General features: G+C 37.5%; 6 protein-coding genes and 2 long non-coding RNA genes across 13 annotated transcripts; 2 read left to right on the top strand and 6 right to left on the bottom strand.

Annotated features, from left to right (window-relative positions):
- Nucleotides 1-17,851: 17,851 nt before the first annotated feature.
- Nucleotides 17,852-63,056, bottom strand: rab27a (RAB27A, member RAS oncogene family). 2 transcript variants are annotated; one of them, XM_007251869.4, is made up of 6 exons: nucleotides 62,838-63,056; nucleotides 41,062-41,234; nucleotides 37,659-37,744; nucleotides 34,817-34,920; nucleotides 28,579-28,702; nucleotides 17,852-23,304 (listed from the first exon to the last, which is right to left on the bottom strand). In XM_007251869.4, exons 2-6 carry the CDS (start codon nucleotides 41,212-41,214, stop codon nucleotides 23,103-23,105), a joined length of 669 nt encoding a protein of 222 aa, XP_007251931.1. In that variant the 5' UTR covers nucleotides 41,215-41,234; nucleotides 62,838-63,056; the 3' UTR covers nucleotides 17,852-23,102. The 2 variants fall into 2 exon arrangements, with proteins under 2 accessions (XP_007251931.1, XP_049339565.1); XM_049483608.1 differs by lacking the exon at nucleotides 62,838-63,056 and adding an exon at nucleotides 48,614-48,757.
- A 2,816-nt stretch (nucleotides 63,057-65,872) lies between these two features.
- LOC103046468 (uncharacterized) lies at nucleotides 65,873-67,943 on the bottom strand. Its single transcript, XR_454969.4, has 2 exons — nucleotides 67,532-67,943; nucleotides 65,873-66,308 (listed from the first exon to the last, which is right to left on the bottom strand). It is a non-coding gene; the product is annotated as an uncharacterized LOC103046468 (long non-coding RNA).
- Nucleotides 67,944-69,318: 1,375 nt separating this feature from the next.
- pigb (phosphatidylinositol glycan anchor biosynthesis, class B) lies at nucleotides 69,319-81,026 on the top strand. Its single transcript, XM_007251868.4, has 12 exons — nucleotides 69,319-69,550; nucleotides 70,287-70,416; nucleotides 71,634-71,751; nucleotides 72,443-72,547; nucleotides 73,164-73,294; nucleotides 75,018-75,158; nucleotides 75,644-75,695; nucleotides 76,386-76,597; nucleotides 77,078-77,142; nucleotides 77,340-77,559; nucleotides 78,848-79,028; nucleotides 80,812-81,026. Exons 1-12 carry the CDS (start codon nucleotides 69,415-69,417, stop codon nucleotides 80,920-80,922), a joined length of 1,602 nt encoding a protein of 533 aa, XP_007251930.3. The 5' UTR covers nucleotides 69,319-69,414; the 3' UTR covers nucleotides 80,923-81,026.
- Nucleotides 81,027-82,446: 1,420 nt separating this feature from the next.
- Nucleotides 82,447-104,550, bottom strand: ccpg1 (cell cycle progression 1). 4 transcript variants are annotated; one of them, XM_049483380.1, is made up of 12 exons: nucleotides 104,420-104,550; nucleotides 100,937-101,007; nucleotides 99,875-99,974; nucleotides 99,608-99,693; nucleotides 98,548-98,755; nucleotides 91,594-91,760; nucleotides 89,562-89,709; nucleotides 88,670-88,782; nucleotides 87,064-87,189; nucleotides 84,837-86,194; nucleotides 83,715-83,807; nucleotides 83,368-83,452 (listed from the first exon to the last, which is right to left on the bottom strand). In XM_049483380.1, exons 2-11 carry the CDS (start codon nucleotides 100,994-100,996, stop codon nucleotides 83,738-83,740), a joined length of 2,436 nt encoding a protein of 811 aa, XP_049339337.1. In that variant the 5' UTR covers nucleotides 100,997-101,007; nucleotides 104,420-104,550; the 3' UTR covers nucleotides 83,368-83,452; nucleotides 83,715-83,737. The 4 variants fall into 4 exon arrangements, with proteins under 4 accessions (XP_022535629.2, XP_022535627.2, XP_022535628.2 ...); XM_022679908.2 differs by lacking the exon at nucleotides 83,715-83,807 and having other exon boundaries at nucleotides 82,447-83,564; XM_022679906.2 differs by lacking the exon at nucleotides 83,715-83,807 and having other exon boundaries at nucleotides 82,447-83,452.
- A 1,150-nt stretch (nucleotides 104,551-105,700) lies between these two features.
- Nucleotides 105,701-106,192, bottom strand: LOC125804609 (uncharacterized). Its single transcript, XR_007440736.1, has 2 exons — nucleotides 106,070-106,192; nucleotides 105,701-105,910 (listed from the first exon to the last, which is right to left on the bottom strand). It is a non-coding gene; the product is annotated as an uncharacterized LOC125804609 (long non-coding RNA).
- A 394-nt stretch (nucleotides 106,193-106,586) lies between these two features.
- LOC103046170 (C2 calcium-dependent domain-containing protein 6) lies at nucleotides 106,587-111,605 on the bottom strand. Its single transcript, XM_049483676.1, has 13 exons — nucleotides 111,455-111,605; nucleotides 109,901-110,191; nucleotides 109,429-109,491; nucleotides 109,137-109,235; nucleotides 108,927-108,978; nucleotides 108,693-108,817; nucleotides 108,421-108,552; nucleotides 108,273-108,317; nucleotides 108,114-108,182; nucleotides 107,914-108,005; nucleotides 107,652-107,780; nucleotides 106,877-106,961; nucleotides 106,587-106,762 (listed from the first exon to the last, which is right to left on the bottom strand). Exons 2-13 carry the CDS (start codon nucleotides 110,132-110,134, stop codon nucleotides 106,748-106,750), a joined length of 1,140 nt encoding a protein of 379 aa, XP_049339633.1. The 5' UTR covers nucleotides 110,135-110,191; nucleotides 111,455-111,605; the 3' UTR covers nucleotides 106,587-106,747.
- A 1,101-nt stretch (nucleotides 111,606-112,706) lies between these two features.
- Nucleotides 112,707-114,446, top strand: LOC103045862 (piercer of microtubule wall 2 protein). The gene is made up of 2 exons (XM_007251866.4): nucleotides 112,707-112,801; nucleotides 113,881-114,446. The coding sequence occupies exons 1-2, from the start codon at nucleotides 112,738-112,740 to the stop codon at nucleotides 114,231-114,233; spliced, it is 417 nt and encodes a 138-aa protein (XP_007251928.3). The 5' UTR covers nucleotides 112,707-112,737; the 3' UTR covers nucleotides 114,234-114,446.
- A 2,397-nt stretch (nucleotides 114,447-116,843) lies between these two features.
- Nucleotides 116,844-126,385, bottom strand: dnaaf4 (dynein axonemal assembly factor 4). Of its 2 annotated transcripts, none has more exons than XM_049483627.1 (10): nucleotides 126,250-126,385; nucleotides 125,949-126,129; nucleotides 124,613-124,760; nucleotides 123,677-123,807; nucleotides 122,334-122,565; nucleotides 120,264-120,400; nucleotides 119,472-119,581; nucleotides 118,968-119,121; nucleotides 117,911-118,016; nucleotides 116,844-117,006 (listed from the first exon to the last, which is right to left on the bottom strand). In XM_049483627.1, the coding sequence occupies exons 2-10, from the start codon at nucleotides 126,069-126,071 to the stop codon at nucleotides 116,897-116,899; spliced, it is 1,251 nt and encodes a 416-aa protein (XP_049339584.1). In that variant the 5' UTR covers nucleotides 126,072-126,129; nucleotides 126,250-126,385; the 3' UTR covers nucleotides 116,844-116,896. The 2 variants fall into 2 exon arrangements, with proteins under 2 accessions (XP_049339584.1, XP_049339583.1); XM_049483626.1 differs by having other exon boundaries at nucleotides 126,190-126,384.
- Between the last annotated feature and the right edge of the window lie 2,298 nt (nucleotides 126,386-128,683).

The raw sequence follows: 128,683 nt of genomic DNA, 5'->3' as shown, positions 1-128,683 counted from the left end.
GCTGGGGTAAACACAAATTCCCAAAAAGAATTACAAATGCTGTACAGTATGATATACAACATATACAAACAGTAATATAGGTTGTTTCCAGGGTGTGAGAGTTATTTTTAATAATATTTGAGTAACTAAACACAGCTCACGCTGAAACGTGCCAGACAGGGCTGTAGTAACTGGTTTTAAATAGTGTTTTATCAGACTAGTGTCACAACTGAAGCCCTATTACTAATGTAGGCAGATAAGGGCAAGTTATCAGGCCCTCGATGTCTAGCCATTATCAGTCAGTGGTCATTATGCGTACGTTAACCGTTCAGCTCACCATCAGCAACGAGCAGCTTTGCATACTGTTAAACACTGGTAGAAAGAAGTTGTTCAGTCATTCACATTTTATTTCAAATGTATATTAACACAGGAATTATAATTTTGTCTCAGTACACTTACAGCTTCTACCAGGCCACTGTAGACAGTGTTGGGCATGTTTACTGTAGATTAAGCGTAGACCAGGGGTTCCCAAAACATTGCAACTTGCAGCCCTCTTAGCCCATAGCAAAATTTTCCACGGTCTCCCAAATATATTTTTTTTTTTGCAAATTAAAACCAAATACAGCACAACCTTCAAACTTCGTAATTTCCTTTTCCTGTGCACGTGAATAGATCTTAGATAGTGCCCAAAAAGACAGCCTGACCTAAACTTATGCATGATCTGCACAAGCCCGACCAGCCGATCCATAAACTGTCTTTATGAGCCCGAGCCCGATTTAAACCCTACATTTCTTTAGTATGTTGAGTGTTAAAACCTTTTTAGCTACAATTCTGAGTGCTAGGTTCTGTCCCCAAAAGTTTCCATTATGTTGCCTGTCTGCCGGCCACATCCGCACGCACATCGATTTGAAGTGAAGGACTTTGTGTGTGTGCACTTCACAGGCCAGCACTGTGTACTTATAATACCATTATATTGATTTTTAATACCATTATATTGATATTTTTATGCAATAGTTTTATAGTAGGGCTGTCAGCGTTAAAGTGTTAATTTGAGCACGATTCATTCGGAATCAGTAATGTTTAATTATTTTTTAACACTAATTAATTTTGCCACCAAGTTTGACACCAATTTCTGATGTAATCTGCCCCGCCCCCACCCAACATGCTGTTTTTTTCTGTCTGAACAACTGAAAAGCTCCAACACAGACACACAATGACAGAGGAGACATCCCCCGGTGTGCAGTGTCCAGTTGTAACACTCCGGAGCCGGTCTCGATAGTGACAGTGAGCTTTGGGGCAGGAGAAACACTCAGACTCACTCTGGCACTATTTCTTACTTATTTATTAGTTCATACATAAACTAATGCAGCACCAATGCTCATTTATGGCGTTACTTACAGAAATAAAATAAAATATAGCTGCCAGCAGCAATTGTCAGGATCCAATCAGAATACTTGAACAATTTAGATAAACATTGACGCATTCAAATAGAGAAGTCTCACATTGACATAGTTGCCAGAGGTTGGGATGCAGTTCATGTGCACATGTTTTACAGAGATATCACTCGCAAAATGTAGCTTTTTCAGGCAATTCATTGCGAGAGGGTACAAAGGAACCCACCTTCCTTGCAGTTTTTACAACCCAATTTACATGCTTTGCATTATTATCTCTTTTATCAAATATTACTAAATATTACTAAAACATATTAAAGATTTCAGTGTCATGATGACCGTGTAACTGATTTTAAAATGCTGCTTTACAGAGTTTTCATTTAATGTGTAGAAGAAGGTGTAGAAGAAGAACAATGGCACAGGATAGTTGTTTATTCTCCAGCTTGTAGCTTTGAGAATGGTACAGTTTAAACGGTATGTTTTGGATGATCGGTATGTCCAAATGGTCTTTTAGCTGGATTTTTTGCAGGGCCCTATTTAAAGTGTAACGAAAACATTAAACAATCAACAGTTTTTTTGACTGTGTGAATATATTGGCAGCATATTAAAACTGAAGCTTTAAGAACTGAGCTTTGCATTTGGACGTTCAAATTTCAGTGTATTATTGTATTTGGCAAAATTTAAACAAGTATTATGCTATCAGTATACATCTCTCAGTTAATTGCCACTTTTATGCTTCAGAATTTGATTTATGTATGTTTACTATGGTGCTGCAAAGCTTCAGGCTTTGTCAGAATTAGGCAAGGCCCAAATTAAACTCAATTTTTTTTAGTAATTAGAGAGCTAAATCTGACCTTTTACAAATACTGTTTACTAAAGCAGATAGTGAAGACAACTGAGAAGATCATCAGGGTATCTGTCCTCTCTGTCACAAAGATCTACACCACATGCTGCATTCGCAAAGCCACCAGACCATCCGAGCCTCCACTACAAGACTCTGCAACAGCTTCTTCCACCAGGCAGCCAGACTCCTTAACACACAGAGCCTCCACTACCAGACTCTGCAACAGCTTCTTCTACCAGGCAGTCAGACTCTTCAACACACAGAGCCTCCATTACCAGACTCTGCAACAGCTTCTTCCACCAGAGAGTCAGTCTCCTCAACACACAGAGCCTTCACTACCAGACTCTGCAACAGCTTCATCCACCAGGCAGTCAGACTCCTCAACTCACAGAGCCTCCACTACCAGACTCTTCAACAGCTTCTTCTACCAGGCAGTCAGACTCCTCAACACACAGAGCCTCCATTACCAGACTCTGCAACAGCTTCTTCCACCAGGCAATCAGTCAGACTCCTCAACACACAGAGCCTCCACTATCAGACTCTGCAACAGCTTCTTCTACCAGGCAGTCAGACTCTTCAACACACAGAGCCTCCATTACCAGACTCTGCAACAGCTTCTTCCACCAGGCAATCAGTCAGACTCCTCAACACACAGAGCCTCCACTATGAGACTCTGCAACACCTTCTTCCACCAGGCAGTCAGACTCCTCAACACACAGTGCCTTCACTACCAGACTCTGCAACAGCTTCTTCTACCAGGCAGACTCCTCAACTCACAAAGCCTCCACTACCAGACTCTGCAACAGCTTCTTCTACCAGGCAGTCAGACTCTTCAACACACAGAACCCTCACAACCAGACTCTGCAACAGCTTCATCCACCAGGCAGTCAGACTCCTCAACTCACAGAGCCTCCACTACCAGACTCTGCAACAGCTTCTTCTACCAGGCAGTCAGACTCCTCAACTCACAGAGCCTCCACTACCAGACTCTGCAACAGCTTCTTCTACCAGGCAGTCAGACTCTTCAACACACAGAGCCTCCATTACCAGACTCTGCAACAGCTTCTTCCACCAGGCAATCAGTCAGACTCCTCAACACACAGAGCCTCCACTATCAGACTCTGCAACAGCTTCTTCTACCAGGCAGTCAGACTCTTCAACACACAGAGCCTCCATTACCAGACTCTGCAACAGCTTCTTCCACCAGGCAATCAGTCAGACTCCTCAACACACAGAGCCTCCACTATCAGACTCTGCAACACCTTCTTCCGCCAGGCAGTCAGACTCCTCAACACACAGTGCCTTCACTACCAGACTCTGCAACAGCTTCTTCCACCAGGCAGTCAAACTCCTCAACTCACAAAGCCTCCACTACCAGACTCTGCGACAGCTTCTTCTACCAGGCAGTCAGACTCTTCAACACACAGAACCCTCACAACCAGACTCTGCAACAGCTTCATCCACCAGGCAGTCAGACTCCTCAACTCACAGAGCCTCCACTACCAGACTCTGCAACAGCTTCTTCTACCAGGCAATCAGTCAGACTCCTCAACACACAGAGCCTCCACTATCAGACTCTGCAACAGCTTCTTCCACCAGGCAGTCAGACTCCTCAACACACAGTGCCTTCACTACCAGACTCTGCAACAGCTTCTTCCACCAGGCAGTCAGACTCCTCAACTCACAAAGCCTCCACTACCAGACTCTGCAACAGCTTCTTCTACCAGGCAGTCAGACTCTTCAACACACAGAACCTCCACAACCAGACTCTGCAACAGCTTCTTCTACCAGGCAGTCAGACTCTTCAACACACAGAACCTCCACAACCAGACTCTGCAACAGCTTCTTCTACCAGGCAGTCAGACTCTTCAACACACAGAGCCTCCACTACCAGACTATGCAACAGCTTCATCCACCAGGCAATCAGTCAGACTCCTCAACTCACAGAGCCTCCACTACCAGACTCTGCAACAGCCTTATCCACAAGGCAGTCAGACTCCTCAACTCACCCCGACCCTCCACCACACACACACACACACAAAGCATAGGCCTGTTATTTAAAATAAACTGTTTACTGAGAATGGAATTCCAAATTATTAAAATACAAACAATGCGAACAATGATCCACAGGCCTGAACATCAGTAAAACAGGCTTACAAAAATGATGTATGTAGTCTGTGTGTAACTTATTATTAGGTTACAGACAGTGCTGCAAGTCAACGTCAGGCTGTAGCTTTATATAAAATAAAATTGCATTAAAACACATAAGCCTATATCACAGACCATTTTTTTGAGCCTGACCCTGCAGGGCCCGAGGAAAGTGATGGGAAACCTCTACCCAACCCGGCCTGAGTTAATGTTGAGCATCAGGTTGGGCTTGGGCACGTAGTTCCTGCACTTTTGTTTATTAACCATCCAATATCATAAAGAACGAACACAAGTTTAAGTTTTCCACTTTTCATGTACTGAAGAAGTTTTGCTTCTGATCGGGACAAGGGCAAAGTTGCAAAGTATTTACATTTAAAATGTAAAAAAATGACAGTGTCAATATGACAATAATCATTTTGGTGCATATTGTTTGGTGGTGCAATAAATTATCATATTCAACACAAATTAAACACAAAAGAATAGAAAATATATAAGGGTATACAAACATTTTCTATACAAGGTAAAGAACTATCTGTAAAAGGAGCAGTGTAGTAGATGTAAACGGTAAACTGAGTAGTGCAGTAAATGTTTCTGGTCAATAAATAATTAACAAAGGAAAGTGCAAGGAGCAATTATAAAAGAGACCGATGTGCCATAGCAGTATTAATATGTATCTGTAACAGACATAGTTCTGTAAAGTGAATATGTGAATACCTAACCAGGGTTTAAGTCTACTTGAATGTGAGGTTGGAGAAATGTGTTAGTGTAAAGAATTAAGTGGAAACTGAAGAATCTCCTTTTTATTCTGAAAAATACTTAATATTTTTAACAGGTGTTTTACTGATTTACTATTCGTGTCACTATTCCTTTCATTTGAATAAATGCATACTGTTCAACAGACTCATCAGGAGGAAGCTAATCTATGTAAATTTTTATTCATGATGATAAGTGATACCTCTATAAATAACGAGGTTAACAGCTTAAACAGAACAGAGCCCATCTTTCCTGGATCGAGCTGACAGGTCTGTGTGCTGATCTGAATGCACTGATGATCTTTAACTGTCTAATTCTTTCTGTAGCTCAGTTCAGCTCTCTGCTTCTCTCCTCTGCACGTCCGTGATGACGATGATGACTCCAGCAGTGGAGATCTTCTTCATCCTCACGCTGACACTTCACTTCAGCGCAGCAGCAGTAAGTTCTGATTCAGGGGTGCAGCCATCTTAAAATGCTTTGTTTGTTTATTACCATGTAATAAGTAATAAGAATCTATAATTAAACTAGTGCTTTCAATTTGAATGCTTTTAGTTTACCTGTACAATATGTTTCTGTTAACATCAGAGCTGTGAATCTAAAAATACATTTCTCAAGAACAAGTAAAAAACAATTTTTTTAAATATTGGCGAATAAGGCAAAATATTTTTTTATCTGCTTATAAACCTTTTCCTGGTTATGGTTGTGTTGGGTCCTGAGACTAGTTTAATCACTGGACACAACTTCACGGTCTTTTTTTAGACCTTTTAGATAAAGTTTGAATTCACCCTGGACTGAGGTGTTTGTTTCAGCCAGATGTGTCTAAATATTTTATGATGAATTTAAGGTACAAAGAACCTTTACAATGAATATATTTACATTCAATTTGAGAGTGTAAGATATTTTATTTTTTTTCTGTAAAATCCCCATTTTGGAGATTTTACCAGCAGTAATTGTAAATGTAGTGTGGTAGACATGGGATTGGTTTCATGATGTCCTGAGGTTTTTTGGTACTTGATGTCACACATTATGGTGTGAATTAATGTATTGTATATTTAATATAATACATAAGATGTTCTTTGTCTTTATGGAAAGTAATCAGGTAATATTATTTTAAAATAGTAATTATTGAGATTAATAGATCATAGTTATTAAATTAGACAATACAATTACATTAAGATAATAATCAGTAATCTACAATTGTATAAATGTACCCTCCCAACCCTGAAAATTAGGTTAATGCATTTTCTTAAAATTGGACAGAAAAACAATGTAATGGTTTTACATTGTTTGAGTTAAAATAAAAATGCTGAATTCACTGAACCATCAAACGGCACAGTAACAGACCATCAAAAGATAACATTCACATGTTAACACATCAAAGATACAACTTGTGTGTTTAAGCTGAAACACCAGATCATTTTTAATGTGCTTTGAATCCTTTAAATCTATGTGCTGAGGACAGACCACCAGTCCAACAATATCTGGAGAACAGTAGTTATGTGGTCAGAAACTGAGAAATTATGAATAGAGCTGATAATGGCTGAAATAGGTATTAAAATAATTATCTATTTTATTTGCTTATTTTCCAGGACTATACAATAAACAGGGCTGAAGACTCTATCGATGATGCTTTTACTGGCCTTAACCATGAACGTATGCTAATGCCTGTGCTAAACCTCCTTAACATAGAGATGCATAAACATGAAGTGTTAAAAAAAGAATGGGAAGAATTTAGAGACACAGGTGATGCCTGTGAAAGAGCCCTGAAAATATACACAAAGAATGAAAATAACATCTTCAGAGAGCTAAATACAGCAATGCGCACTGGCAGAACCAATTATGCATCTTTTGGATTTAAAGCTCTCCACTATCTGATAACACGTGGGATTCAACAGATAAACAGTAAAAGGGAGTGCACGGATGTGTATCGACGTAGCAAAGACCGTTTCACAATAGAAGGCAAGACTGTGCGAGCGGGAAGTTTCTGGTCATCTTCAGTCAGCAAGGATCTGACTGAATATGGAAAAGAAACTTGTCTTAAAATTCATACATGTCATGGTGCAGACATAACTTTTCTGTCTTTTCACCAGAAAGAGCAAGAAGTGCTAATACCACCTTATGAAAAGTTTGACATTATAGAGGAGAAAGACATAATGGGTTGTAATTTTTTTTACAGTCTGAAAAGTGCTGGAACAGAAAGCAAAATGAAAGGAGAGATTATGGACTACCTAGCAATGCCCAAACTTAGGAAGTAAAGTTACAGAACATGTTATTGATTCATATCAAGCAGTCTCTATCAAAATCATGTTTTAAAAAGATGCAGCCAGTGCATCCCATCATGGAATTTACTGTAAGAAAATCTGTAATGTAAACTGTTTTTTTTTTTTAATGTTGCATGAAATGGTCTCTTAATTAAAAATTACAAGCATGAAATTGAGATTGTACTTTTTCTTTTCATTCTTTTGTATCTTCCAACCCAGGTTAAGGTTCTCCCAACTCACCTTTTTTACTGCATCTCAATAAGATCGAAGGGTTTTCCTGAGTTTAGTCTTAAACATTTTTTTAAAAAGCTGCCTGTGTTTAATCTGTGACCTCTCCCACTCAATCTGTTTACGTTTAACTCCCAATCACATAAACAGAGACCCTCTTAGTCCCAGACTTGTCACCATGGAGGATTGTGGGGTTGACCTTGAAGTTTTGACCTTCTGCCTTGTTAAAAACAAACGGGTGTCTTAACTTAGTGTGTTATAATTCAGGCCTGATGTAGAAGTTGTTTGCTTAATTTTAACAAATGCATTGTAATTAAAGGGAAAATTTCAGCTTTGAGTATAGTTGAAGCATATACACTAATAAAAGCCACTTTTTTTTTTACCTTGAATAGATGCGCAGCAAAACCCAAAACAACCTTCATTATCAGAGGCAGTTTTTTTCTATTTAAATATTAGTATTACGTCTCGTTAATATCATAACCCCTTTGGTGCTAGTACCATCAGCTGATGCAATAACAGCTTTACACAAGCGCTCTTGAACCTTGGAAATGTCATTCGGTTTGAGGTGTGTTTCCTGCAATAAAGCTACGTCTATTTTCTTTCTGTGTAAAAAATCTAGGATCTTTAAACGTTTATAGGGGAGTTTGAAGTTGTTTGCTGATAGACTATTTGAACTTGCTTCTGCTGTCAATATTTCAGTGAAATGAAATTTTCTGGTGGAGATGGTTTCAGGTTATTTGCCACTATTTTATTGGGGTCTCTTAAAGTCAATGTATGTTTTGTATACAGCCAAAGATGCTTCAGTTAAACAGGGGGATAATGTTTAAAGGTGAGGAAAAATCACTAAGAGCTATATTCTTCATGTTGTAATTAAGTGGTGTTATGACATAACAAGAAATTGGGAGCAGGAACATGTCTTGGGCCCCATCTTCCCAAGCTAACATCATAAAAATACCATATATACCATATCTACTGTAATTAAAAAAGGACGTCTCTCTTCAGAATTTTTAAAAAACGATCAAACCTCCAGTTGTAACTGAATACTGTCGTCTTTATGTTTAGACCAGTTCTTTCTGTCTGTGGGAGTTGTTGATAACTCACTATCTTAATTGTTTAAAGTTGACCAGTTTTTCTGGTGTGCACTGCGAGAGCTTTAGTGGTTCTTCTTGCTTTGCTTAACTGTATACAGAATGACTCACATGCCGGTTTGGAATTAATTATGATGAAAAATACCATTTAAATGCAGCGAGGTGAGCCAGTCACATTTGGGTCCATACCACAATTCTTACACTACAAAACAACCTGTGTCCATTAAAACTTCTTCCTACTCCTCCCCCTTTTAATGCTGTTTGATCTCTTCTTCCTGGCTCCACCCATCAAAAAGGGGAGGCAGGCTTTTTACTTTATACTTTATATTACAATCTAAAACATTTCAAGAACTTATTTAAGAAAATATTCTCAAGTGCGGTCACAAAGACCATGAACATCTTATGATAAAACTGGCCCTCATCAGGACTGACCACAAAATAATTTCACAGTCTGAGAGCATAAACTGCAAGAAAAAAAAAAAAACAGTTTTTTTGCGAAGCATGCACTAACCCCTGGTTGAAAGACATGATCAACCTAAAGTTAACAATAAAATTCTAAAATCAATTCTGTATCTCACTGGCAACCAATAAAGAATCTTTACATTTTGTCCTGGTGCTGCATTTTGAAGAAGCTGTAGTTAAGACGTGTGTCTCTAAAGTAGACAGGGCATTTTATTTATTAAAACTGGTTTTACAAAGAACTGATGCTTCCTTTATTTGGTCTTTGTTTTTGGACAGCTGTATGAATAATATAATATAATTTATTATAGTGCTTTGAGAGGTCTTTAATTATCTTTAATATTATTTCCCCTGTCAGCCACATTTCACTGTGAGCTGTGTTTAGTTATTATAATAATATTAAAGATAATACAGAGCTGCACTAACTGCAAAATGTAAAAATAAAAAAGTTGAGAAATTTTTTTTGAAGAAAACCACATGCATTTTGCCAACTAGAAATCTTTAGACCAGATAATTCCTTTTTTTATGTATTGAAACTTTAAATATTAACTCTCACCAACTAAAACATTTAATTTGTGTTTTAGTCGGCCTGATTTAAGTTTTATGAAATGTGCATTGTATAAGTTTTGCTGACTATCCTTTAGGAACAACAAAAAAAAAATAGTTGTGCCAATGAAAAGGTGTACATTATTTAATCATCTAGTGGGTGCAGCACTGTATTTTGGTTAATTTAACAAAGCAACTGGGGACTTGGAATTTATTTAGGCTATTTCATACCTGCCTTATGTGACCAGCTGGACTCAGCTGGAGCCAGCATATTGCGTATGCAAATTCCATTAGAAGGCAGCCTGTGGGGTATGACTACACACTGATGGTGAGTGAGAGGTGGGAAGACATGCCCCTGCTGAATTGCTCCATAGACCCTGTTCAACTAAAAGGTCAATCTGAGCATGTGCAGTGGAGCAGAGTACTGAGTACTGAGTACTTGGCCTGGCCTCAACTAGAGTTCAACTACAATTTGTAAATGCAAATACAAATGATTTAGTTTGGACAATTTTTAACAAGAAATTTAATAATGTTAGTTGAGGCAACTACTTTGCTATAATTTAGAAAAATTTTGAGACCAAAAAATATTTTGACCCAAAAAAACTTTGAAAGATTTTGGGACCCAAAAAATTTTTACACAAAAAAATCTTCAAAAAAAAAGATTTCGAAAAATTTTGGACCCCAAAAAAAACTTCCAAATATTTTGGACCCAAAAAATTTTGACCGAAGAAAAGCTTAAAAAAAAATTGGGATCGAAAAAAAAATTCGAAAAATTTTGAGACCCAAAAAAATTTTGACCCAAAAAAAACTTCGAAAAATTTTGAGACCAAAAAACATTTTGACCCAAAAAAATCTTCAAAAAAACTTTGACCCAAAAAAAGTTCGAAAAATTTTGTGACCCAAAAAATGTTGACACAAAAAAATTCTTCAAAAAATTTGGGCCCCAAAAAAATTTTGACCCAAAAAAATCTTCAAAAAATTTTGGACCCAAAAAAATTTAACCCAAACAAATCTTAGAAAAATTTTGAGACCAAAAACAATTTTGGACCCAAAAAACTTTCGAAAAAAATTTGACCCAAAAAAAAACTTTGAAAAAATTTGACCCAAAAAAAACGTCAAAAATTTTTGGGAACCTAAAAAATTTTGACCCCAAAAAAATTTCGAAACATTTTGGGACCCAAAAATTTTTTGACCCAAATAAAACTTCGAAAAATTTTGGACCCAAAAAGTTTTGACCCAAAAAAAACTTTAAAAAAATTTGCGCCCCCAAAAAAATCTTTAAAAAAAATGGACTCAAAAAAACTTTTGGACCCAAAAAAAACTTCGAAAAATTTTGGGACCCAAAAAATTTTTGACCCAAAAAATATGGAGTCAAAAAAGGGTCATAAAGATTTTGAGTTTGTAAAACAGAAGTCACAAATGTACTGAAACTTGTAACTGCGTTTAAACAACTGCATGCACGAAAATCCAAATCCACAAATTAACTGGAATGTGCAAACTTGAAACAGAAAGTAATATTAATAATAATTCAAATGTACAAATGTGAAAAAAATATTTTAATTATATATAAATAAATATTTTTTAATTTGTAAATCCAATCTCTTCAATGTGTGAATCAGTACTGCTCAAATGGCTTAAGCTCGGTCAGACCACGAATTCAACTTAATGTGACAGATATCTTACATCTGTCGTAAAGTTTTGGTTTAATCTTTGTCAGAATTTGAGCTATGATTAAGTTCAGGCTTATCACCAGAATTTTTTGGCTTTGTTTTTCTTTCTCTCTACTTTGCTGCTGCACATCTGTGGCTGTGATCGGCCAACTCATGAGGAAGGCCAGGCTGCTGCGATAGGCACCTAATATTTTTTGGAAGAGAGACATTATTCCAAATATATCAGAGCACTAGCACATAATTTTTCCATCAGTGAAGTCCTCAAGTCACTGCAGCTGTCTGTTTTACTCTGCTCTTTTTGCTGTTTTTTTATAGTTAAAGTTGCATGAATTCTGATTAGGCCCAAATCAAAATGGAAATGCCAGATTCAATCGGTCTCTTGCTCTTTACACAGCCACATAAATGACACATTGTGTCAAATTTTGATGTTAAAGATTGGATTTGGGCCAAATTTATTTGCTTTGTGAACATTAGCATAAGATCTGTTTATCACCAGTTTAAATCCTGGATCATGCTGCTTTCCATCAGCAGCCAGAGTGAGAGAGCACATATGCCCTTGCTCTTTCCGGTGGGTTTAGAGCGTTCTCTCCTTAATCATTGCAAATTGTTGGTGTTGGTTTGGGAGGGATTGTTCATATGTTTAGAGTAATGTGCCTTCTAAATTGGGTAAAAATTTATATATACTTAGAAATAAATTTAGATATGTATTTCACAAAGACGTTTTGTGAAAGTTGAAAATAGTTTAAGTAGAATGTGTTTAAATATAATCAATGCTTTTACAGTTTAATAAATGTTTTATTTATGTTTCATCTAATTTGAATTGTTTTTGACTACATGGCTTAAAAGTGGCTTAAAATATTAAGTAAAGCACCTAGACCATTTCTAGGAGGGGGGGGGGGGGGGGATATATTAGAAACAGGAGAACTGTCCCCCCCCCCAAGAATGAAATCGTTTCGCTCAGATCAGCTGTACTACTAATGAGGAGACAGACCGGACCAATCACGGAGCCGGTTCAGGTATTAAGTCCCGCCTCTCAGTAGAAACAGCCAATCAGCTTGCTGGTTTTGCGGCGCGTGGAGGAGAGGCAGTGTGCTGTTGGGGAAGGCCCCCCCCCTCGCTGTGAGATTTAGCAGTGGGATCGGGATCAGCAGCTTCAGCTGATTTTAAAACAGATCTGGATATACGGAGATTTTACTAAAAGAAAGGTAATGATAGGCTAACCACTTCAACTGTGATGATATGTTTCTGATAGCTGGTTAAAAATACACGTCTCTGAATCAGCACACAGTTTAAACTCACTGTGATTAATAAACTGCAGCTGTGTGAGTGAGTTAGCTTAACTTTGGAATTAGATAGATTGGGAGTCAAGATTAAAGAAAAAAAACTATATATGTAATGATCAGCTAATCACTATTTCATTTTCAAACTGTTTATTAATTTAAGATTGCAGGACTCACTGTGAGCTATAATTAACGAAAATTAATTTAGCTAACTAGTTATCTAGAAGATGGATGTAGTGGATAGCCAGAATTTAGTACAGTACTTTATGTTTGTAGTTTAAAGCAGTTTCTGAACTCTGATCACTGCCCCAAAATTGTGTTTTCCACCTGATCCAGCTGATCAGCTAATAAACAATCCTTTACTGAGTTTACCTGTTAAAATCTTTTAGCCCACTAGCCTAAATTAATCATGTATATCAGCAGTGTATTAAACACACCATACCACCACTTACTTTATTAAGTGCATTTAAAGCAGAGGAAGCTCTAAAATATACAGAACAGTGTTAATATGCAGTATGTTCACTCTGCTGACCCATGACTGCACACCAGCACACACCTCCAACCTCTTCGTCAAGTTTGCGGATGACACGACGGTGGTGGGTCTCATCAGCAACAACGATGAGTCACACTACAGGAGCGAGGTGAGCCGCCTGGCCTCCTGGTGCAAACACAACAATCTCTCTCTGAACACAGAGAAGACCAAGGAGATTGTTGTGGACTTCAGGAGAACTCACACACAGCACACCCCTCTGTTCATCAACGGAACTGCTGTGGAGAGGGTGAGCAGCACCAAGTTCCTGGGTGTGCACGTCACAGAGGACCTCTCCTGGAGCACCAACTCAGCATCACTGGCCAGGAAGGCAAATCAGCGTCTCTACTTTCTCCGCAAGCTGAGAAGAGCTGGAGCCCCCACCCCCATCATGACCACCTTCTACAGAGGGGCCATCGAGAGCATCCTGACCAGCTGTTTCACTGTGTGGTACGGGGCCTGCACAGCATCCTGCCGTAGGACCCTCCAGCGCATCGTGAGAGCAGCTGAGAAGATTGTTGGCACCTCTCTCCCCTCCCTTCAGGACTTGTACAGCTCCCGCCTCACACGGAAAGCCCTCCGTCTGGCAGGAGATCCCTCCCACCCACTACACAGCTTCTTCAGCCTGCTGCCATCAGGGAGGAGACTGAGGAGTCTCGGGGCGAGGACCAGCAGACTGCGAGACAGCCCCATCCATCAGGCTGTGAGGATGCTGAACTCTCTTCCTGCTCTACCCCCCATCCCAATCCTGCCCCCAGCACACACTCACTCAGCATCCTGACCCCCCACTAATACAGTACTGAAACTCTGCACTACAATGCACAAAGTACTGGTCCCTTCCAAACGGACTTGCACTACACACCCAATATCTGATATACTTGCACTGTCAATTCGCACTTTAATTCCCCATAAACTGTGAACTTTAAGAACTTACACACTCATTCACTTTACCAGCCTTAAGATATATACCACATACCATATTTGCACTGCTGATATATACTATTTATACTGTCATTCCATCTCCATCACCATCAATATTGCACTATTGTCTTACGTATGTTTATTGTGTCTTGTTGTTTTGTACATATAGTGTCTCCCACTCTTTTATATTATATCTATTTCTCCCCACACTACTGTACCTTGTTTCTGTCTCATGTACGTCTATTGTGTCCCTGCTGTATTGTACTCATAGTGTCTCCCATTCTCTTTTATTATATCTATTATCTGTACTTGCTGTAAAATTGGGAAGGAGAGTAACGTAATTTCAATTCTCTGTATGTCCTGTACATATGCAGTATTGACAATAAAACTACTTGACTTGACTTAAGACTTGACTTGACTTAACAGGGTTGAGAAACACCGCTGTAACGTGACTTCTGTTCATTTGTAGTTCACAGTAAGACCACATGTCCTGACGTTTATAAAAGTCTCTATGAAATGTAAAGTTACATTCTTTTACATAAAAAGACACCATCTTATAAAGGCCTCTCAGTAGAAAAAAAATAAAAGCGCAGGAGAAAATGTAAATATACAACAGAATTGACATGCCAATACATAATAATAATAATAATAATAATAATAATAATAATAATAATAATAATAATAACCAAATCTGTTATTTTAAATATTAGGTGATAACTGATCATTTTTGTCGTATGTATATAATTCAGACATTGCATGCATATTTTTTTCAAACAACAGTAACTGTAACATGGAGTAACATGTTTAGATTGTAAAATCACCTTAAAATAATAATTTACTTTTAATTAAAAGTAATTTCCACAAATGTTGTTCTAGGAAATGAATGTTACTGTGTATTAAATTAAAAATGGGTATAATGTGATAATGTAAGTCAATTTATCCTGATTATTTATCATTACTATATAAAAGTATAGCATTGCTCACCTGCAAATATTTTACCTTTTGCATTATTTTCCATTATCTACACACATACGCTTAATCAAATTCTTTCAATACACTTTAAATTATTTTGCGAATACCTTTTTATAAAAGTACCAACATTCTTATAAGCTTTGCTGGTATTATTGTCAAGCAGACTCACAAGTAGACACCTTGATTATTAATATATGATTGATTAAATAGAAAATAAATTAATTTGCTTGTTTTTATTCAAAATCTAACTTTGTGAAATGTGATTGGGATAGTCACGCCTTGTGAGCTTTTTCTGGTTTGACTGAAAACATTTAATGTTAATCCCATGAATGCTCTGAAAGTTCATATAAAACAGCACTTTCTGAACAATATCACAGTGTTTGACATGTTCTTCTATATTTACATATATTTGACACACTGGACCAAAAAAAGGGCACGTCATATCATCCACACTTTTTTACTTGAGTAACTCTTGTATCTTTACTTATACCTGAGTAATACTTTTGACACCTTTGTTTGTCATTTGCAGATTTACTTTTTTTTGTCTCCCTGATGTAATTCTCTGCCCAGTTCCACTGTATAGGGTCAGGAAACTTAATTTTCTGCATGTACTTTCACATTTTCAGCAAGCTGCCCTGTCTGTCACCACAAACACTGTACAAGACTATGTCTCCATCATCAGACTAGGAGCTGCGAATACAGCTCTTAAAACAGTTCATGCAAGGTAACTCTACTATATTACTCTACTCTACTAACCTTGGAATGTTGGCAGAGTTAAGATTTGAGCAAAGCCATTCAGTGCTTAAGTGGTGTGAAACACTGTTATATTTCATGCCTCGCCTTCTAGTGGTCCTCATAGAACCACAGTAATGTGTAACTAGCATTCTAATAAGGAATGGTGTAACAAGCTACCTACTATTACCAGATCAGGAGCGTCCCCCGCTGCCTTTTAGAAACTCCTGAAATATGTATATATATATATCAGTGGCGGATGCTGGTCTGTCAAGGAGGGGAAGCTCAATTTCTTAACATATGTAGTTTTATTTATACAAAAATTCTACTCTCCCTGAGATTTTTTTTTAAACAAAAGGCATTATTTTCAAGTTTTTACATAAAAAAGACGCTATGACATGAACAAACATAAAATGATCAGTAAAAAAAAAACATTACGCAAAATCTTTAAAGTTGGTAAAGGAAAAAATGCAGGTAAATTTATTTCCTTTTTGGACAGTTTTAATTTCCTTAAATAATCCCTTTATTAATTTAAATTATTTAAATTATTTTTAATAATAACACAATACTTACTACTGGCCCCTGTTCATTTATGTCCTGAGATAGTTTCATCAGGAGGAATGGACATCAGTACATTTTATTTGTTACAGCACTTCCAGTCAGCCAGCTCACTTTATCATACCAGAACAGCTGAAAATACCTGTTACTTTACCCACCTTTTACACCAAATTAATCTGAGCAGTTGATCTGCCCTGCTGTTTAACTCTTAAGTTTTTCTTCGTAAGGAAGACTATCAAATGGATTTTTACACTAAAAGATCGCTGATTCGCTCATTTAGCTGTCAATCAAAAAGGGACTCCGCCTCAGACAGATCATCCAATCATCATGCAGAAGCTGAGCGTCCGGCCCGGCCGAGGCCAGCCCACTGCCCCATAGACCCCCAGAGACGCTGAGCGTCCGATGGGCGGGACAAAGCCCAGCGTTTATCCAATGACTCGTCTCGTTTCGCCGCGCGCTTTGCTCTGCTATTGAAGTCTGTGCACTGTTTAAAGCAGCGCTGTGAAGCTGCGGGAATGAGTGAGAGGAAAACCGCGGCGTTACCAGTGATAAGAAGCTGATTCTGAACTAAGTTCAGCGCATTGTAGCCCATATTTAATCAGTGACATGTACACACAACAGTATATATTTAATTTAATTTTTTTTTTTTTTTTACATTTTAGGGGAAGCTGAGCTTCCCTTGCAGTCTTAGAGCAATCGCCCTGACTATATATATATATATATATATATATATATATATATATATATATATATATATATAGGCGCTTTAAAATGACAATATTATGGTTTATTGCACTAATTTCTGGGACAATATATCGTCCTGAAAATTTTGTAGTGACAACAGCAAAAGTGTCCTGACACTTCTGTTTTCACAGAAATTAATTATAATCATAAAAATGAATATTTAAAAAAATATCTCTTTATGCAGCCATAGTTTGCTGCCATTTCCATGGTGCTGTTTTTTCCCCCATTTATACATTGTATCAGTAATTCTAATTCTAAATTCTGTAATTCTAAATATAAGCTGCTTTCTGAGCTTTGGAACAGGCTTTTATGACAAAGAGAAGCCTATGCCTAAAGCCACAGCTACTGTTTTCCACAGTTTTTGTTATTCTCTCTACAATGAACCATTTATTTGGGTAGTACATTGGTTTGGTGGCTAGATCATTTGTCTCTTAGTACTGGGGTCTTGGGTTCAAGTCCCTAAGTGGTTAAGCGGCTCAAGCACTGGGATATTGATGACAGGGTTGTGGATTCAATAGCTGGGTTTGCTAAGTTACCACTGCGGGGCCCCTGACCCACTGCAGCCAAGACTTACCTCGCCTCCAGTCTTGAGCTATCACTGTCCAGTGTGTGTGTGTGTGTGTGTTTGGTTGCAAGGATGGGTTAAAAGCATACGTCATAATCCATTTGTGTCCAACACAACCGTGCAAACTGTGCAATTCATCTTACAGAAGCAAAAAGACACAAGAACACCAACCACACAACGAAATGCTTTGTGAAGCCATTTTAATAAATAATAAAATATATTTCTTTTCTGAAACATTTTTTTTTCATATTTGGCATAGAGACAGTGTTTAGCGTGGATTCAGTGTTAAAGACTATACATTAGGATAGATGCTTCATGAGTGATTGTGTATCCAAAGTCTTGGTGGATAATGACTGGTAGTTGTTTATGCTGTACTTGTGAGCACTTGAACAACAACTGGTCAATGGCTTAAAATTGATATTGAATTGATCTTCTGGATCTTCTGGACAGTTGTAGGAAAGGTAGTAGCTTGACTGTTAGTCAACCAGGTTCATTTTCTTATTTTTTTTTTCAGAAAATGCCTTTATAAAACAGTGGCACAGCCTAAAATCTGGCATGTAAGACACAGAATCCTCCAGGAAAAACACAATTACACATTCTGTCTTATTGGCACTTTGAACACTATGAACATTCATTGGCAACCTCAGCCCGTTTACCTAAACTGAAATCTATGAAATTATATGTTAGTGTTAGTGCACTTTCAGTTTCAGAGAGTAGAATGATTTTAGGCTATTCATGTTCCCTTAACACACACACACTTCATTAGCAGGCAACTATTGGTAGCTAATGAGTTGAATTAGACTCTGTTTAAATCTGGTCACTTCACATGACTAGTATCTGGATTGTATTCAGGTAAAAATGTAACCACATGCATTTACACTTAGTAATCAAATGCATCTCCTGTTAGACTGAAATACAACTGTTGTGTGGGACAGAATATGTGACAAGTTGTTTATCTGTTCAGCTTCTTCGTGTGGTGTGCACAATTCATGTGCCATTCTGCATTACTTCACACACAAAGGAAGGCAATGGCTTAGGCAGTCCATGCTGCCTTGTGTTTGGAGGAGTTATGGTATGTGAATGTGTCCTGCATGTGTCTGTGCATTCACAATTTTGATTTTGCATCTTTTACATCTGTTCTGCACACTATATGTGGCTCGGTCTTATCCAGATACTACTGTTGTAGTATGACTTCGTTCTCAGTATCTTCTTGGTCTTGACTTCATTTGGAATTGGTCCTGTCTTGGTCTCTAAGTGAGCTAACGTTATTTAGAAACTAAACTTTTGTTCTGTATATTATTTGAAGTTTTTTAAAAAAATATTTAATGAAATAAATGTGTTAATATACATCATGTGTAATAAACAATAATTTACAGATTTTATTTTTTTCACTTTCTTGTTCTTATTTGTATATGATGGGAAAAAAATGTTTTGGTCTTTGACACACCTGGTCTTGGTCTTGATTTGAATTCAAGAACTTAATGTCTTGATCTTGAATTGGACCCAACTACTAAGTGTCTTTGTATTGACTTAGACTTAGCTACTAAATGCCTTAAGGCCTTGACTTGGACTCGGCCACTAAACGCCTTGGTCTTGGACTGGACTTGGACTCAAACACTAAATATCTTCCTCTTGACTTGGACTCGAACACTAAATGTATTTGTCTTTACTTAGAGCAGACCGAACCAAGACCGAGCCATGTCAAGTCTATCAGTCTTTACTAAAACATTAGAAGTGACCAGTTGTAAACAGTGTCTGTGGTGTTTTGGATTAGATAAGAAAATCCTTATACTAGTCTAAAACTGTAAGCAAAAACACCAGCAAGGCAGGACCAGTTTACCGTGTTGAAATCCAACTGAACTATTGAGAAAAACAGAAAATGCCAAAGATTGATACATCATTGCACACACAGCCTACAATAAATCATCAACTACAGTAAATATCTGCTGATTTCATGTGCTCAGACTTTAAAGACTAGATTACTAAACAGAGCAGAACAACAAAACTTAAAAAAAAACCTGACAAGGAGAAAAGTGTCCATCACAGCAGCTGAAATGGTTAAACTGGTGTACTGAAGCCGTTATACTGGATAGCTGGTGATGTACAGAAATGTAGAAAACCATTCATAACAAGCCTGTGAGAGAGTCCATGAGATCAGTTCTCTAAATTGCACTTATACACTGATGGAGGAAAAAAATAACAAAAAGGCACTAAAACGAAAAAAAAAAAAAAAGAAATGACAATGAAATGAAATCTCCTCAACCAACATATGTAAAACACACTTGGTGGAATGGTTGAGTGTGAAATCAAATGTACACAATATTCCCTTCCCCAGACAGTTGATAAGCCAAGACACATTTGATATCCAAGTTTTGTTTTTTTTAGGTTAGAACTGGATTATAATGCTAACGTAGCTCTAACAGCAACTGCTAAAAATTAATAGTCATCCAAATATTTTCTGTAAATATATGCCCATGTGTTTCTCTCAACCCAATCAAACTCAAATCACATCCAGGTCATCAGATTTGATTGGTTGATTGACCTTTAAAAAAGACAGGTTTTAATACAAAATATTACAAATGATGTTATAATATTAGTATCAGTTAGACTAAGGCTTGTGTAGACTGGCAATAACATTGGCTGATGGATAGAGCATTAGTTTGAGACTATGTTTGAATATCTAAATGGGTTAAAACTCACATTTTTGATTGCTCAAAATAACCGAAGAATATCTTTAGACTAGGGCTTGACGGTATGGCTAAAATTGAAAGAAAATATTATAATACCAGAGTGTTGATCATGTTTTGACCAAATGCACCAGCAAACAAATCAAATACTCTTTTTAAATACAGTATTTTATCTATAATGTTTACATACTCTGCAAAGGAATATACTGTTGTACCAGTGTTCTTTAAGCAGCGATCATGATCACAATATGATAAAATAATGATATATTGTCCTGCTCTACTTTACTTAATTAAATCTTCACACCAGGAGGGTGAAGACTAGCACATGCTTCCTCCGATACATGTGAAGTCAGCCACGTCTTTTTCTTGAGCTGCTGTTGATTGAGTAGCTGAGTAGCCAGCACGCTCGGAGGAAAGCGCAGCAACTCAGTGGACATCACCCTAGGAGTGATGTGGGGAGAGAGCGCCGTCTACCAACCCGGAGGGAGCAGGGCCAATTTTGCTTCCTCTGAACACCGGCAGCTTTATGGTAAAGCAGCATGAGTGGGGGTTTGAACCTGCGACCTCCCGCTCATAGTGGCAGCGCTTTAGACCGCTGGACCACTCGGTGCCCCGTATTGTGATATTTAAAGACATTTTTAAAATACACAATGTTTGTCATATTTTCACAGGCAATAAACAATGATTAAATGCTAGTTATTTCATTTTTTTGCTGCACTTCACCCAATTAAAAAGGACTAAATACACTTTTTGTAATCAAATGTGCAGTTAATCAGTGTGTTTTTAAGCACTGATGAAATGACCAATATACTCAGAAATGCACATCATTTATCACAATAACAAACATATTACCATACAATAAAATATTATCATATTGCTCTAAAGCACATACACAAATCTGTACCACCTTAACAAAGGTCTAGACACAGTTTGAGTGGTCTGAGAGATGTGTCGGAAGCGTGTGATTATATTGGTGACTATGTCTTTAAGCTTTTGCCGCTTGCTGGTTTCAGATGGTCTAAACTGAACCACAATAAACACAGACCGTTGTGCTGGTCATGCTGCTAGTCACATGGTTTAACCAGCTCTTGACCAGTATAGTTTATGTTGCATTTGGTTTTGGTTTGATGTTGGTCATACTCATCAACCCGCACGGTCAAGATTGGTCATACTGATGGTCCGACTTGGTCAGTTCGGTCATGCCTGCAGACTCAAACAAAATCATAGGCTGCGTCCAGATTGTATACTAATTACTAATACTAACTAGTTTTTAAGTACTAAGTATGTAGTGTAGACAAAATACCCAATATATATATTTAAATCAAATATTTATCATTATTTAAGGAGGGTTTACAATGGCCACTATTATCCCACAACGCAGCTGAAAAGTTGAAGCTGAAAGTTGGGCTGAGGTACTTACGTCTGGAAAAATGACTATAAAAAAATGTTAGAAGGGACTCAATGTCAAATGTTGGCATAGACATGGTTAGACACTTCCAGTTAGTACAAGACAGGTAAGAACATTAGTATACTAAGTTATATACTAGTTAATATACTAATCTTCCCATCTTTCGTTTAAGGATTAGTATATAATTTATACCTTACAGTATTAGTGTGTAGTACACAAATGGGACACAGCTGAGCTGGATAACCAGAGCAGAGTATTGGCTTTTATTGTTTTATTAATTAATTAATTTATTTATTGCCTACTGGTCACATAGCTTCACTGTAACAATGAAGAAGCAAACATGTGCCTCCAAACATCTCCTGGCAGAACAGCTATGTTTGTGGTAAGGGGAGCGGTGGGGTTGGGTGAGCTGTGTAAATCTGATTTTCCACTGAACCTTTAATCTGGGTTTCTAGACCAAGATGAATCAGAGTTCCACTCTTGTCTACTTATTTTCAGGGTGAGTTTAGATTAATCTGTGTCCAGAAACCCGGCCGATCACATTTTAATAAAGCACTTGTGAAACAACTCTTTTCCAAAAAACAACATTTCTCTCATTCTTTTATCATATTTTTGACACATTGATAAAAAGGTGACAGACACACATGCACATATACCCGCTGAATACAGTCTCAGTTACATTCCTTACTGTGCGAGGCCAGTAAGATGATATGAAGAGACTTTAAACCTGCCAACAGTACTGACTTTCTGAAGCCAAAAGCATAAATGTTTCAGGTGTTGCGCACAGTTTCATTTATGCTGACAATTTTAACACGTGGTGATGGCTTCAGGAAGTCAGTGCCTGTGTGAGAGGATATGACATAATATTGCATTTCTAATGCATGTGGGTTGACATAGCTCAGAACAGTAACCTCAGTGTTACTTTCTGTCTAACAGTCTTACAGTTAAAGGAGCACTCCTGTGTTTTTCAACCTAATTTCAGTTTGCTGCATGTGTAGTGTGTGACTGCAAGCCACAGACAATAACATTGCTTTGACTCGAAACATATTTTTAATAGAAGTCAATGAGCAGATGCTTTAGCTCCTTACTATTGGCTATAAAGTATTAAAGATTTTGAAATTATCATTACTGTATGCTCCAGATACAGCACACATAGACCAGGCTGGAAAAACTGGAGTATACCTTCTGTAGTAAAGTTTCCAGGCCCACTCTTTAAGACAATATTGTCAGGCACGTTCTCCTGAGCTATCTAAAATCTGCTATCTGTATAAAAGTGTGGAGGGTGTGATGGTGCTGGTATCATAACAGGATGAAAGGGTGCAGTGGTGGCAGGTGACCACTAGCAGGCGCACTTGCTTTTTTCTGGCGTTGGTGGTTCAACCAGCTCGCTCCCGCTGTGCCCGTTTGAGCGCATGGTGCCATCAGGGATCCAGGACCGGTCCACACACCTCTCCATCCGCTTCATTATGAGATCCAGCAGAACCTCCACTGCCCGACTGACGTTTTCACCGTTAGCTGCACTCGTCTCAAAGTATGGGATCCTGAAAAGGAAAAAGGGTGGTAAGTATATGGTTTAAGCAAACATTCTGTTCAAATTATGTTGTTTAATGGTTTTCTAAGTGACAACAGACAGATGGAAAACACGAACAGAATTAAATTTGTTTGAAATTGTTTTGTCATATTTCCATTTTTCAGATTATCAAACAAACTTTAATATCAAACAAATATAACTTGAGTAAATATAAAAATCACTTTTAAAAAAATATATATAAAAATCAAACCAATCTAGCTCTTTGTGAAAAAGTGTTTGCCCCCCAATAAATGATCTGTGACACTTTTTAAAAGCTGAATTCAATATTACTAACCACAACCAATCCTGATTAGACTTGTAGAATAAATCACTTAAATAGGACCTGTCTAACAACATGCAGCAGCTAAAAGATATAAAAATCAACACATTATGCCGTGATCTGAAGAAACAACTCATCCAGGAAGTCACAAAAGACAAAAAACATAATTTAAAGGTCACCGAGTTACTGATTCAATAATCAGAAAGAGACTGGGTGAAAATGGTCTCCATGGGAGAATTCCAAGATAAAAAAAAACACTGCTGAACAAAAAGAACACAACGACTCGTCTCACATTTACCAACAAACATCATGATGAACCCCAGGAGTTTGGGTAAATATTCTTTGGACTGACGTGAAAAATATTGTACTGTTTGGAAAGTGTAACATCATTACAGAAAAAAAACATTATACTGAATGTAAAACACGGTGGTGGTAGTGTGATGATCTGGAGCTGCTTTGCTGCTTCAGAATCTGGACAACTTGCTGTAATACTGTAGATGTTGCTGTAATACTGCTGTTTACCAGACAATCCTGGAAGAGAATGTCCGTCCATCACGTTGTGACCTCAAGCTCAGGTGTATTTGGGTTCTGCAGCAGGACAATGATCCAAAACACAAACAAGTTCACCTCTAAATGGCTTTAAAAACAAAGGTTTTGGAGTGGCCTAGTCAAAATTGAGATGCTGTGCCATGATCTTAAACAGGAGGTTCATGTTTGAAAACCCTCCAATGTGTCTGAATTAAAACATTTCTACAAAGAAGAGTAGGTGAAAATTCCTCCACAGAGATGTGGATTATCATTACTGTATGCTCCAGATACAGCACACATAGACCAAGCTGGAAAAACTGGAGTATACCTTCTGTAGTAAAGTTCTGTGTGAGAGGAGGTGGGCCCTAGTTGCAGTTTTCCAGGACCACTTTTTAAGACAATATTGTCAGGCATGTTCTCCTGAGCTATCTGAAATCTGCTATCTGTATAAAAGTGTGGAGGGTGTGATGCTGCTGGTCTCTTAACAAGATGAAAGGGTGCAGTGGTGGCAGGTGACCACTAGCAGGCGCACTTGCTTTTGATCCAAAACACATAAACAAGTTCACCTCTGAATGGCTTTAAAAACAAAGGTTTTGGAGTGGCCTAGTCAAAATTGAGATGCTGTGTCATGATCTTAAACAGGAGGTTCATGTTTGAAAACCCTCCAATGTGTCTGAATTAAAACATTTCTACAAAGAAGAGTAGGTGAAAATTCCTCCACAGAGATGTGAAAGACTGACTTGCCAGTTATCAGTAAAGCTTGACTGCAGTTGTTGCTGCCAAGGGCGGCACAACCAAGTTATTAGATTTAGGGAGCAAACACTTTCACACAGGGCTAGATTGGTTTTGATAAGTTTTTTGTTAATAAATAACATGATAATTTAAAAAGTGATTTTTATATTTACCCGTGTTATCTCTGCCTGATATAAAATTTAGTTTAATAATCATATTCTATCATATTGACAAAAAAGCAATGAAATAAAAGAAATCTGTAGAGTGGAAAATACTTTTTCACGCCACTGTACATACATTCTAATACACAGTGTTTATTAGTCCAATTAAAACAATATGGGCCCCTATTTTGGAATGTTTTGCAGGCATGAAATGCAGGAATGGATGTACATAAACAAACAAAATGAAGTTGGACAGACTAAAATAACTTGGGTTCATAAAATAAAAGTTAAATTACATGTAAGAAACATTTTTTTTCCAAACAGTCCTAACTTGTTGTGAATAATTGTGAATTACTTTAAATCCAGGTATAAATAATAGATTAGTTTGAATTTTCTATCCTCAAACACATAGCATGGTAGCATTTGGGTAAAATGTGATTTGTCCAGGAAAACCCATTTTTAGATAAAATTGCATCCTAAAGTTAGAAACTCTGCCTCCAGTTTCTCTATCAAGCATGGTGGGCGGCAATCATCTAAACTGTTAATACTATTGCTATTCAATACTGCTAAAGCAGAAAAACATCCAACTGACTGCTCTTTAATCTAATTGTGGTGAAATTTGAGATTACAGAATGTACTAACCAGTTTCCTGAAGAATTTAACTGTGAGGTCCAAGTAAACTTTGGTGTTCTATTTTTCTCAAAAATTCGTTTTTCCTGCCAGTGTAATGTTATGAGAATATAAGAACATGTTGCATCACAATTTAAGCATTTCTCAACCTCTTGCTTAAGTGTAGAGACATACAGCTTGACTGTGTTTCGTCTGAGACACTACCCACACATTTCTCTTAGCAGGATTGTGAAATAATGAGTTTAAATATGACTCATTTCACAAGATGACCAATCTAAACAAAATTAAGGACATGAAAACATTCCACATCCATTCTTTTCTTCTTCACCAAGTAAAGAAAGGTGGGATTCTTTACCCCAGTCAAAGCAAACAGTGCAGATCAACAGAGTAATTGCAGCTCTAATGAGTCATATCCACTAGGAAGTCCTGCTAAAAAAGAAATCTCCTGGAGGACTGACCACTGCTTCACAGCATAAATTACAAATTACACATTCAGAACATATTCAGCAAAACCACTGTAGCCAAACTGCAGTGCTCAGAACACAGCACAAACTACTGCTAACTACAAACAGTGGTTCAGCAACTTTATTAAGTTCATGCTTGTTTTTTCTGTTCTTGTGCTGATATTTTTAAGTCCAACAGTGAATTTAATTCAGAGTACTCCAAATCTGAATTTCAAATGCCTCAAAATAACATCTCCACAAGATGACAAGCATTACAAATAACACGGGCTTCCGTTTGCTAAGCATGTGGCTAAGATACTTTACATTAGCTCAGTAAATATTTACCCTGCAGTTGGGCAGCCACCTTGGCATTTTGGTAAGTTTCGTGTGATTAGCAGGCCTGGGCTTAAACAAACACCGCTGCCTCTGCCCTCTAAGCAAACTTCACAGCAAGGCAAGACATCTTCAGAGGAACTCTAATATATCTTCTGTTTGTTAGCAGGCCACCATAAAGGTACTACAAGGCACAGAGAACTTTGAGACTTTAATGAATTCCAGCTGTTGCTGGAATTCAGCATCTCTGGATAAGAACGTGTCAGATAGGGTAAATAGCTGAATGACTGACTGACCACATATTTTTTAAATCCACATTTGGCACGCATAAAGGTCCAGAAATTTCCAGCAGGAACACCAAAGTGGTTTTGACTTGCATAACAGTGAGATATAGAATATCAAAAATAAAATCCTAAAAAAAACACCTTGTATAAATTATATAAATGTAATTGCCTTTTGCAGAGAAAAATAAGTATTTGATCCCCTACCAACCATTACAATTCTACAGACCAGTAAGACGCACCTACTTAACTCGTTACCTGCATTAAAGACAGCTGTATTAAACTGTCACCTGTATAAAAGACTCCTGTCCTTAGACTCAATTAATCAGTCAGACTCTAAACTCTAAATCTAAACAAGAACAAAGAGCTTTTTAAAGATGTCAGGCACAAGATCATAGATCTGCCCAAGGCTGGAATGGGCTACAAAACCAGAAGTAAGACGCTGGGTGAGAAGGAGACAACTGCTGGTGCAATAGTAAGAAAACGGAGGAAATACAAAATGACTGTTAATCAACATCGATCTGGGGCTCCATGCAAAATCTCACCTCGTGGGGTATCCTTCATCATGAGGAAGAAGAGAGATCAGCCTAAAACTACATAGGAGAACTGGACCACAGTCACCAAGAAAACCATTGGTAACACATTATGCTGTAATGGATTCAAATCCTGCAGTGCCCGCAAATTAACAAGTGGATGATTCTGAGAGTAATTGGGAGAAGGTGCTGTGGTCAGTTGAGATAAAAGCATTAACTCAACTCGCCGTGTTTGGAGGAAGAAAAATGCTAACTTTGACCCAAGGAACAATGAGGGTGGGAATAATGTTTTGGAGGTGCTTCTCTGCTAAGGGCACAGGAATACTTTGCCGCATTACTGGGAGAATGGATGGAGCCATGTACTGTAAAATCCTGAGTATCAACCTGGGTTGTGGCTGGGTCTTCCAGCATGACAGTGACCCAAAACATACAGCCAAGGCAACAAAGAAATGGTAAAAAAAAAAAAAAAAAAAAAGCAAATTAAGGTCATGAGGTGGTCTTGTCCGTCTCCAGACCATAATCCCATAGAAAACTTATGGAGAGAGCTGAAGCTTTAAGAAGTCAAGCGACAGCCTCAAAATCTAAATGATTTAGAGATGATCTGCAAAAAGGAATGAACCAAAATTCCTCCTGACAAGTATCAAACCTGATTATTTAAACCTCATTAACTACAAAAAAAAAAATCTGACTACTGTTTTTTCCACCATGTACTAATTCATGTTTGCCAGAGTGACCAAAAACTTATTTCTTTCTGCACAATGCCAATAAATGTTTATAATTTATACAATGTGATTTTCTGTTAAAATGAACTTACCTTTAAAATTATACTCTGTTCATATCTGTCAGAGGACAAACTTACACAATCAGCAACGGATCAAATAATTATTTCCTTTACTGTATTTTCAGTTTATACAAGTAGATTAAAAGGGTATGCACAAGTAGTGGCACCTAATGAGAAGGCTAGTACACGACTGTCTGGACCAATAGTAGTAATGAAAAATGTATCCATCTGATGCCATTTCCGAAAGTCTGTATTTGACTATTACGAAACTCGTGCAGTTGTGCGCAACACTTTAATAATTGCACAATACTCCTGAATTAGTGCACATTAGTGCAATTTCACACTACAGCCATTAGATCACATGTCTGCATACAGAATTAGCCTAGTCTATACCCCTATCGTTTTCAGATTCAGATTAGGCTTACAGGAATTATTTAAAACACTATTAATATGGCACTGACTGAAAGCGCACCATTCTGCTGGCATAATCCAAACTGCAGCATTTTTGCCTAATGACTTATTTTCAGCCAAACTGGTTCTCACCCATATTTCTCAGCTAGCTCTCGCGCCTCCTCCTCGCTGACAGCACGCTGGTCTTCTAGATCACACTTGTTTCCACACAAGACGATGTCAGGGTTCTCGCAATACGCGTGCATCTGCAGCTGACCTGCATGAAGGAGCAACAACAGAAAAGGTGAGAGAGCAAGGTAGAACTGAGCTCTTCATGAGCCAACACTGTGTGTGGGGCTACGCTCACACAGCAGATAAACTGATCACCACGAACGAAAGAAACGCTTCACATTAAGTTTCGGTTTCATCTTCTACAGCTATGAAGAAAGTTTTGTCACTAACACCTGGGCTTATCACCAAGAATGTGTCCCAGCTTGCTGTAAAAAGTCTATGTTATATAGCCACTTCTACTTCTTTGTTTGTTAACTTGGTTTCTTTAAAAAGAAATAAGGCAAGGCAAGGCAAGGCAAGGCAAGTTTATTTATATAGCACCTTTCATACACAGCGGTCATTCAAAGTGCTTTACAAATTAGAAAATACACAGAGAACTCAAATTAAAAAATAATAATAAAAAAACATGTAAAAGAATAACAGTAAAAATGGAAAATAAAAACTAAAATAAGAGTCAAGAAGTAAAATTAAAAACATGTAAAAGAACAACAAGGAATTGGAAATAAAATTAAAATAAGAAAAAAACATAATATAAAAGTGCCGTTACAGAATAAAAGTGGGCGGAGCTGCAGTGTTTTAAACTGAGCTGAAAGCCTGATCAAACATGTAGGTTTTCAGTCTGGATTTAAACATGTTTAGTGTTGGAGCTCTTCTAACACTCTCTGTTAACTGGTTCCATTTAAGAGCAGCGTAGTAGCTAAACGCTGCCTCTCCGTGTTTAGTTTTTACTTTAGGCAGCTCTAACTGACCAGTTCCTGATGATCTGAGAGTTCTGCTCGGCTCATACTGCTGGAGCACATCAGATAAATATGCTGGTCCTGCACCATTAACACATTTATAGACCAGTAACAGTACCTTAAAGTCTATTCTGTAACATACTGGTATCCAGTGCAGGGATTTAAGGATGGGGGTGATGTGCTCCCTTCTTTTACTCCTAGTCAGAACTCTGGCTGCTGAATTCTGAATCAGCTGAAGCTGTTTGATGGTCTTTTTTGGGAGTCCAGTTAGGAGTCCATTACAGTAATCAATCCTACTAGAAATAAAGGCGTGGATGAGTTTCTCCAGATCTGCTTTAGACAGAAAATCTCTGATCTTATTTATGTTCTTGAGGTGATAAAATGCTGATTTGGTGACGGCTTTGACGTGACTGTTAAAAGTGAGATCAGAGTCCATTTGTACACCAAGATTACGCACTAGTTCTTTAGATTTTAGGCTTTTTGAATCCAGATAGGCAGCTAGTCTGTGCCTCTCATTACTATTCCCAAATAAAATTATCTCTGTTTTATCTTTATTTAACTGCAGAAAGTTCTGTCCCATCCATTTATTTATCTGCTCAAGGCATTTACACAGTGAGTCAATGGGACTGAAATTGTTTGGGCAGAGGGCCATGTAGATCTGAGTGTCATCTGCATAGCTGTGGTAAGATATCCCATAGTCACGCATGATTTCACCCAGAGGAATCATATATAAATTAAATAAGAGTGGCCCAAGAATTGAACCCTGGGGTACACCACAGGTCACTGGCACAGTCTCAGAAACATTATTTTCCATTTCCACAAAGTATTTCCTTCCTTGAAGGTATGAACTGAACCATTTTAGGACAGTTCCAGAAATTCCAACCCGGTTCTCAAGTCTATCTATGAGAATGTTGTGGTCAATGGTGTCAAAAGCAGCACTGAGATCAAGCAGTAGTAGAATAGATATTTTTCCTGAGTCTGTGTTTAAGCGAATGTCATTGATAACCTTAATAAGCGCAGTCTCAGTACTATGATTGGGCCGGAAACCTGACTGAAATTGGTCTAGACAGTTATTTATGGACAGGAAGTGCATAACTTGCTTGAAGACAATTTTTTCAATTATTTTTCCAATGAATGGTAGATTAGAAATTGGTCTGTAATTGTTTAATAAGTTTGTATCTAAATTTTTCTTTTTTAAGAGAGGCTTCACAACGGCTGTTTTTAATGAATTTGGAAAATCACCTGACATGAGTGAGGTATTTACTATTTGAAGAATGTCTGCTGATATTGAGTAAAACACATTCTTTAAAAACTTGGTTGGTAATGTATCAAGACTGCAGGTGGATGATTTGAGGTGACTCACTGTATCAATTAAAACTTCTTCATTAATAGTGCTAAATTGGGACATGTTGACTATGATGCATGGTTTTGGAGAGCACGAGGGCTCCTTGGTGGATAGAGATGTACTGATGGCTTGTCTGATATTGTGGATTTTAGTATTAAAAAATTTAGCAAACTCATTACATCTCTCAGTTGAAACTAGCTCAGAGGTCATATATGTAGATGAGTTAGTTAGTCTGTCAACCACAGTGAAAAGAACTTTGCTATTGTTAATATTATTGTTAATAATGCTGGAGAAGTAGGATTGTCTACATGTGCACATTATTTTATTGTAATCACGCAATCTATCTTTAAAAATTTCTTTGTGAATATGAAGCTTGGTTTTACGCCATCTGCGCTCAGCCTTTCTGCATTCTCTCTTTTGGAGCTGAACTGCAGCATCATTTCTCCATGGAGCTTTCTGCTTGCATGGCATGGTTTTAACTCTAACTGGTGCAATCTCATCTAAAACTCTAGCAGTTTTTGAGTTAAAACTATCCAGCAGAGTATCTACAGAGTCTGATGGTTTGCATGGTGCAGAGCACACTTTGCTCACAAAAAGTTCAGCTGTCATGTCATTTATCTGCCTTTTCTTGTACCTAATCTGTCTGGTTTCACTGTGTATTGAAGTCCACATTTCAAAGAATACACAGTAGTGATCTGATAGTGCAACATCCTTAATAGAAGCTGATATGTTGAGACCCTTCGAAATAACCAAATCCAGGGTGTGACCATGACAGTGTGTGCTTCCAGTCACATGCTGAGAGAGTTCAAAAGAGTCAAATACATCATAGAGTTCTCTGGCATAATTATCCTTGGGATTATCAATATGAATGTTAAAATCACCAGCAATAATAAAATGATCAAATTCAGTAGAAATAAAAGACAGCATATCTGTAAAATCATCAATAAAATCAGCATTGTACCTTGGAGGCCTGTAGACAATTACTAGTAATATTCTTGGTGCCCCTTTTAAAACTGCACCTAAATATTCAAAAGATATGAAGTCACCAAGTGATAACTGCTTGCATTGGAATGTATCATCAAACAGCATAGCTACACCTCCACCTTTCTTGCCGGTACGTGAGACATTTAAAAAGTTAAAGTTTGGTGGAGCCGACTCAATTAATACACTTTCAGCACTACATGAATTTAACCATGTCTCTGTTAAAAACAGAAAATCAAGCCCATAATTTGTAATAAAATCATTAATTAGATAGGACTTGTTTGTAAGAGATCTGATATTTAGCAGAGCTAACTTAATAACCTGTGCATTTTGTTCCAAAGCCTGTGGGTTACAATTTACATACTGCAAGTTGGATATATTCACATTATCTGACCTATACTCTCTGTTCTTTCTGCTTCTGATAAGAACTGGAATGGGGGAGATAATTGGCACACAGGGTCCGTACTTGTTTTGAAAACATGTACTGCTGACTTCACCATTGTAGCAGCACGGACCCAAAAGATATCAGTTTGCTGGATTGCTTGTGGCGGCCTCTTCCCTTATGGTGGAGGGAGGTGGGAGGGGCTCCTGCTGGTGAAGAAGTCGAGAGCGAAGCTGTCTGTCCGGTGGTTTAGGAGCTTGCCTCTTTTTTTTGGGTTGTGGGGGGAGTTTGTTTAATACTTCCTCATGTTCATGCTCACTGGGCTTCATTTTGGTCCCCTTTACTAACTCCTTGATTGGGGAGTGTAGTGGTGGTGAGAATGGGGGTTGCTGGGTCCGTGAGGCAGTAGGTGACTGTGGAGGAGAATTTGTGCTGATTTTCCGCTGTACCTGAGGACTCGCTGACAGAGAAAGCGTCAGTCTTGTCCCTGCAGATACCAGCTTCTCCATGGTTGCTGGGAAGTTCAGGTGGGGTGATGATGGGGTGGAGATGGAGGATGATGATGATGAGGTGGAGATGGAGGATGGTGTGGAGTGTTCATGCAGTTGCGGTGTTTCCGGCAGCTGATACAGCAGATCATGGCTCCCGTCCGATAACTCCGCAGTCTCTGTGGGGGGAGGATGTTGTGTCTCTGTAGTGCAGACAGTGTCCTTGGGTGTTAAAGCTGACGTGTCTTCACCAGTGGGAACAGAGAAGTTGCACAGAGAAAAAATGAAGTTCTCTGACAGGAATTTGACTCCTCTCTTGTTGGTGTGCAGTCCATCTCGCCTGAAAAACTCTCTCTTCCCAAAAAACAGATTGAAATTGTCAATGAAGTTCAGTCCGTTTGACCTGCAGGTTTTCTGAAGCCAAATGTTTAAAGCCAACAGCCTAGAGAACATATTGCAGCCTCTTGCAGGCAGAGGACCACTGATGAATGTCTGAATGTTGAATTTGCGCAGTGTGGTAAAAAGATCATTAAAGTCCCTTTTTAACACCTCAGACTCCTCTTTCCTTGTATCATTCTTTCCAACATGAACAATAATCCGTTTCACTGTTCTGTATTCAGCCAGTAGTGTTGGAAGCTTCTCATTCAGTTCAGAAACTGTGATGTTTGGCTCACATCGAACGATGAGTTTGTGATTATTTTTCATGCCATGAACAGAGTCATCCCCCAAAACAAGGGTGTCTGCTGTGGCCACAGCCTGGAGCCCTGTGGCTCTCCTGGGGTGTTTTGAATGGCTGAATCTTCTGGTTCTTTCTGTATCATACTGGCTGGTATTAGGAAAGTCATTGAGGTCTTGCAGTGGCTCAAATCTGTTTTGCAAACTAAGTGACTGGAACTGATTTCCTCTGGCTCTGTGCTCTGATCTCCGAGCAATAGCTTTAGCATTAGCTTTAGCCAGATGTGCTATGTTAGCAGGAGTGGAGGACACTACAGAGCTGTATGTGGCATGGCGTTTGGGTTTAGCTCCAATGCGAACCCATTGCTGGTTTTGCCCATATCTTTCAGCTGTACTCACATTAGGGATGTCCACATGATCTGCTGGTCCAGTTCTGTTCGTCTCCACTGCTCGCTGCTCCGTTAAAATCCCTGCCCGTTGTCCGCTGGCAGCACTCCCACACTCCGATGGTCCTCGAACAGCGCAGAAATGCCAGTCCTTAAACTCTGATAACAAGGACCGAAAATTTGTTTCCAAAACAGTCATTCTTTGTAGAAGATTGTAGCAGTTCTGGCAGCACAGGTGCTCTGAACCCACACAAGGAGGCATCTTGTAGATTTCTTCTTTAGTACTCTACAGAAACTTGTCTAATTCCTGTGCCTATGGCTCTACTATAAAATGTCCAAAAGAAACTAGAAAACATAAAATAAGAAACAAAATATGGTAGTGCTAGTGCTAATCTAAATAATGAGCTCAGATACTGTAGCTCTAAAATGTCTAAAAATAAAGAAAAGTATGAAAGATAGCAAAGCTAAGCAGAGCTAAGCAGAGAAGCGTCTGAACGGCACAGAAGCAGGAAGCAAGTCTGAACACAGTCTGTCTGGCACACACCACCAAACCTTGCTCAAACTCTGACAGTTCATACCACTTGAGTCACTGGCCAGTGCTCTACCTCACTCACAAGATAACACCACACATATACAGCTGTGGACATTCTACACCTTCCCCAGAGGTAGCAGAAATTACGATCAATTTACTTGACCATGACTTTTGGCATAGCAATTACCTCAAACTTATTTTGTCTAAATGTGTCTCTTTTTAATTTTACGTTTGCAGTAATTTCTTCCATTAAATACACATCCTTAACCCTTTCTTTCCATTGTTGTATTGAGGGGGGCTGTGGCTTTAGCCAGGAGACTGTAATAATTATCTAAGCAATCAAAAGAAAAATTCATGCTGTTAATATCTGGTTTCTATCTGTTACTTCCTCAGGTATAATTCCTAAAATAAAGCATGATGGTTCTAACGGAAATTCTATATTTAGGCATTTATTAATTTCATTTTGCTTTTTTTTTAAGACAACTTTAAATTTATATTATACAAATATTAGAAACAAAAAAAAATTGCAGTCTCTCATGGTCTGATGGAATTGTAAACAATAATATGAACTTACTCATCCAGTTTCTGACATTAAGGAAGCTCTGTTCATTAGATAAATCAAACAGCAGCAGGAAACCCATAGCATCTCTAAAGAACGCTGTCGTCAAACTCCTGAACCTGGAAAAGCAATCAACACAGAGAACATTACCCTCATGAAGAACATTCCACGTAACCTGTTAGAGGGCCCATAATAAGCAAAACAGAAAAGCTTCAGGAATCAAACAGTTGGATGGTTCATTAGAACATTGATAAAGTTTCAAAATGTACATTTTCACCTACAGTCCATTCCATCAACCTACAGAATGTAAATTGTACAAACAGCCTGTTTTGACATCACAAAAAACACCAATTTTGCCTATATTTGTTTATTTGCTGAACCCACTTATTATGAGAAGCATTTCAGATTGGCCTACTGTCTTACTGCACTGTTACATATTCCACAGATCACAATATAGATCATTTAAAAACTTGGTGATAAACTAATAAATATTCTATTCCTAAAACATTATGGGCCCTATTTTGGCAATCTGTAACTGAGCCACTTGATTTAAGGCGTCAGTGTGTCTTTGCTATCATATTGATGGTAAAAGTACAGGGATTGGACAATAAAACTGAAACACCTGGTTTTAGACCACAATAATTTATTGTCCCGAAGGACAGTTAATCCTGTTGGATGTGGTTGGTCCTTCTTGGTGGTATGCTGACATTACCCTGGATACCGTGGCTCTTGATGCATCACAAAGACTTGCTGTCTTGGTCACAGATGCGTCAGCAAGACGTGCACCAACAAATTAAAACTCTGGTATGTCACCCATTTTTTTTTATGTGCATTGCAATATTTTGAGCAGAACTGTGCTCTTATTCTGCTAATTGAATCTTCACACTCTGCTCTTACTGGTGCAATGTGCAATTAATGAAGATTGGCCACCAGGCTGCTCCAATTTAGCCATGAAACATCCCACACTAAAATGACAGGTGTTTCAGTTTCATTGTGCAACCCCTGTACATTCTGTGCGGCTCGAAATGCGCAAAAGATATGTACTAATTCTTGTATTAATCATGGGTGTGCATCAGGCGTTACGTAAAATAAACCAATCAGCGTGTCACTTGTCATTCCCTTTAAAAGCCAGGTGTGCTCAGTTTACTCAGCAGAGGAAACTGATCTGCTTGTTCACACTGTGAAAGTGTGCATGCAGGTCTGTTATGTGAACGGCAATGTTATTTTATTTAGTATTCTGTTTATTGTTGATGTAAAATCGGGGTCTGTGCACTGATGCGCATCCATGTGTGTATGTGTATGTAGCAAGTGTAAATTTACGGTAGGGCATGCCTGCATTGCTAATATAGCAATGAAATTCTGACTGTTGCCATTTGTCTATGTTGTATTTAGTCAGTGGCGCACCTGCGTTTTCTGTTGCCAAGATACTCTAACTGCTAAGCTAACTGTGCTAGCAACTAGTCTTTACTACTCATATACAGGCTTGATTGGATACACTAATTTAAACACAAGTGGTAGTGGACAAAAATAAATAAACTCTTTGAATTAATCGCTGCTTTATAATAACTGCTTTAGGTCTGTCATATTCCAACTCTCAAGTGTACTCTTAAAATCAATCCATCATATCTGAAATCTGGGCTCTTACTTGGCCACTCTAAAAGGAAGATTTTGTTCTGTTGTAGCTCTGTTGTTTTGGGTCACTGCCCTTTGCATAATCCAACTTCTACAGAGTTTCAGCTGATGTACAGACAGAAACTGAAACATTATCTTGTAGATAGACAGATATTCTTCTGTTAATGATTGTAAGCTGGCCAGGCCCTGATGCAGCAAAGCAGGCCCAAATCATGATGTTCCCTCCACTATACTTCACGGTTGGGTTGATGTTTCCATGGTGAAGTCCAGTGGCACTTTATGTTGGATATAGTTCATTCTGAGTGTCATCTGTACACAAAACATTTTACCATTGTGGAGTGCCAATGTTCTCTTTTGCAAACTTCAGGCATGCTGCAATGTTCTATTAGTAAACAGAGGCTTTCTTTGTAGTGACCTGCCATAGACACTCTGCAAATATACAGGGTTTACTGGACTGTAGACTCGTGGGAACAACTTATGTTCCACAGACACTTTAAAATCTTTGTCTGTCACCTCACTGACGATTCTCCATTGTGCTCCTGGAGTCACTTTGACTTTTATTTGACTTTATTTTATTAGGTAATCTGTTTCTGATGACTGATGAATTCTCTGAATTCTCTGAAAGTCTCTGAATTCACTTTGTAGCCATTTTCAGTTTTATCTACATTAAGAATATTTGTTCATAGCTTTTTTAGGCATGACATGGCTCGCAGACACACGTCCTTCTTGTTTGGAGAAAACCCTAAAAGATTATCAGCCAAATGATCTCTAGTCCACACCTCCAAACTAGCAAGACTCACCTTTAATTAGTTTTTTGAGGCCATTAACACAAGGGATTACATACTTTTTCCACTAGCACTAATAGATTTGTATGGTTGTTCTCAATGAATACATGAATAATCATTATTTTCTCTGTTATTATTTTAGGCACATTACATTTGTCAATACTCTTGACTTGAATGAAGATCAAATCACATTTATCACAAATTTATGCAGAAAACCATGACATTCAAAAGGCTTTACATACTTTTTCCTGCCACTATATATAGAGAGAAGTGTTCTGATTGTTTAACATGAGAAGTGCCTCATTCATTTTTTAAAGCCATAATCTGATTAATAAACACTGCTTTAGTGCAGTAAAATAGTAGGTTAAGAACTCTGCAGCTCTATTTTACAGTCCGAACAATTTGAGTCTTAATATTTCAATAATTCAAAGTGTTCTCACCTCTCCTGGCCTGCTGTGTCCCATAGTTGGATGTGTATCCTCTGACCTCTACCAGGTGTACCGTCGGGTCCGCTGGACTTGTACACCTTCAAATAACAACAGCCAATCAATCAGCATAATACCCACTGTATAATATCCACAATAATTAGGTTTAACCTAATTATCAGTGCACCCAATATTTTAAGTCTTATTGTATTGTTTCCTCTGGTGTTTTTTCAGTAGCGACAGCAGGTCTTCCCTTCAACCACACTTTAGAGCAATGCCAAGCAACACAAATTAAAAAAGTATTTAATTAGGTTAAGCTAATTAAAACAACAACAAACAATAAAGCTTTAATTAAGAAGAAAAAATATCATTCAGAATAAAAGATGACAAAATAATTAATTAAAATAATAAAAAACATACCCAAATACAAACAAAAGAAGACTAAAAAAGAAGCAGCTAAAAATAACACTTACAAAGAAAAAATGTTACAAATAGATAAAACAGAAAATGAAATAAATAGAACAATTAAAACAAATAAAATAAATAAAACGGTCAAAAGTTAAAACTGAAACTGAAAAATAAAATGAATAAAAGGACAAAATTAATAAAATAAATAAAAAGGTAAAAGAAAAAACTCAAGTAAAACAGTTACAGGCTGTCTGAGGGTGGTTAGAAATTAAAAGTTTAAAATGATTTAATGACACCAGCGAGCTAAGATTTAGAGCTATACAGGGCTAGGATAGTAACATTAGCTGAGGTAGCTAGATAGCGAAATTAGCCTTAGCATTGTTTTTTATTTAAAAAAAAAAAAAAAAAAAACCTAAAAGACTAGCTGCCTTCTACTGTGTAAAATTTACACACATGACAACAGTATAGTATGACTGAGGCAACTGAATCAATAGAGGAGCACCGCTTAAGAGAATTTTTAACTAAAATCACACTGCTAAAATAAATACCTGATTCAAAATATAGCATTGCTAAGGTTAATGCATTGTGTTTTGTTGGTACCTCTGTTGGAATATAAAAAAATGTTAATTGTTTAAAAATGTTTTTTATGGGTAGTTTTGTAATTGGTTGGTAAAAATAGTAGACAATTTATGAATATGGGGGGAAAAAAGGCAAAAAATCATGTTTGGTACCTAGTATTAGTCCATTCATTAAATGTTTCATTTTGTTCGGTTGCAGTTTCATACAAACATTTGCATTTTGTTTTTAAACAGATCTCATCTTAGAACATTTTCCCATCTGTTATAAAGTTAGCATTTTTAAGGTTTTATTTGAAGACCAACATTTCACTCTAAGAATTTATTGCACCTTCTCTTCCCAGCAGAAGACTTTATCAGACCAGCAGGTGAAAGAATGCTGACCCACTGTTAGATCATGATCTATTACATGTGTGCTGGAGTGATTTGAGCCCCTATCTTGATTAAATAGAGGGATTTCTGAATACAGCTTTTCAAACACAGTCCAAATGTGAGGCAACGCTGCATTAATCCACCGTTCTCTGGGTCGCTCTGGGATTTAATGACTGGTGCTGGTGTTTGCTTTGTAGGAACAGCTTGTTTATTCTTTAGGAGGGAGCTCTGCTCTCGGGTGAGTTTCTCAAGCTTGGTTTGAGTAGGCTGAACTGAACTCACTTAAATTGTAGTGAACTGAAATAAGCTGAAATATTCTGGCCTCTCTGGCTCTACCCTTCATAGCTTCGAGCTCCTTGGATTCCAGAGCATGCTGTACACAATTCATGTTGCCTCAAGGCTTAAGTTCTTCTACATCTAAAGAATGCGTTAACGCACAATCGCCGGCAGCACAATATGTCTCTGCATGATTCAGCAACAGTGCATTGTTTTAAAGATCATTTTTTATAACTGAAAATGTTGAAGAACTTTTTATAAACATTCCACAAGTTACAAACTTTACTGTCTTTAAACTGAAACAAAAAAGCTGTACAAGACTAGGATAGTAACATTAGCTGAGTTAGCCTTAGCAATCAAGCTAAATTAGCATTAGCATAGGACTGAGTGCCCTTGTCTATGTAAATTTAAATGCATGTAAGACTAAAGTATCACTGCTTGAGGCACATTTATAAAAGGAATGGCACTGCTGATGTACATTTATAATTAGAATATCATTGCTGAAGTAAATGTATGATTAGAGTAACACTGCTTAAGTACATTTATGATTATAATAGCAGTGCTGAAGTACATTAATAAACAGAATAGCATTGCTGAAGTAAATTTATGATTAGAATAGCACTGCTGAAGTACATTGTTCATGAGAATAGCAGTGCTAAAGTACATTAATGATTAGAGTAGCACTGCTGAAGTACATTTATCATTAGAATAGCAGTGCAGAAGTACATGTATCATTAGGCTAGCATTGCTGAAGTACGTTTATAATTAGAACAGCACTGCCGAAGTACATTTATAATTAGAATAACACTACTAAAGTACGTTTTAATTAGAATATCAATGCTATGAAGCGTTCAATATTTTTTATTATAGTTTTGTATTTTTTGACAATGCCAAAAATACATTTATGCTGTTTAGTGAAGGCCATATTTAAGTGTGCTTTTTGCCTCTGGCCTGAAGTAACATTTTAGGTAAAACCTCAGATACAAAGGGAATTCTTGCGTATCTGAATGGAGTGAGTACTTAATTCACACTCCAGCTCCCACGGCCAAAGGGAGAGAGCAAACTTCCAGAAAGCTGTGGGAAAACACCTAGAGCAACTTAGTTCATGGTCTGTTGGTGCAAGGAAAAGGTGTTCAAAATACATTGAACTGTGAAGGAACACGAACACACACATTAAACGCAGCAGCATGCATACGCTTAGGAACACACTTTAATTTTAAGTAGTAAACCCAACCTTCGTAGCTAAAAGAACATAAAAGACATTGCAGAAGTTGTACTATGCAAATGTTTGGACACCCTAAGTGTCATAAAGGTGACCAGGTCTCAGACCTGCAGAAGTACATCATGAACTTAGTTTGCACTGATGAGATTGGAAAAGCACTAATGAAGTACATGTATTATTAGAACAGAACTACTCAAGTATAAATTATGCTGTGTTGGTTCATCTGCTGAAACTTTAAAACTATTAAGTGTTTATTAAATATTTAATATATAAGAGTTCAGTTAAGGGGAACTGTGGAAGTCAACATGTATAAAATATATAGACCAAATACTCAAATCAAATGTACAAATACTAAAATAGAAGAATATGTTTGGAGGATAGGCAAATATGCAGAAAGGTTTGGCTGAGTGATGGGTCAGTTTTATAAATGGATGTTGGAGTGATATGGGGCATACTCAAACGTTCACAAGCCATATTTAAAAGGTAAAAGTCAAAACTTTAGAGCCAAAAGGGCCAACACATACACACTAACAGAACAAGTGAGCAAAATAGGAAAATCACTCACCACTCGCTTTTCTCTGAAATCAATGCCCACTGTGGTAATGAACTTGGAGTTGAACTTGCCATCCGTGTACTGGTACAGGAAGCTGGTCTTTCCCACCCCAGAGTCCCCCAGGGCTAGGAACTTGATGAGGTAATCATAGTCCCCATCAGACATAGTGAGGGCTGCTTACTGACCTGAGAAAAACACACAAACACACACACACACACACACACACACACACACACAAACATACAGACTTTATCCAAACACTGCAGTAGTTTACAACAAAACTAGTGCAACATAGATTTCAACAATAAAATACCAAAATATTTTGGGAATCAGAAAATATTATAGGTTAAACAATTTGATAGATGGTTTTCAACCTGTGGGCTGAGGTACTGCCTGGGATCCGTAAACCAAAGTCTTCCAATATAGTTAAGCAAATGTAATTTAAGATGTGATTTTAAATGTAATTTAAGCTTGTTGATTTGTCTGGCATAATACAGTAACATGACGAGCAGATTAACAAGCTAAGAATGTAAGAATCTGAGTGAAGCATTGTATGCGTTTTACATATATTACAAAAATTAAAAACAGAAGGACTATCTACAAGTGAAGCCAATGACCAAGAGAATCGAGAAAAGCAAGCATAATTCTAAACAATTTAAAACAGCATGTAGTATCTAGCACTAGGCTTCACGTGCACAGAAACAAAAAAAGATCAAAGCTCATGGCTGTGCTTTATTTAATTTTAATTTAACAAAAGGTTGGGAATCCCTGAGATAACTTATGAAAACTGTCTATTTACGATAAATCACCATTAACTGTCATGGGAGATGGCAAAGGTTAAGGGACCCTATACTTATCCCATGTCACACTACACTCAACTGCAGTATTATAAGTAAGGACTACTCTGGCCAGAAGTCACCGAACACGATCATTACCACTCACTGCACTGTTTACTGTAGGTGGTAAATAATGCTTTTTATGAAATATTCCTGGTAAACATGTGACACTGCGGATACAGAGGAATATCCCATCCATTTGTACCCACTATTAGACCTCAGTCCAACCTCTGTAATTCGGCACTTCTGTTTATTTACAGTAAGCTTAGATTTCCAAATTCCACTAAGGCTGGGTGCAGCAGCATTTACATTAGCGGCTAACCGCTGTAATTACGGTGTGTGGCAGTGGACAAATAGCTATTTTATTAAACGCGAAGTGACGAAACCAAGATGTGTATTCGGAGCAGTAGGTCATTCAGCCTGTAATTTTCTCAGAGGACGTCTGAGAAAAACACATACATGATCGTTCTGGAAGGAAATAAAATCACAGAAGAACCCCAATAAAAGAGAAAACTACCCCAGAACCCACTGAGAAATTAATCCCATCCGGATAGGGCTTATAATGCTGTACTTCAGCAGAGTGCAGAATGCAACCTGACTGGTAAAATTCATAATGTGTTTAATGCAGGGGTGTCCAAACTATGCGGGCCATTTGCGGTCCGTTTCCTTTTTCGGAGCGGCCCGCGAGATATTTTAGAAATAGAATGAAAGTTGGCCCGCTGTTAAGCAGGTTTTTATAATGTGAGATTCAAAGTTTGAACGCTAGGTGTCAGAAACGGGCCAAAGAGTCGGAGAGGGTGCTCATTTCTAGAGCAGAAAAACATGGCAAAAGAGTCTAAAAGCGGAGAGAGTGCGCATTTCTAGCGCAGAAAAACTGGCCAAAGAGTCTAAAAGTTTCTGTAATTAAGATGTTTTATATTAAGAGACATCATGAAGTTAAACATCAGTTTGAAAAATCTTAGTTTACACAACACTGTCAAAGATAAAGATAGTAAGTCAAGTAAAATGGTGTGTAAATGAAATAATCAGGAAAAAGGTATTATTTAAAGTGGTATATTTCATTATTTGTTTTATTACAGAGTGTGGCCCGTGACTTAAAATAGATTTCTCCTTCTGGCCCCCAACAAAAAAAGTTTGGACACCCCTGGTTTAATGGATGTTTAATTTGAGTAATTAAGTAATTGTGAGAGTTTATGGAAAGAGTGTGGACAGAATAGGGAAGTGTTTTCCCTCTTCAAAATATTCTGGCCAGTTAGAAGGTGCTGACATTGTAACAGGAAGCCCAGAAACACCCAATATCCACAGAAAGAATTTCTGCCGATTTCAAAAGCTGTTTGTCTCAATGTGTTGGCTTTTAACAAGAAGAATGAGGCTTTTACTGCAGAAGCTTTTTTTTTTTTTAATATCCTTTATCACACAGTAAATGGTAAATTCTTCACAGGCTACTTTCCCTGCCCCACTGAAAGTCGTCAGGAGAGGCTAAGGAATGAGGAAACGAGGTGGACAAACCAGCCTCCTACATTTGTCTGCAGTCACGCCTCAAAAACATCTCTGCGAAAGTACAAAAATCAAGGGTTTTACTTTACACTGACACCTTCTCAAATTTAACCCGAGATCCTTTTGGGTTTTTACCTTTTATACCCTTAGAGACTGTTTCATCACTGGGTCAGTAATGCTCAGGGGAAAACCTGCGCTAATGCCTGAGGCATTCAGTCAGGTAAAGCTCACTAATGACTGCAGTTACTCAAGAAAACATACCAGCGGAAGCAGCAGCAGTGTTCTGCGTAGGAGGAAAACATGTTTAGCAAACTTAGTTCAATTTAAATACTCTTGTTTATGTTAGATTTATACCTAGGGATATATTAAAAAAATGATAATATTAACAGGCCTGTGGGAAATTCATTTTTAATTAGGGATTATTTGGATAATGGATTATTTAGATCAACTGAAGCGAGTGAAATCCTGGCAAAAGATTTGCAATCCAAGCCCCAGGCTGGGCCAAGCCTCAGATCAGGCAAAAGAAGCTCAACTCAGGGTTTTAGTTAATTAACTGAACTGAACCACAAACATGCGAACTTGTGAGATAACACCTAAAAACCTAAACAGGTGTGAGTGTTCTGAAGCCATCTCTTGAGAAAACACTTCACGATCAATTCACATATCCCATGACATACATGTAAACATCAGATACTGGGAATACATGTAGAAGGTTCAGAGACCTAATTCCACTCATACTAGCAAAACCTACACTAACACAGTTCAGTCACGGCAGTCACTGAGAATTACCCACCACCCAAATAATAGCTGCTCTGTCATGGTCTATCCTGTGGTTTCCTGAGTACTGAAGAACGGGGTGAAAGGAAGAAAATAAAGTTTGTAGAAAAACAGATATATGACTACAGTCTGTAATTATAGAACAACAAAGTGTTCCTAGCTCAGTGAGGCTGATAAAAAGGACCATGATGATAGAAACAAGGAGGTGGTGTTAAGGTGGCCGACTGGCAATATAACAATATGAAAAAGAAAAAAAACAAAACATGTTTATGAAGGCATTATAATTTACTAAAGTAAAATCACTGTATATATATTTATAAACCACAACTAATATAATTTCATACAAAAATTGCAGGGTCTAGTGATTTTAAAGATGTTTTTCTAGACAAGGTACAATTGAAGCAAAACTGTCCTGCCGAGACGACTTTGGGTCCTCAAGGACAAACATTTGTAATACAAAAAAAAAAAAGAAAAAACAGTCAATATTACAGCTCAAATTGGGAGTTTTAAAAGTTCACTTCACATTTATAGCTTAAAGTGGACATGAAACACTTCAAGTATTCAGTATAATTCACAAAATGTATTTACACTCTAACAAATCTTATAAGTTTAACAGTTGTCAGTGAAACTGAATAAAATATAATAAGCAATCTAAATGTCATTTTTTTAAGTAAGTGCAGCACCATCTTTTCCAGCGCTGAAAGTGACGTCAGGAGGTTGGTTCTCGGACGCCTCACTGACATAAACTATGAGCCTACAGTAATTAGTTCGTCAATAGATAATTAAAGCCAAATCAAAAATCGTTGCAAAGGAGGTGGCACTTTTGTATTGCCCCTGGATGTAGTTATACTGGGTGAAGAATGAGAAAGATTCACTTTCACTTTTATATCTCGCCTCTTAAGCGGACAGCTGTTCTTCGGCGGTGGCTAGCAGCGCTGAAGTGTGAGAATCCTCCGGTTAGCTGCAATGCTAGGGGTTAGTGGCGAGCACTTTCTAGACCAGGACTATGTGGAGGAGAGGGTTTTTGAGTTTTGAGTCATTCGCCGGACAAATAAGCTGAAGTTCGAGGCTTTTTTTTCTCTGTTTTAATTTTTCCTCTGATCAGCTGGGATGTACAGACCGTCCGACTGAGGGTACTATGAAAGCAGCAGCTGTGAGCCGCATGGAACGAGCCAAACGACGCGCCCACCCAGCAGAGCACCGAAAGGTACTGAATATCTATAGAAGCTGACAGTTAAAAGTTAACATAGCTAGAATTAGCTATGTTAATAATAAGTTAGTTAGCTAAATAGCTAACGCTAGCCATGTTAAGATAGCTAGCCAAAGCTAGCTAACACTAACTAACGTTAGATGAAGCTAGGTAACTACCCAGCAAGCCTTCTAACTTCCAAACTGAACAGTTTATCAACAAAACAGCGTCTAGGTGTTTCAATATCCACTTAAATCATGTACGTTTCATTTAGTCTTAATGAACTCTGGACTTTACATGTTAAATAGCTAAATGTACATAAACAAGTTGGTGGGCTGCAGGGTTTCTGCACAGACCTCACATAGAGAGAGAATAGACCCCCCCAAAATCGTCACGCTCTCAGAAAAGCATCTGAAAAGTTCTGCTCAGGGTTCTGCAGGGAAGATCTCGAAGCGAATGGTCCACGTTAGCCTCCTGACAGCAAATCCATCTGCACCAGGTAACGTTAAAGTTAGTGTTACCGACCCTCTCCACCTGTACGGGAACCGCTGGGTTTTCCTCAGTACATATCTGAGTTTATAGCGTAAATCTGTCTCGTCTCCTCACCGGCTCAAACACATAAGCCACTGGGTTTCTAGGAATCTGATCAAAACCCCGTTCAGCTTCTTCTTCATTCATAATCTCGACAAACAACAAGCTTTTCCCTAACCGTGACCGCTAGCTATGTACCTGGGCTCTTCAACTAACCAACGTCGTGACGTCACCAGTGCTGCAAGGGCAAAATGGCGTTGCACTAGCACAAACGTTTAGAGCAGTAAATACATTATAATTTAGTGTGTAAACATTTTATATAATAAACTTGTACAACTGAAATGTTTCATGTCCACTTTGAAGACGCAATTATCAAGCACATTTTACCAGACACCAAGACCAAGAACCAACTATTGCAATGCAATCGGTAGAGGTGTACAAATCACAAATCTCACAGATCGAATAATGTGATGAATTTTGAGAATGTTTTTGGATTACAATTATAAAATGGATTTTTCTTTTTTTTTAACTTAGCTTTTCGTTTCATTTATTAAAACATAAATTAAGAACGTAGTGATATCAATATCAGGCATAGTTGTACTGTGTTTCTTCAGCTTCCAAGCTTCCACCCTTTAACAGTGGTGGGACAATACATTGATATATTGAAATATCATTATGTTTTGACTATCACATAGTATTAATACATTCCGCCAAATATATATATATTTTTTTTTAAATATTGTATTAAAACATTATCATGGGTAGCATTGCGTGATAATATCCTATTGTGAGATGCTGCGATTCTCACCCCTACTTTGTAACTACTCCTTTTATTAGCTTGCATAGAGTAGAGGGGGTGTGTCTGTAGCACCATAGCCTGTATCTCCCACTCCGCTGTGATGTAGTGAGCAGAAGTAACCTTGGATAATTTAAATACTAAGCAAACTGCAAGAGTGGCAGTCACTTACCCTCACTGAGTGCACTTAATGAGAATCACTCGCTCTCACACTTTTACCCAGACTGTGTGTGCTGCACGGCACACTAACCAGAAATAAGCATTCATTACAGCATGTTAGAACCTGTGGTGTTCACATCCCTAGTCAGAACTGCATGGAGTGATTTATAACACTCCTACAGTACAACCGAACCCAAAGGCTGGATTTATTCCCAAGTCTTACCATACACTTTACAATCCAGCCTTATTATTTCACATACAGATCTCATATATTCAAATCAGCAGGATTACACAGACACATAAATAAGCAGTATTTAAAGGCTTTTTCTGATATTTAGATGTTGTAAAGCATCCTAAAAGCAAAACTGAGGTATGTGTAACATTTTTACCACTTGCCCAAATATGTACATTGAAAAAGATAAATCAAATACCATGGCTCACACCTGTGAACAGTCCTAGACCTTCACACTTTACACTTTGATCGCAGCTATCACATTTGTTTTTAGAATTCCTGTACACAGATCCCTGTAATAATTTGTCAAGTTTTAATATCAATTTATTGTATTCATATGTTATCACTAAATTTCACTTAAGCAATGCACTTCAATGGTAGTAGAAGTATAAATGTTGGTTATCTATCCTTTACTATAGTAATTATTTTTCAGACAACTTTTTACTTTCACTCCTTACATGTACACACAATTATCTTAACTTTCCCCGCCTTACATTTACTCACAATTATCTGAACTTTCTACTCCTTAAATAAAAAAATAAAAAATCCTATTTCTTTTCAGCTTGTTTTCATTCTGGTTTCTCATTGGTGTTATGTGTGTGTGGATGAGTGCTGAGTGTAAATGGTTGTGTGTAAAACATGATTGTAAAGCATCCTTGGGTTTCCAGAAGGCACTATATAAGTTTAGCTTAATTTTATGACTTTATGGCTTAAATTTATTTTTCCATTTTACCTGTGTTCTCCACATCATGGAAAACACAGAGCTCGATAACTGAACATGCAAGTCATCGTTGTGAAGGTAAGGTAAGAACTGAACTTTAAATGAGCCCTTAAGATAATGTGTAGAGGAGAGAAAACCTGTTGGACATACAACTATATTTAAAGTGCTTCTCAAATCTGGTCTTAATGGCAGAGGGTGGAATACAAAAAAAAAAAAACTTGCAGTTGAATACAAGATATGAGACAAAACGTTTACTGTATAATTTGTGACTGACTCTGGAAAACATGTTGAAAAATTGTCTGCTGCAACAGACTAAAAAACAAAAAAAAGAAAAGACAAGCAAGCTTCAGGCTATATCTGTGGAACAGCTGGCAGTTCACATTGCCTAGCTAACATAAATGCATGTTTCAAAAAAAGCATGGTGGTGGGAGGATCATATGACAATGCTCTTTGTGGTCATGGAAAAAAAATCCAGGTAACATTTGAGCAACATAATAACAGGAATATCCTTGAAGAAAACTTCATATGTATTTTTTTGTTTTTATCTCAATACCTAAAAGGTATATGTATATTTAGGTATTGAGATAAAAACAAAATATAAAAAATATATTAAATAGCAATGTATTTAACAATGTTTTAGTTCCTAAATTTAACATGTTTTAAAGCTTTAAATGTCTAAAAATGCCTAAAGAATAAGTTCAGGTGTTTAACTGCAAACAACAAAAATAAATTACTACCATTCGTCTTTCGCTTATTATTTTGGTCCAAACAGCTGCAACACGACCAATAAGTTTATTTCAGAGGTTTAAAGTCAATGAAAACTTACTTCCCCGGGTTTCTTGTCAGGACAAGTACAGGAACAGGATATGTTGGAACAATCTACCAGCAATAAAAACACAGCTTTGATATGCATGGACTGACAGCAAAGCTTGTCCAGTCCGGGTCCATTCCCAGAGACGACAGGCATGAGAAACAGTCATATGACTGCAGTATGAAGGAGCCCTCACACAAACCCCACATTCTAGCGTTCCAACAGCGTTAAACCTGCTAGAGACCATAAGCTGCTTAGAGTCTGAGCAAATCAAGGTGCTCACACACACACACACACACACACACACATTTTTACATGAAAACTATAAGTGGTTACATCAGTCTCACACATTTAAGCTCTAATGTTTCCACAACTTGAAATTTTAGTTTTACTTTAATTCTACCCAAAATGTCTTTGATCAGATTTATGGGGACATAGTCCAGCGGTTCTGCAGTTGAAAAGTATAGGCAACATTTATAGAAGCTACTTTGTAATTCTCCCTTCTTCCATTTTTCTCTACAGAAATCTGCCTTGTACTTTTATCTAGATGCAATGTCCAGTTCCATCGGATAATACATCATCTGTATCCTAACAAAAACATTCTATTCTCCAGTCCTATTTTATTAAAGCACATCAAACACATCTTAAGCTGTAGATTTCAGGTTACTTTTAGAATTGTCATAAAACAATTGTTTTGTTAAAAAAAGTGATTTTTTGCAAATATAGTCATATATAGAGTAGTATATATAATATAGTTTTTCTTTTAGTAATTTTAATGCTTTTTAGTGTCTGTAATATGTATCTTTAGTTTTTCACTAGAGTTATGAGTCTAATGGTGTTAGAACAGATGCCTACATCATCAGACAAAATTTTTAATTCAATCAAACAAACCACTTCAGGAGATGGTCTGAGATGCATTTGAGAGACATGCTACAGCAATAGATACATATCCATCTCTGCACAATGCATTCAAAAACAAAAAAAAACTCCTGTTCTGTTCTGTTTTCTGCTGTGCTCCACAAAACTATACTCAGATCTAGGGGTGTGCAATATGACTCAATATAAATATATTTTATGGTACAGCAATAAAATATATAGTCCTAAATAACAGAGACAGAGGAAGAGAAGTGACAGGGGGATAAACAAGACTACATGTAACATAACAATACTACAGAACCACTTCATTTCAATGTTTCAGGGTGACGCTCATTTGTAAGATTGCAGTTTTTATCCTAATAGTGCATACCATGTGGTGTCAATGGCAGGCCAATTACAGCTGAAGCTGTCTGTGCTGTGTAGTTACATTTTGTGAGAGGTGCGCGTCAGGCTACAGCATAGGGTCCGTGGCTACATGCAATGTGTATTTTAGTGTGTATTTAATGTCCTAAAACAAAAAAAATAAACAAAAACTTAAGATATGGAACTTTTCACACTTTCACACAAAAGGTCATATCACTTTGCAAATTGCAGTAGAAAAGCAGAGATACGTAAGCTTTGAAAAACTTTAAATTGAATTTATGTGAGTTCAGTAAAAAAGTACAGGAGTGCAGCAGATTCTGCAGGCAGTTCCCCCAGACCCAGCAAAGATTTCAGCCAATCAACAATAAATCACTTTATCTCCGGATGCTCTGGGATCTATTATTAAGAGTGAACAGTACTTGGTAATGATGTGTGTGTGTGTGTGTGTGTCACTTATCTCTGCTCTGGGAAGGAAATGCTACCAGTGGTAATAACGATAACACCTAAACCCTTTTTAATAAGGCAAAGACTACAGTCACTAGACCTACTTCCTATGGCCCCCATGCATAATGACAATTGTGGGCTAGAGGACTGTAAAGACCCTCCATTAGGATGTACAGCAGTGGAACTGGTGGGACTGAGTTCATTCACTAGCTGAATGAAATGAGCTGGAGAGGCAGAACTAATCACTGATATCAGTGCATGACTTCAGTGATGCTCGTAGCTGAATGCAATCAAATCGTCACAACAAAAACTAAACAAAAATTTACTGAAAAGCTTTCCAAAACAGTGGATGCTGCTACTGCAGTAAACTTGGCAGAGGTCTTATTTTTTTTTTTGATGAGATAAATATTTCCACATATTTGAGAACAGAGTGACGAAAAGCAAAGACAAGAAATAACCTACAGTTAACCGGATTTTCAGAAGCAATGGTTTATCAGAACATCTTGCACATCTATAACCACTGCAGTAAAACCTCAGCAAGTGCACGTTCAGTATGTGCAAATACAAGTGTGCTTACTTTTGCTTCTCTTTAGTCTAAAGCATTATGTGGCATTTTTATAATAAAAAATATATATAATTTTGCACTAACCTGTAATAGGGAGAAAAGTATCACCATCATTGCTCGGCAGTCTGTTAACTGCACTATTTAACTTTGGTGAAGTGGACAGGGAAAACTATGAACTATGCAATGCTGTCATATGCATGTAAAATCCTGTAACATTACTCCTGTAACATTACCGCCACAGTCCACATGCTACTTTCACTGATGGTTCTGTATCTCTCAGCTTGTCTAGAAAAGCATGTGCAAAGTATGTTTTTTAAAGGCGACTCAAAGTACACATTCTTAATTGTCCAGAAGTCCAGGAGTAAGAAATGACAATTATCCATAACGCTCCTTTAAAAGGTCTTTCCAGACTTCCCCACATCATTACTCAACTGATGCAGTTCCATCATGTTTGGATAATTTAGATAACCTAATCTGACGTCAATCACTGATGTTGCTAAGCAATAATTTCTTCTTATTATCTTATTTCATCTCTTAAATTACAGCATAATTATTTTAAAGAAATTATTTATCATTGTTTTCTAACAGCAGCATTTGAGGTATTATTAATACTGTAGCATTATTATATTTATTATTATATATTTTTATTAGTTATAGTGCACACTTCTGCTACCAAAAAAAGCCACAAGATGGCATTACATATATATCTCACTTAAATTATTTAAATTTGACCATTAGTGCCTATTGTGGTGTATTACAGATCACTTGTGTCACTTTGCATCACTTATATCAAGCCCACCTTTTGAAATAAGCCTCTGTGCTGTTAAAAAAAAAAAAAAGGAAATTGAGAATCGAATCGAATCGTGACCCTAAAATCGGAAATAAAATTGAATAGAGGATTTAGAGAATCATGACACCCCTAAATAGCATGACTATATTTGTTCTGTGGCATCTAACAAAGTTCTTCCACCACCGCCACAGTCTGACCTCCAAAGAAACTGCAGCTCTGCACTGTAGTCAGATGGTCGAGTCTGTGGCTGATGTGTGAGGCTGAAGGAGTGAGGGGTGAACTGTTCCTGTATAAGCAGTTCCTGTTGTGTTTATATTAATGTGAGGTCACATCAAGGAAGCAGCTCGCAACCAGAAGTGCCACCACACAGCTTTGCATAGACAAACAGGCTGAGACTGAGGCTGTGCACCAACCTGATCAACAACAATGGGGGGGGGGGGGGGGGGCTTTATACCCCTCTAGCCCATGAATAGCTAGATTACTCATGGTGAACATACTCTAGTGTTTTTGTTCCTGAGAGTCCTAGTCTACTGGCAGCCTTTTTGTGTGCATTTGCAAATTTTTATCAGCAATGGATGCAACTTAATTTAGCTGAATGAATTCATTAGAAGGTGACATATGGCATGTCAGTGTATATATACAACTATGGCAACCCTAAGAATCCTTCAACTGTTTGAATGGTTCTTTACAAGAATAGAAAATCTGCTATAGAAATTGGTTTACTACTGCAGCAAAAGCACACCTCAGGCGACTCTGTTTGTGGCGTGCTTGCAGAAATGGTTTCTTTCACATCACTCTCCCATACAGCTTCTCCTTGTGCAAAGTGTGCTGTATTGTTGACCGATGCACAGTGACACCATCTGCAGCAAGATGATGCTGCAGCTCTTTGGAGGTGGTCTGTGGATTGTCCTTGACTGTTCTCACCATTCTTCTTCTCTGCCTTTCTGATATTTTTCTTGGCCTGCCACTTCTGGGCTTAACAAGAACTATCCCTGTGGTCTTGTTGAACAATCTTTGTTTTTAGATCATTTGAGAGTTGTTTTAAATGAACCCATGATGTAAAGTTCAAAGCTCAATGAGGTTACCAAACCAATTTTGTGCTTCAGTAAGTCAGTAAAAAGTAGTTAGGAGTATTTAAATCAATAAAATGATAAGGGTGCCCATACTTTTGCACCGGTCAAATTTTGGTTTTATGCATATTGCACATTTTCTGTTAGAACAATAAACCTCATTTCAATCCTGGAATATTACTGTGTCCATCAGTTATTAGATATATCAAACAGAAATGGCTGTTGCAAACACCCAAATATTTAGAACTAAAAATGATTAAGATTAATAGGGGTGCCCAAACTTTTTCATATGACTGTATAAATGAAACTTACATAGAGGCATATCCTAGCTTTGTTCAGCTTGTGTCTCAATTACAGTAAGTGTGATAAGTGATGCTGAATGTTCTATTTAGTTTAATATACAGGGTTCATGAGAGCAGAAGTAGAGCATGCTGCTGCTTAAAAATGTCCCCCATTCCTTTGTAAAAGGAAACATTTAAATAAGTCATTGTTCAGTATAAATTATTTAGTCTTTTTACTAATTAATTCGCCAAATATTTGATGCATCACTAATTCAAAACATTCTTGTCATGGCTCTATATAGGCTCTATACAGGCTGTATACTTTTATGGAAGTACTTGATCTGAGACAGTGAAGCTATGTGTGGCTAAATAAGTTAAGTGAAGTGTTCACTGTGGCATTGTGAAAGAACTGATCCTCTTACTTCTCTCTTGCTTGTAAACAAGCATGAAATCCTGCCCTCGTGTTGCTAATTCTGCAGCTAATTCGCAGGCACGTTCTAAAGGCCTAAACCTGAACAAATAAGTCAGGCCTCCACAGCAGCTCACAGAGATTCATGTGTAACAAAGCCTCTCCCACACCTCTAAATCACCAACACACATAATCTTCAAAGCATTTTCCTATAGTTTCCGTAAGTACTTCCACCCCGCTGCTCCATTGGCTACCAGTTGCTGCTCGCATCAAATTCAAAGCTCTTACAATCGCCTACAAGGTGATGTCAGAACAGCTCCTTCCTACCTGCACTCACTCCTGAAGGCTTACGCCACCTCCCGGCCGCTGCGCTCCTCCAATGAACGTCGCCTCGCTTTACCAAACAAACATTCACACAAAGCAATCCAGACTGTTCTCATACAGAGTTCCCCAATAGTGGAACAAACTACCTTCCACTAACAGATCAGGAGAACCTCTCACTATCTTTAAGAAACTCCTGAAGACAGAGCTCTTCAAAGAGCACTTACTCTCTATTATTTTGTACTTGACTATTGTAAGTCGCTTTGGACAAAAGCGTCTGCCAAATGTAATGTAATGTAATGTAATGTAATATGCAATACTTTTTCTGTTTGTTTGCACGCATAGCCAACAGATTACAAACCACATTCTCATTCTCTCACACAAAAACACTGAAACTGATGACAAATGCCCTGGTAAGGCCCTAAAACAAACTTGATGCCACCAACCTTTTGACAGACAGTCCAATTAATAATTATGTTAAATAGACCAGATAATGTTTTATAGTTTTAATTCTTCAAAGTAGCATCTCTTGCTTAGATGACAGTTTTGCTTATAAGATAGAGTCACCTGGAATGGCTTTCAGTTAACAGCTGTGTTGAACTTTTCAAGAGTTAAATACTTGAATTTCTTGTCTCTTAATGTGTTTGAGAGCATCAATTGTAAAGTTGAATAACCTTATTTGAGTGATGTTCTAATCCATATTATGGCAAAAAATACTTAACTGAGTAAAGAAAAAATACTTTAAGAAATGTCAATCCGAAACATTTCAAGAAGTTTGAAAGTATCCTCAAGTGGTGTCGCAAAGACCATCAAAAACGTGGCTCTCATCAGGACCGCCCCAGGAAAGGAAGAGCCAAGAGTTGCGACACCACGAGTGTTCATCGAAGTTTCCAGCCTCAGAAACCACAAGTTAACAGAACCGCAGATAAAAGCACCTTAATGCTTTACAGAATATTTTGGTTTGTTTAACACTTTCAAGTTACTACATGATTCATTATGTGTTCCTTCATCGTCTGGATAACTTCAGTATTCATTTACAATGTAGGGAAACAGGAGTGTGTCCAAAATGTTTAACTGGTATCATTCACAAAAATTTGTTTGCGACAGGCCTAGACACAGTTTGGATTGAGAATCACAGCAATTATCCAGCAATAATGACTTATCAAGAATGATAGGTTTGTCTTTTAGAGATAATTAATAAAGATAATTCATAAATTTTAACAATCTACATAGTTAGAAATAGACTAGGGGTTCTCACTTAACCTGGGGGTCCAAGAGTGATACTAATTGATGGCATTTCTCCATGAAACGTGCAGAGAATAATGCCTAGCTTTTACTTGATACATCACGAAAGGCGTAACTGAAAGAAATGTGCTACAATTAAACAAACACTTTGTCTTTTTCATGGCAAATAAATGACAATTCCTTCATATGTAGTGCCGCACTTATTGAGTTAAGTATAAGTCAGCCTTTAGATTCAGACATTATACAGAGTTGTACTTTCATTTAATCAGACCAACTGATTCACCATTCGAAGCCAGCAGGGGTGGGAATCACAGGGCATCTCACGTTACTATATTACCACGGTACATTGCCCATGATAACAATGAGATTACAATACCGTAATTTTGCAATGATAAACATATTGCAAGACAATTCTCTATGATACTGCATCTCTGTTACTGAAGAGAATAAACTATTGCTAGCGAATACAAGAAATTTGGGATTTATTGCTTTTTAGTTTCACAGGTTGTATACTATTCAATTGATTAGTGCCACCTATCCATGTCATGATGATTACATTATCGAATTATCGTACAATATATGGACACAACCTCAATAATCTGACTTATCGAGGAGGACACATTGTCAACTTGTTTTAAATCATAGGTTTGTAAGTTTACACAACACTGTCAAATATAGATAAAGATAGTAAGTCAAGTAAAATGGTTTGTAAATGAAAGTAATCAGGAAAATGTATTATTTAAAGTGGTATATTTCACTTCACTATTTGTTTTATTACAGAGTCTCTGGCCCATGACTTCAAATATATTTCTTCTTCTGGCCCCCAACAAAAAAAGTTTGGACACTCCTGCTTTAAAACTTTTTAACTGTATTATTATGACACTAAACCATCATTTTTTTAGTGGCGTAAAACGTATGTCTTAACTTGAAAATATTATCACAATTGTTGCTGGGGCAATATATAGTTCACGTAGAAATAGCTATTGTGACTGGCCTAGCGGCACCACATGGATTCAAGTCAAATTAGGGAAGAATCTGAGGGAATGTAGAGCACCTATGTATCAATAACAAAAAAAAAAATAATATTTGAGGCCAAATATCAAAACAATAGGATACAATGGAAACAATAGGATGTGTCAAAATTACAATATACTGTCCCACCCCTAATTGCAGTTTTGCACACGGTTAGGTTTTTTTTCTATTTTGGAAAAGCAGTGTGCGGTCGGGGATGAGTTGGGGGAGGGCTGGTTTTAATATTTTGATCCCTAAAAAAGGGTTGCACAGCAAAAAGGTTAAGAACACAAGAACAGACACATATATAGACATAGACAGGTTAACAGGCCTACGATGTCCTTGTGCTATTCTGAGCTAATATTGGGCTCAATATTGCTAATCTTGATACTGTCACAGGCCTAAACCCCTGATCTCGCTGTCTGCACAGAGATGGACGAAGGGATGCCTTGAGAAGCCCGAGGGTTTTTTCCCTCTCATATTTTCCTAGCAGAGAGGCTGGCAGGAGGGCGGAGTGTCGAGCAGCCTGGGCAGCACTCCAACACTAATGGACAGAGTGTAGCCAGCAGGCAGGCGGATATGCAGATCCCACTGAACTTAAACAAAGGCACAGGCACACGCAGCCAAACTGGGTGTGACCCACAGTGCCATGCAGACACACACATACACACACACTCATGTCAAGTCATGACAAGTTTTTTTTTAATGAGTTTACTTCTCTTTTCCAGTGCCAGTGCTTGAACTGAACTCCTCATCATAAACACCTATTAGTGTAAAATGTCCACAAACGATGATCAGGAAACTCCACATTACATTACAACATAATCCTGTCGTCTTAAACTGAGTTTATGCAAGCCAATGAATAACCTCTAACACAACAATGTAACAAAGTCTTATACAGCAGTTTGTTAATGAATGGGACACTACTATAATGATTGTTACGTCACATTATGACGTGTGCAGTGAGAAAAATTTAACACAAAGATTAATACTAATTCTAATACTAATAAGGTCCTAGTTCATAGGTCGGCAATAGGCGGCCCGCGGGCCAGATGCGGCCCGCAAGCAAGAAACATCTGGCCCGGGAGGTTGAACTATAATGAAAAAAAAAAAATCGGACAGTCCGTCTCAAAAATGCTCTTTATTTAGAAACTTAATTTTCCAAAACAGAAAAATTTATTAAAGATTTTTTTGACACGGGCTGTTAGATAACTGCTAGCTTCTTTATTCTGTTTTTTTTTTTTTTATTCGTTTTTTTTTATTATTTAACAAACAGGTATATCATTAATAGCGCCCCCAATGGTCAGTCCACAGATTTCACCCACATCAGCCCACTTGAATGTCAGCCCCGCCCCCCCCCCCCCCCCCCCCGCCAAGTGCTTGTGGCCCGCCATGTAATGGCTTGGAATAAATCTGGCCCGCGGCCAAACTTAATTGCCGACCCCTGTCCTAGTTCATTACTACATGAATAGTTTTTACCCTCTCATTATTCCTCAGGCCTTGTGATGTTGTGCCTTATTTTAAAAAAAAGACTTTGTTGAAACTCTCCTTAGTAGCGATGCATAATTATTTCAGAATTATATCTGTATTGTTTGATAATTACTGTTTTGTTAGAACAAGTAAGCTAAATAACTGTGAAGCCAAAGAATGCAAAAACTAATTTTTTAGGAGATACCTTTCATTTTATCCATCATTGGTTCAAATTTCCCACATCGGTTCATCCATACTCTAGAGTTATCAGTCCTAAATAAACTGCAGTAGGCTGAATGGGCATTTATATAAATGCACACACAATGTTCATGGGGTAAAAGAAGCTAAGTTAAATCTCTAGTTTAGCAAGTTTCCCATTCACTAGCTAGGTCCCAATCTGCTGAGAGGATAATATAAATTAAGGCTTACAATGAAATAATTCAGTAATTTTGATTTTGCAGAGAAAGATTAAACTTTAAATAATGAGGCAAGTTCAGGAAAACAGGAAAGTTCATTGTTTCCCAATTTTTTCATAATAATGCATTAAAGGTACAGTAAGTAAGACTGTGTTTGAACAGGCTTCCGCTGAATTACATGATTTTAATCACATAATTTTTTCAGTCTGGACAGGATAAATCACTTGGAGGAGAATGCAAATTTACATGTGCTACTTCAGACCTTGACCGGGGCTTCAGACTAACATGGTCCCACAGTCCCCATTAAAAATGCACACAGGACAAGATTAAAGTTCTTTCAGGATGAAAAACCTGTGCGCAGTGAAACCAGATACAAGTTATTTATGAAGAGCCGGCTTGCTGGTTGAAATATGACTAGGAGTTTTCTTAATGCTTAACACAGAGTCTGTTTAGTAATCAAGTCACACCTTCCAAAATCAGTTTGCGGGTAAAGCTGCAAGAGAAGGAGGGGCTTGTAACCATGAAAGCCCAAATAACTGAAGACATTATGACTGTAAAAAAAAAAAAAAAACACAAATAATACACAAAATAGCAGTAATAGTAAAAAAAAAAAAATATATATATATATATATATATATATATATTTTTTTTTTTTTTTTTGAGACAGACGATTTTCAGTTTGAGGTGTCTGCCAGAAAGCTTTTGAACAGTTCAGGGGCGGTTGACAAAATATTAGTCTCAGAGTACACAAGGTACACTACACCCAAGGACGGTATGAGCAGTGACACCTTAGACATTCTCTCATCTATAAACTACTATAAAGTACAGATGTTTGGGACATTTTTAAAACTTTACAGTGTTTGCACACTACACCACACTCACATTTCTACAGGTCAAAGACTCTATATACAGTTAATATACAGCCCCAGAAAAAGGACAATGAATAGCCCAACAATTAGCCACACTGTATCTTTAATGTAATAATGTTTGGGATATAATGGACTCTTCTGTGTTAGAATTTAAACATTGTTACAAAATCTGAGCGATTTAAATAGTTCATTTATTACAAGGGTGAGAAACACATCATGACATTTCCTGGCTTAACAAAAAAAAAAAAAAAAACTGATCAAAGACAGGATCCTTCAACCCAGTCCTAATTCATCTCATAGCTAATGCTCATTTACGACTAGTTTCAGATTAGTGTAAAATAGTGGAACGCCCAAGAACACACAGAGCGATTGAGAGTGCAGTTTGCCCAGACGAGGGTAATACGGATGCAATGAGTCAGACTCATTTCTGGCACACAAACCATCCTCATCTAATATCCCTCAGCTGGTCCTCATGTGCTTTAGGCACTGTGTCATGTGACCACCCATTCCTGATCCTGCTAAAGAGCCACACGTGCTTACAAATTCACAGCAAACCAGCTAAACGTGAGCACTTAGTTTGAATCTTAGTTTCTTTGACATTAGGGCTAGCACTTAATGTAATTTATCCTTTGTATTTCAGAAATAAAAATGACATAAAAATTATTGAAGAAACTTTAATAAAGGGGTCTATTTAAAAAGGGGTGTTTTAATTTAGAGCTGGACGATATGGAAACAATAATGAAATTTCTCAAGTAAATCACGGTATCATATGATACATTTAAAGTTAATAACAAAACTGAAAGTTAGTGTTAAGTACTGAGTAAGTTTCATAAAAGGTGCACCGATGTTCTGTGCCGATGCTGATATCCGATGTGACAAGTATATATCTTTAGTCTGGTCCTTACACAGACCGCCCACAGCTTTAAACCCTCTTAACAGGGACAAAAAAAAAAAAACAGGTTTATTAAAACAAATGTTTAGCATAAATAAACGGGTTTTAAAGTAGAGCAGTCATTGCCGGCCAGTTGTAGTAGCATGGCCAGCAATGCTTTATTCTTTTCAATCATACAATAAATACATCAGCAAGTATCGGTTTGAATTATCGACCAAATCAGAAAATACAGATACTGATTTAATTCCGATATCAAGATGCACCCATAATAAATGTCTCTACTGTCCATGAAAAGGCTTCCTATTAGATTTTGGGGCATTGTTATTAGGATTGAATTGCATTGAGCTATCCACCCCACCTTACCCAAAAAATATTGGATGGAGCACCATTATCAGCTCAAAACTAGGGGATTTATACGCCTCTAGCCCACGCTTGGCATTAGGTGAAAAATGGGTTTGACACTGCAGGAAATTTTTATCTTAGTTTTACATTTTCTGTGTATTCAGAAGTTGGAATCACATAAAATGTATTAATTTAAACTGTAAAATGTGGATAAAATCCAAATTCACTCCACTTCACTTTGAGTTATTAAGCTCATATTTCACAAGTACTTAAAGTCTCATAGTATAAAGATTCAAAGAATTTGTTTAGTTCCTTTTCTTGACCGTACTACGTATAATAATTAAATTATACCATTTAAAAAAAAAAAAAAAAAAAAAAATTGACCTATGATTTTGTTGATGTTAACACAGCAAAATAATGTAAACTAATATTAGATATTACCTCCCCCCCAACCACAACTGCATACTCGAATGTAAAGGAGACACTAAGTTTGGTCACAGATCCCCCCTGATACCTAATAACTACATTTTTTATATAATTTCCACATTGTCATGCAAATGATAGCAGTATGCCGATTTTACCTTAAAATATCAGCTTTAAAATTATGTTGATACTCCACTGATTGTAATAGAGAGACAAGCATCTCTATTATTTCTTCAGGCTTGATATGCTGCTAACTTCACTATGTGACTCTGGTGAAGTGAGCACACAATGCTCACAAGAAGTGTGTAGCGCTGCATAACCTGTGTAACCTGTGTAGTCATATTTGTATAAAATCCTGTAATATTACTGTACCGCCTCATTCGCCTCAAGCTTCTTTCACTTTCAGTGAAAGGTTCTGCATCTCCCAACTTGACAAGAACAGCACATGTGAAGTGTGTCCTTTTAGGGTTTTCCCCAAGCCCAGGGCCAGGAAATGTCAATTTTGCATGTTGTTTTAACCTTTAGGGCCAAAAATATCAATATCATTGAAACGTAATAGCAGTGTAATGGTAAAATTAATAATGGTATACCAGTACACATGACATAACTCCTCTTTCAGCTCTATTCAACAAGAACATGTCCAAAAACAATGCCTGGCCACAGGAGTGTAGAGCACTATAAAGATATAGTTAATAAGAAAAAGAAGGTTGAGCAATCCACTCTCAGCAACTAACCTGCAGACTACAAGGAAGGAGGAAACATTTCTGGACTGTAATTGTTTTACAGAAAATCATAATAAAATAATATAAAAAGCATAATAAAATGTATAACAAAGAAACTTATTGATATTCTTTATTTTAAAATATTTATCAAACCACAATTAACTGTAATCACGGTAAATAACTTTAATTAAAGCTACTGTCCAATAATGCACAGAACCAGCTTGCCTTATTCTTTCTACCAGTCTTATTTAGTAGAAAGGAAACCATGCATCTACTCACAGAAATCAGGTTCCTCTTAGTTCTAGACACATGTATTAGCTAATAAAGGAAGACTTACACATTTCCTTAGTCAGCATGTGAAAATCTACGTCAAATCTTAATTCTTCAATCATCAGAATCAAACAGGCTGCAGATAGAGCATGTTTGGTATTAGATATGACCTTTGACTTTATTTAAAAATGATAATACACATTACAGGGAAGGTATATACAATAATCTATATCCCTTATTCATGCAGTGAATGCGCCAGATTTAGACAAACTTAAAGTCTTAATTGTGAAACAGAAGATAATAGTTACAATACTTAAACATTTTGAGTATTTTATGTCCGTTTATAGTGTCTATAGGAAGTTTTAAAAAGGAAGACGTGTTAAAGTTGTTGGCATCTCTCAATTTTACGTTTACTGATTTCCTGCAAATGCAGTCTGATTCCTTCACATATTGTGTACCCTTGAGGGAAAAGTAAACCCTATAGTAATCAAAGCTTTAAATTAATGTCTTAATGTTTTATATTCTAAGAACTCCTGACAATAGAATAAGCCACAAAACTATATGAAAGCCCAGTCATGCCAAAATATATAAATGTATGAAAATAAACCAGAAAATAGACATTCATTGATAGTGCCTTTATTCTGCGAGTATATACACTAGTATTTTAATTTTCACCACTAATATAAAAATATAATTGCATTTTACATTTGTTGTATTTATTCTTTTATTTACATATATACATTTATTTACATATATATAAATGTCTTAAGAAAAAAAAGTGTGATTAAATGCAGTTAATCACAGAATATTGTAATAGATTTTTTGAAAGATTGGCACCACTAGTTAAAATACAGGTTATGAAATTGTTGTTGTGTCATTTATGTTACACCATAAATTTAGCATGTTTAACTTTAAATATTTACAATTATGTGCACATAATTAAGAAAAAATAAATGAGCCACTCACTGAATTTATCTGATTCCATTTTTGATATGGCATCAATATTCAGAAATGGATCTGGGCTCTTACGGGTTAAAGAAAATAGTTTATAAAGCCCTTTTAAATGTGCTAACATACAGCCACGTGTCTGATGATGACACATGACAAGACAGACAGAAAGATATAAGCTAAACTGGGTAGGTTAGATCATTTAAAATCTCACAGCTTTGCCAGTTCCTGCACTGCATTGCCTGTTCCCATAAACTCCCCCAATCCATCATTAAAACATCAGCTACAGGTGATGTGTCACAAGCACTGGGAATTTTGCAACTTTTTCCCAGTCTGTGAGCCGAAATATCACTTCGATTAAAGTTTTAATGCTTTAAAACACGAAAAAAGTGTCTGAAAGGGCGTTTAACACGCTTAAACATATTATATCACGCAGAAAATGCAAAAACTTACAGTTTTAAGCCAATTCATTAACTTTTGAGAGAAGTAGACAGCAGAAGGGTTTAACTTACCAGGCGGCTACCTTCACTTAGTCGATATTTCTGAAGAAAAAAACGCTGCTATGCAAATTATACCAACGCCAAAGCCTTTTAAAGCTACGCGTCTAGTTTTAAACAGTGACTTTAAGCTACTTTAGGCTGAATTTGCTTTTCCTGAAGCTGAAGCACAGCCTGCATCGAGGTCCACACGGCTGAAGTCTCTCGGGGTTGACGCAGCAGCAGCACTACTTCCCGTTCAGCGCTTTTTCGTTTCCCACCTGTTTTAGGTAAAGTCCCGCCTTGCTGAGATGGGATTGGCCAGCCGCGGCTCTCCTCCTGCGCTGCGATTGGTTATCGAGCTGAACAAGCAAACCAACAGCAAATAGACGAGCTGCGTGAGGGCTCGAAGTTTTAGCACAGCAGAGCACAGGAGGGTTGAGTACGGGTGGGAAACAAAACAGGGCCTACCCCTCCCTCACTCCTTTCTCCAGGATGTTGGAGAGAATAGAGCACACCGACCACGATAGACAGGCTTCTATAACTGAACACAACACTACACTACTTTTTCAGTAATTGCTGGAACGGAAACTTGATATTTGTTATTTTTTTATCAATAATATCGTTGTTTATTAATATCTCTTAATAATAAACAACCTATAAACTATTTTCTTAATACACCAGACAACTGTTACAGAATGGCTGTATTAATGTAAATTTTAATCTAGCAATCTAAAAAAATGTAATAATGGTAATTATAAATAAAATCTAAACAAGAAAGCCTTGTGCAGAATGGCTGTATTATTAAATTGTTTAGTCTAGCAATCTAAAAAATGCAATAAAGGTAATTAAAAGAAAATGCAAGAAAAGTTTAATAAAAAATAACTTAAAAAACAAATGTAAATCTATATTTTTAGTCCTTAAAAAGTAAATTAAATTCCGTTTTTTTTCTTTTAACTTTTTTCTGCAATACAATACATGCAAGCAAAATCTGTTGTTTATTACCAGTTGTTTGTTGTCTATTGAGTTCTGTTAAATGCTAACTTTTTACCTAACGTAATTCATAAAGCATTTACAAATGTTTAAAAAAATATTTTGTTTATTTTTCAATACAAACATTACATGTCAAAAGTTTGGACACACCTTCTCATTCAATGTTTTTCTTTATTCAAATATTTATTATTACATTATAGATTAATATTAAATAGATAAAAAGATTAAGGGTCACATATGGATCTATATAATAAACAGTAATAATGTGTTCACAATCCCCTGATCTAAATCTGATGATCTGTGATGATGATTTGGAATGAGCGTGGGAACAGCAGCAGCTATTGTTCAGCACCTCCAGAAACTCCTTCAAGATGCTGAGAAACGATTCCAGGTGACTCTCCCTCATGAAGACACTGAGATTAAAATATCAAGAGTGTGCAGATCTGTCCTCAAAGATATGTGATACTTAGAATAATCTTAAGTATAAAACATATCTTCCTTTAAACACTTTCTGTTTACGAAATAATTCTGCATGTGTTCCTGTATAGCTTCAATATTATATTAACAATTTAAAAAAAATCATAAAAAGGAAAAAAACACACAGATTGAGAAGAGGTTTGTCCAAACTTTTGGCTTGTACTGTATGTGGTTCTTTTAATTTGGAGGGTTAGCATCTGTCTTATCCTATGTGATGCTATTATTTCGTCTGAATTATCAATACATCTTTTACTTTTTATATAATAAAATGTACTTTTTACTTTAATGATTCTGGATATATACCTGTGCTTGTTTAAATCCTTGTGAAACAGTGTCCTTTTTTCTCTATACATTAAGTCTATATGTTTGTTTTTTTAATATTTACAAGGTTTTAACTACATGTTAAAACATCTGTGCTGTATTCAGAATCAATTTGCATCATTTCTTTTCTACAGCATGGTAATCTTATAACAGCATAACAATAGTTATATAAAATAAATAAATAGCAGCTGCTTTTCTTCATCATAATTGGTGGATGTTATTTTTGCACCACCTTGTGGCCTCGTGCTTTAAAACCAGTGAGTAAAGTACCCAAAACCTGTATATTAATTGAGTAGATACCAAAAATAAAATATAACTCTGGTAAAGTAGAAGTCCCCCCTTTAGACCTCCACTTCAGTAAAAAAAAAAACTTTAAATTTACTATATGACAATAATGTGCTATTGAAGTTTTCATAACCAAACCTCGTTGTTAATCAAATCATTTTAGGTGCAGAAACGGTAGTCTTACTCTTGCTTCACCAATCTATTTAATAAAATACTCTTGAACTTTTTCCACATTTTGTCACCTTAGAAACACAAATTTAAATGTATTATATTGAGATTATAAACGATAGACGCAACACAAAGTAACACAAATTTTCGAAGTGGAAAAACAAAATTTAATCAAATAAAACTTGAAAAGTGGGATGTGCAAAAGTATTCACCCACCTAATCAATACTTAGTAGAGCCATCCTTCACTGCAATTACAGCTTCTTCAGCGTCTTTTGGGGTTTGTTACCAGCTTTGCACATCAAGAGACTGAAATTTTGGCCTATTATTCTTTGTAAAATAGCTTAAGCTCAACCAGGTTGGATGGAGAGCGTCTGTGAACAGCAACTTTTACATCTTGCCACAGTTTGTGGTTGTAAGGTGACAAAATGTGAAAAAGTTCAAGGGATATGAATACTTTTTAAAGCCGCTGTACAGTCTGTGATTACAGAACTACAATGTGCTCCTTTATGCTCAGTGGAGCTAAACAAATGTGATAATGGGTGCAGAAACCAGGAGGTAGAAACCAGATGCTGAACTGTTCGCTTCCAATAGTTACTTACAACCAATAGGTCAAAACTAATTAAACACTGTATCCTGATTGGCCAACTTTATTTTTGTACTATTTTGTCTATATGTGTTAGGTTTTCATAAACACATACACCAGAAGAGGAACGACTTTTACTTTTTTGGGGTTATGCAGAGTAGATGTGTGTTGTGGAGTAAAAAGTCACCTATAATGAAAATAGAACAGATACAAAAACAGATTGGCCATAAATTAATACACAGGATCAATATATATACATATTTTTAGAATATGTACATGGCTTTTTATTTAGTTAAACACAGACAAACTGCAAAGGCACACAGATGCATGAACATATTGATTTGAGAATCACTGTCAAGCTTCATTTGGCTGCAGAAGCCTCTGGTGTTGCTCCAGTATTTGTTGCACTTGCGGCTGGTTTGGCAGTATTTTCATGTACGCCTGGATCAGTCCCTTTACTGTCTGCTTCAGTTTTGATGTCCTGTTGGCTTGGTGTGCTTCTGGACCTTCGTGGAAGTTCAAACATGGGTTTGTAGATATAGATGCCCCCTCCTACCCCGAGCAGAGTTGCAAAAGCGATCTGGTTGAATGGTATCCGCCTTGGAAGCATGATGGCAAGTCTAAAGAAAGCTTTTCAGTCCATTCGAAAATTATTGCTAGTTTCCACCAAAGTCTGCTGCTGAGAGAGGAAATATTTCAGTTAATTTAATGCAGAAGAGAACAACTAGCAGTCCACTAACACAAACATTTTATTGCAACTATTTTGCACAAAAAGAAAGTTTACACTTTAAAAGTAATTATTTCTATTAAGCGGCACAATATATTGTTTTAGTATCGTCATCATGATCCTTTATAAATTTCAGGCTACAACTTGCTTGATACAAATGGGAAACTCTTACTGTTCTAATTTTCTTGGAAAGACAAAGAGCATTAATAATACAATGACCAGGGGTGTAACGATTCACTCTGTTCTCGATTAGATTCATGATTTAATTTTCTCACAATATTTGGAACAAAAAATGTTGAATGACAAAAAAATAAGGAGACTTATAAGCCTGGAGAACCAAAACTTGTGCAATGATCACGGTGCCCCCCCAGCCCCCCATATAGCAGAAAAAAGCGCTTGTGTGATTGGCTGCAGTCAAAAATGACTGACATATCCTCCACTCTGTTCTTACGCCCTCTGGTTCTTTGGTTCACACTAGCGGGATTGTGACCTCAGGTGTTCAAACCATGCAACTGCATAACATTTCATATGCTTCGTATGCTAGATTTAATTTTTACTCAATTATTTCTTATACATATATTAGATAATTTGTTGCATAATCTAAAGTTTACAGTTTACATTTTACAGAAAATACTGTTCACCTATGACAAAAAATCACACTGGTCATCTGCATCTCTCAACCTGCATGGGAGGAAAGTGAAAACTGAAGTTTAGAAAGAATTTAAATCAGTACAGCATTATTATTTTTTTTTATATCGTCAGTAGTTCAGGGTCAGCAAGCAAGGTTGCTGGTTTGGTAATAAAAAATGCTCATTTTAAGCTAACTTCTTCAGCTCATCTTGCTTTAAAATAAATTATTTCTAAAGCACTTAGAATTAAAATTCAGCGTATAGTAACTGTGTAACCAGCACAGTAACCTTTCTAAGTAATGTTGATTACAAATTATACAGAAACAGACCAAAGCTGTTTCTACGTAATGTTTAATTTACATTATACAGTACCAGTCAAAAGTTTGGACACACCTTCTCATTCAATGTTTTTTCTTTATTGATTTTTTTATCATTGTAGATTAATATTAAATATTAAATGTTCTATCATATCGCCAATATTATCGTTATCGCGTAAACAGGGTAAAATATCGTGATGTGATTACCGTGCCCAACCGTACTTCTTACCGAGTTCCGGGAGATTAAGCAGTCTCAGGAGGATCAGAGCGCGCGGGTCTGACTCTCACACACAGCGGAGACAGGCGACTGACTGACTACACCACCAGCAGGACTACAGAATATTATTTATTACTATAAATACAGAGAAAAACGTATTAAAATCAGCGCTGCTGCTCCTACCCACAGCGCTGCCATACCAGGACAGCAAGGTCATGTACGGCAACACAGAGCGGACAAACGCAGATTCGCGAAACAGCGACTTATTTAACTAGCCATATTTTCCATGGTGTTTATAATCAGTACCAATTACACTGATTTATTCTCTTATACAGCCACGAGGAGATGTTTACTGAGGTTTATTTTTAAATGTGCTGTATTGAAGATTAATACTAAAGTCATCTAAACTATAAAGAAAAACATATAGAATTATGTGTTAAACCAGAATATGTTTTATTTATCTGTTGCACAGGATAAATTCATCAGAGTTGCCAGCCTCAGAATCCACTAGTTAACAGCACTCCAGATAAGAGCACCTAAAAACTTCACAGAGTATTTTGGTTTGTTTAACGCTTTTTTAAGGTAGTACATAATTTCTTGTGTGTTCCTTCAAAGTCTGGATGATTTTAGTATTCATTTACAATGTAGGAAAAAACACATGCCCATTTGAGAATGTTTCTGAGTTTTTCAGACACCAGAGGGCGAGTGATATGGAGCAAAATACATGTTTTAACATGAATACATGTTTCTAAATGTTTAATATTTTTTATACACCACAGAATATCAATTGTTTCAGCAACAAAGACGCTATTTTAAAGCATTTAAACTCCAGTTGTAAGACATTTTAAACTCCAGCATATCGAGCAGCCAGCACTAATTGCTGGAGCAATAATGCTAGCGCCTTTACTGTCTGAAACCCTTTAACAGTAAAAAAAAAAAAAAAAAAAAAAAGCTGTTTTTTTGCTTTATAACATAATGCATATTTCAACCTTTCAAAATTATAGTAAGGTTTTAGACCAGTGATTAATAACTATTTATAATTACAGTTTTAGCCTTTAGCTCCATTCACCAACTTTTATTGAGGGCTCGCTCACGGGCTCTCTCTAGTCGTTATTATTTTCTAACATACCGGTGGAGATAGGAAGTGGGCACCCTTTCTATAAACCGGCTCTGGCTATGTTTTTCATATCGACACCTCCTAAAATAATCGCCTAACTCATTTTTAATTCAAGCACAAAAAACATAGGTTTTACAGTGGTAAGGCTATTTAAAAATTACCAACTGGAATTCTTAATCCTAATTAAACATTTTGAAAATTCTGAAAAAAAAAAAAAACAGAAAACAGTTAATATTTTAACATCCACAAATTGTAGATTAATTCTAGTTAGCAACAAATATATATACACATTTTGAGGCAAGGTTAAAAAAGATCATAAAAATGGTTTGTAAAACAATGGATTGATGCTGTATACGAAATATATGCAATGAAAAGACACGTTTATGATGCAGTTAAGACTGGACCATTTTATATAATACTGGGATACATTGATGTCAGCCTTCCCTATCCATCTATGGGCAAAACTATAGCGCCAAAATATTTTTCTTGTTTCTATCCTTTCTATTTTTGTATAATATCCCTGTGCATTTATTCTTATGTTGTATTGTTTTGTATCCTCCTTCCCTATGGGTAGTTTGAAAATTTAAATAAAAAATAAAAAATAATAGTTAAAAAAATGTTTTGTTGAAAGCAAGACCTTTTGTACTACGCTATGGTGACGTAACAACCCAAACACGGAAGCGCGCGGCGCTGTGTGGACACGCTGCTAAGCTAAGGCTAATGGAGGTATTACCTGGGTGTTGTTGGTGTTGACGGTGTTTTTATGGCAGGATGAGTGATGAAGCTCCCGGCGGTGATGGAGAGAATCCGCGCCCGCGTTCCGTTCACTGTGTCCGGATCCTCTGAGCCCGTGAAACTGCGGGCACGGAAATCTAAACTCTACAGTAAAAACCCTACAGGACTCAAAGAGCACGGTAATACATACACACACACACACACACACACACACTCTCTCTCACTGCTGTCAGACTGTAGACAGGAGAAGTGTTTCAGTCCTTTTTCTGGATTATACAGTACCAGTCAAAGGTTAGACACACCTCTTCTCATTCAATGTGTTTTCTTCCTTTTAATGATTTTTTACATTGTAAATTTAATACTGTAAACTATATTAAAGCTGTACAGGAACACATGCAGAATTGTACTGTAAACAAAAAGTGTCTTAGTGTCTTCATGAGGGAGAGTCACCTGGAATAGTTTTCTCAGCTTCTTGAAGGAAGGAGTTTCTGGAGGTGCTGAACAATAGTTGCTGCTTTTCCTTCACGCTGTGAAGCTTCAGCTCATCCCAATTAAATCACCTCAAATCACCATCTCAGTTCATCAGGTTTAGATCAGGGGATTAATGTGGAGGACAAACACTTTTTTACTACATAATTCTATATGTTTCTTAATTGCTTTAATGGCTTTACTATTAACATACAACGTAGAAGATAAATTAAATAAAGAAATAAAGTAAAACACTGAATGAGAAGAGTTTTGACTAGTGCTGTATATAACATAGGGGCTACAGGAAGACTGGAAATACCATCTTCAGTCCTTAAATATGATACAATAGAAAATAAAAGTGTTAGAGCAGAATTATTGGACACATTTATTTTTTGTGAGTTGTCACTATATGTGTATTTATAGTGTAATGTGTTTTTGTTGTCGCAGGTTTCTTCGGGCTCAGTGTAACGGTGATCTCAGTGATCTTTCGCCTTGTTAACTGCCTCCTGGTCCAGACCAGTTTCGTCCCAGATGAATTCTGGCAGTCACTTGAAGTCTCCCATCGTATGGTCTTCAAATATCCTCTCAGCTTCAATTAAAGCTTTACTATGCAGTTACTAATGCTTTATTATAGACTACAAACTCAAACATTCAACATACTGTGGCATGCCTCTGGGGAAAGGGGCCTTTTTATCAAATAGCTAACTTCTGTTCACCCCAGCATTATGAAATACAGTGCTTTTAGCTGATTCTCCCAATATGCTTACAGTGTTAGCGATAGGGGCATAGCATCGGATTATTTTTTTCCCTTTTAAGATTTATTACAAAATTTCTCCCATTTTTCCTCCCCAGTTTAGCTAGGCAGATTGTACTACAAGTTCAGCTGCTAGTCAGCATTGCCGAGTAGCATCACAGCACGCTCCGAGGAAAGCGCAGCAAATTGGTTCCAATACATCAGCACACAGATACCTTGTGCTGAGCGACATCACCCTATGAGTGATGAGGGGAAAGAGTGCCATCTAACCTCCCAGAGACAGCTGTGCAAATTCTTTCACTTTACCTACACATGTTGATATACACATTGATATTTTAGACCTGTATGAGTGCATAATGACTTAATGTTCATTTAAAAGTTGTCTGACCAGTGATAGGATGGTCCACCCTTATGTTTTTGGTCCTCCCTAAGTTTCTTCCTCCTCCAGCTCTGAGATAGTTTTTCCTTGCCTCTGCGCTCACTGGGGGTTCTGTATTCTATGTTTAGTGTTTTGTCTGATTCTTTGTTCTGTTAAGCTGCTTTTTGACAACATTAGTTGTAAAAAACAGTATAAGACAGCTGATGGAAAGCCGCATGACAGGGATTCAAACCAGCGATCTCCTGATCATAGTGGCAGCTCTTGGCCTGCTGCACCACTCGGCGCCCTGGATTTATTTAACATTCCTGCTATGGCCCTTATGAGGCTCTAGTCTCTAGGAATACTTGTTCTCTGTTCTGGCATCAGCAGCTCTCCCCCTCTGTAAGGCTGAGGTAGTCAGTTCATTGGAGCTCTGGTGGGCATTTTTAAGAAGGTGCGTGACATGTCATGGGGGGGACGGGTCCACGGTTTCCCCACCTACTCACTGTACAGGATGCAGGGGTGCTAGCTGAGGTTAAACAGTGGAGAGTGTAGACAATGTGAAATATATTAAAATACTAATTATTTATTCATTATTTTTTGTTATGGCACATTTTGTTGTACGTTGGATTTATTAAAAGTGATTATACAGCCCAGTAAAATCCTTGACTTGAGTTCTTACGTATGGCTACGAAACCTGGGAGTGGAAAGAGGGTATCCGCGGTTACTCCTACCCACTGCTCTTCTCTGTAATATATAAGATACTGTACCTGCTGAGTTATGATACGGTTCAGCTGTTGGTAAGTGGTTGTCAGAATTACATTGTATTGCATAAGTAAATATACGCATATGCATATGCATTCACATTCATATAATGTCACTGTTAATTATATCAGCGATCCCATAATCTAGTGATTATTAAGACATTATTAATTGATTATATAATCAGAGGTTTAATAACAATAGAGTCTACAGCCTATATACTTCACAAAGAAAGGCCTGTTATTATAACATTTTTGTGGACAATATATTGTCCGAGAAATTATTGCGATTATCAATATTATTTCATTTTAATACAATTATTATGCTACTGACGTAACGATAATAGAATAGAATGACAAAGCAATTATACCACTTTATATATATTATTACCAGTATCATATATTATTGAAGTCTTGTTGTACGATAAGTCAATAATGTGATTATTGTGACAGGCCTAGACAATCCTTATCATCCCTGGTAATTTAACAGTTTAAAACAAAATGAGTGGCTGGTTTCATGTGTCTTGGTTTAAGGACAGTCTTAACTTGTGGGAAATTACAGAAAGTACAAAAGCAAAGGAAAACTAAAACTAAGTAAATGTAGCAAAAATGTTGAGATGTGTGTGTCTTTATGGAAGAAGAAATTGAGTTTAATTAGGTCAAAGTGACAGCAGTGCTTTACAGGTATATAACAAAATCATGCTGTATTGTTGTCATTGTTGTGTGGCAGATCCTGCTCCCTCGAGTCCTGCAGGCCATTCTCGCAGCGTTTGCTGATGCAAAGCTTTACTACCTCATTCTGAAGTTGGAGAATCCAGAAGTGGCCAAATGGACAGTAAGAGAAGCTTATAGAACCATCAATCTTCATCAGGATTTCATATGATTTTTACATTCAGGCTTGTTTCATTAGCTTAACTCCAGTTCACACATATTGAGCAATCATGTTAGTTGGGGTAAATAACATTACCTTTTATTAGTGACATGCATAATTACAGCATATTTTATGCTGACAGCTGGGGTTTGCTTTTTAAGAATAAAAATAAAAGCTGAAAGAGTTTGGTGTCAGGAATCATAAACTTCTATGAGTCATTTGAATGGCTCCCTTATTGTGACCTCACGAAGAGTAAACATGCATAGAAGCATCCTGGCACCACCCCTCACCCGTTAACCCCCACCAGAGGCCCACTCGCTAGATCAGTTGAAGAAACACCATTTGGGTCATTTTGGTAGAGAACCTCAGACAGTGCACAGCAAGACTAGCCAGGAGACTTTGTCTGAGGGAGGAATCTGTACCTACTGTCTGACAAGTCAGCACTGTTACACAACACTGTTAGTTTTGAGTATCAACCAGACTGCACATGTTTGTACAGTATAAAGAATGTGTTGCCCTTTTAATAGACCACTCTGCTAAGTAACATTTTCTTCATTATTAATTTTCTTTGTGTATTAAGTACTTCTGCCAGCTGTGTTCATGGTTCACCTGGTACTGCTGCACCCGCACTCTCACCAACAGCATGGAAACCTCGCTCACTGTGCTGGCTCTCTGCTACTTCCCTCTGCATGGCACCAAAACACAAAACAGGTCTGTCAGACTGAATTTATGTGTACAACAGGAAATACTCTTTTGTTTTGTTTTATGTCCCTCACAAACACCTGTGTTGAAGTTCTTTTTCATTGACTGTCACGAAAACTCTAGTTAAAATACAGTATCTCATAAATGTGAGAACACCACTCTCATTTTTGTAAATATTTTATTTTATCTTTTCATGGGACAACACTGAAGATAGGATACTTTGATACCATTTAAAGTAGCCAGTGTACAGCTACAGTATAACAGTGTAAATTTGCTGTGCCCTCAAAATAACTGAACACACACCATAAATGTTTAAACAACTGGCAACAAAATTGAAAATACATCTCTGTGTATTTTCACTCTACAAGTGAAAATGGCCAAATTGTGCCCAAAGTGTCTATATTTTTTTGTGCCCACCATGTTTTCCAGCACTACCTTAATACTCTTGGGCATATACTTCTCTAGAACTTTACAGATTACCATTACAGAAATCCTCTTCCACTCCTCCATAAGGACATCACAGAGCTGGTGGATGTTAAAGACCTTGCACTCTTTCACCTTCTATTTAAGGGAGTAGTGAGGATGTAAGGGCCTTAAGGACCCAACAGTGGCAGTGGCCAAACCTGGGTGTCGAACTCAGTATCGTCAATAACCCAGTGCTCTAACCACTGAGCCACCACTGCCTCAACAACTGCATTTGTAGTCATATGACTCCACCCTGTCCAGTCTACAACATCCATTACAGGGCACTCAAACACACAGAACATATGTAATCTCTGTGGTTCTTTAAAATAATTTGTTTATTTTATTTTATTTTATTCCTACCATTTCTCCCAATATAGCTAGGCCAATTGTCCCACCCATTAACTCTACACATAATACAGCTATACAGCTACTTAGCTGTATTTTCCCTATTACTAGTGATGCCACAACACAAGGAGGGTGAGGACTAGCACATGCCTCCTCCGATACATGTGAAGTCAACTACTGCCTCTTCTCGAACTGCTGCTGATGCAGTATTGCTGCATAGCATCACAGCGCACTCTGAGGAAAGTGCAGCGACTCGGTTCTGATACATCAGCTCACAGATGCCTGGTGCTGAGCAACATCACCCTAGGAGTGATGAGGGGAAAGGGTGTCAAGCTGCATGAATAGGATTCAAACCAGCGATCTCCTGATAATTGTGGCAGAGCTTTAGACTGCTGGACCACTCGGCATCCCTTTAAAATAATTGTTGATTAATTGTTATCAAGGTAAAATTCATTGGGGACTTATGGGGGAAAGGTCAGAACTACAGACAGGCCTTTCCAATAAATGTACCCCGTCTTTCTATCTCAGTCATGCTTTTTTTTGTAATGTGTGCAGCATGTGGTTTAGCATTGTCTTGTGGACAGACTCTGGCTTTGCATTTTCCATACGTTCCAACTTTTCTGATTATGGGGTGTAATATTATTTGTATGCTCCCTGTAATAATTAGTATGAAGCTACTTTGCTTTTGAGGAACGCTCTTCAGACTACTTCAAAAACAAATGTTATTTTGCTTTAGAGGAACTGTCTCACCACAGACCGCAGTTCATGCACCACATTTAGAGTTCACTTTCTACAGTTGCACTGAAATGTTCTGTTTTTGTTATGTAGCAGTTTCATACAGATTAAAAAAAGATTTTAAAGATACAGTCCTTTTTATTGCATTTTTTTACCAAAATTGTGCTATTTTTATTTCTTTTGGTAGCTGGAAGTACCTCTCGTTGGTGTCCTTGGCAGTTATCATTCGCCCAACGGCTTTAATCGTATGGCTTCCTCTGTTGCTTCATCACCTTTGGCGTGAAGAGAACAAGCTGAGGCTCATCACTCAGCAGGGCCTTCCTGTTGCGTAAGTGCCTCTGTTTGACGCTAGACATTATTTATGACTATACTGCACACTTATGATTTACATTCCATTAGAGCTGCTTGAAATATCAAGTTTTTAAGAAATATCAATATACTTTCATATCAGATATAAGATATGTGTCTCTTGTTTTTAGGCTACTTGAAGTGGAAAATAAATCAGTATTTAAATAATCTTTTGTTTATAATTAACTAGTGTAATTTGAATTGCCTTTAATTTGTGGCAATATAAAAATCTGCTAGAACTACGAGGCTACTCTAATATACAGGATATGGCCCTGAATAATCTGGAGTGCCTGTAAAAATTTGGAACATGTAGCTTTGTCTCAGAAGTTTTTATCTTATAAGATGAAAAAATATAGAGATATCTATCGTATATCGGCATTCAAAAAAAAAATTGAGATATAAGTATTGATGCATATCGCCCAGCCCTACATTTCATAATATCTGAATATATGTGCTTTCTTATAGGGCTATAACACTGCTGTTGTCTACGCTTATAGACTGCATATTCTATGGAAAGGTAAAGACACTCTTTGATTTTATTTATTTTACTGTAATTGGAGAAGAAGGACAGGGCAGGATGTACAATACAAAACTTAATATTAACCCATTTACAAATTAATAAATAGCTTATTAGCGAAAGAGCTAGCGCTGCAGTTAGCAGCTAATACTAATACTGCTACAGCCTCAGTGCTGGAAAAACTTGACTAAAACTTCTTTGTAACTCTGTACATCAGCAAAGTGGCTTTACTGCTACTTAAAACCTGACTGATAAATTCATCATTTATATGAATTTGTAATAGTCTGAAAAATACGGTACATACACTAGCATGCCAAAAGTAATGGGATAGCATTATATAAATAAATTATTATTTAGTACACTAGGGGGCAGCTTAGGATTGTCAACAACTGTATAAGTTGTGAGGTGTTATCCTGTGAGTGAGTTTAAACATTGGTAATAATTGTAACCAGCAACATCTGGTTAAAATTGTCCATGCAAACATGAGAGTGGCTTACACACACAATCAAAGCAGGAGACTCCACACACATGTCCTGCATTCATTAGCTTCCATGGGACATTGCAAAAGTCTTGGGACATGAACAAGAATCATATCACACAGCGTCTCTTTGGCTTGTCACTGTAGTTATGTAAGGAATTACTTTTGTTTTGAGGGACAACAAACTTACTTCAGCTTTGTCCTCCTCACAGTGGATCTTCGTTCAGTGGAACTTTCTGAAGTTTAACATAGTGCACAATGTGGCAGAGTTTTACGGGACGCACCCCTGGCACTGGTACTTTACACAGGGGTTTGTGGTCATCATCGGCCCTCACCTCCCCCTCTTCCTGCATGGATGCACACTGGCCTCCAAGAGGCACCGGGTGCTGCTTATAAGCATCGTGTGGACACTCCTGGTTTACAGGTATGATTTACATACTTATACAGTACCAGTCAAATGTAAAGGAGTTTTTGGAGGTGCTTGGATAGGAACTGTTCCTTTGACATTTTGATCCATCATGACGTAATTCTCAAGAGGATTTCCTGCTCAGAATCTCCAGTTTGAACACATCCCAAAAATGTTATAGAGGATTCAAATCTTGTGAATGGGAACTGTAATCACCTAGAAAATAACCCCTAAAACATGTAAAACGTGTTTGTTTTATGATAAATGAAAAAGCTTCTCAAAAGAATTAAAAATCATTTCAAACATATTGAGAAAGCATACTAATAACTAAGCATCTTAAATTCAAACAACTCTATTTTGGTGTCTCATTTTTTGTCAATAAGTGTACCTACATGCACCATATATGCCACATTGTGCATGACTTAAAGCTGTATTTTTAATATGAAATGTTATCACTTACTAGTCACTGACTGTGGTTCTCTGCACATTCTCTTGCAGCTTTCTTGCCCATAAAGAGTTCCGTTTCATTTACCCTGTGCTTCCATTTTGCATGATATTTTGTGGTAAGTTCTTCAATGTCTAAAAAGTAAAGCCTCTCTTAATTCATAAGAATACTAATGTAAACCCAGTTTTCCTGAAGCGTCTTGGTTGATAATGTTCAGTTTATTAATCATCTTTGTGCAACAATGCTGAGCAGAACTCAGTCACTCACTAAAAACAATACATATTGAACTGTACAAAATCTCTACCTGTCTGCCAGGTATGTCTTTGGTGAAGCTGCGCAGCTGGAGGAAGACTGCTGCAGGCGCTTTAGTGGTGATGAACTTAATTCCAGCTTTATATACGGGTCTGGTCCACCAGCGTGGAGTCCTGGATGTTATGGGTCACCTGCAGCACCTGTGTGACATCACTGACTCTCAGGACTCACCTGCGCCTGAGGTTCTGTTCCTCATGCCCTGCCACTCCACCCCGCTGTACAGGTGAGCTACCTGCAGCTAGGTGTCAGGTGACCACATTCAATACCACGCAGAAGTATGGCTTGTCAGAAAAACAGATCTGATTTAAACGTTTATTTTTAACAATCTTAAATATAATTCAATGTAGAAAATGAACAACTAGTGAAATCAGTGGCAGTGTGTGATTTTATGTCCAAAGAATAAACAGAAATGTCCAGCTAGTCTAGAGACAGCAACCTTCAGGTCAAAAACCTATTTTTTTCTCATTTTCTCCCAATTTAGCTAGTCCAATTGCCCCACCCATTCAGTTGCTACTCAGCTGTATATCCTTCATCACTAATGAGACCACAACACAAGGAGGGTGATGACTAGCACATGACTCCTCTGACACATGTGAAGTTAGCCACTGCCTCTTTTTTGAACTGCTGCTGATGCGGAGAAAAGCACAGCGACATGGTTTCGATACATCAGCTTACAGACGCCTGTGCTGATCGACATCACCCTAGGAGTGATGAGGGGAAAGAGCGCCATCTATCCACCCACATAGAGAGCAAGGCCAATTGTGCTCTCTCGGGGCTCCGGCATCTGATAGCAAACTGCATGACTGGGATTCGAACCAGTAATGTCCCGATCAGAGTGGCAGCGCTATAGATTGCCAGACGACTTGGTGCCCCTTATTTTGCTTATTTATCCTCAGTAACTCTTTTTTTATTTGTCAGTTAAAATGCACATTTAAGCCAGATGCGAGTTTAATCATTGAAATTCTACAAAGATGAATTAATTACGTTACAATTTATTTCTTCATTTCAATAGCCAAAAGCATGTTAAAATAACAAAGGGTCTTCATTTGAAATGAGAAATCATCTCAAAACAATAAAAAAAGGTATCTCAAAATTACACTGCCTGGCCAAAAAATGTCACCATATGGATTTAAATAACCAAAAACGTAGGAGCCTCCCATTGGATTATTTCTGCACAGGTGATTATGATTCCAAATATTCCATCATTAATACAAGATCCTGGAATAAAACAATGAAAATAACTAAACAAAAAGGTGCCCTTACAGCTCAGTTGTTTTAGTCATCAGCTGTTTGGTCCTGTTTTTTAATCCCTTTTCAAGTCAGATTTATCATCTTAATCCATACACCTGCAAACAGCCTGCTTAAAACTCCCTGTCTGTGATTGGTAGAAAGGTGTTGTGCCTTTACTTAGTCGTCAGTAATCTGGTTAAACATTGAACAATTGGACACTGCTTAAATAGTGTATATATAACCAAAACAAGTTACAAGTCTCATTCCTGTTGTTTCTCTAGTCACCTTCACTGTCCAATCAAACTGCGCTTCCTGGAATGTCCCCCGGATCTCACAGGAAGTGAGAATTATGTAGAGGAAGCAGCCGTGTTCTACTCTGACCCCCTCCAGTGGCTCAGGATGGCATTCCCCTACAAGTCCACACTGCCCTCACACGTGGTCTTATTCGATTCACTCGAGAAGGTATTTACACATTATCTAGAACTCATTTGTATGTTTTATGCATTACTGATTCAGATTTTAATAGTTATTTACAATCTACATAGTAAATAATATGATTTCTAAATGTGTTCATGATTGTAGATTTGGGAGAAAAATCTGTAATAATATGTTTTTGGGGGATTGTTTTGCTTCACAATGTCCGGCATGTTTTCCACCACCTTCAGTAGACCTCTGAAACATGAGAACAAATATGGACTTTTGTTTAATAGCCCACCTTCATTCGCCCCCAGTGATTTCTTTGCATGTGCACTGCTATGCCCCTATTGCAAGCATTGTTAGCCGAATAAACGTCTCAAATTCTGCAATTTGTCTCATACAATTTTGGTGGGAAAAAATGTAGAAGCATTAAACTCTTCATTTAAACCCCTCATGAACCACCACTGGGAAATAGAGGTCTGCAGAGGACTGCTTATTTAAACCCTCTCCTGCCCGCTCCCACTTGTTTTAGTCCTGTTACTGCCCCCTCCCGCCAAAATTCACGTTTTAATCCCACAGCCGCCCACCACGTACACGTTTCTGTCGCTCCCACCCACAGTCCTAATATAACTTGAATTAATTAAATGTAATGCTTAAAAAATAATGATGTAATTAAATATTACAGAAATATAGTGCTGGATAGCGCTGGCCCTTTTCTTAGCACAGTCCAAGCACATGCAGTCAGGTGAATTGGAGATGCTGAAATTGTCCCATCTGTGTGTGTGTGTCTGTTGGTCCATCCTCTGCTTTGATTTATTCATGTTTATATTTCACAGTAATATTTTGAGTTTTTTTTTTTTTTTTTTGCTTCCATTGAATCTTGTAGTCGAGGTGGATTTAGGCCTGTACAGTGGATGAAGAGATTGATTCAGGAGTAAAAAAAAAAAATATATAACATTTAGTTTAGTTAAATGAATGAATACATGTTTTATTAATATTAATAATAATCTTACTAATTGATTAGTTGTTTTCTTTGTTATGCATCATTGCATGCTTATTATAAATTTCTAGACTATTTATTAATTTGCGGGATTTTTCTACATGTATATGTGGTCCCACTCCCACATCACCTGGATGAATTAAACTCTCACTCCTGCCAATAACAATTAAATTCTGTCCAGCGCTGCAAGAAATTGTGTCGGGTCTATTTTGACTTGTTGGTTTCTCTAAAACAGAGTATTTTACTAAGAATGTATTTGTTCAGATCTTTTTTTTTTTTTACTTTTTTATCTGTCACTCCTCTGATACACATGAAGTCAGCCACAGACTTTTTTTTTTTTAACTCGGAGAAAAGCACAGCGACTCGGCTCTGATACATCAGCTCACAGACGCCCTGTGCTGACCAACATCACCTTGGGAGGGGTGAGAGGAGTGAGCGCCATCTACCCACCCAAAGAGAGCAACACCAATTGTCCTCAGATCCCAGTGGCAGCACCTTTGCCTGCTTGATCACTCTGAGCCCCTTTGTCCAGATCTTAACTTTTTAATTTCTCTAAAATAAAAATAATAATTTCAGTGCTATAATATATACTTAACAGTGAAGACCTTTAGCATAACCAGATGAGGCAAATGTATGTGTGTCTGTACAAATGTACAACTACTATATTATTTTAAAGGTCTGTGTGCTGTGCTCTTGTCTGGTCTGTTTAATATGTTACATATCATGTGTGTCTCACTAGTGATTCTGATTTATCAATCATATAAACACAAATAAAATGATAATATGAATTATAAAAGTACTTAACTTTTGTTTAACTGTTTATTGTAGGAAATTTCAGCTTTCCTGGATGGAAACAGGTTTGTGAAACAAGCTGAAGTATTTCACACTCATTTTCCCGAAGGACGAGTGGGGAAGAAGATTTTGATATACGGACAATAACTGAAGACCTCACAGAATCAGAGCTCAGGCTAACTTTACGTTTTTATTTTTTTAACAAACACTAATGTGAGCAGCTTTTCTAATTAAAAACTGATTTTGTAAAATGTGTTTTTTATTCTTCAGTAGAAACAAGAAGGGGGTATATTAAACCAATTTCAGCCTAAACCAGCAACAAGGGCTTGGGAATATGATATGTAAATTGTATCTTAAAATGCAAAAGGAGACATATACTTATTTTTTTACACAAGCAATAAGTCTATGGGATATATTAAACATGTTCATGAAGTTCTTTTGCACAAAATCACCCTTCCATAAAGAGATCTCACCAGATCTGTTACTTTTTTATGCAAAAACAAGCTGTTGCCAGCCATGCAATGTATAGTCTGAGCGTTTTTCAAATGTTAGTGTTAACTTGTGCTGAATGGCAAAACACGAACAAGCAAGTTCATGCTAAACTGCATAGACTGTATATAAAGATAGACGCCGTGTCGCCGTTCCCATTCATTCAATGAAAATGAAGCCAAAATCTTCCGCCATTTTGGCGATTCAGAGACCAGAGTCTGCGCAGTAGAGACCAGAGGAGGGAGAAAGGCTGTGGAGAGCTCCTACTCATTTAAATAACTCCGCCCCTGAGGGCTGCCTCGCGGTCACAGACTGCAGAGCGAAGCGGAGCGGAGCTGACGGTCTGTTATTGGTCCCGCCCATAACCAGCCCTTTTACCATAACCACACCTTTTTTGAATAGAGCTGAATAAAGTTTTAAAAAACGAACTCTGTGATAATATAAAAATTTGACAATATAAGCAGAGGTTACACTAGCTGTTGCATTTAAATAATGGAGGTAGAATTACAGTATATTAGAAAAAAACGTGATTGAAAGTTGTCTGTTTTGCCATTGAAACCTATGGGGATGGGTGGAGTTACACAGCTTTCTGCAGCCGAACAGCAGGGGGCGCCCGACCTGTGGTGGCTTCACTTTTGAGAGACGATGCTCTGTCCAGCTATATACAGTCTATGCTAAACTGCAATAGAAGCACAAAACTCTTATTTGAAAATAAATTTCAGTCTCCCTCATCTGCTGACTTGCCACAGACAGTATAGATTCCCCAGACGAAGCACGATACTCATAAAACACTGAAATGGTTTTTCAACTGATCTAGTGGGTGAGGGTTGAGTAGTTCTGTGCAAGTGTCTTGTGACATCACAAGTAGAGGCAAAAAGGGAGTTTTGCATTACATGTCCTCTTAAAAAAAAATGGTGGTGTAACAAATAACTGTACAATGTTAACATATCAGTGTTTATTTTAATACCAAAAACACTCTCTATAGTATTTTACTGACTCAGTAAACTGCACTGGATTATGTTATATGAGATGAGGAAATAACGTCGTCACGCTGCTCCCTTTTTCATATTTTAATGTTTTAATATTTTACAATTATTTTTAATCGACTGTCTATTTTATATAAAATAAATATAGTGTTAATTATAGCAGTATTTTATCTTTTTAAAAAGAGACAAAGCAATATCAGGGGAAACTGCAGTTTTTATTGTAAAGATTTTCATGCGTACTGATTTGCTGAACGGCAAACAAAAATGATTCTGTTGCAGAATTTTCTGAAAAACAAGGCTTTAACCGGAATGTTACTTGTGCAACAAATAAATGCAAAAAAAGAAAAAAGAAAACTGTACTCAAAGTGGCCACTTAAATTCACTCCTCCATATAATTTCTAATAGATCATCTCTAATCAGTGTTGACATTTTGACAGCAGTACAAAAAACAATGCTCACCAAACTACAACAAAGAAATCAGGCATCTCAGCATGGAAGGAATTTTTCAGTAGAACAAACACTGCTTATATATTTGGTCCTTAAGAAAATAAATTGTTTTGTTATTCAGAATTTCCTTCTCATTTTTTATGCTAATTATAATTTAATATATACAGAATATTAATTATTAGTTTAATTGAATTCTTATATTCTGAATATTCTGTTTTTTTTTTTTTTTTACTTTTCCAACATGGAATACTAGAACGAAAACCTGATAATTAACTTTTTTAAAGGCCTTGCAAGTAAGCTAAGTAGCTTAAGCGTTGAAAAAGCAACACTACTGACTCTAAATAATCTGATCTAGCAACAGCTGATCACAAACAAAGAGAGACAAAAAGCTAGAAGACATTCAACCAGCATGTACAATTGTGCAAAATCACAAATAAGGGGGAGGGAAAAGGGGAAGACAATGCTTTCATTTGTCTTATTATGAAAAAAAAAGCAACAGGATCACTTTAGGTTAAGTGCTACAATGAAAACAACTAAGATCTAGAATTTGCATGGATTGTTAGTATTTTGGGTCGAACGGCATGGGCCCCAGTTCGATTTTGACTTCAGTAAAGTGTCTGTCGGACCCTCGTCCCGACCGAGCCCATTTCCGTTCTCGGGGGTGCACAGGGCGTGAATGCTGGTGTTTTCGCTGCGGCCGCTGACACTCCTGCTCTGCTTTGAACTTCGGCCCAGGCCCTTCTTCAAAAGGTCGACTGTAAATTTACACACAGTAAATATTTAAGTTTTTTTTTTTTTTACCCTAAAGCTTCACGCGTCGCTCACAGCAAGTCATTGTCAACATGCAGAGGCTACTGTGTCTCAGACCTATTAGTAAAAAAAAAAGAAAGGAATGCAATAAGCACAAGCTCTGCAGAACCACATGCAGTCCACAGGTTTAAAAAGCCCAGAGCACACCAGCCAAACACACTTCACACACGGACAGACACAAACACACTGTGCGACAGTGCGCTGTACCTTCTGTATTTCCTGAGACGTCTTTAAACAATTCTCACCCCGTCACACTGCCGCAGGTGTCTTCTCACTTCTGAACATTCGAAATGCAACCAACTGCCAATGGTGAAGTGTTAACGTGTCTTGAAAGATGTTTGGCCAGTGTGCCAAAGGCATTACATAAACATGTTAGATGCTCACACCTGTAAAAACACTTGCCCAGTCTAAAAAGCTCTACAACCTTCCCCAGACTTGCAGACAAGTGGACGTGATGTCTGCGTTATGGTAAAAATAATGTTAATTCTTTTACCCAGGTATTTACCAACCAGGCCAAATTCCACTGATCTTTACGAAGCAATTTACCACTCCCACCAAGAGCCAAATTGTTACTGGGAAATACAGTGATGCTACGCTGCACTGCACTGCACTTCATACAGGAATGAGATGTTGGACTCGTTTTGCCCTTTTTAATGCCACATCCTGTTTACCAGAACATTCATGGCAAATTTAAATGTGTGTAAATATCATAGTAAAATTCACAAATTTACAATCTGCATGTGTACATGTGTGAGGACCAAACATTACAGGTTAAGTATCTCAATAATGTCCTAAAAAGAAGTCCTTTGGCTTTAGCTCTTTAAAGGAGTTTTCACACTTGTAGTTGGTTTCTATGGTCTGGATCCATTGATGTGTTTGTTTACTTGAAACGTTTTTTCGCGGTTTGGTTTGGTTTCACACAGACAAACCCAAACACATCAAAATGCACACCAAAAAACACGCAAGCACATCGTCTTTTCTGATTAGTCAGAGACGTCTGGCGCATGAGCAAGAGTGTACGATTATGTGTTCCAGTGCGTATATCAGTGCAGTGTGAAGCTGCTTTAACACAGAGCACAGAACATTGCCCGCTCTGCAGATGAACACATAGTAAAGAGTTTAATACTAACATAGTAAACAGAGTTGCATGGCTGCCTGTGAGTAGTGAACGCTGCATATACTCCTCTTGTAAACAGCATGAAACAGCAGTCCCTTCTAATGAGTGCTGTTTAGAAGCCTGTAACCTGAGACCTGACGAGTCCAAAGTCTGTGATTCTGGAGATTAGACTGGGCAAGTGATTAAACTAACAGATAATTAGACATCCTTACCTTGGGCTGTAAGGTTTTGAGTATGTATCCCCAAAGAAGTGCCTGTATATGTAATCATCCAGATCCTCAAATAGGTCACTATCCCCACCCTGGTACGCATCGATATCTTCCAGATAGTCTTCAACGCCACTGACGAAGTCCGTGAACAGCATCTGATCGTGAATAAAGATCCCATTGTGGAAGAAATTGTTAATGAAGCTCTCCAGCTCGCTCCAGTGATGGAAATGTCCCACTTCCTGCTGAAGGTAACTGTGGAGAAGCTGGGTGAACTCATCTGCTCTTATGGGGTCCATGGCCTTGTTGAAAAGGCTCATGAACTCTTGGTAGGCGCAGTCAAAGACGCCGGTACAGCCTTTGGGCCTTTGTGATCTCTGTCCAGTAGTGCTTTGCTCCTTGCGGTCGCCTGAATTACGTGTGTTGTGGTCAGTCTGGAAGGAAGAGTCCACTGTGGATTTGCTGGGGTGTTGGTGCAAAGGCCTGTGGGGCTGCCAGTGGGCATCATCCATTTGTTGGTTAACCTGTTCTTTGTAAGGCTCATCCTGGAACTCCTGATGATCCATTTTTGCATGCTTCCTCTCGTGGAACCTTTTATCCTGTGGTCGCTGTTTTTTGTCAAACATGTTGGAGGCAGAGTCCTTCAGGTGCCTGAACGTGGACTTGACGGAATCCGAGAACTTCCTGAGGTTCTCCTTCACTGCTTCCTTGGCCTTTTTGATCTGCTCCTTGTGGTGGTGGACAAACTCCTTGGTGGAATTTTTCACTGCATCGAAGGTCTCCTTCACCTTCCCCATCATTCCATCTTTGGGTTTCTTGGACTTGACTTGCCTGTCGCCTTTGGATCTCTCTTCTTTCGACTCCACGTAGAGTCGTTCCCACAGATCAGAACGCTGCTGCTCAAAGCTCAGCTTCTTCTCCAGCTCCTGAAGTCGTGTCTGCAGTTCCTCAGTTTCGGGATCCTCCTCTGTTCCTAAATCCTGCTGGCTCAATTCCTCTAACTCTTCCTTCAGCCTGTCCGTCACCTTCCGCTCCTTGTCCAGCTCCTTCCGTAGAACCTGAGCCTCCGCCATCAGTGCCTCCTTCTGGTTGAGGAAACTTCGGACCCTCTGCTTCTCCTCCAGAAGGTGGTGCTTTAGGCGTTGGTTTTCAGACAGGATGGAATCGGAACCCGCTCCTTTCTCCTCCAGCTCGCGGATTTGAGCGCGGAGGTGCCGCAGTTCGTCCTGCAGTGTGGACAGTGACGCCTCCTCGCGTTCCAGGGTGGTCTTCAGAGCACGGTTCTCTGAAGCCAGGTACTTCTGCCGAGACTCCATCTCACTCTTGGCCTGCTGAAGCTGTTCAAACAGATCTTCTCTCTGAGTCTGGGTTTAGGATAGGACAGGTTAGGATTAGGGGTAAACCTCTTAAACAACTGTTTATGCCTTGCTGCTAATTAAACACTGAGGGTCTTAATGGCATTCCAACACATCAACACAGATTACTGATGTAAAATACATAAAATACAAAAACACATTTGGCTTTCCACCATTGCCTCAAGTCAAAGAGACACAAACATAGAAACATCTGACAAAAAATAGAAATACAACAAGACATACATGGTGAATTTTGTTGCAGCAACTTATGCTTTTAATACAAAGCCATCTAAAAATTTAGGCACCTATAGCCATGGCTTACAACTAGTGATGTCAAACTGTCAAAGTGAATCGATTTATTTAAAGTTGAAAATATCTGATCTCTGATCTCAGAACTGTGTTTGTGTCAACATGACACAAGACAACATGTCCACGTTTTAAGAGATGTGAAGCATTGTAATTGTTTTGGTGGGGTGAAATCGCACACGTTACATTGCTGTAGTATTTGTTGCTCATATTTGTCAAACCATTAGCATCTGAGAAATCGAAGGTTCTCAAAAAATACCTGGATCTGATGTTAGAGATATTTGAAAGTAAATACAAACCCGTAAAGCGTCACACTGGTGGATTTTTTTTTTTTTTCAGATGAATTGGTTCATTTGATTCAATCTCTCAAAAGCCCCACTTTTGCCATCACTAGTTCAAACCAGTTTGAGGATCAAAATTGAAGAATCAAAAAAAAAATTGAAATGAACAATATTTGGCCATGAAATAACAATAGCTGTAGAATCAGGGATAAAGAAAGCTTTAGCCTGTTGCATGTCTAATTAAATGTCTATTTTGACATGCTGATACCTCTGTGTTTTTTTTTTTTTTACCTGTAGTTCAACTTCTTTTGCTCTGAGATGCTGGTTTTCTTTGGTAATCTTATCCATAATGCCTGTCAGTGACAACACCATGTCCCGCTTTTCTTCTAAGTCTTCTCTCAGACTCTCAACCACATCCTGTATGCACAGAGACAGCACCGTCACAACTGGCTCTTGCGCTAAGTTTAGCACAGTCTAAATCAGGAAAGTTGAGAAAGAGGTTTGGACAAAAGGTAGTATAAGAAATCTTAATTATATATACAGAATTCCTCCCTTTGTCTAAATGTCCCACTTTATTAAAAAAAAAAAAGTGTTTTGTACTAGAGCTATGTTGATTGGAAATGGAAATTTTCCACGAGTCAGGGGTCTAGTACTGTCCCATGACTTTTGCGCTCTCCCATGGAAGCAGTATTAAAAGTACATGTGATTTCTGGACGTTTTTTTGGACAATTAGAGCCAGACACAGCCGGTGATGATCTTCACGACTAGAGATGCTGTAAAATGCTGTATCTGTATCTACTGGAGTATTAGTCTTTCTCCTACTTTTCCTACAACTGAACCTATAAGAAGACCTCGCTGCTCCCTTTCTGCCTTTAGTTCTGCTTTCTGTAATGACTACACTAATTACACAGTACAGTACTTTTACTTTCAGTACTTTTTTACTATTACATTTTACAATAAACTACTTGCAATACTTGTTGAATACTTAAAGAAAACTTTAAATTCTACTCAACTCACTCTTTTAATAGAGCACTTGTACTTTTACTCAAATCTGGGTTTCTAGTACTTTATATGTCCACTATTCCACTACTATGCTGTCCACTGTGGGTAGTAATGTCTTTTCTAATGTATTCTCATCCACCTGGCACCTACTTTCAGAACTCATTCCAGCGATAATTCAAGTCACCTTGTCATGAGCACACTGTCCAGTGTTCAGCCTCACTCACAAGATAACACCTCACAGCTTTTAGCTAACACTGCAGAGGCAGTGTCTGAGTGTGACATATTTAATTATTCTGATTGTTTGAAACTGTTATTTGAACTAAATAAGACATGTATTTTGTTGCAATCGTATTTTTCAATGCCAATAATACATTATTGCAGAAATATTATACTATTTTATGGCTATATGACCCACCCTTAGGTAAAATCCAGCAATTAACAAACATTTTCTCTTTTAACTACAAGTCTACATTGCATAAAGCTGTACAACATTTTAAAAGCTACATCAAATAGATTAGGGTTAGCAAGTATGTTTTTCACTCCAGTGCAAATTGAGTCTATAGACTGTGAGTCTGTGAGAACTTTGTGGCCTGGGAGTTCTCAGTAGCATTAAAGATGAAATTAAAGTGAACAGAGAAGTCTCTGAAACTGAAACAAAGTTCACCAGAGAGGACATGCAACACAAGAGGAGACAGACAAGACACATAAGCATGAGTTCTTACACAAGACCCATAACCACAATCAACCAAATCGCCTGGGAAAGTCAAGGCTTAAACTCAAATTTAAACTACAGCCACCCTACACAGTTCAGTAGATTCCCAAACTCACAAGCAAAGAGTAAAATTAGTAAATAATTAGTATTATAGTCAGTTTTATGAAGATAAAGGTTTTAAACCTTAGTGACAGCTTCTCTCTCGCTCCGACACTGATGAAGCTCTCGGGTCTCACTCGGCTCGTTCACACGGATCTTCTCCACCATCCTGTGTCTCTCCTGAATTTGCACCGTGCCTGGATCACACACACATATACACACACACAAGCATACAGACAACATGCTAAGAGAAAGTACAAAGCATAAAGACACATCCAACCATTTTATAGGACAAATCAATTTCACAATAGCTCGTTAATTCTCAGTTAACAGCTGTGCTGAACTTGAATTACTTGAATTTCTTGTCTTGTTTGAGAGCATCAGTTGTAAAGTTATGAAGAGAGAGTTTGTATACAATGCATAGTGCTATTTGAGTAATATTGTAATACATATTATAGCAAGAACTCCTCAACTAAGTAAAGAAAAAAATACTTTTAGGGAATGAACACACAATCCAAAAAAATGCAAAGAATGTGCAGTCCCAAAGATAATCAAAAACATTATGATGAAAATGGCTCTCATCAGGACTGCCCCAGGAAAGGAAGAGTTACCAGCTTCAGAAACCAAAAGATAACAGCACCTAAATGTTTTACAGAGTATTTTGGTTTGTTTAAAACTTTTAAGTTTAACTACATGATACCTTTTGTGTTCCTTCATAGTTTAGATGTCTTTAGTATTCATTTACAATGTAGGAAAAAAAAAACATTGAATAACTGGTACTGTATAATCATCTAATCATCCCATTTTTCCCCTATTTAAAAAAATATTTAATTTAGAAAAAACATTTGATTCACTGATTTGATTTACGTTTTTCTGTTTTGTTTATAGATTTTATCCTTTTATCTTCTGCTTTCTCGTTTCATGTCACTGCCAGTTGTGCATTAACTATTCTTGGACTAATTTAATTTGTTCTTACCATAGAAATGTCCAAAACCCATGCTGATGGCAATGATGAGGGCGAGCAGGATGCACTTGTTGAGCGTCCCGCTGACCTGCCGCTGCTGCGGGGCAAAAACACGAGCCTCCCGGTGCTCTTCCGTCTCCTCCTCAGCTCCATCACCACCCTGATACAGGGTTCATACATTTACTACCTCAATACACACAAGTACTCAAATGACTCACACTTCCTTTCCACTGGAGGGCACATTTTGTTACTCTGCCAACAAAAAATTCTACAGGAGGCTGATAATTAGTAACAAACAGTAACAAGCCAAACACACACTTAAGTGCAGTAAATATCAATTACAGGCTCCCTCAGCACTGGGCTTGGTACGTTCCCTGTGATTATGTGCTGTGATTATGTGAAGTATTATCAGATACTGGTATATTAAATCACACTAATAACTGTAGACCAGTGGAGATAGGTGTTAGGGGATTTGTAGCAAAGTCGATCACATGTCTGTGTTGGTGGAATTTTAGTTCAGAGGCTGAGAACTGAGGGCAGTCAGGAAGAAACTGTCAGAAGTAGCTGAGAGATCTGGTCAGCGGTTGTGAATAAGAAGTAAAGACATAATGTACACATATGTAAATAGAGGTATCAAGGTCGTGGGCAAAATCTTGTAATGTTCTATGAAGAGAGCTTGGAGGCGAGTGAGTCTGGTGCTAAGCAGTGTTCATTTTGTTAACGAAAATACAAAAACGACCTATTTTTCATGATGAAAACGAGACGAAAACTAAATGAAAATGAATAATTTTACAATGTCAAAGACTGACAAATGGGGAAATTATTTGTAATAAATGGTTCTTCATGTTTGGATTAAATGTTGCTGATTGGATCATAAAAGGCCACAGAAACCTAACTGTTAGGTAGAGGAGGTTTATAGTGTCATGTAGTTATTATTTATGAAGTGGTAGAGTAGAGTATAGGGGAAAGGGAATGGGCTCTATATGTAAACCCTGATGTTAAGTGCAGGATTTATCATCTTCCTGTATTCTGTTACTGTGTATCCACCTACTATAGACCAGTTCCTGCTATGCTGTATTAAAACTTCAGCTACTAGAAGTCTCGTTTCAGACTTTTTTTTAACTTATGAGCAGTGAAATTATAACAAATTCAGTCACATAAGCCCTGTAGCAGGATGCCGGTGTTAGTTCTGGGAGTTTCCAGTGAGGAAATTAGTTTTTTTACCACATGAACTTCTGATAGTGAACTATAGGGGTTCTTGCTAGGCATTTATTTAAACAGAAATATAAAATATATTTGTACATACATACATTTGTATGCATTTTGGTTTGTCTAAAATGAGTTGCTTAATGTATCAGGGTCAAAAGGTAAAAGCGTATTTTAATAAAAACACAATATTCTTGTTCTATTTGCTTCATAACAGATTGCCAACCACAATGCAATGTGTACAGGGGCACTATTTACTCACAGCAGCTCTAGTTTAATTTTAGATTAAATCTAAATGGAAGCAGATTGTCTTGGCTTCTAACACAACACTAAGTGTCTATTTATCTTTTATAGCCCAACTTTCAAAATCTAATGAAGAAATGTGTTTTTTCCTATTTATTCCCACCCCAATGCCATATGATGGTACAAAAATTAAAACAAGAAGTTTAGCTAGAAAACAATACTACCAGTACTTATGCCTCCAGGCCACACCATCATTTAAGACCCTGTAATCCCCTGAACTTTTCCCACACTTCCATTCATTAATGCGGAAGTATACATAGCAGGGTTAAGCGATTTCTTGTGTTCTAATCAACATCTGAGGTTAAAACCTTTACTAAAAATACACCAATAATTCACTAAAAACACACTTACCAAAGTTTATACTCCATCAACACTCCAACTAATTACAGCTGCTTATTACATAATTTTAACCAAGAAATGTAACTCTGAATAGATGCTGTAATCAAAGCTAAAGTTCGTCCAACTAAATATTAGTGTGTGTGACTTTTTTGGCCAGGCAGTGTGATTACATACTGCTGTGTAATGAGTCACGCACCTCGTCTTGCTCTTTCTGCACCTCCTGATGCTCCTCTGGCTCAGAGCCAGCCGTGCTCCTCCTCAGCCTGCGCCTCCTCACTACCGGACTGGCCTTCGTCTCACCATCCTCATCTTCAGTGCTGGTGCTGCTGGAGTCTCTGCGCACAGGACGCTCTGCTGGGAAGACTACACACACACACACACACACACATACAGAAACACTCACATTACATACAGAAATACACTATATACAAAAAAGCCTGATTCAAAGTTTGGTGTCAAATGCTTTTAAATATAAAAATAATTCCTGTCCTGATAAAGTAAGACACAGTAATTAGAAATAAATAGAAAATGTATAAAATGTTAGATGTGACACGAATTACAAACAGAGCTGTTAAAAAAGGTGTATAATAAATAGAGAGTTAGAAAATCTTACAAAAAACTATGGCGTCTAATAATTCAGACAAACTCAATTATCTTACCTATCAATTACTGCATTATCATCCAGCAACTTCTCCAAAGCACTTTATTAGGAACACCTTTACTTCAGTACCAGGAAGTGTTCACAACAATCATCATAACAGATTAAAATTAAATCAGTGTATAAGATGGGCTGGTTTGAGTGTTTCTACATCTGATAAGCTTTAGAACGGTGTAATAAAGAAACCACAACCAGTGAGCAGTTATTAGGCAGAAATGAACATCTTGTTGATAAGAGGTCAACACAGAAAAGCTAGACTAATTGGAGCGGACAGAAAGGCTACAGTTACACCGATATCCATTCTGTGCAGCTGTGGAGGGCAGAAAAGCAACTTTTCTTTATTTTTTTATAAAATTTATTTTCTAAATTATAGATTAATATTAAATGCATATAAACAATTAAAGGGCACATATGGAACTACGTAATAAACTAAACGTTTTTGTCCTCCACAATCCCCTCATCTAAACCTGATCAACTGAGATTGTAATTGGGATAAGATGAAGCTTCACAGAAGGAAGAAGAAGCAGCAACTGTGTGTTCAGATCTGTCCTCAAAGCTAAATGTGCTACTACTAAGAATCTAAAGTATAAAACATATTCTGGTTTAACACTTTTCGTTCACTAAATAATTCTACATGTGTTCCCGTATAACCTTAATGTCTTCAACATTAACATTTACAATGTAAAAAAAAAATAATAAAAAGAAAGAAAACACATTGAATTAGAAGAGGTCTGTCCAAAAAATTACAGTAACTGTGTATATGTCTACACACTTTTGACTTTTTTTTGTGAACAGTGGTATCCAGGAATACCAGAAACATGGCTCAAACAAACAAACAAATGATCAGCAACTGTTTAGTTACATGCGGACGTCTCGTAAACACACACAGTAATCCCATTTTTGCAAACAGGCGTCCAGCATGCAGAGCAGAAAAACATGCTGTTCGTGTTTCAGTTATTAGTTAATACACTGGATGAAACAGAGCAGCACTGTTCTTACAAACAAACCATTACAGCATGTGCTGCCCAAGGCCCTGGCAGATGTTCTGTAATTCTGCACAGTAACCACAGAAATCCACGCTGTGCTGAGGAAAATGACCTAAGATCTTCTGTCACACCTGCAGTTTAAAAAAAAAAAATCACCATATTGCAACTAGAAAGCTGTAAATATAAATAAATGTGGAGAAGCAAGAGAACTACCTTTTTAAATGGTTTTAAAGTTTTAAAAAGCAGGGCCTCAGAATTCTACAAATGAAGTGTGGAGATACTTTGAGCTTGTTAATAATGTAAAAATAGGATTTCTTTGCCCCTCTCACTAGGATTATAAAGCTTTAAAAAGTGCTTTATTTCAGAGTGCTGGGGGCAAACAGAGGCGGGCTATTCAACAAAAGTTCCGACTTGTTATACAGATGTCCCCAATCTGATCACGTGATCAGCAATCATGGCCGATCACATCTTTTTCAAAGGATTGAACTCAGGTGGACCTTTCCTATTGAGCCATTGACCACTTTCATCTATGCTTCATTTTTCTCCAAACTGTAAACACACTGTCACTGTGCTGAAGTCTCTCTCTCTCTCTCTCTCTCTCTCTCTCAGTTAAACTTAGTAACCCAGCACATTACAACCTTTTTATTTAAAAAGCATCAACACTACCTTGAGATATTAAAGTACTATATTATGGTACAGTAAAAAAAAAAAGTCTAAATTTAGTCTGCCAGGCCTAAACCACACAACAGTATTACTACCAAAAATACAGGTAACTACCAGCATTAAAAAAAAAAGAATCTTGATTCTATTTTTGTGGGGATTAACACAATTCAATTTTAAGTGACACAGCTAATATAAATATAAATTGAATTTTGCCAATATAACACTGATTCTTTTATTAACATTTAAATACCCATTTCTATATTTTGGAAAGCCATATTGTTTACACATACATACATTCACTGCATGATATTTTCACTGGTAATTTTAAGGTTTGTTTGTTTCAAGTAAATAAAGAAAACGCCTTAAATATATTGTTTCCATTAATTTATTTAGAAAGCAATTATTATCTTTTAAGAAGTGAAGGCTAGTACAATATTGTAGAAAAACATATTTTTGTAAAAATTGGTAAGTTTTAAAATGTTTTTTCAATAATAAATCAAAGTTAATTCATAAAAATACCCTAGCAGACAGCTTTTTATGTGTTCTGTATTTTCAACTGTTTGCCAAAGTATCATATTGGGATCTCAAGTCTCCGATAAAACAGTTTATAACACAAAACCGATCAATAAAAAAATCTATTACCTATCCAACAACATACAACCTAATATGATCAATCTGAAATTTTCCAATTTATACAAAGACTACAACAAAGAAACAGCCTGACAACAGAGATGCTGTGAGGGTCAGGCAGCATGTTTATCAGCATCAGATGTGGTCCAACACCACTGCACACCAAACCTGGAGTTTGTGCTGTGATAAGCTCTCTATTTCCAGCTCACACAGGGGAATGTAGTTTGTTAAGGACCACAACACATCTAGGTCAACAGCCTTACTGTGGCATTTCCCACACCATATCACACACAACATGCCTAAAATCACTCTACATTAGTAATCGACACACATAGCCATTGGCTGGAGGTTTCATCAGCTGCCAGTCAGACTAATGTGGCAGAACCTGTTTGTTCCACACAACTCAGAACACACACACACCAATGCTGGAGCTCCACATCACTCATCCATTCACACAGCAATTGGCTGGAAGTTTCATCAGCTGCAGTAGTGTCACAGGATGTAAATGCCACGTTGCTCAAAGCACACAAGCACACACATCATAAACAGCCTCATCTGATCAAAACCAAGGGTGAGTTTCAAAAGATAAAGCAAAGATGCAGCACCTGAGAAAGAGGGAGTGTTGAACAGCTGCTCTGTGAAGTGACCACTAAAGCGTCCAACACTCCTGCAAACCCCATGTCCAATCCTCAGCCAACCTGCAGCCACTACAGGGAGACGGAGAGCTTTGGCCTTAAGTCTCGTTTTACATCCACACAGTACATAACAAAAGCATCAAGTGATAAAAAACAACACTTTATAATAATAAACAATATTAAATTATTTCAGTTCTCTTATCTTTACATTATACAGTTCAAATGTTGTGGACACTTGATATAGATCCTGTAGTACTGTAGTACTGCCGATAAAATAGGACCAGGAGCAGAAAAACATCAAACATATTGGCACTGTGCCTAATGCCAGGCATAAGCTAATAGAGGGGTATAAAGCTATCCAGCACTGAGCTGTGGAGCACCGGAACTGTGTTCTCCAGAATAGAATAATAACCTAATATTAACATTCTGACCTCACTAATGTTCCTGCCCTACTGAATGCAATCACATTCTTACTGCAATGCTCCAAAATTTATCATAAAGTCTTCTCTTTAAATTAGAGACTAGTGTTGGGCCTTCTGATGGTAATTATGTATATTGCAGTATTAAAACATTTTAACAGCTTCTTAGAATGATGACACCATCGGGATTTAACTAAACAAATGATCTGGTGTTGCTGCAGTTGGTCAGGTCTAGTACTCAGGTTAGTTACTTAGTTAAAAACAGCTGTACTGAGCTCTGTGTAACTCTGTGTAGGGCTCAGTAAGTGAAGTCTTTTACTTAGCTGTGGTAAACATGTTTTAATGGTTGACTTAAACATGTGTGCACTGTTCACTGGTCTGTAAACAAACCGAACTGTGTGTTTGATTTATTCAGTTAATAACCAAGAATTAGATATTGGTATTTAATTCCAATTAAATATATATATATATATATATATATTAGTTTACACAAATCCCTGTCTCCAGGAATACTGTATACCACGGTAAAGTTTGACACGGTATGACGGTTACTCCTGCAAATGCAGAATAATCTATTTTTAATCTATCTATTTTTAGTACCAACTACCTTAGGGGGACTGTGCGACAGTAGTAGTAACACCAATACTATTGTATACAGTATGTTGAATAGCAAGAGCTAATCTGACACAGTTTAAGGTGTACGTGTGTGTGAGGGATGTGTATGTGTGTCTAAATCTCGGACAGTGGAAGAATAAAAAAATATATATATTAACATTTACACAATACAGACTTCACCAACTGCCTCGGGGGGACTGTGCAACAGTAGAACTAACACTAAAGGCCAATTTATACTTCTGCATCCAACCTAGGCCGTAGACTACGCCTATTCTGCATGTAGCCACGTAGCCTACACCATAGCCTGCACTGTAGCCCAACTCACAGCCTTCAAGAAACGGCAAGGCTTGTGCTCGTTTGTGGTTAAAACCGAGGAGTGACAGAGTCGTGAACGCACAAACCCAGAAGTTTAAATGAGCAGGAAGCGTTTTATACTTCTGTGTTTGTGCGTTCACGATATGGGCACTGGCACATGCTATGCCATAGGCAACGTGCTCACTCAACACAGAAGTATAAACCAGCCTGAAGTAAATGAGACTAAAGCTTTTGGAGGAATATTGTTCTTTCAGTACTGAACTCTACTGAACGTGCAACAATCGCACATTAAAAGATAAGTCACCCCACCTCATCCCAAAATTACTGGATGGAGTACAATCATCCCAGAGAACACAGTTTCACTGCTCCACAACTCAATACTGGGGGGCTTTATCCCACTCTATTAGACATCTATTGATTTGTTTTGGGAATTCTTCTATTTACTGTATATACATTTGCACATCTGAGTCACAAATGGGTGCATCTGAAAGGAGATACAGTGCCCTCCATAATTATTGGCACCCCTGGTTAAGATGTGTTCTTTAGCTTCTCATAAATTGAGTTTTGTTCAAAATAATATAGGACCACGATGGAAAAAAAGAGTAAAATACAACCTTTAACTCAAGTGAATTTATTCAGTAGGAAAAAAATCCCACATTAAGAAATAATTATTTAACATCAAATCATGTGTGCCACAATTATTAGCACCCCTGATGTTAATACTTTCTACAACCCCCTTTTGCCAACAAAACAGCACCTAATCTTCTCCTGTAATGTTTCACAAGATGGGAGAATACAGAAAGAGGGATCTTTGACCATTCCTCTTTGCACATTCTCTCTAAATCATCCAATGACCTGGGTCCTCTCCTCTGCACTCTCCTCTTCAGCTCACCCCACAGGTTTTCAATGGGGTTGAGGTCTGGGGACTGAGATGGCCATGGGAGGAGCTTGATTCTGTGTGCGGTGAACCATTTCTGTGTAGATTTGGCCACATGTTTAGGGTCATTATCTTGCTGAAAGACCCAGTGACGACCCATCTTCAGCTTTCGGGCAGAAGCCACCAGATTTTGTTTTAAAATGTCCTGGTATTTTAGAGCATTCATGATGCCATGCACCCTAACAAGGTTCCCAGGGCCTTTAGAAGAGAAACAGGCCCAGAGCATCACTGATCCCCCGCCGTATTTCACAGTGGGCATGAGGTGCTTTTCTGCATACTCAGCTCTTGTGTTACGCCAGACCCACTTAGAGCATTTGTTGCCAAAAAGCTCTATCTCTGTTTCATCTGACCAAAGCACACGGTCCCAGTTGAAGTCCCAGTACCGCTTAGCAAACTCCAAACGTTTGCGTTTATGATTGTGAGTGAGAAATGGTTTCTTCCGTGCATGCCTCCCAAACAGCTTGTTGGCATGTAGATAGCGCCTGATGGTTGTTTTGGAGACTTTGTGACCCCAAGAAGCTACCATTTGTTGCAATTCTGTAACAGTGAGCTTTGGAGAACTTTTTATTTCTCTTATCATCCTCCTCACTGTGCGTGGTGGCAAAATAAACTTGCGTCCTCGTCCAGGCTTGTTTACCACTGTTCCAGTTATTTTAAACTTCTTAATAATTCCTCTGACAGTAGATATGAACAGGTGTAGGCGAGTAGCGATTTTCTTGTAGCCATTGCCTGACTTGTGAAGGTCAACACACATCTGCCTCACTTGAATGGTATGTTCCTTTGTCTTTCCCATGTTGAAGATAAATGGTCTCTGTGTCACGTCATATTTATACCCCAGGGAAACAGGAAGTTGTGAATTACTAATTAAATGTTCCTACATACTCTGATCAACTTCGTAAACTACTGTAGAAGTGACAGAAATACTTTTATTAAATGTATTTCCTAAGAATTGTTAGGGGTGCCAATAATTGTGGAACAGGTGATTTTATGAAGAATAATTATTTCTTAGTCAGGGATTTTATTTCTCCCTTAAAATTTACTTGAGTTAAAGGTTGGACTTTACTTTTTTTCCCATCGTGGTCCTATATTATTTTGAACAAAACTCAATTTATGAGAAGCTAAAGAACACATCTTAACCAGGGGTGCCAATAATTATGGAGGGCACTGTAAATGCATTCATTTGACAGGTTGTCCATAAACCTTTGGACATATAGTATACAGTATATTAAATAGCAAGAGGTAAAGTGACATAGTTTAAGGTGTGTGTGTGTGTGTGTGTGTATAAATCTCACTTGTCTCTGCAGCACTGAAAGTGTACTGGCTGCTTGACGAGGTTCCCAGGTACAGCTCATCAATTGTTGTCTCCTCATCCTCCTTAGCAACAGGCCCCTCCCATGCGCCGATCTCCACCTCCCTGTTATCTCCGAGGGTGACGATGTCAGAGTGATCACTTGAGGAGCAGAGTGTCACATGTTCCTCCAGCCCCGCCTCTTCTCCTGCCTATGAACAGCAACACAGAGAATAATAACACCATCACCCACTGTGATTACAGTCTAAGATTTACTAGTCCCATGTTTATTACACAGCAGCAATAATGATAATTTACAGGCAGCACTGTTGCACGGGTTGTTTTCCCTGACTTAATCATTTTACCAAAACAAACACCACTTATCCACCTTATTCTGCGACAAGGATGAGTATACTCAGCTCTGGCCGTGGCAGAATAAGGTAGATTAAAAAATAATAAATAAAAATACAGATGACTATTAGCTAATAAGTCCTATTGGACAGATATCACATGGGCATGAAAAATACATCATGCAGCTGTATCTGAGGTGGTAAAGCATGACTATGGAGACAGTATTGAATTTAAAAGTTACTTTACTTTTCTGTGCATTCTGTTATTAATTGTGGACATTCTTTGAATGCTTATGAATATAGAGAAAAGAGGGCAATACCATTAGAAACTGTGGAATATTTGATAAGAAGTACATTGTAAATTGCAAATATTTGTTACATAGCTTGGTAAAAAAAAGCATAAAGGTTTCTGTTTACCATGTATATGAATTTGAGACTTTTCTTGTGTCTTTTTGTTTATTAATTACATTTTTTTTTTGTGATTTCATTTAATAAAAAATTCATGGGGCAGTTCTACCAAAACATTTTCAGAAACACAACAGCCTCACAGACACATTTCATCATGGTTTTTTGGTTGTTGTTGATTTTTTTTTTACTGTAGACTACCCCCTAGTGAACATATTGCTTAATTTCCATGCCAGCATAAAGGACGCAGAGTATTTGGGTTGGAATATGAATGAGAGTAGTTAAGAATGGCATTAAATCTATCTCTACCTGCTGGCCAGACTCTGCTTCCACCACAGTCTCCTCTTTCAGAGTGGCATCCAGAAAAGAGTCTCCAGCTGCCTCTGCATCCTCATCTAAAAACAGGTGCAGATGTATTAAGACATTATTCATGGTCATAGGTGAACATAACTTATATAATACTGTTAAATAATAATAATAAAAAACACTATGCAGACTCCAGTTTTTAACTTCTGAAACAATAACATCTGAAACATCTGACCCATAAAAAGTGCAGTGCACAGTCTGAAACGTCACCTTGTGGAGAATTGGGCTGATCTGGGGCAGGAGTTGTGTTTGTCTCCTCCGGATCATAATCCGCCCCATTCTCAGCCCCCAGAGTTTCGATGTCTGAGCCCTTCAAAACACAACACAAGGCTTTCATTAAGCTCAGTCATATGGCCTTCAAAACACTCCCAAACTGTTTCTTCAAATAAAGACCAAAAATGTAGTGGTTTTCCATTGGTGTTTCTAACAGGGGGTCTTTATTCTATTATTCACTTATAATTTATTATATGTGTTGGTACTCGGCATAATTTTAATCTAAAGTGTTTTACTTTACTTTACTGTCTGTTTGAATTGTTTAAATTCAGCCATATTGGAGGGTTTTCCAGCATCAACTGCCTGTTTACGATCATGCCACAGCACCTTAATTAGACTTTGACTAGACCATTTCAAAACCTTCATTTTTTTTGAGCCATTCCAATGTGAACTTGGTGGTGCGCCTCGAAGCTTAAGGACACAAACTGATGGACGGACATTCTCCTTTAGGATTTTCTGGTAGAGAGCAGAATTCATGGTTCCATCAAATACAGCAAGTTGTTCAGGCCCTCAGCTAGCAGAGACATGTTTGACTTTCTGTATGATTTGCTTTTTCTAAAATTATGTGTTAATTTTATGTGAAATCTAATGGACACACCTTCTAGAAAATTCTACTTTCTAAAGTTTACATTCTACTCATCAGTGCACAGAATATTTTTCCAATGTCCTGGGGAACAGCAAGATGTTTGTTGGTGAATGTGAGATGGTTCATTGTGTTGTTTTCGGTTAGCAGTGGTTTTTGACTTTGCTTGCCTGCAGTTCATAAAATGTTCTGGGTTCCTTTGTGACCTCCTGGATGAGTTGTCCATGCTCTTTTGGAGTAATTTTGGTCGGCCAGTTTTTTTTTTCAGATCAGTGCATAATATGCTTTTAGCTTTAGCATTTAGCTTTATGAAGCTAAACAGAAACTCAACTGTCCCTAAAATATTTATGCAATCATCCTGACATAACACTGTTACTGTCAGAGAGTTACAAGTTAATCTTTTCCACAATACTTACCTCATTGCTGATAACAGTCCACCCACACGAGGACTCTGTATCACTGGAGCTTTCTGACATCTTGTAATCAGCTGGTAAAAAGCAAGACAAAAGCATACATATGAATCAAACAGTACAAACAGCTCCAAACAGTCAAGGTCAAACATACGGCACATTTACATATGCAAATCAGGCTTGACCTACCTGTACATTTGAGCACCCTAGGTTTACAAACCTGGTTACAACTGAGCCACAGTACAGTGTTGTTTACATAACCACATTATTTGCCATGCTGACCACACAGCTGGTGAGTCATAATTATTGCCCAAAATTGTACTGTTGTCTTTGTATCTTTGTATGTAAGACATGCAGTATGATCTGAAATCGTGCAGTATACACTAAAAAAAAACACTGATTTATACTTAAGATCAACCACAGCATGTGCTGTTCTCCTTTAAATAGAAAAGGGATAAAATTATTTTGGGCGATGGTGATGGTAAAATAATGTGGCAGGAACTACACAGGAATGTTTCACCACAATTCCACCACCCTTTCACTGTTCAGCAACACAAAACACCGTTACTGCAAGCAGTGAACTAAAATAAAAAAGCCAGCTGACAGCTTACTGTTCAAATAATATGCAACTTATTAGTACACAGTACTGATATATTAGTATTTTACCAAAAAAAAAACAATGCTATTGAATTTTGGCCCAACCAAAACAGAAAGAAACAAAAAATGCTATATTGACAAAAGTACAGGGACACCTGCTTATTCATTGTTTCTTCTGAAATCAAAAGTATTAAAAAGTAATGTGGCAAGAACTACACAAGAATGTTTCACCACAATTACACCACTCTTTCACTGTTTAGCAAGACCAGCTGACAGCTTACTGTTGGAATGCTTCGTTTCATCTTAAATGCTACAGCACTTAAGTTCTAGTCCATGTAACTTTTAAGGTGAAATGGGAAATTCAAACAAGAAGCCACATTTAAATTTATGTTCAACTTTAAATATAAACCACCCAGATGTCTTTAGACTTTATGGCATTTGATGTCCATGTTTACATCCAGCAGCTGCAGTGCAGATGGGCTTGTATGCAGTTCTGTTTTGACCAGCTGTATTAGCTGTATATTAGCTAAAATTACAGAAGCTGAACAGGCAAATTCTGAAAAGTAGCCAAATAGTATCCAGATGAAAATCCATCTTAAGGGCAGCTTTTGCTGGTTTAGCTGGTCTCAGGTGGCTTAAACTGGTCACCCAGGTGAAAATATACCACATCCTGCTAAGCTAACTGGTTAACAAGCTATCTGCCATGTTAAATTTGGTTCTGGTAATATTGGTTAACCAACTAGGTCATGCTAGTCAACTAACTTGGTCATACTGTTCATGAGGGTCAACCAGCAGTCAAGCTTGGTCATACTGTGGTTATCTAGCTTGGTCTGGATGGTTAACCAGCAAAGGTCAAGGTTATGCATACTAGTTGTCTTTCTTGGTCAGGTTGATCATGCCGATCACGCCAATCATCCAGCTCATTTATACTGGTCATACTAATTGAGCTGCTTGGTTGTGCTTAGATAAGAGAAGATAGGATTTTGAATGTTACAGCAGCACAAAGGTAACTAAGGTAACTCACCTACAACTAAGCTAACTGTCAGACTTGGAGCTGGGAGCAGCTGATGAGAAGACATCTAGAGTTCTACAGAATAGATAAATGCATAAAAATAAAAAATAAATAAATATAATTAAAATATTGCTTTATTTCAGTAATTTAGTTCAAAATATGAAACTCATATTATATAGATGTATAACACACAAAGTGATCTATTTTGTTTAATTGTTGAGTGTGGGCAGTGTGACAAGTCCTGCTGGAAAATGAAATCTGCATCTCCATAAAAGTTGTCAGCAGAGGGAAGCATGAAGTGCTGTAAGGTTTTGTGGGAAAACACTGCACTGATTTTGGACTTGACAAAACACAGTGGATCAACACCAGCAGATGACATGTCTCTCCAAACCATCACTGATTGGTGGAAACTTCACACTAGACCTCAAGCAGTTTGGACTGTGTGTCTCTCCACTCTTCCTCCAGACTCTGATCCCTTGATTTACAAATGAAATGCTAAAGGTACTGATGGTTGGTAATGGTTTGGAGAGACATGTCATCTGCTGGTGTTGATCCACTGTGTTTTATTATCAAGTCTAAAGTCAGTATAGCAGTGTTCTCTCACAAAATCTTACAGCACTTCATGCTGTCCTCTGCTACTGACAACTTTTATGGAGATGCGAATTTCATTTTCCAGCAGGACTTGGCACATTGCCTACACTGCCAAAGGTACCAATTAGTCTTATATAATGATCTAATTTTCTGAGACACTGATTTTTGGGTTTTCATTGGCTGTCTTAATCATCAACAATAAAAAAATAAACGCTTAAAATAGATCAATAGATCACTCTGTGTGTAATACATCTATATAATATATGAATTTCACATTTTAAACTAAATTAGTGAAATAAGGTAACTTTTCAGTGATATTCTATTTTTTGAGATACAATAGTAAGTTACAGTAAAATATTTACACAAAAGTGTGGGGTATACAAATACCAGTCAAAAGTTTGGACATAGCTTCTCATTTAATGTCCATTCCTTATTTAATTCATGTACTACCTTGAAGATTAATATTAAATACATAAAACCAATAAAAGGACACTTATGGAAATACATAGTAAACAGAAAAGTGCTTGTCCTCTACAATCCCCTGATCTAAACCTCATCAACTGATATAGTTATTTGGGATGAGCTGGTGCACAGCGTGAAGGAAAAGCAGCACTTCTACTTACATTATTTTGAGGACACAGACACTGTTATAAAAGCTGTACACTGACTACTTTGAATTGTATCAAATTGTCATATCTTCATTGTTGTCCCATAAAAAAGTTACAATAAAATATTTACTTTTAAATTGTGAAGGGTGTACTCACTTCAGTGAGATACTGTAGTAATAAATAGTGCTACCTGCTAAATAGTAACCTGCTGGTTAAAAGCTAAGCTGTTCAAACATCTTAACCAGCTTGACCAGCCTGATCTGCTGTTTTTATTTTCAGCAGGAAACACAATAAAGTATAGATAAACATAAAAATAAAGAGACAGAAACTGTCAGAACTCAGAACAGCTCAGAATGTCAGTTGGCTGGTTATCTGCTAACTGGGCCATCAGGAGGCTCTGCAGCAGAAGAGGGCTTAGTAAACAATACAAAACACACGCTGAAGAGCCTAAAGCTTCTCAAAAACTCACAGCTAATCCTAAAATCCGTCACTCAGGCAGACAGCTAACCTACAGCTACCAGTTATGGTGCTAATCTATAGCTAAGCAACGAAAACTGTCAGATTTTAAGAGCAGCTGATGAGAAGACACATCCAGATTTATGCAGAAGCTCTAAATGCACGAGTTTAAACTACTCCTCCCTCAAAAAGAGACACATGTAGCGCAGATAAAAGTGTTTGTACCTGTCAGAGATATCTGTATCCACGGCTACAGCAGGGCTGATGAAATGTCCTCTATGCAGGAGCAGCACTCCACCTCAAAACACCATCGCTGCCTATACCAACATCAACAACAAAGCGCCGCCTGGGAGCTGTAGTTCCGTTCATCACTCATTTAAAGAGGAACGAAGCGATGACCCTGCCTGAAAAGACTACAATTCCCAGCACGCAACAGTGACAAGCGCCAAACAGGTACCATGTGACTGGTGAAGACTGCTACAACGCTGAACAGTGGTTTTGTTGTTGTTGGTTTTGTTGGTTTAATGGGTTACATTCCTCTTTTACAATTACCTCTTTCTTTAATGATTAGGGCTGTTTAAAAACATAGGGATAAAAAACATACAAGACACCATGCTGTATCTTTATAATCCATATTATCTTCAGTTTATACTCACTGAGGAAAGTAGTTAACGTAGATTTTTATTTATTTCTTTATTTATTTATTAACATATGCAACCACATCTATAAAGAAAAAAAAGATATGTAAAATAAAAATAAATAATAAACTAAACAACAGTAAATTGTTTTTTTCACATTTAAGATCTTTATACAAGTTAAGTGTGCATGCCAGTTCTTTTTTGTTGTTTTGTTTTTTTTTAGAGAGGAGGAGGGGGATTTGAACAGTTTTTTTCCAAATGTTTGTGAACTCTCCTTAAATGTACAGTACCAGTCAAAAGTTTGGCCATACTTTCTCATTCAATGTTTTTCTTTATTCCTTCTAATTCATTTTCTACATTGTAAAAGAATCCCTTCTCATAATAAGTGACAGCAAATAAAATACTTTCAAAACAAAAAGATAAAATTCCTTATAAATAAGATCCCGAATGAATGAAGCTATATATTTTGCCACAGTCTTTGTGTGTGATCCCTAAATCAAAATAGACAAAAAGGGAATTCTGGCTGCAAATCACATGTACAATCTAACACATGAATTTACAATTTAAATCTAGATTTAACTGGGTCAATTTGATGAGTAAACCCATAAGAGACCTCTTTGACTTTATTAGTCAACTGCCTCCTAAGCCCTAGCAGTTCGCATCGCTATCATGCCTGCCACCAGCAAGCTTAGCTTTGCTAGTGTAGTAGTGGCATCACTGAATTATGTTCAAAGAGCCCTTTCACCTCTAAAAATGAGTAAATACACAGAAAAGTCACAATATTGACTTAGTCTTTCTGTGGTTAATTAAAAAGAGTTGAAGACCTAACATCAATTATTAACTACAACAAAGACCACACGCAAAATGGTTCTTTTGTTTGTTTGTTTTTTATTAAAAAACAAAAATGAACACCCCCAGTGAGCAATCCAGAGGCAACAGAGGAAAGGAAAAACTCCCTCAAAGGTGGAGGAAGAAACCTTAGGAGGAACCATGGCTCAAAAGGGGGGACCCATCCTCCTCTGGTCAAAAACTGGTCCTCCTTTGGGACTCCCTCAAGGCTCAAAGTATCTGCAACAGCCTACCAAATACACAAAGGTACAATCATAAAGGGGTGCACTTCTTTTAAAAAAAAGTGCTGTAATATCTTTAATTTGTGATGATATGTCATAAAAAACAGTTAAACCAGAGTTAAAACTGTAAGTGTCTTTATATGTATTAATTAATGTACAGCACTGACCTACAGTTCAGCTGTAATGGTGAAATTGGTGTGCTGAATGTTTTTTTCTAAGCAGGTGGAGGGCAGTGGAGGAAGGTGGATTCATCCATGAGATTGTTCAGTGTTCTTCCAGCATGTTTCATCCGTAGGCAGTGAAAACACAACACACTCATCATCGTCAACATAATCATCGTCATCACCTTTATTACTACAACCCACAATATTATCTAGATATGAGTATGACCTTCAACTGTTCTAAACACCAACAGGGTGAGAATATCTATAGCTCAGAAATCCATTGGTGAACTTGAGCTCTGCCTCCAACACTCTGATCATCTAAGAATAAAATTAATTATTCATGTGTCTCTTTTTGACTTTCACACAGTGATTTCACTATTGTTTGCTTAGACGTTTAGGCTACATTACTCCAGGGATTGTCATGTACATCTTTTAATTAAATATTGAGTAAAAATCTTTAATTTGTGCATCTTCTTTACAGTAGTTACCAGTAGGTGAATGTAGCTTTAGGAATCTTACCAGAGGACTCTTAATTGTAGCTTGGTGTACTGGCCTGGTCAGGGGGATTGCAGGTCAGGATGGTGGCAATGGGAAGCAGGCCGGGACATTTCGTCCTCATTCTTTCTAACGTCTTTGACTTGGTTTGGTTACCATCTCCCCCTTTTTTTTTTCTCTCTTCTTCTATGCAAACCGGCCCTGTGACCAAATGACCAAATGACCTTGCTTTAAACACAGTACCCAACTCACCACACAAAACACCGCATGAGCACCAGATATTGTAAATGTTCATGTACTTCACCATCTACACACCTTCCTCAGGATCAATCTTTCCAAGAACTGCAACCTTTCCTTTGAACTATCACAGTTCTTCCAGGCTTTGTTCAGTCGTGGAAGCCTGGCAAACAAACACAAACCCAATAATAATGAAATTGACATCAAACTGAGGCCAGTCACTGTTTAACTATATAATATGTTTACAATATATGTGCAAATGTCCTTACTGATGGATTAATAAAGGATGATCCTCCCTTATTATACATATAATTGCAAAATAATGCAATTATACCCTTTAGAAATGGGCTCAAACTATGTTTCAATATTCTACACAAGTAAATGACATAAAACCACTTCTAAATAAAATCGACATAACAGCTCACTCACTTTACTGGGATCTCCTCCGAACTCAGCGTTCAGAAAGGATTCTGGTTTTAAAGTCATAGACCAGATTATTTTTGAACAAAAGTCTGTTTTTAGCTTGATTAAACAGAGTAAAAGACTAAAGCAGCAGTAAACTGTAGTGTATGTGTGCATGCGTAGCCTGTCAAAGAGCAATTAGGAGAACAGAACAGCTTCACTGACTAAAAGTGAATAGTAAATGCAGCGGGCAATGCAAGGGCACCAAAAGGTATCATTGTGACAATCATTAATTGTACTATAAGTGAATGACATCATTTTTGCGGAAGGCCTTTATGCGTCTAATATGTGATATTAATGAATGTGCAGGATCACCAATCATAGATCCAACAAAGCCAGGACTAATTACATGCTAGTTTTAGCTTAACTCTTGATGAAGCATGACACTTACCTGCCTCTCCTCTTTACAGTGACTTCCACCAGGCTTTCTGCTTTGTCCGTGCTTTCTTTCCCTGCGTCTGGCTGTATTAAAGCGGTAAATTCCACTGGGGGAAGTGTGGAAGATGTGGTCGCCTTGTTGCTGAGAGAGAGAGACAGTGGGGAAGGAGTTTGAGGTAGAGATTTTTTAATACTAAAATTATAAGACAAGTGTAAAATAAAGGATAATCTTATTGTTACATTATTATATCAATAAATAAGTGAATATGTCTCACTCGTCTGGCTCGCTCTTTTCTCCAGGTGGGGGGCAGCGCAGAAAGCAGGATTTCCGCATCAGACTCTTATTTATTTCTCTTGTGAATTGTATCTGTAGGGAGAGAAAAGACGAAAGACTCATCATCAGGTATTTTCATGATCACAAAACGACTTCTCTAGGTGTCAGTACGACACATCTTTAACGGTTCTGAACACTAACCTGGTGAGAATATCCGTATCCCATAAAGCCATAGTTGAAAACAAGATCAGTCTCTACCGTGCAGACTACCTGAAAAATGCAGAAAGAGAGAATCTCTTACTCTCTTCTTCATAGATGCAGAAAATAAAATAATATTATGTAACAAAATGTGGGCTTTACTTGATCTTGTAGCTTCACATGAAATATGTGGGAAGATGATGGTTTCTGTGGAAAAATAATTATTAAGTTTTCATTATGTTCTCCTTTGGATCATGAATATTGAGCGGAAAATTATTTTAAGCAGCTGTGTGAAGGAAGTGTGTCTCACCTGCAGTATCTCCAGCAGCTCAATGGTGTCTTTGCCCATGACTCTCAGGTCACCTGTGTGAGGATCTATACACACCAGTTCCACCTTTAGGAAACTGGATTCCTCCTCCTCACAAATAGATTTTTGGCTGATCTACAAACAACACAGAGTTTCAGTTATCTTTACATTGATTATGTACATTTGGCCATCATTTACAGCCATGCTGTATATGTGTGTATGATGTTTCATCATATTTTGTGAACAAAAAGAAACCCACTGAATGGTAATAATACCTGCACAGAGATGTGGATCTTCTCGTTAAAGGACATGGGGTCTGTACACGGCTGCCGCTTCGTGCTCTGGATCAGCTTATCAAAGGTGACCCTCACAGCGGCTAAAGATCGGGTCTTTATATGAGCTGGTGCTGGACTCAGGAAAACAGCTAAACCAGACCCAGCACTATGCAATCAAAACCCACTGATATCAATACAAACCCAAACACTAGTCCTGTAATACTTAAAGGATACAAAATTCAGTCAAGTCTCTGCAGTTCTTCACATAAATTGTGAGCACCCCTGCCTGTTGAAAGGAAAGAAACACACATTTCGAGTGTTTTGTCAGCAAAAGTTATAAACTATTCTTCAATATGGAGAGTGACACACAGAATGGGAAAACAATAAATAAAGGGGAGAGCTGCTGAAAATAACATATTAGGTTTCGAAGGGAAAAACACAAACCAGATCTACAAGCAGCACCAGTCTCTGTGGTGCAGTTTTCTTCTCCTGGTGTTCTTTCTTTGCCAAAGCATATCCAGGTGAGGTGCTGCACTTAAAAGGCTGCAAAGTAGGATCATTAAAAATGGGAATTATTTCATATAGAGTGTTTAACTGCTGTTGCTTTAGTTTCAATAAACTGGTTAAAACAAGTCTTACTCAATAATAAGCACAGAGCACAAAGAGGATAAACACATTCAACACACTGTTCTTAACCCCAGACCAGTCTTAACCCCTATGTTCTCCTGAAGCTCACCTCTTGCAGGTTCTCCTCCACAGTGGTCTTTGGGTTTGGGCGGTCTACCTGCTCCATACATTCCTGTGCCAAAACACACACACACATACAGCATAAATGAAAAACACTTTTTGAAGTAAACTGTAAAAATCTAGACCTATCAGTGTTCTCTGTGGGCGGGATTTACCACATGATTGCTCTGCATACGCTCACTAGACCTATCAGTATTCCCTGTGGGCAGGATTTACATCCTGATTGGTCTGTCTTTGTGCACACTGGACCCATCAGTGTTGGTACCTCTTTAAAATTCAACTTGCAGTGTGTAATGTCTGTCTTTTATAAATAACTAAAGCTGGTACCAGGCACAGCCGTGTGGCTTGTTGTTAAGTTTAGCAGCAGTTTGGGGAAATTATACAGATTATTTATTCAGTCAGAAACCCCTTACAGTTGATGTCCCAGAACATCCTCTGGAAAAAAACAGACTATTTCTTACCTTTTTAGTGGACTTTGCTTTTTTGTCCACTTTCTCCTTCTGTCGTTTTCTTATCTTCTTCACAAGCTTCTTTATGTTCTTTCTCCCTTTCTTTTCACTCTGTTCATCCCGACACTCGCTGTCATAGACTCCAACCCTCTTGCGGAAGAGGGCGATGAATCTGCGACAGCATGAGGTCCAGAACCCACAGCATGTGGCACTGGGGGAGCTCCCTCTTTCACTGTCTTGCTTCATTTCCTCGAGGGCTGTCGAATTACTTCTGTTCACTATTTGTCTTGTCTCTGAAGACCGCTGATTGGGAAAAAGCATAAGTTAGCAAATGCAGTGACTTACAGACCAATTTACAGCTTTACTGGTTCTGTCTAAGAATACAGTCACCTACAAACAGATGACTCACTAGCAGAATTAGCATTGTCCTACTGAAAAAAAAAACATGTAAAGGCTAATTATAAGCTTTTAAAAGATTAAGCTGTTCATTTCAGTGACGTGTGAGACTTTGCTATATAAAAGGGCTTTGTTTATTCTGGGATGAATGTATTGGTCCCTCTACAATTATTTTTGTGCACAAGGCTGAAAAGTTGGTTTGATATTCGCAGCTCCCTCTTCACTGAATCACCGTGAACTAAAGGGAGTGTTTACACAACCCCACTGCTGCTCAGATTATATTAAACACCTCACAGACTAATAGTGAAAGAGATAGAATAAGGGAAAGCAGTACAGCTGTTTATTAAATGTAATTGTATATACACAACTTTAATTTGCTGTTCTAGTGTAATTTATTCATTTCCTAAATTAGTTAAATAGTGAACTAGCTTCCTACTTTAAGGAAAACCTGGCAATTTTATACTGTAAAATATTTGTTTTAATAATTATGTGATTTTCCAGTGTGATTTTGAAGGACTTCTTCATCTTGGGCCATAAAAAAATAGACATGACATGAAGAGTTCTAGTATTCTCAAAATCACACTGGAATTCATTATTTTTGTGCAAAATAGCTTGTATATCATGTTGCCAGTTTATTTTACAGTCTAAAATTAGCTCCAGCCAGGCTAATGCCAGGCATATAGAGAACTAGTAGGAAGCTAGTTCTCTACATATGATTTCTCTATTTAGAAAATAATGAATTACACTAGAACAGCAAATTCATGTTTTAAGTAAAACTGGAAAATAAGTGATGAAGATTGTGTATATTAAATTACATTTAATAACATATTGTTTATATACATTGTTAATAAACAGCTGTACTGCTTTTCTTTATAATATCTCCGTCAGTATTCGTCTATAAGGTGTTTAATATAATCTGAGCAGCAGCGGGGTTGTGTGAAAGCTCCTTTTAGTTCATGGTGGTTCAGTGAAGCGAGAGCTGCGAATATCAAACCAACTTCAGCCTCGTGTTTTGAGTTCTCCACCTTCCCTGTAGCCTAATTTTCTGCTTTAGAACTGATTAAAATAAATAATTTAAACAGAATTTATACAAACTATTTCAGCTTTCTACACACACACCTACTAAACTACAAACAGTAATGCAGAGAATGGTATGAGCTCCAGACTTACCTTTTAATGTTGCTCCTTCAAGAGAAAACGTGAAAGCGACTGACCTCAGCTCTCTCAATCTACTTAACTGTGACGTCATGCAGTATCTTTGAAGTCTTCGATCTCAGAACGTCATGAGTGAGAAAACGGAACGCTGCAAAATGGAGCACAAAAAGGGAGGGGTCAGTGGGCGGGGCACCTGTCCATCAAGTTCAAAGCAGCCAATCAGATTTTACATAATTTTTTTTGTCAAAAAAGAAACTTCTGCTCCTCCTTTTTTCCTAGTGCTCCTCTCCTACACCATCTAGTCCCTTTCCAATAGAATGTTGACTACTGCTGAACTGAGCCAATCAGAACCCTGGCTTTCAGCTCACCCTAATGCTGCCCAGCCAATCACAGCTGCTGTAAGCAGTTAGCAACTATATGTTCTTCCTTTTAATTGTGTTAATTGTGGATTGTGGAACTATTGAAACTTCTGCTCATTGCAGAGAAAATACTACTTAAAAAAAATGAAATATTTGCCAATTAGATAAAAGTGAAAGTATCTGTTTTATTTATTTTATTTATCTCTGTTTTATTTGTTCATAATAAGTGAAGTCATTTTTCTACAGTCACATAAGTGTTTTTATTTGTACTCATACACAATTCAAAAAAATATATTTATAAACAATAAATTCGTTAGAAAAGTTTTCTCACGGACTCAGTGACTGTGCCCACAGTGATGTCACTCCAAAATCGCTAAAAGATTTTCAGTGTAGGATACCCTGGTGGAAAAAGCTTTGAGGTATAGTTTAAGTGTATTTGTTTGGGACTTAGCAGATACTCTTTATAGACCAATCGGTTACCTTCTTTATTGAATAATTGGCTAATAAAACTTTATTTTTAACCAATTGTCAAAAAACACTGATTTCCTTTTTAAAACATATGTCTTTATTATTCCAAATTAGGTGCAGAAAAATGTTTGTAGACAAGAGACCAGGCCAAAAGTGTTTGTTTATGGAAGTTAGAAAGAAAATAGTCAATGACATAATTGCAAACCATAATAAATTCCAATCCTCCCAACTGATTGATTGCAGTCTGATATAAAGTGCTACAATCAAGAGACTCCAAACTCACTTCACTGTAAATATTTATTAATGCAGATTTCTTAATATAGTAATAAATATAGAATTTACCATACAAAAACGGGGCGAGGGAGCGAGGCGAGGGAGCGAGGCGAGGGAGCGGGGCGAGGGGGCGAGGCGAGGACGCGCGGCGAGGGGGCGGGGCGAGGCTAGGCGAGGGGGCGGGGAGAGGTAATTTCCATGGAGACAGATCAACAACCGGAGCATATTAGCAGCAGCAGCAGCAGTTTTCCTCCACCTGCAGGTAAATAAATTTACTACCATTATTTATTGTGTTTACTATCACAGCATCACAAGCGCTTAGCTCACTGTTACACTTTTCTCACTTACGCATCTTCACTCAACTTAATACTGACCGAACTAACCTTCAGATTAGTTATTTATCTCCTCTGTATTCACGCTAATATTGGAATAGTGCATCAGTCACGTTCTACAGCTCGACTCTACAGTGTATACCCCACTGCGTCATTTAAGGTGGAACGAATAATTCCATCAACATTAACTTCGTCACCCTCTTTAGCTAAGCTAACTACCCTGCTGATTTAACACTCACACTCAGTGTGTAAATAAGTACTTAAGTAAGTAAGTAACTAAGTATGTACGCAAGTAAGTGTGTAAGCAAGTAAGTACTTAAGTAATTATGTAACTTATATATTAAGTAAATATGTATGTAGGTGAGTAACTAAGTTCATAGGCAAATAGCTAAATATGTAATTAAGTTACAAAGTACATAGGTCAGTAACTAAGTATGTAAGTGCGTAAGCATATAAGTACATAAGTAAGTATTTATGTAGATGTGTAACTAAGTACATAAGTAAGTAACTAAGTAAGTACGCAAGTAAGTATCTAAGTGTATATGCAAGTAACTAACTAAGTATTTAAGTAAGTTAGTAATTACACAAGTAAGTAAGCAACTAGGCACATAAGTTACTAAGTACATAAGTAACTAGGCACGTAAGTAAGTAACTAAGTACATAAGTAAGTATCTAAGTATGTAAGCAAGTAAGTTACTAAGTATGTAAGTAAGTAACTTAGTATGTAGGTAAATAACTAAGTAAGTTACTAGCTAAGTAAATACGTAAGTATATAAGTTACTAAGTACATAAGTAAGTAACTAAGTACCTAAGCCAGTAAGTATGTAAGTAAGTAAATAAGTAGGGCTTCAGGGCTATAAAGCCCCCAGCATTAATCTCCGAGGCAGTGTACCTGTGTTCTCTGGAATGATGGATCAGAGCCAATATTTAAGCCAATCATAACTCAGTTTTGAGGGTAAGGGTGACACTAAAAAAATTAAACACATTTATTTGTGCTTCCACATTTTAGAATCCTGTCTGGCTGAGATGTCCCAAAAAGAAGAGCAACAGGATGGGTCGCAGAAAACAGCTCCTGCCCCCTGTGCCAATCCAGGCAACCCAGTCTTCACCTGCACTCTGAGACCAAAGGCCACCTCAGTTTCTCCATGGGTGAAACTGCAGAGCGCACTGTACAGAACTACAGCTAGTGAGTATGGACTGAGACCCCCGAGCTTCGAGTCTTCACCATGCTCCTACCACCCTATATCCCAGGCCTTCACTCAGCACCTGGGCCAGAGCGGGATGTACCAGGACACCACTTTCAACACTAGTCTGGACAGGAGCAGGGTGCATGACTGCCCCAACTTACAAAACACCATCTGAGTGAACAATGACCTCAAGGTCTTTTTTAATCTTAGTTGCTGACGATCTTATGTGTCTGAAGTGCGTCTGCAGAAGCCGAAGGACAAGTTTACAAATGCTTTAGTAAAATTGAATGTTTAATTTTTTTTTCAGAGTGTTCTACATTGTAGCACTGATATGTGCTGTAATAACCCAGTCTGCAATAAAAACTGTTGCAACAATATGCCTTAAAACTGTTGTTATGTTTTATCTAACATTTATAGTAGGTGATATAATCTCTCATAACATTGAAGAAGTCATTCACAGTGTTTCGGTGTGAATTGCTTAACTTTAAAGAAAGTTACAAAGTCAAACCTTTTTATAATAGTGGTGCATGAAACCAAATGTCTGAAAAGTATGGATGAACCAAAATTATTTTGTCCGAAATCAAATGAAAGGCCAAATATCAAGCAGTTTTTCACAGATTTCACGGAATTTTACCTCTTTCTTCACTGTTAAGTCACAAGTATGAAAATAAATATTTTATTGTGTAGAATTAAAAACAAAACAAAATACTGGTGGAATTCCTCTTTAAAGTATTTTTATTTAGGAAATGTAACCAAAAACACAAAATTCGTGATCATATGCAATAACACTAGGGTATTTCTGTTATGTTTATAATAAAATGAAGGTTACTTTAGCTCCTCAATATGATATAAACTGAATAGATTAATAACTCACACATAGCAAACAACACAGTTTGTTACAAGAAGAACACATACATGCCTTTGGACTGATGAGACAAAAATTAACCTTTACCAATGTGATAGAAGGACTAAAGTTTGGAGAAAAAAAGATTTGCTCATGATTCCAAACATACCAGCTCATCTGTGAAACACAGGGGAGGTAGTGTCATTGCCTCTTCTGGGATGGGTTCATTTATCTTCAATGACTACAGAAACTTTTTACTGTCAGTTTAAAGAAAAATGCAACCAAATTGATGCAGCAAGATAATGAACCCAAAATCCACTGCTGGGAAAAGCATCACAGAAGAAGAATGTAAAAGTTTACTGATGTCAGTGGCTCACAGTATTGATATCTTCTGAACTGTGTGCCAAATCCAGATGTAAATACATAGAAATAAAAGCTGAAATGTTGATATTTTGTCTCATATTCATCTTTTATTGCCAAACCCATTTTTTTCAGTCTACAGCAGAAAGAATGTAATTGGCCTCACTGTTCCAATACCACTCACCGTGAAGCTCTGGATTCATAGTGAATTAACTGAGATGTTGAGTTAGGTGTGTTAGAGCAGTGAAAATTAGAAAACAGCAGCTCTGTATGCTGAGTAACACTGCTCTGTGTGACACAATGGTAGCCATTTTAGGTTCAATCAACATCAGTCATTGGTCCAGTCACTGTGATTCTGACTTTGGCTACATTCACACAGCAGAAAACCCCTTTTTTAGTATATATAAATATTAGCATACTTTTCTCCCAAACACCTATGCCGATTACCCCACCCACTCAGCTGCAATCCCCCCATCATTAGCAGAGCCGCAACTCTAGGAGGGTAAAGGCTATGGCTCCTCTTGTAAATGTGAAGTCAGCCACGGACTCTTTTCCAACTGCAGCTGATGCAGCATTACAGAGTAGCCAGTGCACATCCCATCATCACACTATGGGAGGGATGAGGGAGAGCGCATTGCCAGTTGTGCCCACTCAGACTCCAGCTGCTGACGGCAAGCAGCATCAGCCAGGATTCGAACCTCAATCCTCAGATTATCGTAATAGTGCCTTATTCCCCAGGACCACTCAGAGCCCAAATCTGATCTTTTATATCACGTGTGAACAGCAAAAAACTTACTTTTACTTCAAGGAAAAGAAAAAAATGATGTGAGGAGATGTAACATTTATAGAAAACAGACAGCAGAAGTGATTTGGGCACTTGGGATGTTGGAAAAAGGAAATATTAGAGCTCATATATTTGGACTGTTGTGTCTGTTACAATCACATTAGAAAGCTTATTAGTGGGGCTCTGTGTGGTCCAGCAGCATGCTAACAGCAGAATCCCTTGCTCCCTCTCTGAGTGTTAGATGGTGCTTTCTTCCTATTTCACCCCCAAGGTGATGTTGGTCAGCACAAGGAGTCTGTGAGCTGATGTATCAGAGCCGAGTTGCTGTGCTTTCCTCCGAGCGTGCTGGCTACTCAGTAACGATACATCAGCAGCAGTTCTTAAAGATTCGGTGACTGATTTCACCTGTGTTGGAAGAGGCATGTGCTAATGTGTTGGAAGTCCTTGTGTTGGGAGGATGTTGGTAGTGATAGGGGGAGTATAGCTGAGTGGGTATGGTAATCGGCATAGCTAAATTGGAGGGAAAAGTAGGATAAAATAAAAAAAGAAAGCTTATTAGGCAAGCTACAGGTCACGGCTTTTTGCAGCTCAAATACCTTCTCTGTTATAAACCCAGCTATCAACCTAAACCTCTTCTAGCATTACTCTAAGCAAATCTGCACCAGTAACACCACATGAATCATTCAGACAGATGTATGTGTGAATTGTGTATGGGTCACAATAAAAACATTGTGTGAACAGACTACCGGTACTTTTATCTGCTGTGAGTGATTTACACCAAAGCATAACACATCATGGGCAGTCTTATTGATTCTCTATTTATTTATAGCACTGACAACACTGTCACTCATCACGAACTGGACATCGTCCCTTGGATGATCTCTCGGATCTTGTCGGCATCTGCCCGCAGAGCCTGGTTGTTCGGGTCAATCTTGAGAGCAGCATGGTAGTCCTGAAGTCCTGTGGGTTAAACGGCAAAAACACCACTTTCTAAGAATTATTTTATTTGTTGAACTACCACAAAAACCATCCACATTTACTCCTTAGTGGTTACACTGCAGTTCAGGTGGTAATCTTTTCGCACCTGAATATCTGGTCCAAGATCCGAATCAAGGTTCAATTTGTTGCCCCTGTACTGCCAATATTATGGCATCACTATAGGCTGCACCAGCTTCAGGTGCAGTATCTGAGACTAGTCCATGAACATGCTTTTGTACATAAGTATTGCAAGTAGTTTATTATAAAATGTAGTCCTAAAGTACTGAAAGTAAAAGTACAATACTGTGTTATTTATTTTTTTACATAAAGCAGTGGAAAGTACAAGATCAGCTTGATTGCCTGAAAAATATGTATTGAAGTAAAAGTGGAAGTAAGGGAAAATAATAATAATTTTTATTTTACAGGTTGTTTTATTACCTTGCCTTTAAAACCGATATGTAAATAACCTCTGTTCTTATTGGATGTCTTGTATTTTGCCTTTTTAGTAAAAGCAGCCCAGGCTGAAACACTGTTTATAACTTCAGTGTGACTGTTGGAGCTAAACAACACTGTATACATAAATGTTTGATGACAGACCTTCTTTGCATTCAACATCCTGACCTCACTATTGCTTTTGTCACTGAATGCAATCATATCCTCACAGTTATGCTCAACAATCTATTTGAAAACCTTCTCTGGAAAGTAGAGACAGTTACACCAACAAAAGCAGCATGAACTCTTTTTCATACCCAATAAATGAATGAGCAGGTGTCCCAATAATTTTATCAATAGGGGGTATATATACAGGTGTTTTAAAAGAGACTTTCACAGAACTGTTATTTTCCAATGAATCTCATATCTGTTGCAATAATACAGTGTACTCTACCTTCCACATACAGCTCCAGCTCACAGAAAGCAGTTCCTCTCCTCACGTGGGCCTTTAGTCGGGCTGCTGCGTTGTCAGTGACGGCTGGGGTCAGCAGCTCCAGAGCCTACAACAGACACAGTGATGTACAGTCTGTGTTGAGTTCAGCAGAAAGAAATATAAAGAAATTGGCTTAAATAAATTAACAAAAACAGCATTCTGAGGGAAGCGCTGATTCTAAACCCTGAATCCATATAATGTTTGTGTTGAAATGAAAGAAAAAGTCAGTCAATACAGAATCTAAATCCAATATGAATGTAATTAATTACATAATTATTTAAGAATCATGCAATTACTGTAATTACAATTAAATAGTATTTTGAAATATCAACATTAATGCAAGGTACACTAAGTTAATTGTTTTAATTTACTAAATAAAAATTAATTAATACTATGTACTGTATGAATGTCAAGTTATCATTGTGGTTAGATCTTTGCCTTTCTGCAGTTGCTTCACTGCAAAAAATCCATTGGTAAAACTAGACAAAATAAATGTAAATTGAGATGTATATGCTTATATAAGTCTTCCTCAAAAATCATAGTGTTGTGTACCTCAGGGGATGGCTTAGGAATGCCCACATCTGTATAAGTTGTGAGGTGTTTTAGTAGATTTTTAGTTTACCACACAATTTGAACACTCAAACTGTCTTTTACACTTCATTGAACAATTCTTGATGAATGGACTGATAGTAATTTGGACTGATAGTAATTTTGAAAAAAATCTATTTCAAAAGGTCAAAAAGCACAACCAAAATTAATACAAGGGCCACCGGATTCTAAGGCAAATATCAGTGCGACTATTTTTGAGAAAATTAAAGGATTTTAAGTGTGCCTTATAGTCCGAAAAATACGGAAAGGTGGTATTATCTGTCCTGTAAAGTTGCTGTATTGGAAATACACCTTTTTCTCATTGGACAGCAGCGATATCCACAATCAATGTAGGAGACATTTGATACAATATGAGTTCATGTATCATGATTTTGCTATGTATTTGTACACTGAAGGAAAACGTGCTGACCTGAGAACTGTCTTCAATGGCTTTGTGTAGGTTTCTCAGCTTCAGGTGACACGCAGCTCGATTAGAGAACAGGGCAGGAATGCGTCTGTTGAGTTTAATGGCCAAATCATAGGCATTAACTGCTGCCTGATAATTACCAGTCCTGAATAATTTACTGCAAGAAGGAAACAGAAGGGGAAGAGCTCTTTCATTTTGGAAAAAAAGATTACAGTGAAATAAACATACAGGGTAAAATATTAGTAATACAGAGTCATTATCATGCAAAACGATGATAAAATGAGTAGTTTTGGTACATAAATCCACACAAACATCATATAACACTTCTGCATTGATTCCTGTATAGCTTTAATATAGTTTTCAATATTAAATTTATATTGTAAAAAAAATCATAAAAAGGAAAAATTCAATTCATTCAATGAACACATTGAATGAAAATAGGTGTGTCCAAAATTTAAATTGTGCAGTAACCCATCTTAGTAACAAATGGAATTAAATTAAACTTACTCTCCTTTGTCTTTTAGCCAGTCAGGGTTCTTCTCTTCCTCCTTCAGATCGTCCAGCTGAGCCAGATCAGCATTCGCCATCCTTCTGACCTCTGCTTGCTTCCTCAGCCACTATTCACATGAACATACACATATGCTTCTGTGAGACACTGACTATATGTACCAAAGTACTGGGACAACCGTTAATTAATTGAAATCAAATTTAATACATCTTTTATTATAGTAACTATAGTAACTGTTTGTACTGTATAAAAAAGGCTTCAGATGATCATCATCCCACCCCTCCACCATCATTCCAGAGAACACAGTTCAACAGCTCTTTAACTCAATGCTAGTGGGCTTTATACCCATCAAGCCCACTCCTGGGATTAGGTAGGTATGGTGCCAGTAGGTTCATGTTTATCTACTATATTTATATTTATATTTTATTAGCAATACTTCTCTACAGGCTCTAGACAAACTGTTTGTGCATTTGCACATTTCTTTCAGCAGTGGGTGCAATTACTTAACTAGTAGTTGAATGCCTTCATTAGCAAGTGCGTCCATAAACATTTGGACATTTATCAGTGGTTTCCCAGACAGGGATTTAGCCTAGTCCTGGACTAAACAGCTTGAATGGAAATCTTCCATTTAAGGGTCCATGACTAGGCTTAATGCCACAGGGAAACTGCCCCACAGTGTGTGAACAATTACAACCAGATACCTTTAATTAAATTCCAACTAAATACATTCCATTTCCATTGTTTCCATTTCAAAAGTTAAGGGGTTTAAGGCAATAATACAGCATTGGTACCTCCTCTTCCTCAGGTACGCGGGACTCCCGTAAGGCAGTTGAAAAAACACGTGGAGTGAAACTGATCTTAATACAGCCGGCTGATCTGGGGGGAGGTAGATCCTTCTGTTTCTGCATGTTTCTGCTGGTGGTCTGACCTATGATAAATTTGGTTAGATTTCATTTGAATCAACAAGTTCCATCCTGGCATTCTGGCAATATTGGAAGAATATCTTATAAGTAAATATTGGTTGATGCAATATAATTCCAATATTGATATGAAAAGTATACAATCCACTGCCTGTGATGTACAATACTAGTCAAAAGTTTGGACACACCTTCTTATTCAACATTCTTATATATATATTTTTTCAACAAGTCTATAAAGGAACTGATAAGGAATCATGTAGTAACTTAAAAATGTTAAACAAATCAAAATAATCTGTAAAGCATTTAGGTGTTCTTATATGGGGTTATGTTAACTTGTGGTTTCTGAGGCTGGTAACTCTGATGAATTTATCCTGTACAACAGAGGGAACTCTTGTTTTTTTTTTTTTTTCCTTGGGCGGTCCTGTTTCATCATAATATTTTTGATGGTCTTCATGACTGCACTTGAGGATACTTTCAAAGTTATTTACTTAGTTGAGTAGTTCTTTCCATAATATGGATTACAGCATTACTCTTATAGAACTATTCACACTGTATACCTGTAAATCTACCTCTTCACAACTTTCCAACTGATGCTCTCAAACACATTAAGAGACAAGAAGTTCAAGTAAGATAAGTTCAGCACAGCTGTTAACTGAAAGGCATTCCAGGTGACTCTACCTCATAAAGCTGACTGAGAAAATCCAGCCAAGATGTGCAAAACTGTCATATAAACAAGAGATTTGACGAATATGTTGAAGAATCTAAAATATAAAACATATTCTGTTTTTTAACACTGGATTACTTTTATATTATTTTACAATGCACAAAATGTAAAAAAAATGAAAAATCAATGAATTTAGATGTGTTAAATTATATTAAATTAAAATGTTAATTATATTGCACAGAATAAAATGAGGGAAAAAAGGATTGATACAATAAGAAAATCTATAATGATATGATAAATTATTGTCATATTGCCCAGCTCTGAGCAGAAGAGTCTCTAAAGACTTGGCTATGTAGCTTCTGACACTGTATGACACACTGTTGTCTATAGAAATGGACAAAAGTGCATTGCCTTGATAAAAGCACTGATATCTGCAATCTTGGGAGCTGAATTTCTTGCTACTTTAAAGTAAAATATCTGTAATGATCCTGCTATTTAATAGGCTCGTTCACACTATTTCTATTTACTTGAAAAAGTTAAAAAAAAGCATAGTTATTTCAAATAATCAAATTTAATTTATTTATACAAAAATCTAGGATTCATGTTTTTATAGTATTTTTAAAACCATATACCAGTTCAATGTATATACGGAGTTGGTTTTAATGTTGTGGCTGACCTGTGGTTGATTTGCATAAAAAAACTGTATATTATTATAATAGTATCTTAGTTTAGTTTTGATGCTTTTTAAAGTGAGAATATTGTAATGGGCTGAGTTACTAAGTTTAACTGGAAGCTTTAATGGAGGAACTAAACTAAATAAAGTGTAGCTGCATATTCATAACATCATATATGCGTGTGTGTGTGTGTGTTTGTGTGTGTAAGACAGTGTGAGAGAAAGTGAGAGAGAGAGGCTAATAGTCTGAAGCAGAGTGATGCTGTTTTAACAGTTTGGAGGAAAGTAGCAGGTGCCTCTATAGGTAGTTTGCTGGATTATGCTAAACATGGACAATGCGACAGTGAAAAAGGCTAAAAAAAAGTTTCACAGACAAATTTGGGACAACATGAAGGAAACGCGAGATCAAAATATATGCATACTTTAGAACATGAAATCGTACAAGCGTATTAGACATGTACAAAATGCATGGCTACATGTTGACAGGTCTGAATCAATTTTTGTAATTTGCGAATCAATTTAGAATTGTCCACATTCAAATCGAGATGCATCTTATACTTGTACATTTCCTACACCCCTGAAGCATACTTCTTTAGTCACACACCTTCAGTTTTGCTTGGGTTATTTGAGGCTCTCATCACACATGCTTTTTCTGGCTCTCTCTGCTGATGAACAGGTCTACTCTTCTGTACAGGGGGTTCCTGTAGCCTTCGTCTGGCCTCCTCTTCCTCTGCTAATCTTCTCTGATTCTTTTTCCATGCCTCCAGTTCCATTGAGGCTTTTGCACACTCTTCATCTTTTATCTTCTGAATTCTTGCTCGCTCCTCTTCCTCAAGCTGCACACACAAATAGAACCAATAGTAGATGAAATCATCCAAAGACAGAACCGATTCTAAATATTCCTACAACAGTGTATAAGTCTCCAAACAAGGAATATAATAAATATGAAATGTTAATTTCAAGGTATGTTTAAATGATAGCACTTAAAGTATCTGTTTTTGCATATTAACTCTTCATTTTATAAAGTATGTTTTCAGATCTAAATGCCTAAATGCACTATTTAAGGGGTCTTTATCCCAAAAAATGGATAAACAAATCTGATTCAAAGAATTCAAATCCATCACACAATTCATTTAAATGTATCAGATCATTTTGTTTTTATTAAAGCCTGTTGAGTATGGAGGGCTATTTTGCATAAAGTTCTATTATCAGCAAGGAAATGCTTTTTTTGATGCACAGCTGTAAAACATTACACTAATAGGGGAGCATCAAAGGAAGCACAACATTCTAGGTTAGAAGCATCTGCGGTTGTTTGGCTTGTTACAGGGCCAAAATGCCCAAAATGAAACAACTTTCACTAGAAACCTGTCAGTCTACTGTTGTGTTATGAAAGGGAGGCTACTCAGTGTGAGATATTGCAAAGAAACCTAAAATATTTTGCCATGCTTTTAACAAACTGGCTCTAACAAGGACAGTAAAAAGAGTGGGAGCCCTGATACACAACTGTGCAAGAAGATAAACATCTTTGAGACAAGAGACACCCCACAGGTTGTCAACTGACAGATGCACTAAATGCAATTGGCCAATGAGAAAATACATTGGACACTAGATGATTGGAAGTAGGTGTTGTGGTCTTTGGATCAAACTAAATTATATTTACTGCAGGAACAATGAAAATATGCAAGATCAGTTGTTAATGCTATCTGTCAAACATGGTGCAGGCAGCATAATGGGCTGGGATGCTTTGGAGGTGGTAAGCCTGATCCCTAAAAATAAAATGGCAGCTCTGCAGTTTTTTGACACCACTAACAAGTGATTTTACAGAGTTTACAGTGAGTCATGGGTATTTAATGTTAGCACAGCTCCAGTTAAAGTACTTTTAAAGCAGCATGACTTCTATGGCTGATGTATGGTCAGTAAAGTAAAGTGTATGATTTGATGACAAACCTTCATCATGGTCTCCAATGTGTATTTCTTGTCCTGCTGAATTTTTGTGGCTCTTGCCTTGGTGGTCTCCACAGCCTTGTTCTGAGTTTTGAGAATAGCTTCTTCTCGAATCTCCCTTTGTTTGCTTTTGTCTGTAAAGTAAAATGTTATTTCTAAAATGTTATTTCTATAGCAATAGATTTAACCACCCTTGAACCTAAATGTGTTATTTATTTTATATAGCAGTTAGCAATCTGTCACACATTAGCCTGTATCTGTACTGTGTTTTTTCCTCTTTTTGTTCTCTGTGCTTCTGCCCTCTGTTTTCCTGTCTTGTGTTCCCAGCCATGTGCTTTTTTAAACACATGGCATTGTTTTGTTATTCTCCTGCCTCCGCCCTAGCCCCGACCTAGCCATTAGTGTGGTCTCCTTGTGTCTTGTTTGTAACCCCGCCCACTTGTTATCCTGGCCCAGGTGTTCCTCACTCTCCTTGTGTATTTAAGCCCCTCTGTTTCAGTGTTCAGTGTGGAGTCTTTTGTGTGCTACCTTGCTGTGTATGTGTCAGGTTGGTTTTTGATTCTAGTGTTATTGTTTTCTTAGTTTTGACTATTCTTTAATCTCATCTTTGTTATTTTAGTTATTTCAGTCTTGTAGTCTTGTTTTGCATTGTTTTGTGTTTGCTTTCTGTTTTATTAAAGTTATATCTGCATTTACGTCCATCCTCTCCACCCTCATCCGTGACACAATCATGTGCTCCATCACATAAACATACTTTTTAAAGCCACTGGGCTCATCTTTTATCTAATTAATAGTAATTTTCCTTGCAACCATCATTTATTAAAACAGCTAGTTTTTAGGGGGGTCAATGTTCAAATAAAAATAGAATAAATGTCAGCTTTACTGAGGCTTGAACATATTCATAAAAAGGAATTACTCGGTCTAACAAAATACACATACCCACATCTCTGCTGAGCTTCTCCCACAGGCCTGCTGTCTGTTTGGGCAGAGTGAAAACTGCAGCACCGTTCCCGAGTTTGGCCACACTTTTCTCCTCTTCTACAGGCTGAGAAAGGAACAGTTCACACAGGAATGGAGGAAAACTAACCTGAGGAAGAGCCAGAGCACATTTAGAGGTTAATAATTGGAGTTTAAAAGCTTTAAATAATATTTCTTACATTTTAACAATAGACTCTTTACTCCTATTTCATTTCAGCTTATTTTTATTCCGGCTTCTCATTGTTAAAAAAAACTATTTAGATAAATCTCTCCATCCAGATAGAGTGAATCTGATTGTGATTGGATGTAGAGAAGTATAAACATATACCATTCCGACTCCCTATTGGTTTATACAATCCATCACACCCGCACACGTCACGCCCCCCCCCCCCCCCCTTCTTTTTAATATGTTTACATTCTACTAAAATACATTAATTTACAATTAGCATATATGCAGCTAAAACAGGGAGCCTAGTGGAGTAAAAATAATACTCCAGTAGATACAGATACAGTATTTTAGTACTTGAGTGCAGTAGTAAAAGTAAAAAATAATACTCCAGTCGATACAGATACATTATTTTAGTGCTGAAGTACAGTAGTGAAGTAAAAATAATACTCCAGTAGATACAGATACAGTATTTTACTACTTAAGTACAGTAGTGAAGTAAAAATAATACTCCAGTAGATACAGATACAGTATTTTACTACTTAAGTATAGTAGTGAAGTAAAAATAATACTCCAGTAGATACAGATACAGTATTTTACTACTTAAGTACAGTAGTAGAGTAAAAATAATACTCCAGTGGATACTGATACAGTATTTTACTACTTAAGTACAGTAGTGAAGTAAAAAATAATACTCCAGTAGATACAGATACAGTATTTCAGTACTTAAGTATAGTAGTAGAGTAAAAATAATACTCCAGTGGATACAGATACAGTATTTTAGTACTTAAGTACAGTAGTGAAGTAAAAATAATACTCCAGTAGATACAGATACAGTATTTTACTACTTTAGTACAGTAGTGAAGTAGTTCTATTTCATTAACATTACTTATTTAAGAGTCTTAGTTATATCTGGAGTTTAACAGCTTTAACAGTTATGTCTTTTTAATGTTGAAACCTTTAATGCTCCTCTGTATTGAGGAAATTAGTAAATGTTTCAGTATAAAAAAATATTAAACGTGTATAAACTCAGTGCTCAGTTGCTCCATATGAACCCAGTGGTTTTGGATCCACTCTGGAGCGCCCCCTGCTGGTAAAACACACTCGGTACAGGTTGGGTGTTCAGCTCACCTTCAGATACTCATCTGTACACAGAACGTCCACTCTGGCCGGCTTCACCCCCTTTAGCGGAACGCTGATGTACACCGTGCTCTCTGTCTGCGTCCAGCTGTAGTCCGTTACCAGCAGCGGCATCTCCAGCCCTCAGTTAAACTCTCCAGCCCTCAGTTAAACTCTCCAGCCCCTCGTTTACCTCTCCAGCCCTCAGTTAAACTCTCCAGTCCTTAGTTAAACTCTCCAGCCCCTCGTTTACCTCTCCAGCCCTCAGTTTAACTCTCCAGTCCTTAGTTTAACTCTCCAGCCCCTCGTTTACCTCTCCAGCCCTCAGTTTAACTCTCCAGTCCTTAGTTTAACTCTCCAGCCCCTCGTTTACCTCTCCAGCCCTCAGTTTAGCGTGGTTGCTATGAAGCCGCAGTGGTCGTTAGGGGAGGGGTTAAGCAAACACTAAGCTGAAACGAAGGCTGTGACCGAAGGCTGTGGCTGTTCTATATCTATATCTATATCTATATCTATATCTATATCTGTACGTAATAATTAATGTGTAATTAATTAATACACTTATTCATATGCCATACCATATATCTGTCTTTGTTAAAGAGCATAATATAACAGACATCCCAAGTTGCAAAAGTTGATTTCAGGGTAAAAAAAAAAAAAAAAAAACACTTTCACACACGCCAAAGGATAACGGAACTTTACTTTTATATGAATTAATTAATTAATTCATTCATTAACTTTTTTTTTAAATTAAATTTAGAGTATTCAGAGGTGAAATGAGTTTTATCTTTTTTCTTTTTGGAAGGCCCTGCCTCTGCTTTCCTTTTTTTTTTTTTTGGAAAAAAAGCCTTTATTTGACAAAAAATGACAGTTACAATATCACAAAAAATTGCACAACATCAAAAACATTTTATACCATATTACAATAATTATTAATATTGCCTCCGCCATGATCTGCTTTCTCTCACTCACTGAACAAATCCCGTCCGGGAGGGGGGAAAAACACTGCCCGCCCACACTAAAAACTGATTGGCTGTCTTACAGACTCTTTGCAGAAAACAGGCCAATCAGAACCCTCTCTGTTTTCTCTCTCTCCTTCCCACACGCGGTTAGAGAAAAAAAGTCTGTCGTCTGTGTGGGCTTTGGGGCACTTGTTCTGAATTCCGGGAGATTATATGTGACTCGCGGGCATCAGGGAGCCACTACCGAAATGCTGGAGCAATCAGGGAGACTTGGTTTGTCTGAATATAAAGTATTTTAGCACGAGAGCAGGTATTTGTAATGTGTTTTGTAATGTGTCCTGAATCATTACTACAACTCTTCTGTTCGTAACAAACCAAATCGTGTGAACATCGGGTAAAAAGTGGTTGTGATTATTATAGGTGTATTAATCCTCCAATATGGCGGCCACTCTGACGCCTCAGTTAACTAATGTTTTAGAGTGAAATTCTTGCTAAATGGGTATGGCGCCACCTGCTGCTGTCAGCATATAACAGTTCAGAGACTGAGACTGTATTCGGAATGGCATACTACATACTACTCGCATACTAAATCTGCCTAAAGCTAGTATGCAGTACGCAGTATGCAACCAAACTGAGGATCTGTAGTGCACTACAGGTACCCGGATGGTGTACTACTCCGCTCCGATTTCGCAGTGTGCATGGAGAGCTATCTTTGTGGTGTACTGCATCCCAACATGCATTGCGACTGGGTTCTCCAGCTCGCTTCAGAAAAAAACAAGATGGTGGCAAGTGCGAGAGATTTTTAAATTATGGAAATATATATATGTTTTTAAATTAAGGGAATTATTTTGGAAAGTATTGGCTCACCCGCTGTTGAGCCCCTCCGCTGCCGCGGCCGAGCACTCTCCGCTATTAAATTAACAGAACGATTTATTGGAATTATTTATTAAATAAAGAGAACAACTTATTAAAACTGAGGGAATTATTTATTAAAGTAACAGAATATTTTATTAAAACTGAGGGAATTATTTATTAAAATAACAGAATATATTTTTTTTAAACTGAGGGAATTATTTACTACATCAAGGAAAATAATGGCTCACGGCTACCGAGACCCTCCGCTGTATGCTGCTGACCCTCCGGAGGGTCCCGGCCGTGGAGAGCGCTCGGCTGTGGCGGAGAACGGATTAATACACCATCCGGGTACCTGTAGTGCACTACAGATCCTCAGTTTGGTCGCATACAGCGTACTGCATACTAGCTTTAGGCAGATTTAGTACGCAAGCAGTATGTAGTATGCCATTCCAAATTGGGCTTAAATTTGTGGCTGTTTGGGAAATAGTATGCCACCGACAGCTAAATTTGACCTGGGACAGAGATGATCAACATACTGTTACTATCTGGGTTTGCTTTCTGCCATTTTCACAAAGTTTTTACAATGTTAATAAGCAATACATTATACTAGGATTACTTAGAGATGTGAAGGCTACATCAGCTACGTCCTTCAAATCCAACTCTCTTCATCAAATTTTAAACCCTGATCTGATCTAAGAAATCAGAGTATGCCGTTTACATGACCACTTGAATGGTCAGATAACTATAGAAACTTTGAATCAAAGACAGCTGAATTTGACACAGACATTTAAACCACTGTATATAATACAATAATATTTTAAACTAATTCACAAACCTACATAAATCTTTACCCAAGGATAGATTACCTCTCATCTCTGGAGCACATTCCAATTCTTGCACTTGGGCATTTCAGCAAAGTTCTTCAGTCAGTCT

The sequence above is a fragment of the Astyanax mexicanus genome, chromosome 9 (assembly GCF_023375975.1).
Source record: "Astyanax mexicanus isolate ESR-SI-001 chromosome 9, AstMex3_surface, whole genome shotgun sequence".
Lineage (NCBI taxonomy): Eukaryota > Metazoa > Chordata > Actinopteri > Characiformes > Acestrorhamphidae > Astyanax > Astyanax mexicanus.
This window is presented reverse-complemented; position numbering and strand designations above follow the sequence as displayed.

Excerpts from the sequence above, each read along its gene's own strand:
- ccpg1 (XM_022679906.2), bottom strand. The coding sequence starts at position 100,996 with ATGTCAGAAAGCTCCAGTGATACAGAGTCCTCGTGTGGGTGGACTGTT. Across the intron at positions 99,694-99,874 it reads TCAGCCCAATTCTCCACAAG|ATGAGGATGCAGAGGCAGCT; the intron begins GTGACGTTTCAG and ends ACCTGTTTTTAG. Across the intron at positions 91,761-98,547 it reads TTTCAGTGCTGCAGAGACAA|TCTTCCCAGCAGAGCGTCCT; the intron begins GTGAGATTTATA and ends GTGTGTGTGTAG.
- LOC103045862 (XM_007251866.4), top strand. The coding sequence starts at position 112,738 with ATGGAGACAGATCAACAACCGGAGCATATTAGCAGCAGCAGCAGCAGT. Across the intron at positions 112,802-113,880 it reads CAGTTTTCCTCCACCTGCAG|AATCCTGTCTGGCTGAGATG; the intron begins GTAAATAAATTT and ends TCCACATTTTAG.
- LOC103046170 (XM_049483676.1), bottom strand. The coding sequence starts at position 110,134 with ATGAAGCAAGACAGTGAAAGAGGGAGCTCCCCCAGTGCCACATGCTGT. Across the intron at positions 108,979-109,136 it reads TGGTGCTGCTTGTAGATCTG|GCAGGGGTGCTCACAATTTA; the intron begins GTTTGTGTTTTT and ends TCCTTTCAACAG. Across the intron at positions 106,962-107,651 it reads ACTGTAAAGAGGAGAGGCAG|GCTTCCACGACTGAACAAAG; the intron begins GTAAGTGTCATG and ends TTTGTTTGCCAG.
- dnaaf4 (XM_049483627.1), bottom strand. The coding sequence starts at position 126,071 with ATGCCGCTGCTGGTAACGGACTACAGCTGGACGCAGACAGAGAGCACG. Across the intron at positions 119,582-120,263 it reads GCGTACCTGAGGAAGAGGAG|TGGCTGAGGAAGCAAGCAGA; the intron begins GTACCAATGCTG and ends TCATGTGAATAG. Across the intron at positions 119,122-119,471 it reads TGGCTAAAAGACAAAGGAGA|TAAATTATTCAGGACTGGTA; the intron begins GTAAGTTTAATT and ends TCCTTCTTGCAG.
- rab27a (XM_007251869.4), bottom strand. The coding sequence starts at position 41,214 with ATGTCTGATGGGGACTATGATTACCTCATCAAGTTCCTAGCCCTGGGG. Across the intron at positions 37,745-41,061 it reads ATTTCAGAGAAAAGCGAGTG|GTGTACAAGTCCAGCGGACC; the intron begins GTGAGTGATTTT and ends TGTTATTTGAAG. Across the intron at positions 28,703-34,816 it reads TAATGTCAGAAACTGGATGA|GTCAGCTGCAGATGCACGCG; the intron begins GTAAGTTCATAT and ends TCCTTCATGCAG.
- pigb (XM_007251868.4), top strand. The coding sequence starts at position 69,415 with ATGAAGCTCCCGGCGGTGATGGAGAGAATCCGCGCCCGCGTTCCGTTC. Across the intron at positions 73,295-75,017 it reads GGCACCAAAACACAAAACAG|CTGGAAGTACCTCTCGTTGG; the intron begins GTCTGTCAGACT and ends TTCTTTTGGTAG. Across the intron at positions 77,143-77,339 it reads ATTTTGCATGATATTTTGTG|GTATGTCTTTGGTGAAGCTG; the intron begins GTAAGTTCTTCA and ends CCTGTCTGCCAG.